Consider the following 144179-nt stretch of genomic DNA (forward strand, 5'->3'; position numbering starts at 1 on the left):
GACAGGGGCGAGGCGGAGAGGCGTAGTTAATTGCAATCAGCTATTGTTGTGTCTTTCAACCTTCTCTTTAGCTGAACGGCCGAGGCTGGAGACTAACAAGCCGGAGGAGAAATCACTATAATATTCCTTTGATTTCCCTGCAGGGACCCACAGAAAGCCTCGTCCTCCATTGGAAGTTTATGGCCACATATCGTCTTTTTGTTTTTGTTTTTTTACTTTATATAAATAGTCTACACAATAAAGGCTACAATACATATTTATAGGCCCACAAAAAAGTAACCTGATGAAAGTATGTTGACCGACACGTTGCTTATATATTATATAAAGCGGAGAGGACAATGTGTTGTTCTAAGGGACCATTTTCCAGACTTCTTTTCTTTTAAAGGAGTAGTTGTCATAGTTTGCGACCAGTTTTTTTTGTTGGTAATTAATTTAAGAAATTAAACCAAAAAGCAGAATCAACGTGTCTTAAATTGAAACACTGGAAATCGTGTGTACATTCTCACAGATCAATAACATTTTCAGTTATTTAAGTGTGTGCGCATGTGGGTGGCTGCCGGGGAGGAGTGAATGCTGAATGTGTGACATAATCTCCTTAACTCGTCCTAATCCTCCTCATTCACTGATAGCCTTTACACAAATATAACCAACATCATGGTTGCCGGGGTTGCCTTCTTTCACTTTTTTTTGTATTAGTGACTCTCTTCGCCTTCAACAGTCAATGAAATGACGCGAACAAAGGGGCCAGTGAATTGTGTATCTGTTTTTTGGGGAGCTCAGCACCAGTATGCAGATACTTGACATGCTATGGGATAGACTTAAACAACGAGGAACGAGTGAGAGTCCAACAAGTCACTTTAAAACAATACGTAGGCTCTAAATGTCTTGACATCCGTTGTGGTCTTTGAACAATGAGAAACACCTGCAGAAACACAAGTCAGGTGTATACAGCATGCTGCTCAACTTCGAGTTTTATTTTTAAATCTCAGGCTGACATTTTAATGATCTGAACATTGTAATAAGGATAGCACTCGTTCATTAAGATGATACACATGACAGCTTTGCTATTTACAGCATACGTTCTTGTTATTCCGATAGATGGTCTCTGACTGGGTGCCAGAGTTTAACCATCTTTTTATGCACTACTATCAGGCCCCGAACCGACCAGGCGTAAACCAATTGGCTTTATGGAGAAGTCACAAAGCTCCAGAGAGCAAATAATGGGGTGAATTCAAGGCGACCAAAGACCCAGGCAGCCATGCATCCTTTAAAACTGACTGGGGAGATCATAGTCAGTCCTTTTATAGCCCACACCACTGCTGCTTAGCTCAGGAGGAGATTGTCTGAAGAAACATTCTGTCAGCTGTTTTGATGACAGATTAAAAAAAATATGAGTGGGCACAGTCTTGTTCAACAAAGCTACAAAAAATAACAGAAAACACTCTCCTACATATAACTAATACTTGATAGTTTCAAAAAAATATTAAACTTTCCAAATAGGTGAGAAATAGGCAGCCTAATTTCAGCACCACGGACAGTTCAACAACAGCATTCATTGCAGGTTACCTGTCCGCCTGCTTATTCGAAATGTCATGGATTATAAGTAATCAGAGATATTCCATTAAGATACAGTTAAAATGGTATGATGTTTATATTAATTGAATTGTGCAATCATTGTATATTACTCAATCCATGCAGTCAGTGTTTCAGAAAGATAGATGAGCCTTTTTTTTATTTTCTCCCTTAGGAGAAAGTTGCCTTCGGTGTGATCTTGACTGAGTCCCCTAATCCTGTAATCGTTCTTTTGGTGACTGCTCTCCCATGAGACATAATAAGCCTCATAAGAACTAAAAAATGTAATAACAATGATCAAATCTTTAAGATAAACTCTCCTCGTGTGGAGCCTTTACTTGAAAGCTAAACCATGAACATATAATGATATCAGACAAGGAAGCAAAAATAATGGCTTTAAGATGGAACCAGCAATCTGGACACCATCAACAGACTGTACTGACTTTTTGATGTGTTTTTATTTTGTTATGTTTACCCAGAACTTGACTGGGTTGATTGACCTTGTGCAATAAAGTTGACTTTCTCATCGTATGTTTATTTTTTAATTTACCTACCTTTCACTGAGTTAAAATAAAGACAAGTAGAAAGGATTTATTTTATCTTTACATCCTGGCTTTAGTGAATAAACAAAGTCATAATCAAGCAATGACTCAGACAACATTGTCCTCCAGAACATTTCAACTTTTTCCCTTCAAGAGAGTTGTTTGTGAGTCATAAGCAGCAGTCACAACAGATGATAACAAATATGTCTGATTAAATGTTTACTGATGAATGACCTTTCATTTCTTTCTTGCGTCCAGTGGTGGTATGTAACTAAGTAACTGAATATGTTTTACCCAATTCTTCCAGTCCAAACATTTCATAGTATTTTTCAAATGGGAAGATTTGCAGCTCCTTTTAAATACTGTGTTATACATTCTTAATCATTTTAAGGTTTGGACTATTGATTGTATGAAAAGAAGAAAAAAAAGCATTGTGAAGGTGTGCCGTTGGGCTCTCTGAACTTTTCACTATATTCCAGTTTTTTTACAAAACCAAATATAATTTTTTGTTTTACTTTTGATACTTAAGTACGTTCTCCTGCAATTCTTACACTCTTCACTTGTGATCTTATACTTAAATAATAAATAAAGCTTCTCCCACCGCTGCTGGTGGCCCAGTGGCTGTTGAATGCCATACAGGAGTTTACAGAGGTGTCAGATGTTCTTAGTAATCCCAGTGCACCCAGTGAGGAGAGATCCCAGTCCCTCAGGAGCATCAGACCAGTGACTTTACACCAGTCCCACCATCTCCTCCACTGGTGCGTAATCTACACCCAGACACACCTCCTCACGCACACATGCAACCTCGTGCACACATGTACACAAACACACACACACACACACACACACCAAGGCCTCTTCGTGGAAGAGTCCCACCAAGAAAACACAGACCCAGAACCCAAACCCAGAAACCCACAAGTCGGTGCGGTGCAGTTGGACGCTCTGACAAATCTATTTGGGGCAAATTGTCAGTGAGAAACTTCCGCTCGAACTGCTGTGGACAAAACTGGCTGTTGGGGAGAGCAAATCCCGCTGCATGAGGGTGGGGGACAATGGGGGGCGAATGTGTTGATGTGCGGCCGGTGGCTGGGGAGGGACAATGGACGGATTAGTCAGTCCTCTGGCTGACTGATTTGAGATGGCTCCTCTCAGCCTCTCACTGTGGGGAGTCCCATTGTCCCGCTTCTGATTCCCACTTCTCACAAACTCCAAACAAAAGTCAATCTCTTTCTCAAGGGGTGGGGGAATATCGACCGGTGTTTCAGCTGGGGAAAGTGACTCAAAAACTTGTTTGCAAGAGATGGCTGACTCTCTAACTCCTCTTCCACTTTTTATGTATTTCCCTCTCTTCTCTGCCGTCATCCTTCTCATTTGCAGTTTTTATTGCCCAGTGGTGGTGGCGGATAGTGGGGTGTTGAATGATCCCGGGTTTTCAAACTCGAGTGGGACTGGGGCACCTGTTGGAGGCTTAGAGGCGGCTTTGCGGCCGGGATCATTAATATTAAAATATACAGAGATGCCATCACGGGCTGGTCTGAAATCGGTCTGATGTCGCCCCTGGGTTCCCTCTGGATGGACCTCTGCTTTCAGTCACTCGTGAAGAGCCTTCTTTTCTTTTTTTTCTGTCTTCTCTTTTTCTTTTTTCCCTCCCTGAAAAGACTCGTTAACAAATTATGACAGCTGAGTAGAGGGGCTTAGTCTGTTCACACTGCAAAGACAAACTTGTGAGAGCCAATGAGCCCGCAATGTGATCAATGTATGTACAGTTCATTTAATATTCTGCCTGCAAGTGGTGTGTGAAAATGCCAGTGTTGGCCAGAGTGGAAAAAACAGGTTTCATGCTTGCAGAGGTGACTATGTTGACTAGATGTGTAGGTGAAATGCAGCCAAAAGCTTTACTTTTCATACATAGGGAAGTTGACAAAAACATTTACTTTCATGGTTCAGGTCAGAGTTAATTCATAGAAGGGTGACACACACTTGGGCTATTAATCCAGGTTTAAAAAAAAATATTTGCACTGGTGCAGTTTAAGTTTTAAGACTACAGGTCCGTTTCATGTTTTGTCTTTTCTTGCTAAACCTCTTGAATGTTGGTTCCATCACACCCTCCGATAATTATTATAATATTTCATAAAAACGACTATTGTTACAACTTAAACAACAAGGGGTTAATCTACAGTTTAACATTTAAGTTTACAATATGCAGTACAGTGCAAGAAGGCAAGCAAATGGGTAAACTTAGCGTATGATAAAGCAAATATAACACATTGTAATGTTACTTCATTCAAATGTATTCATACTTTTATATGTCTGCATGCACATTATGCCATGATTTATACATGCTCAGTAGAAGATGGACACCATTAAGCTCTTTCTTAGAATATTAATGTCAGAATAACTTCAAAACTTTAATCTGATCACATCTTAAATGTTTTTCTTCTATTTTAATGTATTACATATTTTAATAACATAAAAAGAACCTCACATTTATCAACTTTATTTATGGCATTTTTAGTTAATTGATCAGTGAAAACCGAAAACGCTGCATAGTCAAAGGTCAATCATCCAAGTGGAAATAGGCAAATAAAACATTTTTGATGAGGGGTATACTTAAACAGTTTGCTGCCTGTCAGTGAAAAAAAGAGAGTTTCATGTATATGTGCCTTCCATGCACACACACCGTTTCTAAATGTCTTTTAAGAGCAGCAGTAGTGTGAACAGTGGTCTCGGCCGTCAGACAGATTAACCACAGAATGGCTGTCGTCAGCAGTGCTTCACCTGGAGTCACTCTGACAGTCCTTCTGCTGTTTATCCCGCTCTGTTCAGCAGTCAGTCTTGCTTTTGCCCTGCTTCCCCTGATGTTATCCCGCCGCCTCCACAGGTCAGGTTCAACGGTCACAGTTTGGGGGTCACAGTTTCTACTCGTCATTAACCCTCATGGACCCTGCAGCACAGGAGCTGTCATTAGGAGGCTCACACTCACCTCACAGGTCTTAATACACACCCAGACACACTGGGGACCGGTGGCTCATTGAAAGAATCAGGGCATGTGACCTTCCCTGTTTTCAGACTGGGTCGTAATGTGTGTGATGAGGCTCTTTGAGAGCAGATCTAGGTCAGTGGACAAGTGTGTGTCAGGTGACATGATGAGAATATTGATGAGCATGTGGTATTTGCAGGTTGGTGACAGATATACTTTGTATATAATCCTTTACAGCGGAGGATTGGCACTGTAGGATTTCTGGTCATTTAAGTTAAACATGACAAAATATTGTACGATTTGCTGTAATTGTGCTATAAGAGGTTTTCAGTGGGAAGTCAAGGAAGATTAGGACTCTAATGTTTTCATATAATGTGAGGCTGGTTTACATTCAAATGTACTCTAAAGTTGAATGAAATACAATGGAAGAAGCTCTAATTGGATCTGAGTCCAATCTAATGCACGCCTGTTACAAGTGTGTAAACTGAAATCATGTGAAGGAAAATGTTGAATTCCAGCGCATTGTCAGCGCTGAGTTTAGTGGAAACACAATGATCATGGAACTTCATCAGGCCAGTACAAAGTTTTAAAAGCTATGCTATCATGGCTACATGATTACACACTAGACCAGTGACTACACACTGGCCTTCCTAAGGGTCAAACACACAGAGACAAGAGACAAAGTGAAAGCTTCAATCACATGAGAATGTGTGATGCAACCTTTGGCCCCCTCAATATACTTGTAAATACTCAATGAATGAACATTGTCTGAAAGGTAATGGTGCAAACATATCATATGTACATTTCCCCCCTTTTTTGCCATTATTTATTTGCTTTTTTTAAAATTTTATTTCATTTAATTTTTACTGTTGAATCTCTTTATATTCTTATGTATCGCTCATGCATTGCCTAAAATGTTATTTGGTTTCAGGGACAAGACTATAGCACAGATAAAAGCCACACATCACTTATAGTCTGAGCCAGTTTGCAATGCCTGTCCCTAGACGGGCCTTTGTACAAATGCAAAACTACATGACATACAGATGTTTACAAAACTGTTGGCAAAGTATTCAATCATTGAATAGTTTCAGGTGTAATGAGGGAGCCAGATTGCTGCAAAAGTTCTTACATGTGTGATTTAAGGTTGCTACCGTTCACACACAGAAATAGCTACCAAGACGTCACACAATATGCTTCTTTGAGGTTAATTGTTTAACATGTTAAAAAATCAATTAGAGCGTTACACTAATGGAGGTGTGCATTGCTCCTGTCCGTTACGTTTTTTGTTCCAGTAAATATATTAGGACTGTGCTTAAAACTGCACTTGTAACTAACAAATAAAACATTTAATTTAGAAGAAAACATATTTAAAATAATGAACGGCAACACATTGCATGCTGTCTCAATCCGTGTCCAGTTTTAGGTAATGAAAGACAGTTTCAGAATCTGTGTTATGTGACGATATTTCATATGTAGCTGTGTTTCAGTAGGTCTGTGTTTCTTCTTTTAACTTTGGAAGATAAAGATGAAGAGTGATGAAAGCGGCTGGGAGACATGTGGTCCTATAGAAACACCCAAACAATGATGAGGGCAAAGAGGCACTTGTTTTTTTTTCTCATATTCACCACATTTTCTCAATCATCCACCCCACCACCCTGGAACTCAGTGCTTTCCCATCCTCAAATTCCCTCAAAGTTTCAGATGCTCACAATTCCACAATGCCCAGATGCTGTCCTTTGGCCCTTTACCCCCCTCAACCCAGAGCTATCATTCATAACCTTTCTGTGGAGCTGGGAGTGAAAGAGGTGGGATAAGGGAGAAAGAGGGGGAGCGGAGAGCAACATGGCAGCTTATTTAGAAGACTTCCTTTATTGGAACATGTGCAAGCAGTTCACTCACAAAGGACTTAAATAGGATATTTTCTGTTCCCTATAGTTGCTTTCCCCTTTTAAGTGCCGAGGCAAAAAAAGTAAGTTTACAACTCCCTCCTCAATGGGGGCTCTTCACTCTCAGGTTGCGGGGACCTGAGTGACCTAGGAAAGTTAATTAGGAGGCGAACAAAGAGCGAGCTGGAGCAGAATGCCTAGCCTCTCCTCTAGCCAAAGATGTCATCCATTAATTAGGAAAATCTTTAAGGTGGCCTTATTGAATTTACAGAAAGCCCTGTGGTTGGCGGGCAACAGTTTTTTGATCAAGCCCTGACTCAAACAATGCCTTTCTGGGGGTTAAAAAAGAAGAAGAAGAAGGGAGGAGATTGGTGGTAGAAGAAGAGAGGGAAAGGGGGGTGGGGAGAAAAAGAAACGTATGGGTTCGCGGCACAGTACAGTTTAATGTGTGTCTGTGGGGGTGGCTGCCGATTGTGACAGCTCAGATTCACATGGGTATGGGGGGCATAGTTTGGGGATGATGTCATGCAAAGGCAACCTGGGGGCTTGGGAAGTAAGAAGGAGGGGGTACTGAGCTTGAGCCACAGGGGCCACTCAAAGTTAACATCGCTGCGTGCATCTGGGCCAAATCCTTTTCTTCTGGCCCAGGAGAGGCTTTCCCGAACGCCAAGCCCTCTACCACTCCTCCCACCACTCCTCGTTCACAAATCAGAGCTCGCTTTAAAGCTAACCCCTTGCTAACAGACAAGCTAACTGCCTTTTCTTTCCAGTCTAACTGCCTATTCATCCCTGGCCCACTATGAATAATATAGCTGGATAACATGGAGCTGTAATGGGGCTCCTCTGCTTTTCAGAAAGTTTTAGAAACAGCTTTTCATTTCACACAACCCTTATTGGCATTACCTTGTTTAAAACAAATAAAAAAGAAGATTTCCACGTAGGATCTGTCTATTTATACCGGGTTTTGTTGTTGCCTTCCATTTTATTTAATTGTATATTTAATGATACATATAGCAGCAAAAGGTTTGGGCAACTTGTACATCACTTAACCTTAACTTTATACCTTAACCTTTTGAAAACCCACTTATTTTTCTAATTGCATACCCAAACTAAAAATATTTCTGCAACCACTAAGGCTATTTGAATAATTTTGGTGTTATAATAAAAGAGTATAATGTGAGTTGTGTGTTCAGATGTGTAAATATCAGTGTATATGTTACTGATTATGAGTAAACGAAAAAGTGAATTATACACTTTTTATAGCAATATCTGCCATAGAGCCCATATGGGCTCCATAGTTTTCAAGGTTAAGGAGCCAGCGTATTTTCAAAGTCCACTTTCTCCTTTTATGCACATGCCCACAGCAATTGATTTCTGTGCTGCCTTAGGAGCTCCACTTTTGCAATTTAGTTGCATTTAGTTCTTTTTACCAATACATTTAAATAAGGTATACCCATATTTGAATTTACCTTTAATCATTGGTTTTGTTGGACTGTTTAATTCCAGTTAAGTGAAGAAAAAAAACATGTTCAAGTAATCCCTTGAAAATGTTTGCCCTGTAAAATCATATTGTATAAATCAAAACAGTAGATTTAAAACAAGTTTCATTAGTATTCATTATTTTACACAAAAACTATGTTAAACAGTTAATATTAAAAAAAATGTTTTAAAGGGCATGAACATTGTATCGATAAATTAAAGCACACTTGTTCTTCCCAGGCTCACAAGCTGATGTTGGAGTCTTGTTTGACACATAATTGTTTTATAGATTTGACATGTTTGTTAGGCCTCAAGCGTGCAGAACACAAGTTTGCTGACAATCGTCAAATTTAAGTAAAACTCAATTTAAACTCCAAAGGGTAACTTTAAATTGATTTATTGAGTAACATTTTAAGAAAATTTCTAAAAAGCATGTCAAACCTTAAAACTATTCGAAGGGAAATGTCTTCTTCTTGATGTTGTGTAGGTGGTTCAGCAAAAACAAATAAACAACCAAAAAGATTTAGTTTTGCCTCAAAGGTATAGTTTTTTTTAGCTAGTGCATTTTTTTTTACATTTTTTTCAGAACTTGAAAAGAAATTCAGATTTTACTCAAAATAATATTTCCAGCATTGGCTGCATCAAGTTGTAAAGGTAGTTTGATATTAGTTTGTATTCTTCTTTACAGGTAAACTAACTTTATTCTATTAATTCATACCAATACTAAACGGGCATAAGAGAGACGTTGAAGGTGGAAAAAAAGGAATCACCTTGGCTTTGTTTAAAGTGGTCGCATTAACCTGCTAAATAACTGGAATCAGCAAAGAAATACACCAGTGTGGGTCTGGGTTAGATGCTGGAAGTCACATGCATGCTCATGCTATATGCTGGCATGCTGTCTGCCGATGTGTCTCCTGGGACGTGAACCCCTCACCCCACCCCCTCCTGGGGGACTAATTTGAGGGGCGGGACGATGTGTTTTGTTGCTTGTCAGAAACAATCATTCCCGGCCCATTACATTTACAGCACGTCGTGCTTTCAATGCTGTAACATGCTGAGCTCTGAGAGAGAAAGGTGGCTCTGAGAGAACCGTGGAGAGAAATCATACATTTACTCATAAAAACATCTGCGAAAAAAGGTCCAAAACTGTCAAAATGCAAATGTTGCACTGTTGGTCTTTTAGAACTAGATAGGCTGACATTAGTTTTCAACTTAGGTAGCTTTGGTGTGGTTTTCCCCTGAAGATGTAAGATTAAAGTGAATAACAACTTTATTTAGTGCACCCTGTGCCGCCCCCGCCCCTCTCTTGTCCTCTGTCCCGGCCCACCCGTCCTCTCCCTGTTCTGTTTGGGCACTGGAGGTTGTCAGTCGGGGTTTATGTCCAGTTCACTGGAGCTGAAAGAAGTCAGTTTCATGTCTTGTTATGGAACAAGACGTCTCTGCCTCTCAGGAGTGATGAGAAGTGGTCCGGGTGAGCAGTGTGAGCCGGGAGCGGGACCATCCCCTGGAGGCGACCAGCAGTGAGGAAGTCAAAGCGGCTTTTGTGTCGCTGCTGTCGGCTGCGTGTTTGGTAATTATCCCCCTCTATATGAGCACAGACCAGGCTTTCCAGGAGTGGTCCCAACCCAACCGGCCCACGGAAGAGTGCACAACACACTGTCAACAAAGATTAACTTCTCACAGTGCTGCAGAGATGCCTGATTGGGGGAGACACTGCAAATACTGAAACCTTCTCTTGTGTGACGTGCTAGTGATGAGCAGATCTGCACAGTCAGATCGTTTCAAACTGTTGCAGTGATGAGATAGTAACGCCTGTGGAGCTAATAGATTGCAATGCCTGTAACACAGCTAGTCAGCACATCCATCTTTCTTTTCTTCTTCATTCTTACTCTCATCCAGTGGTTGAGGAAACATTGAACCAACATTGTCATTAATGTCACAATACTATAAGTAAAGGTGATGCATTTAAAATACTTCCTAAAGTTATTGTGAGGAGCTTTTAACTTAGTGTGAAACAGTCTCAGTATATGACCTACATAAACTACTGCAGTTTTAGGACTTTATATGCTGTTAGCGGGTATTTTAGTCCAGTCGCTCTAATCTCTAATCTTTACTGATTTTGCGAAATATTGAAGAGTTATATCTCTATAAGGGAAAACAGTTATCTAACTGAAACCACCTGAGACATTTATTCCCTCTTTGGTGGAACTGCCAAAAACTCATGGACATCTGAAACATGACAACCAGACAACGCTTTTTATTTGGTGGAGGTCACAAACCAAAAAGGTGGGAATCATATATAAACAGCAACAACTACATCCACAAAATGCAGTACAATATATTCTCTCTGACATATGGAGGCTACGGTTATACTGTATGTAAGTAACTTTCATTAGAGTTTATCTTTTTTAATCGCCTAGTTGTATTTTCAATGAACAAGAGATTGATACATAAATAAAACTGTCCATTTGTTGTTCATATTTATGCATCAGCACCAACACATAATCTATATGTTCATTACTTAAAATAATTACCTGTGTAAACATACTTGGCCAATAAAGCCAATTCTTATTCTGATCATATCTTCAACAGTACCATCCTCATCTTCCTCACTGACCACAATCATCATCTGCTTTTTTTGCTTCCTCAACCTCATCAGCAGCACCACCACTCCAATCACCATACATATAATTGCCATCATCATCATCTTCATCAGCATCTCTGCACTTAATCTCATCATTCATCACCGTCATTCTAAGCAAACCCGATCATAGTGATCTTCTTCTTCTTCATCATCATCACCACCGCTTCCATCATTCTATATCATACTTACCATTACTGCCTGCCTATCATTCACATCACCATCGTCAACAGCTTCATCATCTCATTCCAACCATCATCATCGTCATGCAGTCTGAATGTCTGTGTCACTTCTACATGAAATGAAAAATAAACTGCCTATAGCCTTTAATATATTAGCCTAAATGTTTGTCAATATTTTCCCACAAAAACTCTAGCAATTAATTTGTGGGAAGCAAACTGAAAGGCATCCATTTCTTCCATTAAAACACCCTCACTTTAACCCGGCTCAGCTCGGTCCTTTTCAAAGGCGCAGAATAGGCCTGCCTTGATCTGCATCAATTGTCATCCCGGGGCTCAGGGGCACTTCGGCGGCCAGTATAGCGAGCGAAGTCAGGGCTAATCCCTGGAGAGGGGAGAATCACGGGAGAGGAGAAAAGCAACAATAACCAAGTCAAGCGTATAAAATGAAAGCGAAATCTCTATTATCACTCCCCGCAATTCCCAGCAAAGTGGTGAAAATCAGGGTTAGTTTGTGATTCGAGTCAGACGCGGAGGGATGAATATGGGGGTCCCTGCGGGTTGAGAGACTCACACGACGAAAAGGGCAATATTCTGGAGAAAAGGGGAAGAAGAAAGCCCCTCTCCCATCCCGACATAACCATTAAATGCAGTCTGACTTTATGTTGTATAGAGAGGGGGGAACAAGAAAGGAGGCACAGTTCTCCGATGAATGAATGAGGTTTTTGGCGGATTAGGGACGGCCCGAAGGATGAAGAATAACTTCTGCATAACTTTACAGCTAGCCTATTTTCTCTCCCCACGCCAAGAGCCAAGTTTAAGGCTGAACCGGTTTGAGTTAACCCCTTTATGATTGTCCAGTTGGAGACTTTCACAAGAGGACAGAAAGGATTCAAATCACAAAATTGGGCAAACAATCTTTACCTTAGCCTTTACCATATCTTATTATAGGTACAGGGCTATTACAATAATGCTTAAGGATTTGAAAATAGTATGACATTTAGTTGTAGTATATTTGGCATTCACAATCTAATGATGTCATATACAATAATATATCACTCGCACTTTTCTGAATCATTTATACTTTGGTTTAAGTTATAGTTCTTCATGGAAATGTGATTTTAAATGCAATACTTTAACTTGTAAAGGATTGTTTTGACTGGTATTTGTACTTTTAGCTGAGTAAAAAATCAGAGTACTTCTTCTTTAAAAACCCTAGTTGATCTATAGGCATATCTTAAGTTTGTGGTCTTTTTTTCTCAGAATTATAGGCTATACCTTTTTTGACCTGTGTCTTGGTTGCATGGTTATGCTGTATATCGTGCGCAAAATCACAAGGATCCCCTTGGACTGAGTCTTGCCATCGTTCCTGAAGGGCTCTCATCATCACTATCGTAATTTATGGGCCTAATTAGTGATTTTTGTCCTAATGTTTTTTTTTCTATCTATCACATGCTAATGAAGGCATTTTCTGCCATCTGACAATAACGGTCATCTTAAATAATAATGATATGCCGATTATACTTGGTGCTCTGCTGATTAGCCCGCAGAGGAAAGACATCCCAAACTTAGTGAATAATGTGATGATGAGTGCAGACTCACCTATAAGACTATACGTTTTATTCATACATGTATTAGGCTAATAATAATAATAATAATAATACTGCTTACAATGACAATAACAACCAAAACTACTACTACTACTAATAATATTCTGAAAGATGTGTTTGTGACACATCTTTAAAAGTTAAGGTCTAACCAAGTAAACGTCCATAGGAGCACAACAATGTATAAAATGAAAAGAAAAAAGCAGGATCATTAAGCTTAATTATGTCTTCTCTCTGAGAAACAGACTAGAAAATAGCTAATAAAGGAATGGGGAACATCTGAACAATTATGTGAACTCTGGTCAAGAGAAGAAGAGTTAATAGTGCCATGTGCAGTGAGAGGAGCATTAGAGGCCAGAATCCATATTTACCACTCGAGTTGTGCTCAGGCATCAGAATAGGCCGCTAATGCCGCGCGCATTCTCCCCCTCTTATTTTCATTAGGCTCTGATGACTGCAGAATTGATGCGGCCTGCAAGTTATCAAGAGCCACTAATTTCACATTAACGACCATTGACTGCGGTTGCTTGATTCGAGGAGGTTTTTGACAATTATCACAATCAGGATTGGAGCCCAAATCGTTTACCTTGACTCCGTGATTATTTTCTCCGAGCCGAGCGCACATCGCAAAATTGTATGGTGTCAAAAACCCTTAAATAATGAGGAGACCAGGAGGAGCGGCTATCTCTTTACAACTCGCACGCACGTGCTCGCGCCCACGCACACCCCTTACACAAACTGGGCTGCAGTTACCCTATACGCTGCAGTGTAAATAGCTGCAACTCTTCCTTGTCTTTTGTAATTTACTTGTGTTATACATAGATAATATAGTTCATATAATATTTATAGGCCAAAATAAATATTCGTATTCTCATTTTATAGCCTACTTCTGAACAAGAGAATACATTTTCTTGTGGCAAAAGTACTATGAATAATAGGCTGTGTAAGGGAACATAGGCTTACAGTGAAATAGTATTATTATCATCATTAAAGCATGTATATCTCTGATATGAAGTCACAGTAGAACTGATGCAGCGTAGTGATGATTTGCTCTCACGAGATTATGAAGTCACAGTAGAACTGATGCAGTGTAGTGATAATTTAATCTCGCGAGATCTGGCCGTCACATGATCACGCTGGGAGACAACCAGGAAGTCATGGGTTGTGTGTAGTGAAAGAAGAGGAACAGATGCTTTAATCTCGTTTTTGACGATGTATCTTTACAGAAACAGTTCGTTTTTGGTTTTCTTCTTCTTATATATTTATACTCTGGAGGCCAGCGGCGAAGTAAACGTCACCGCAACAGATTCAGCGGACACGATGAAACAACCCGCGTCTTTCAGCCCTGCTGTTGTGGGGAACTCTCCTGTCTTTAAACCCGGCGTGGGCTCCGTGTTCTCCCTCAATCTCCCCTCGACCTTCCCAGAAAACCTGGAGATCAGCGAGTACTGCAGCGAGCTGCTCCAGATATTCGGACTGAGATACGTCGCCTACGTGGACTGCTTGGTGACTGCCGCCCGACCCGTTCAAGTCTGCCAGAAATGTTTCTCCAGTTATGGAAACCTCATCGAGACCTACGTGAACATCTCGTCAGACAAGGTGCGTGCTCAGTTGCAAAATCCTTTTCTGTTTGTCTTTTTTTAGTTGGCAAACTGTCTGTCTGCAGTGCGCAGTTGTCGCGATAGTCACGAGTCTTGTGGTGTGACTGGCTGCTGGTGACAAATTAGGGGAACCAATCATTCATCTGCTTAACTTGCTATAGCAAGCGGAGGAACGTGTTTGTTTTAGCTGATCTGTCAGTCAAAGAAGAAGTATAAAACCATCTGAGTGAATGATGCATTGTGCCTGTGTCCTCAGATGGGTCCTGGTAACGAGAGCTGCAGGGACAGCCTCCTGCGGAGTGACCGCCTGATGCTGGTGTACATGCTGTACAGCAACATGGAAGACATCTGGAGCAAATCACAGTGTGACAGTAAGTCCTCTGTGTGCATTTAAAGTAGATATATCTGCATTATTGTGATTTGTTTGAACTTCTGACTCACACACGTGTGGGTATGCATTTGACCACAGAGGTCATAGTGCAGGGTCAAGTAGAGGCAGCGTTCAGTTTAGTGATTGGCATGGGATGTTTTAATTGGAGCGGGCCGTGGACGTTGCAGCCGAGATCAAACTTTTGACTCATTTTGATAGACCTTTCAGTTCTATAACACCCAGTATGAGCCATAACATCGTGTGACTTTATGAGACAATTGCATCAGATTCGGTAGATCACAGTTTTCTACCAGCAAGACTATGTGGTTTGTGATGCTTATTTTCATTATTCATTTGGTTTATAAAATGTTAGAACACAGTGAAAAATGGGAAAACTTTCCCAAAGTCCAGGTAATGTCCTCAAAGAACTCCAAAATGCAAAGATATTCAGTTTATTAATCACATAAATAAAACCTCACAAATGAGAAAGTGAAATCTTGTGCGAGCTCCTTTTATTATACAATAATGCAGTTTGCATTCCTAATATTCAAATTGTTTTAACTTAAGTTTATTTCTGCATAAACCTTTTTTGCTGACATTAACAGTAAGCAAAGGTTCATGTAACAATTGTATTGTTAAACTTGTTTCAAATCTTGGATAAAATAGGGGAAAGTCATTTATGCTACCAAAGTGAAACCATCACAAAACACTATCTGCTTTCATTTGTCCACTTTTGTTGAATAAATAGACGTAACTGGTGTTTTTACTTCCTGTTGTGTAGAATGTATCACTAAAGGATACCAGAGCCTGACCAATGACACGCTGTACTTCATGGACACAGTCAACCAAACCATCACCTGCTTTAAGAAGTATCAACAGGTACACCATAAATAAGGAGATAATGTCTGTCGATTACATGTTTATGTTTAGAAGCCGACGATGATGTCTGTTCTTTACAGGGGAACCAAACAGAGCTGTGCAAAGATTGTAAGAAGATATACAAAGGCCTGAATGAGCTGTACGGCAGAATGGAGACGAATCAGACGATGTGTATCGACATAGAGGATGCGGTATGTATGTCAGGGATTTATAGGAATCCTCTCTCAATGGGAAGAAAGAACGCTGTCTAGACTAATCTGTAGACACTAAAGGACAATCATATGGGTATACACCAACTTTAAGCTTGTGTCAAGGTCGCTTAAGGGAGTTTTTGTGTTTTGTTGCCAACAATGTGTTTAAACACATTTATACTATTTAATGAAAAAGATGAAGGCTACAAAACAGTCAGTTTTGTGAAGAGACAAGAAGAGTGATTTTCATGAATCTTGTCAGAGTTAATGTTTTAGCCTTGATTATGAAATGAGTTATCATTTTCAATGGTTTAGTTTGGTCTTACAATATCTCAATGGTTGCAGATTTCATATTAGAGGGTGTTGAAAAAAAAAGTGAATTCAGGAATGTGATCATTCTGAAAACTAAATGAATGCAATATGTGTGTTCTGGTTGCAGGATTTTGCTCCTGAATCCTCTTCTAGTCTTTTCAATAATAACTGCAGGATGTAGAATTCCTGAGTACAGTAAACATTTGAGAGTCGAATTAATAGTGTCCTATAATTATGTGCTCAACTGAAGCTTATGTTGCGTTTGGCACTTTGCCTCGTTTCAGATGAATATGACTCGCAGACTGTGGAGTAAGACCTTTAATTGTTCCTTCCCCCGCGAGGAGACAGTGCCTGTCATCGCTGTGTCCAGCTTCATGCTCTTTCTGCCCATCATCTTCTACTTGAGCAGCTTCCTTCACTCTGAACAAAAGAAACGCAAGCTCATACACCGTGAGTAACCAGCTTAATTCGCTCATTGTCACACAGAGAGATTTTTTGACAGGGTTTTGAGGGGTTTGGGGTCTTTGTGGAGGGAAAGGGGGGTTGAATGACTGATATTAGGGTTTGGCGGGGATGGAGGAAGACGGGAGTGGTCTAAGTTGATTTATAGCATTGTGGGGTTGCCTCCTGCAAACCTCTGGATCATAAGGTTGGAGTAATTATTTGTGTGTGCGTGTTGGTGTATGATGGTTGCCTTCAAGCATCAGAGAGTGTTTCCAACTGAGGAGGGTGGTCACTTTTTTTTTACTTTGGTTTTGAGAAACACTTTTAGGTCCAGATTCCAGAGAACTTGTCATGTTGGAATTTTATCAAAACTGTGGTTCAGGAAGAAGTGAAATAAAGATAAATAATTAAAACAAACTTAAAACCATATTGATATTCTGTTGATCATTTCATTTTTTACATCCAACATAGTTTTTTCCTTTCTCTCAGGGTCTTTCTTTATGCAGGTTGATCTCCAGGTGCCTTTTTTTTTTTTTATCTTACTTGCCTTTGACTAAACTTGAAGCAAAATGAAGGCTGACCCGCCACTACAAACCCGTCTAAAGTATTATTGTGAAGCCAGCCCCTGGGGATCTTCCTCCATTCCACCTGACAGTGTAACATCACCTGCTGTCTAGACTAGTATTCTCACATCTCCATGACTTTTGCATCCCTGCGACTGCGTCTTCATTCGTCACATGGCTCTGCTCTGAATACGCGTCATCAAAAATGTATTATTTCGTATTGTTTCAGGCCGCCTAATATGACGACTCATGCCCCTAAATATGTTATGTTTTTTTTCTTCATATTTTTTAATCTGTTCCGTCCATTTCTTTAAATGCAATACCTCAGGAACGCCTGAAGGATTTTTCTCAACGTCCACCTAGAATAAAGGAGGAAATGATTACGTTTTGGAGGTCAAAGGTCAAGGTCACTGTGACCTCATTTCTGTTCCATTCTCGTGCATTTTTGGGTTTAAATTTGGTACAAACTTCCATGTTTTTGGCCATAACTCACGATTTCAAATGCTGATTGTGACAATTCCACACAAATGTCAAATAGGATGATGTAAACTACAACAATTGCGAGGCTGTAATTCTGATTGTGAATTAAATTATCCCACAAATGGAGATGGACCGGAAGCTTTAAATGGTATTTTATGGGCGATGTCTATGCTCATCACAATGTTCTTATGAGGACCATTGATTTATCTGCAGCCCTTGAGGAATCCTATTAACTTCATTATTTCCCTCCAAGAGTTTCCGTTTGTCATGACCATCTTGGCTTGAATCTGAATATTATTAATGCACGTTAAAAAAACTATTTAACAAACACCTTGTACTTTAGATACTAGAATAAATCAAAGTAAGACAACAAAAGTAATTTAACCCCTTAAATTGTATTTTCTTGTCATATTTGTAAAGTAATGTAAATTCTGTCTCTTCCCAGCCAAACGGGCAAAGTCATATACCAGTCTGATGAACATTCAGAACAAACTGAGCTGAAGAGGAGACCGGTGATGGACAACGCTCTTTTATTAGAAGTTACAACCTGGGAGAAGATTGGACTCCTCCTCATCTTGTGCTGGAGGTTTGAAGGAAGCAGACTCAACAACAGCATTCCCTGTTTGTTTTCAGGAGACTGTGATCAGTATTCAGAGGACTTCAATAATCTAGATATGAGAATGAAATGCTTTGTGCACCTTTTTATTTTGTTGCTTTACATTTGCTTTCATATCCTCAAAATGTACTAAATGGTGTTTGAAACCCATAAAACAAAAGCATGCAGAATTAATATTTTCATTATTTTTCTTTATTATACACAGGCTGTGCTTCAGTCTGTTACTGACATAATTTGAGATGAGCTTTAATTTGTGATAATCTTTATCTATATTAAGTTTGCTGTATGTTCAGATGATACCTAACTTTATAAACTACTGATCAGACTATTCTTCATGTTGCTGCACTGATCCTGGCCTCTCCTTCCTTTCAACTCGTTAACAATCTTCACGTTGCTCAGTGCATTCTGTAGCCTGATACACATAGCTGTCACTAGAAAGAGTGTGTGGCTTGTATGCGTGCAAGTGAGTGCCTGTATGAGCTCTACTTATGGGTTGAAAAAATGGGTTTTCTGTCTCTAATGTATGTCCAGAAGAGAGCTGCAAAAAAGGAAGCACTTGATGTCCATTAGTGGTGACATGTATCTGCTGTAAGAAGAGGGGGGTGCACATCAGTGGGGTGGGGGAAGTAGATAAAGATATTACACACATAATGTAAGAGCACTCCAGAGTACCACACTGTGATGTTACCTGTTTTCCAGTCAGTGTTTTTTGTGTTGCATAAAGCTTTTAATGTTCTTTGTTGTCATTTTCCACAGATGTTTAACTTAATTTGTTAAGGGGCTTCTGACTGCTCATAACAGTGAATTATCATGTATGTCTCCTTTATGAGGTATGAGTGTTGAATTGATGAATTTTCCTATGAGAAATGCATTTGCTGTGAAGTAATGTAAACCTTAATTTTGAATGCATAAACCCAAATAAATATTTTTCTGTCAGAAAAAAAGCTGAAGATGGTTGTGCTGTAATTGAACCACTGCCATGGTTTTCTGCCTTTTGGTGTAAGTTGAATTATAGAGGAAAGTAAGTATCTTTAGTCAAGGAAGAGTACATTTTACTACATATTTCTTCTTTACTACATTTCAGATGGAAATATTGTGCTTTACTACATTGCATATTTGACCACTACCATTTGCATTCAAAATCACCATCTTTCAACCTATAATGCATTTTAATCAATATTCAGTTCAAATTACCTCAACAATCTATAACTTTGAAATACTGCTGGCATTTATCTTTAATGATTTTTTAATTTGGAATTTTTGTATTATATCTAGCATGATAATATGATTTGAAAGGGGCCAATCTGCAAGTATTACTTCTACTTTTTCTACTTTGAAGTACATTTACTATTACTTTGAATGCATCCCTTTTTACTGAGTATTTCTATTGCTGTGGTGGAACTTAAAGGATCCAAATACTCCACAACTGTGACTGCATTTCTACACCTAAAGAGCCCATGTTGTGTTAAATCTGTTTCCTCACACAGTAATGGCCCTTGTTCTCAGTTTACATGGCGTGTGTTTTTTTGCAACAAGGTTTTTTCCTCCGTCATTAGCAGCTAATCTAGCTGTGGGATAAAGATACTTGGCCAAATAATCGCAGCAACACATCCGTTAAACTCCTTTGGCTTTTTGGTCTTGTGGAGGTCCATCAGCAGGTCTAAGAGCATTACGGATATGCCGAGTCATATGATCCGGTTGCGGCCAGCAGAGCGGCTAAAGACACGGGCTTTTGTCATTCGCGCTCCCGCACAGTGAAGTGTGTTGAGCGGCTCGTGTGTGGCGCGGCCTGCAGCTCAAGAATGACAGCTTTGATTCCCGTTAAGCCTCGTTGCTTTCCTGCAGCACACCGGGGCCTTAAGCGGGGGTGGAAGTCATGAAAACTCACCGGCAAAACGGACCCGAGGCCTCACAGAACCGATGAGAACGCTTGATGCAGTGATTTATAGTCAATGGTGAAACAACATATTAGTAATAGCACAATCAAAACACTCCTTTACAATGAAAAGTCCAGCATTCAGAGTGCACAAGTGTGGCAGAAAAAATGTAGCCTACTTAAGCCTCAAAAGAAGAAGTACTCATTATGGTTCCTTTTGGTGTGCATTAGCATATCCTATGCTAAAAATGCCTCAACATTTTACCCCCCTCCACTCCACTCCTTTTGTTTTTTTGCACGTTAGTTCTCTGCAGAATGATGTATGTAGAGTTTGACACAAAAGCCTGCACACTCAACTGCTGAAGAGGAGAATGTATTTTTTGTGCACAACTGGTTAGTAGCCATTCGTGGATCAATATGCAACCGACAGAAGTGTGGTGTGGAAACTTGAAGCAGAAAAGTGGGAGACATCTTGTGTCTCGTAAGCTCGTTATGATTTAAAAAATAGCAATATTTGCATATTCACAAAATTATTTTATGGAGGCGACGGAGTAGATGTAATACGTCTTAAAACATGCATGTATTTACCATCTGAACTGTTGGTATATAGCATCATAAGAATCCAAGTACAGCCAATAGTGAAGTGCAGTACTTAGTTACTTCCATCATCTTATCTTTACATCGCATTCTGCCACATAGAATGATAGACTTGTGTATGCAGCTGCATTTATTCCAATAGAAGACAGACAAAGATTTGTATGTTAGATCAAGACAAACATTTTTTATTTGAACTGATGTGTCAAGTGTGCACACCTTTACCAACCTTTGCCAATTACCACACAGCTTCATTCATTTTTCTAAATGAGCGACATTGTGTATGTTTTCTCGGCCACAGTTGATGATACAATGCAATGATGAAGGCAGCTGATTTACCCTCTCACTGAACTGACTGCAGTGCAGCAAAAATAACACAATCCACCAGTAATCATGGCCTAATGCCACACATAATTAGCGTACATATAATCCACTGTCAAAGAGCTTTGATAAGAAAAAATGACTGTGAGAATAATACATTACTGTAAGTTAGAAAGTGTTACGGTTTATGTGGAAGACATTAATATGATTTTGTGAATTGACTAATATCCTGATCTTGACTACTTGATCAAGTTCTCTGCTGGATTAAAAGGGGAAAAATCTGCTGTGTTAGACGTTTTGTCAAAAACTAGAATGGACAATCTAGAGAAATTTGTGAAAGAAACGATTATGACAGTTGTTGCATGTTGATTTACATACACAATGGTAAACAATTACTCTTTAATGTAAACATTGTGCCTGGCACAGCTTCATTTTAATGCAAAAAATATCACAGACCAATAATTGTATTTTGGTGATAAATGCACACCGTATTTTATCTAGAAGACACATTCTCTAAAAGAGCAAGTGTTGTTCTAAAACTAGACGCTAACTGTTTAAATGAATAACACATTTGTATTGATTTATTTCAAGAAATAAAGTAGAGTGAACATGTTTCTTATGATTTAAAAACATCCTCAAATAGAGCAGACGTTAGATGAACCAAACAATCAGTTATGTGTCACACACTTCGTTTTAACAAAAAATAAAAATATCTCTCATGAATGCTGGACAGTAAAAAAAACATTTTTTAATCCAGACCATAACATTGTGCAACAAATTGTTCCTTTCTTTTGAGCTCTCAGCTACTGTAATGTGTGAAGGCGTTAGTTGACTTCTTTATAGCTGAAGAGGGAATAAAGCAGGAATGTTGGAGCATGACGGCTGAAGCTGAAGGGAGGATTGTTGATTTTTCAGTGGCTTAACCCAAACATTTCCTCAGACCATTTCTGATAATTAATGAGGACTATGAGGCAAGTGGACTCCACTGCACATACCTTGATGTAATTTTATTTATTACAAAAATGAGGAGGGCAACAAACCCTTCACTTTCTCTATTCAAAGGTTAAAGTTGTGCTGCTGAACATTTAGAGGCAACATGATGCTGGGGAAAAACTGTATGCCTGTTTGCAATAGATGCTCCGGTAATGGCAAAACATACTTCTTTTTGAACAAGTTACCTTGAGACAAGGCCAGTACCTTTCATATTTGATAGAGGAGTAGTGGGACACTTGTCATGTTGTTCCTGAATCTGGCCTTCCCTTTTTGTTTATTAAATCTAATTCTTGTTAAATGAATGATTTGTTCTTAGACAAGGTCACAGCCTCCGCTAGACTAACTGCCTTTGAATTCTCTGCTGTCCTCTGCAGCCGTCCTCCACTCCTCTGTATTCGGTACAGTGCAGCGGAGCAGCGGACGTCTCCTTCGTTATTGCAATATTAAGAAACTGTTAGTCAGGACTTAAGTGGTTATGCAACCCCTCCGCACCACCAACACTCTAAGCTGTCAGTTAGTTAACTGGCTGAAGGTCAGGCTTAGATTTTGCACCTCTCAACCCCTGAGCAATGAATATGATGCTTTGTTGAAGAAGGAGTAAACATATGCCCCTGGGGGTTGGAATTAGCAGACACACACTCATGCCCCCTCTCTCACGGAGCATATGCAGAGTGAATGGGGCTTATTATACACCTGCGAGTGGGGGTCAAAGTCTGTCAATCCCTAGCTTATGGTATTATAATAGATTATAGAATCACTCTCTAATGGCAGTCATTCAGTGTGTAATCTCTGAAGCTTGATGCAAAAGCACTCAGCGTTCCAGCTAAGGGTCTGTTGAAAATAAGGCCTTCTCCTCATTCATCCCTTACTTCCCTCCTTTCACAAAGGTCTTATGACAAGTCAGCTGTTGGTGACATCACAGATGCTGGATCATATGTCAGAAACCTTTGCTGGCTGACTTACATCCCTTGTGGCTCAGTAGCAACTGAGGCCACTTGAGGCCAAATGAGCGCCGAGGTGCCCCGGGGGGCGATGGCGAGCTCGCTCGCTGCCAACAGGCGGGGGCGGTAGGGGGGCACTCCTCAGGGCAGGAACATCTGACCCATGTGTGGATTTGTTTGTGTCGACATCCAGAGAGGGCCCATCTTGCCATCAGCTTGAGGAGACATGTCTCATTTGTGTGGAGTGTGTGGGTGAATTAGAAAGTCTGAATTTTAAGCATGTAAGCGACTGGATTTGTTTTTGAACATTGCACATGAGAGAGATATGGCTGCTCAATCTGCATGTGTTTGAAACATGCGTCTTGTCAAATATGAAGCATTTCAAGAATTAGTTTGTGGAACCTAAATAGAAATTTGATCACAAGACCATAGCGCCACCTCCAGTCAGCTTCTGAATATAACATTGAAGGTACACAGCTCATAAACACCGTTTTCACTTTGCTCAAAAGTAAGAATGGCAAAATATTTGTTTGGACATTAAAGCCCTCACATGTAGCTGTGTTTAATGTGTAATGACACTTTTCCCTCACTGCAACATTTTAATCAACATTGGGCCATTTTTAATCGCATGCAAATAGTACTATTTATTAAGCAGCCATACACCATGCATCTACTATGCACCGGATGTTTTTGATTGTTGTTTTTCTGTATTTTAGATAAGTTACTATGATTTTTGTAGACATTAAGTTCCCCTTTAAATTTTCTGTATAGTTTTTCCACAACTACTGATATTTTGTTCTTGCGCTGTTGTCTCATATTGATTTAAAAATCTGCATGGTTCTTTAAGAGTAGCCTGCAGACCTCATTTGTAGGTGACAAATGGTGTTCGGATTCAGCTTGATATGAGTACTGCAGTTTTGTAATTCTGATGAAGTTAATTCAATGTTAAATTCATTTTCAATTTGATATTAACATATCACGTTTTCCATAGTTTTCTTTGAACATATACATCTCCTGTAAAAATGATGAGTAAATGAGCCTTTACATCTTAATTTCCTAAATGCCCATCATAGAGCCTTGACAATGAAAAAAAACTGAATCAAAGCTTTCCAGAAATTTATATTTTTGGAGAAAACAGACCATGTTGGTGTGGTGCAGATGGACCAAAATTTGTCTTGAGGTACTGTATATTTCAGAGGTTTGGAAATATGATGCTGCCACTAGATGGCAGCACCACGCCACATATGATATATAAACGGTGGTTCACTCTCTCTGCATTGCTACGACTATACTGTGAAAATCGTACCTCTATCGTGCTGTATATTTGTGATAGTCCACATATTCAAAATTGAATCAATATGATGCATATTCCCTGTTCTTTATTGGTGGATCAGCATCGGCGTTGTCATGAGCTTCTTATGGCCACAAAATGTATTTTCTTTAAATTCTATTTTCTGGTGGCTCTGCAACGTTTACCAAACAGAACGCAAATAATCTAATAATCAAATCTATACAATGCATAGAGAATAAATGAATATGCCTCTCCTCTAACATCATTCACCCGTCACCTTTGACTCTCTGACAGGTCAGCAGAGAGCTGGAGATGCCCTGATCCAAACTCAATTTGGAATCAGCAGAACGGGGACAGTGTGTGGAATCATCAGAGTATGTGTGAAAGGATTTATATTCACTGTAAAATAAAGTCTCTAATAGATAATGATTAGGTTGCAGCTTTTATTGTTAAAGTTGTATAAAAAACAAATAGGTAGAACAAGTAACTCCAATATATATATATATATATATATATATATATATATATATATATATATATATATATATATATATATATATATATTCTTCATCCATATATATATATATATATATATATATATATATATATATTCTTCATCCATATATATATATATATATATATATATATATATATATATATATATATATATATATATATATATATATATATATATATATATATATATATATATATATATTATATATATTGGAGTTACTTGTTGAGCGGCTGAGCTCTGAGGGGAAAGAGTAGAAGAGCAGAGCCAGGAAGAGCAGACCCAGCAACCCCACACAGTGAAGCCTGTAGTGCCTCCAGGTCAGGATACACATCGTCCTCACTGGGCGCAGTAGCCCCGACATACTGGTACTGGGACGACTGTTCAGAGAGATTCTGAGATTAAACAGCACTCATCTTCATCCATTATGTCCATGCAAAGATCTAGAGAATATGTCACACCCCCCTTAAGGTCAATGCCTTAACCAATCATCTCTGCCTCAACCAGCCACACAGAGTAGATCTTTAGAAAAGCAGCAGGTTAAATACTTACGTGGGTGGAAGTAAATTACGATCACTTTCATTACTATAACAATGTAATTATTTGTGCCCAAAACTGGACTGGACTTTGATTTTTACTTCAGTACTTTTTTATCTCATGTTTAAAGGAGGGGGAGTAGCATGTTTGAGAGAGTCTGTTGTCTAGTGGGATATGATGTTGGCTCTTGTGGGAGAAAAACTCCCACTAAATCTTCAAATCCTAACAATGATCAAGTACCAGTCGGTGTTGTTTACTGACCTTTCGTCAAACAATGTAAACAAATGATATTGTCAATCTCATTTCCACATTAAACTGCCACGTTATCTACATAAATGGCTAACTTTAGCTAACAGCCCTAACATTGATGGCAGGCTAGCCTTTGTAAATAATGTAAAAACAAACAGACCATGTCAAAAAAAAGTCATAGTATAGTTTGTTGAAAAATCACAGTACCTATATAATTTATCTTGCTATGCTTTGACTATTTAATACAGTACCGAATAAGTGTATTAAATGTAAGCTGTTGAAATGTCTATATTTTCATGTCATATTCAGGGGAATCTCAATCTTGTCCATGGAATTCAGTTTATTTCAAACTGCCAAAAAAAAGAAATATTGCACACATTTCACTAGATATATAAACACAAATTGTAAAAACAGGCAAGTTTAGTGCAATCAAGAACTGTGTAATCAGTGAAAGACAGAATTACAAACAAAGACGGCTACACAAATGAGGTCAGGCGCAGGCAAATTTGAAAGAGAATAATTGCAAACAATGCCATCCACTATGGAGCCAGAGTTTAGAGAATCAACCCCAGACCCCCTTTCACCACTTCCCTCAAGTGCACTTAAATATTGTTCCCATAAAATCATCTTCACATTATCTGTAAAGTTAAAGATAAGAAGGTTGGTGATTTGGAGAGACAGCCATGCTAACACACATGACCCTTGTGGTCAAATATTACAATGATGCATGCAATATAAGTTTACATTTTGGTAGAAAACAGTAATCACCTTTAAGTATTTGTTGCTTTTACATTTCAACCAGATGTACCGGTAGTCAAATTATATTTGCAAACAATTAGTTTTTAATAATCATTTGCAAATTATATTCGACCCCGGTCTGGCTTGGTTGCTTTGATCCCAGAGATTAAATATTGTAACATTGAAGTTGAACTTAACCATGTCAAATAAATTTTGAAGTCATCTTGGTCTCATTGGATTTAATTAGGAAAATATACATATATTTTTGTTTCTACATTATTATTAGTGAAGTGTGCAAAGACTGCGAGAGCTATATTAGTTTAAAAACATAAGACTTTGCTTTAAATCCGCCTACTCAGCATTTATAAGCAGTAAATAAACATTAAATAAATAGTAAAAAGCATTGTAAGTATTTATTAATGTATTTGTCAACAACTATAACTCCTCCTGTAGGCCAATGGAGAATGTTGTATACACAGATAATACATGATAATGTAGATGTAATAATATAAAATGTTTTCACAGGGGAACGTATAATTGTCAAGAATAACTACATTAATAAACACTGTAATGTATTTATTGCTGCTCATCGTGTGTTATACAGTTAACCCTTTATTAAATGTGAACACAGTGCTTATAAATGCTAAAAAGAGGGTTGAGAGCAAAGCGTTATCAAACATGATGTTCATTTGTTGCCTATTACCTTAAACAACAGCAAACATTGGAGCAGTAATGGGATCTAAGATTCAGGAGCATCACTTGAAATAAATGTCCATGCGATCTGATTTAACTTAATAAATAAATAATAAAAGTTGAATAAACAGATAAAGACACATTCATTGTCATGTAACATTGCTTGAAAAGAAGAAGAATACCAGGGGTTAAAACATTTGAGAAAATGATTGCTTTAGTCAGTTCAAGATAGTCCAGATATAGAGCATTAGTTGTGTTAGGCTTGCTGCAGCGTGGATTAGACAGTGCTTCTCATGAAGGAGTAATTTGGGTGGTTTCAGCCTCTCTCCGGAGAGCGAAGGTGGAGGGTGGCGATCAGTTGCATTAGAGAGGAGAAAATAATGAAATCATACTTCCAAAGCGCTTTCTCCTTCCTGTGGGTAAGACTCCTCGTACTCTCCTTCTGGTTTCCACCCACAAGCTCCCCTACATCTAGCCATCCCCCTCCCAGTCCTCCCAGCAGCCTCTCAGGCCCCCAGCAGCTTCTTGACAAGGTAGCCCGGCATGCTGTAGAGGAAGAGGCCCAGCATGATGAGCAGCAGCAGGGCCAGCACAATCTTGATGATCAGCCACTTGTAGCGGTTGCACACCAGGTAGCGGATGGCTTTCAGCGGGCTTAGGAACCACAGGAAGGTCGTGTCTGGGCGACTAGAGGGATGAGGATTTTAGGAAGAGGAAAGGAAAGAATTTGGTGAAGAAGGCATGCAGGTGGATGGAGGAATGAGTTGATGAGGGGTGAGTGAGGGGAAAGAGAAATGGGATGAAACATGGGTAGAAGAGAGAGAGAAAGCTGGCATTAGTGGTTGGTAAGACGCGTTGCATCTATTTTGAGTTGTGTTTTTTTTTAACCAGGCAAGTATTGGTACATCGGACGGGTTCAATGCTTTCATTTTCAATAACATAGTCGTATTTTCAAATTGTATTCATATTCAGGATATGATACAGAACACTAGAAACAGTGATTCATATTCTTGTACGATTATTATCGTATTCATTTTTTTATGTGCAGTCGTCTTGAACACATTGTATGATCCAATATTTCTTCCAATTCATTCATAACTTAAAGTGCTCATTAATAAGCAATTTGGTTATGTGACATAACTAAAACTTTCCACACAGCGCACAATATTTCGTACAGTGTTTAGTATAATATCTGTATGCCAATGAGGATCTGTTGTATTATGGTCTGAACCGAATTTAGACTGAATCTAATTGATATATATCCGGTAATAATACAGAAGAGACAGAAAACAAAGAAACAAGGCTGCCTCCTGTCATCTTAAGTCTGTCATTCAATGTACTTTAACTCAAGAGTATTGTGTTATGTTGTAAATGCACAATATCTTTTTCTCATCAATCATGATCGTGAACACTTGCAAGTGAATCATTCTCATCTCTACCATTCATCCTATACGATGAATATGTAAATGAGGCATTTGGTGGCTGGCCGGCTCTCCAATGCCTAAAGAAACGTCCCTGCTTGTTTCTATAATGAACAGCAGGCCACTTCAGACATGTAATGGCACTTGGTGGCAAAATAGACTACTATATAGCTGAGACAAAAAGGAGACAAGAGAAAACAAAGAAACTGAGTTTTGACGGGACAGGAGAGGGAGAGCTACACACATAGGACATGAAAATCCTGGAAGTAAAGGGGCTAAATAGAGAAGCAGAGACAGCGAGGAGGGGGAGGAGGCTACCAGCGCGTCAGGCCCCCAGCATCTTCTTGACCAAGTAGCCAGGGAGTGAGTAGAGGAAGACGCCCAGCATGAGCAGCAGCAGTATCAGCCCGACGGCCTTGAGGATCAGCCAGCGGTAGTTGTGCCAGATGAAGTAACCCATGCCCTTCAGGGGGCCCAGAAACCACATAAGACTGGTGTCCGGGCGACTTTACAGAAGGAGGTAGAGAGAAGGAGAGGAAAGAAGGAAGGCAGGAATGTAGATGGAGGCAAAAACAGGGAGGAATGGTAAGGAGAGAGGGGGAGTCGCACGTAGAAAGGAGGGGAGAGACAGAGGGAGACAGTTGAAGAGATGGTAGTAGGAGAAACGAGTGTGAAAGTGTAACAATGCCTTTTGACAGTGCAAAAAGCATTGTTATCGATCACATGTTTATCAAGTATTAAGTCCTGATTGATGGTAATTTGTAACATTTGATTCATTGTTTTTTGTACTATGAGAATGATTTTCTTGAGGAGATTTAAAGGACAGCACCACACAACCATCCTAACATTTTATTAGTGAAAAGGTGTGTGTGAGAGTTTTATATATATATATATATATATATATATATATATATATACATATTCTGAATAAACGTCAATATCTTACTTTGGTTTCTCCAGTGGATCAGGCTCATTTCGTCCCAGCCCTACAGGACTTTTCTCCGCCTCCTCTGCTGTCACCAGATGAAGCTCAGCTTCTACCTTACCCTGCAATGACAACATGACATGAGAGATATCAAACTGTATCAATAAGCGAGATGCCTTGAGTACACTAATACTCTAGATCTAGTTCTCTGTTCTGTCTTTCTGTCAATCTTCTTTGGACCCCTCAGATCTATCTTGGGACTCACCATGTTATTGGTTTTATTACTCACATTCTTCTTTTTACTGTTTAATTCAATACAGATTTTACTCCATTGGAGGTAGCTTTCAAGCTGCTGTTTTGAAATGATTTATGGGGATATTTCAAGATGATGATGTGACGCCAAACTGCAGTTGTGACTGTGGTCATGCTGTTGTGCTCAGTATTTTACGACTCACTAACCGTTAGCTCCATCTCATCGTTCTCATCGCGGGCTACAAATGGCCACCAGCCCTTGACCCTCTTTTGTTTGAAGATGGAAATGGTGGGCAGCTCGTGCTCGTTTCGGATCATGTCAAGGGAACACTGCTTGGCCGTCTTGGCGCCGCGAGGGAACCGGTTTAGGTCCAACTCAATCGCACCTGTGAGTGATGATAGTCAAAGACAATAAGGATGGTGTTACTTAAGCATTTTTGTTGTGTAAGATCAGATGGAAAGTTCTGTAATTGTTCCCATCAGGTCTCACCCAGGAAGTCATCAGCAGAGAAGTGGTCGGCGTCCCAGACCTGCAGCGTGAGACGAGGAGGGATCTTGTATTCAGTCTCATCCCAGGAGAACATAGACTCTTTCTTAGAGATTACGATCTTCTCCTCGGCCATGAGGTAATCGAAGGGGTAGACGAAGCGCCAGTTGAAGTTGCCCTCACCAGTCAGGGAGTGATAGTGCACATCTGTGTCCTGCTTGTCCTCCTGCTGCCCTTTCAGCCATCTGCAGGAAGTACCATAGGCTAGAGTTAGGTGGACCTACAGGATCATGGATTGGATGAGTGGATAGATTGTTTGATTTCGTCAGTCATGCACTTCTAAGTTTTATTGAAAGGAAATTGCAATTCCCTGTCAGTTACTGAATATTAATTTTGTTGATTTACCACAAGAGCATAGGACAGGTTAAATGTACCAGTCTGCCAACAAGAGAGATGATGCTAATAGGTCATAATCAAAACATATAATGTGGCTCCCCAAAAGCAAATCAGGTTAATGCATCTGTGAGAAAATGAGAAAAAAGTTGTTGAATGATACATAAAACCTGATTTGGTGTTAAAGCTTCACACTATTTTCAAAGCCATGCATAAACAAAGCTTGCAAAAATGCCATTTGTGAAGTTTACCTGAAATTTTACTTTAAAAAATGTAAATCTCTTCTTTAGTGTCTGGAGCTATCAGCTCAGTCTGTGAACTACTGTATCACAACGTAGGAACTGTCTGTCAATCATGAGCACCTTGATTTCTACAATACTCTTATCATCCTCTGTGTATTTAGGCTGGTTTGAGGATGGTACCCAGTTTGTTACAGTGCAGTCCTGTGTTCACGACCATGGCCCAGCCAACGGAAAACATTGTTTGGTTAAGAGATAGATGCAGGAGCGAGGAGGCGCCGCAAAACACTGACCAATAACTTTAAACAGGAGTCAAATATTGAAAGACCTTTTTAATTTTAGAAATTTCACGACTCATTAATAATGGCTGCATTGCACTTAGGTGTCAGTTCCTGAAGCTGGCATTATTGTGCATACTGTGCTGGCATTGCTTACTGGGGCACTTGATGAAATGAGAAGGATTAATGCTATTAGTTCTCCCAGTGCTTTTTCTATTATTCGTTGATGGTCACATTATACTGCAAGCCTGTGAACATTTGCTGCATCTTCCATTCACTTTAATAGAGGTCCATATGATGAATATATTAAGGCTGCATTCCCTATTCACAATATGTTTTGGGGGTTCAATGTGATGCAAATTAACTGGACAGAAGGCTAATGTAACTGCACTTTAAAACAATACAAAATGTCTGCCATGAAAAGGGCAGTATTGTTCCCAGTCTGCAACATGACAATGTTATCAAAAACATTGGAGCTCTGTCGTGCCGCCATGCAAATTTTTTACTGATATACATGCAAGAAGCTCCAAACACCTTCAAATTGAAATTACAAATCGCTTGATAGTCTGCATGTAAAGTAATTTCAAGCAAAATCTACAATACAGGACCAAACCACAAACCTTAAACAAACTGGACTTTGGAAATAGTAGTTTGACAAAATAAAATACAATGGTTATTTGGCAGAATGAATAATGAAAATGGTAGTTTGACAACATAAAAAAAGGTTTTGATAAAAAAAATGGTAGTTTAAGTAAATAAAATAGTTTGACAAAAAAGGAAATTGTACTGTAGTTAAATCAAATATAATTGCAGTGTAACAAAAAAGAAAATGGTAGTTTGACAAAAAAAAACTGTAGTTAGTTATGATAATGAAGATGTTAAAAATATCAATTCCTCTTAAAATTGAAGGATTCAATCTCAGCATATCTGTGGGTTCTTTTGGTCTCTATACGACTATGATCTTGATTGTACTCAAGTTGTTTATGTGGTTTGGTCCTGACTGAACTCATTTTTCATTTGGCAATAGTTTTAAGCGTGCTATTTGGAGAGTTTAAGACAAGCAAGGTTCCGTGCTGGATGGAGAGTTTGAGACAGGAAGTGAGAAAGGGAAGAAGGAAATGACTCCAGGAGGAAGGAAGAGAGGTAGTTGTACGAGCCATGCGATGGAATCGTGTGTTTACCCCCTGACATAGATGTCAGACATCTTCTCTCCTGTCATGAAAGCATCGTCCTCTAGAATTACGTCATCAGTGTTCCAAATAACAACACGAAGCTCAAAGCTAGACAGCAGCAGAGCATTGACCGGAGGAGAGAGAGAGGACGACAGACAAGGAGACACACCACAAACACAAACAACACAAAAACGCACAGAAAAAAATGGAAACAAAACAAAAAAAGAATGGTTAACTCCAAAAAAAAAAGAATCCACACACAGCTCACACCCACGGGACGAGGCTTGGTCGCCGCGTCCCACAGTACCTACCCCCTGACAAATATGTCACTGGACTTTTCCCCAGTGAAGTAATCATCGTCCTCCAGTATTACTTCGTCTGTATTCCAAATAATCACCCTGAGCTCATATCTGGTAAGGGGGGGGGGGGAGGAAGGAACACACAGTTTGACTTATACTTGACAATAAATGGAGAGCGAACTAGTAAAACAGACTCACCATTACTTAAGCTGGGGATAAAACTACGTATTCTGTTGGAAAAACTGAACTTTAGACACTTAAAAATGGAATTAGCAAATATCTTTCCCGATAAAGCTGCATCGCATTCACAATTATTCATAGTTTGTCTTATTGGCTCCAGCCCGAGCCTACCTCTTTGGTTTCCGTGGTGCTGTGTCGATCGCAGGTCCAGGAGCAGGCATGTCCATGGGAAACATATCCACCCACATCTCAATACGGCCCTTTGAACGCACAGACAACCAAATACAGTTCAACCATGATATCTGTTTCATAACTCCAGACTAGCGTGGCTCTTTCCTACCTGTTCGATGCCGGGTTTGTCAGGGTTCAGCAGGGGTCTGGTCTCCACATGTTCAGGTACCAGCTTGCAGCCCACCCTTGGGATCTCCTCCCAGTGGGTCAGCACCGTCAGAGCCAAATGCTCCTCAGTCTGCTTCTTCAGACCTGGGAAATCGACACAAACAAAAGGGAATGCAAAACACTTAAATCGGAACAATTCAGACATTTACAGCCTCATGTTAATGTAAACAAATGTGAACATGTATTAAATTATTGGCAACATCTGATGGCCTTTTCATCGTTTGTGGGAATAACATATCCTCCAGAGAAGACCAAATATCAAAAGTTGTATGTGCAGTTATTCTCTTTTCTACTCTACCTTGCAAGTGGTTTAATTATGTAAGATATATTGTTTTTTTTAAGTACATATCAGTAACAGGGCAGAATAAAAAAAGTTAAAAAAGAAAACATTTAAAGGAAACAATCTCCTTGCAACAAACCCCCCTGAATATTACAGTAAATGTACTCACCATCGCAACTTTGAAATCAGAGACTACTAATCACTTGTACATGGCATTATTACATTAGTATTGCAATTTGACGTTCGAATAGTGATGTTTAATCATTTGAGGGAAGTTTATAGGATCTCACAGTTTTAGGAGCAAAATGCAGCCATACCATTTTCATCCTCCATCTCTGTCGGTCCCAGAAATATTCGATTGGCCACCTTGACTTTGCCTCCCGGCCCATAATGAGGTCCATCGATCTTGCCGTCCTTACAGAGCTTCGCCAGAATCTGACTGGGCTTCAATGGGTCCCGCCAAACATTGTATCCGTGGCTGACACCAATATGATAACAAAGAGGCAATACACAACATAATGTGAGAATGACTATCAAACATTTACTATTGTTTATAAACTTTTATCCTCGTCAAAAGACAAAGTACATTAAATAGGGCTTCCTATGGTGACTAAATGACTAAAAAAAACATATAAAGTATAAAAGACAAGGGTGCTCACACAGAATAGTGGGATGAGATGCCACAGGTGGCTCTGTATTTGCTGTAGAAACGATTCTCCAAGTCAATCTTTGTCTCTCCGATCAAGTCGTCAGTGCCGACCAGGTCCCAGTCGTACACCGACACCGTTAGCATGGACTCCATGGGGAATGTGGCCTCAATGTCAAAAGATCTGAGCAGTAGAGGATACAAAGGTGAGAACAAGAATGAAGCGTTGAAGCAAATGTGAGAAGGGAAACAGATTCAGGCTCGTTCAGAATATTGTTGCAATAAAACGTTTATTTGATGACAGCCATGTCAGCCAGACTTTATTCTCCTGCACTGCCAACACAATACACTGAAACTAAATAAAGAACAGCTAACTATCAACTTACTTGCCAAATACAGGATTGAGCTGTTTGGAGATGTAGTTCTCTTTGTCCTTGACCTCTGACTTGCCCAGCTTGATGACAACATATGGATCAGCCTTCCCATTGATATCAGCCGGATGAAGATCTGTAGCCTAGAGGAAAAAAAAGGATCGGACAAAATTCAGAGAAATAATTGTCACTTTCAGTTTATTATTATGATGTGCCGTATAGATTAAAATGATAAAGCAGTCACTCACCCTGACCACATAAACACGGACAAGGACGTTGATTGGATCGTTATGTGGGATGCTCTGGAACATGCCCATATTAGGATCGAATCCTGCCTCTCTTGTGATTTCCTCAGACACAGGTAGCTTGTACATACACAAGGATCCCTGGATCCACAGAATAAGTATTATAATAGTAAAAGAGAAGTGTACGACTTATTTTCAGCCAGTTAGCGTAGGCTGGGACAGTTTTTTTTCTCACCTTGAATCTGCCGACAATCCTGTCGTCATCCAGAGCGTGTTCGTTGTCATCCCCAGCCTTTCCTCTGTACAAGTTGAAAGTGTGAAGCCAGTCTTCAAAGTTTCCGTACTCACTCTCCAGCTCTTTGTTGTACACCTGCATAGGTAAACAAACACATCAAGTGTTTGTCTCTGCATGTCTAATATTGTGTGCTGGTTTATTTTTTGAGTGTGAAAGACATACTCACCATCAGCTCGTCAACTTTAGCTTTAACCAGTCGTTTATCAGAGGCGTCTGCAGCCTGAGCCTTCTTCTTGTCCTTGGAGCTTTTCTTCTCTTTGCCCTTTTCTTTCGTCTTGGACCCTTTCATAAGAAGGTCATCAGGTTTGATTTCTGATTGGAGGGGTGAGTGAAAGTGGAGGTGGACAAAGTAGGATTGGAGTCATGAAGAGGGGTGGCAGGGTTGCACACGACGCGTGTCACTCAACATGAAAGCTGACCGATGTGTTTATGAGGAGAGTACGTTTCCCTGAACTCAGGTTGTAAAAGAAGTCAAATGTATAATGTAGAAACAGGCTCAAAGAACCAAAAACATCATAAATGTTAAATTCATTTGATTTATAGAGTAACTTAACACCATCTGAAAATCTTATTTTTGGTGATTGCCAGTGATTTTAAACTGCTCCAATGATGTTCAGGTGTACCACGGGACCCAGTGACAGAACTATTGGGTGTGGTTACGGTTGCTTAAAAGGACACTCCTGATAAACTAAACCCATCAGTAAAGCTGGTGTAACGCTTTGGGGTGTAAAATAAGAACATGTTGGAAGGTAATCTATAAAAACTATTTAAAGTACCATATTATGTGGGATATTAATGCATCATAATGAATCATAAATGGAGTTAAATAAAAAACATTTTGAGATTCTCAGGAAGAAACAATCAGTGAGAGGTTTGGCAGAGACCAGGGGGTTCATGGGTAATGTATTAATTTTACAAACACCGCCTTCTCTACTGTTTACAGTTAATATTAAAGTGTGATGTTCTATTTTATAATATGTATTATTGTACTGCATCCTTTACCTTTAAAGATGTTTTATACAGAAGGGATTGCAGTCCAACAGAAAATAATGTATGTATTTACTGTATGCAAGCATGTTAGTGTAAATGTCGTTTAACTCACTGGGTCTGTATGAGCCAGCTTTCATGTGTACTGCAGAGCTGGGAGGTCATGCTGATGTAGGAAATGGTCATGAATATGATTATGATTGACTTGTGTTTAAAGCATGGATAAATGATGAATCCATGGGAGCAAAGAGACGATGAGCAGGAAGCACATAACAAAGCTTCTGTGCATTTTATGCTCAAACTACATCTCAAGACAAAAGCTGTGACTGAAATCACTCCCTCGTTCACTACTAATGTGTATACAATAAACACTCTGTAGTTCATTCTGTCGTGAGTAAGTAAATTGGTATTTTGAATATTTATGAGTCACCGTCATGTGTCATATTGCATTGTGGGATTGTTAACTGAACTTATGCCATGTCCCAAATCTATACGACATACAGATTCTTAGCAGATTTTCAGTATTTAAAAGAGGATATTAAAAAAAAGTGCACTATAATGTACAGCATTAGGAAGTGATTAAGGGATCAACCATAAGACGTTCTTTTGATTGACGTAAGTAAATCACAAAACTAATTTCTCTCGTCTACGCCATCTCAGGCAGTGCAGTTGACATAACAGAACTGTATTTTTTTCATCCTGAAGACTATCAACTCAAAATGAATAAACAACTGAGAACTATTCTTTAAAAAGTCAATGTAGAATCCCGAACTTAAAAGCCAATATTAATGACATATCCCTTCAAAGAAGTCCAAGCAGCAGACAGCTGATTTGGGTTCAATACCTGCTGCCTCCGCAGCTATCTCCAGGTCCTCTCTCTCCTCCGCCTCTGCCTGAGCGGCCTCCTGGGCTCTGAGGGTCTGGAAAACCAGGTAAGAAAATGTTGTCAGTCTAATAGGACTTCACTTGTGAGGGCAATGACAGAAACATGCATAGATGTAAATAGAATATACAAGAATAGAAAATACAAACCTCCTTTAGGGTCTCTATTGAAGCAAAATATTTGGACCACCAGTCCAGCACTCTCTCATCTGTCTCATCCTCTTCTTCTACTCCCTTCTTTTTCTTCTTTTTCTTCTTTTTGTCACTCTCCTCCTCGGTCTGTTGAAACAGGTCAGAAACATTAAGTGATCATCAGTGGCTCCTTTATAATGCACAATGAGGCCCCAGTTAACTTCAGCACATATTCTCATTGGCAAATTTCTGTAGGAACGATTACTTACCATGTCAACTTTTACAACAGCGTCAGACGTCTATGATAGAGAGCGTTACATAAAACAACACAAGGGTTAATACACACAATGAAAGATGCTGGTAGGAACGGCACATTTGCAGACTAAGCAGGTAAAAAGGACTGGATGTAAAGCAGTGCTACTATTTACATATATAAACACACACATTGTACAATAGAAAATAGAAGGCAATGCTCTACAGTGCAGCAACTCAAAGAAAGGCTTACAGCGTCTAACTTGACCACTGTGTCCATCTTTCGGAGCAGAGGCTCTCCGTCCATGTTGACGAGGATGTCACCTGCAGGGCGAGAGAAGGTGCGGGAGGAAAGGCTGGGTGAGGAGCGAGGCTGGGAGCCGCCATTGGCAAGGACCATGTAGCCATTCATTAGCTTAGCTGGAGTGAGGCCGAGAGGCAAAGACAGCCGATGGCAGGAGGACAGGACAGTCAAGGATATGCGAGAGAGGAAAAAAGATAACAGATGGAGGGAGGGCACAGGCAAGAGAAGTGGTCAGAGCAGAAAGCAAGCAGAGACATCAGCAAGATTAATAAAGAATGAACATTCATTTTTTAGTAACCAGAGAGCTGAATCAGAAATATTTAAATGTAATTCCTAAAGTTTGTTTTAACCTTCTTTGATGTACAATATTCTGGTAATGTTTAAATGTTACAGGAGCCCTGTCCAACTGGCATTTCAAAAAGGTTAAAACAAAAGTCTATAATTGTGGTTTCAGCCATGTTTGATGACCTACAGGTCTTTTTCAAGAAATAAAAGGAAAGCCAGAAATGACAAAGAAGTGAACAAAAGAATATCTTCTACATGGTTCAAATTAATTTACTACTTATTACTGTTTATATTAAAAACATTTGAAGACTAGCGACTCTGACTGTAAAATGTATAAAGGAAACGGAAGCTGGTAATAGAAACAGTGCTTCTCCTAACACACACACAACATCCCACAGGTAATAGGCTCCTCACTAAAAGTAATACAATATATCCTGATAACAAAAACATTATAATTCACTTGAGTGTTAGCACCTGCAGTGGCCCAGTTGTTGGAGGTCTTGTCTGGGGTGCTGTAGATGAAACGTCTCAGGCTGCTTACAGCATGGGACCCCACCAGGATATAGCGGCCAAATGCCCGGCAGTCCACCACCCGGATGTTGAGAGGAGGGTGGAGAAGCTCATTCTCTGGAAGGTCCTGGGGACAAAATTAAGACATTAATTTGGTGAGGTGGCGGAAAGGAAAGAAGAGAAGTTTGCAATATGTATTTCAGTTAAGTGAAGGCAAGTGGACCAATTTTCAGTCTATTTAAAGAAGATATAATCCAGTATCCAACTTTGTAGGGGTCTAATTGTCAGATTGACAGCTGTCCTTACCACTTCAAACCATTTGACCAGGGTGCTGAAGTTGGGGTTTTTCTTGTAGTTCTGGATGAGGACGGACTGCACACCTCTACCTGCACACTCAATATCCACACGAGGACGATCCACCTGAGCCAGGTTAATCCTCTTCAGGTCCCTTAAACCCCAGAATAAAACCTAAACCAGAAAAAAACTGCATTAGGCAGAAGGGGAGTTCAAAAAAAGAGATCTGGTGGTTAGAATCTCACCTCGATGCGGTAGCGACTCAGGATGGGTCGGATGCCCAACGGCACAGGTAGAATGGGTCCACGCTCCGAGTCTGTCGGCCCTTCAAGTGGAGGAAGATCGGCTCTTCCTCCTTGACCAATCTAACAAGAGAGGAGAGAGCAGAAGTAAACCTCACACTAAAAGGATGCAATGCTTCTGTGATTTATGTAGGGTGATAAATGTAATGGTAATATGTAGCATTGCTTATGTTACAAAGGTAGAGCAAAATTTGCGACTTGAGGGTCAACGGGCAAACGGAGACAATGTGTCTCGGCGTTGAGACGGCCTGCGTCTCACGCATAGATATGAGCAAATTCCAATGTGCTTTAGCTGTTTTGAACCTTCGGCAAAACTAGCATAGTAGAGCCCTGACGGCACTGTGTTGGTTTAGAAATATGCTTACTATGCAGAAACAGAATCTGTTTGAGAATAGTTTAGACACATTAGTCCTACACTATGATCATCGTCTTCTGCTAGTGTTCCTCTAAAAATGGGCGTAACTTTCGGTATGCATAAATATGCCTGTGACTTTCTCATATGTTGAAAACTTATGCTGCAGACTGCCGTGAGTAGCTGTTACATGTGTTTTCCTCCTTGCAAGGAATAAACAGATAAAGAGAACTTTGACTCAGAGACCTTATTCCTCTTTCCCCGATTGCCAGAGAAAATCTTCCATCACATGAGAACCATACCAGTTTTCTTTAGTACAGTTTTAATATTTATATTAATTCTGTCTTTTCTTTGTGTGACAACTTTGAGGAAATGCAGAGAAGGCAGATGCTAATGTCAGGTTGGTAGAGATAAAAGTAACGAGTAAGAATAAGTGGGATGAAAAGAGAGATTGAAGAAAAGAGCACCTTTATTTGAGGAACAGCAAAGTTATGGACAGCGATCAGAGCTCGCCTAATCGCCTCCACATCGAAAGGTATCTGTAGGCAGCAGGAGGAGGCACAGTAAGGAAGGAAGAAAGAGGCAAATGGATATTTCAAAGGAGAATTGTTTTTTATATTAGTGGAAAGGAAGGGAGGTGACAAGGTGGCAGAGGAAGAAAATGGAGATGCAAATATTTAAAGGAGGAAAGGGAAGAAGTAATGCAGAGTGATTCTCAAAGTAGAAAATAAAGCAAAGGAGTATGGAAACTTTCCATGAGAATCAACATGCAATAACTTCAATACGTTACTTGGTCAGGCTGTATTTACAATAGATAATATATATGGGGAAAAAAGGTAGTTGGGTTGAAATACTTAATATTAAACTCTGATGTCTCCTCTTCATATTCAAAGCTGAATTCCTATTTAATGGGACGCTGGTCAATTTTCTGTACATGTGATGGAAGAGGCGCTACATAATGCAATGCATGGTTCTACAGTAACCAAGAACAGAAAAAACAACCGAGATAAGAGACACAAGACAGCTTGGCAGAGAGAAATAAAAAAAACAACTAAATTAGCTTTTTTATCCTGTGATCTTTTGTACATGCTCCACATCATTAAAGGCACCCGGTGGAGTTTTTGTGGCGCTATGGAGAAGTACTTTTGTGAGCAATAATGTTTTGTGTGATCAGTACAAGCCTGCGGATAAACATTTCTACCAATTGATTCATACTTTTCAACAGTTAGTGACTATAACACTTAGAATGTATAGCACCAACAAAGGCAGTGACAGAGAAGAACATATCGAACATTTTCCGTTGTCATTTCTCTGGTCCTCTCAACTATAACAAAACCAAACTGTACAGCAGTGACAACGAATCTCCCAAGGGGACCCTTTGAAGTTGCATGTATGTGAAACATTATGTATTCATTTGTGTGTTATTGTATGTGTGTGCGTGCGTATGCAAACACATTCATTTCTTCATGTGTGTTTTTGTGTTACCTGCAGGAGCTCAAATGCAGCTAGCAGTTCCCCAGCAATGCAGTTCCCTCTGTAGATCTGGTAGTACTCCAGCTGTGGCGGGAACCTCGGGGGGCCATAGTACTCATCACACATCTTGATGGTGGGTTTCGCAAACGTGCGACCTATGAACTCTGCCTTGCCCTGAAGACCACATTGTGACAGCAGGCAGTGGGAGACAATCAGGGGACAAGGGAAGGGAGTTAAACGCAGGTGAGGGAAGTGCAGTTCCCATGGCAGCCACGTGGTGTCAGTGTTGTTTTAAAGTGATGCAAGGTTTCGAAAATGTGAAAATTAAGGGAAGCTTGCAGCAAAAACTCAGTCTTATATAACACAAACCAACTTACCGACTAAAGATTACATCAGTTATTACAGTATAATAGAACACAAAGAGGCGTACTCATCCAATAGACGTCAGCATTTTCTTCGTCTATATTTTGTGATTGAGTATTGCGAGGCAGATTTTCAACACCGCATCACTACTACTAGTGTACACGCATTAATGCTCCTGCAGCTACTGCTGTTACAAAGTGAGAGAGGGAAATGGAGGAGGTACATGCAAGTTTGTTCCAGAGCTCATCAGCAGCTAGTTGAACCTGACAATTCATGCGATACCAGCCACCAGTAGCTATTAGAACATCTAATTCAACACAGTCTTTACAGTACTAATGATTTCACACTCTATTTAGCCAGCACAGCATGAGCAAGTCCAGATATCAGGTGAAGGGTGGGAGGGGAATAAAACAAGGGTGTACAGAAAGTTAGCACATGAGGGAAGGAGAAGCAAAGCACTTTTAGATTTCTTTGCGCAAAGTAAATGCTTAACAAGCATTGACACATCTATTGATCAGTGTCTCAATGATGCATCCATTAATTCACATGGATTAAGATCCTACCACAGTGTCCTGGTCAAAGATTTCCACTACAATGATCGGAGGGTCATCTCTCAGCTCACTGGCCTCCCCGAACAGCTCCACATCGTCAAACACCAGCAGCTGGTCCCATGTAGGGCACAGAGTCTCGCTCAGGACCTGCAGCACACACATCACTTCAAATTAACTTTTATTGACACACATGTACACATCACACTGCATTTAACCCATCAGTGGGCAGGTACTACTATACAGCTATACAGAGTTTGGGCGTTCGATGCCTAGCTCAAGGGCACCTCGGCAGTGCCCAGGAGTTGAACTGGCACCTCTGCAGCTCCCACTCCACGCTCAGTACTTGGTCCAAGAGCTAAGTCCCCACGGACTGAGCTACTGCCGCCAATACCAACTCAGTTAATCAGATAATCGATACCATACTCAGTTCACACATACATATGTAATGTATGCTTGTTATTCATGGTCCTACCTCAGTAACCTGGCTGTGTGTGGAGAAGAAGACCCGGGCAAAGGGATCAGACAGGCCACTGTTGTCAGCAGCGAACAGACTGCGAGCCTGGTACATGTGCGCTCTCAGCTGGAACACCTGCTTCACTGATGGGCGCACACAACATCACATTAACTGACAATCAAAACCCTTTGTTAGCAATCTTCTATAGAAGTGAACCACAAAGTCAAAAGGATCAATGGGACTCGAATGTTGACTTCTGAGCGAGATTTGTTTTTGTGCGTTTTGCCTCTAATTGGTTTTAGAGTTAAAACGTAATGATCTTTCAAGATCCCTCAAGTGAATGAAAAGTAAAAACTTCTTTAAAACAATAATGAATTCAAACTTATATATTCAAGAGCTTACTGTTGTAGTGCAGGCTGACTGGGGGGACAGATTGAAGACCGTGGCCCATTTGAGCAGATTTTATCTCTTCAAAACCGTTAGGCAGACCATTGAGGAAGTCCTTCCTTTGCTTGTTGAGGCCGAGCCACAGATACAACTCCAGCTTTGCCTGAACGGTCCAGCCTGCAGGACCGAACCCCTTCTTACCCGGCAGCTGTGGGCACAGATGACAACAACAGTGACCCCCTTGGATCCTAACCCCCTAACCCTGAACACAGGAAAGTACATATTACAGCACATCCTTTCTTTGGTATCAATACAGCGACTCAATCATTAAGCATTATGCAGACAATATTAAGAGGCCACCTCATTGATTTTCGAGCCTCTCTCGAGGCAGCTGTCATAGATTTACCAGGCTATTCACCGTAATACTTGTCAATACTGTATCTTGTAAATTGACTATTCACAACTACTGATCATTTGGCAGTGCAGCCAGCAGCAACATAAAACGTTATCTTCAATGTTTTCAGCTTTAAATGGCCGCGACAATAATGAGCGGTGAATCATTTATGATGGTTGAAAATGAGCAAAGTGTGTTTTAATGACTAATAGTGTTAGACTAAGAGAGGAGCAGAAAGAGATGATTGCACCTTGAGGAAGACAGCTTTGACTTTGCCACAGTCCTTTCCCGTTTCCTCATCCACTATGGAGTAGAGGATGTCTTTGGAAGGAATGCGGGCGTAGGCGATGCGCTTGTTGTTGCTCATCATCCAGATGAAAACATCTGGGATGCTGTGCTGAGGCTGGACAAGATAAATAGAAAGGATCGATTCATACTTATTCAGAGTTCTTTCCCCAAATATTACTTGCTTGAGTTCTTTCACAGATTGTATAATGCTTGAATAATGTATATTGAGTCTGCATTAATAGTTCTATGCACTCATTCTGTGACAGTTCTGTACCTGAAGTACAGGGTTATAGGTACAGTACCTCGTCTGCGAGGAAACGGAGCTTCTGCAGGAAGTTCTGCACCAGCTTGAGTTTGTCTCTGACTGTGTTTTTCTTCACCTGAGTTCGGATTTGCTTGGCCTGCTGGCCCATGCTGTCCTGCAGATTACATATACACATAATGTACACACATTCACACATCATCGCTGGGGTTATATCTATAATTAATTTAACCAACTGCATGAGTGGATTATCTTACAAATATGAAACATGTTGTGGTTCTTGCTGATTTCTAAATGCTACTTCATGGAGTCCCTATCTATCCATGACTTTTCCAACCATTTTTTTCTGGTTAACACGCCCGTGCTCTCCTGCAAAATGTGCTTTTCATGCCATTTTTCACAGTCCCTCACAAACAGTGTTGAAGTGCAGCTGCAGACGGGCATGCAAATATAGTAATTTATTTTCCATCTCAGTAGACATACTAAATGACCTTATTCATAGCATAGCCTCCTCTTTTTCACCACTACAATGCATGCATACGATTTTTATGTTTTTTTCAGAGAACACTTTGTAATTCCTTTGCATTTCCTTTTGAAGCAAACTTAATACAAACTTGAATCAGAATATGACAGTATTACAAAAGCATGCAAATGTAGGCAAATAATTATTCAAGGTAGTCAAAATGTATTATAAAAATTAATTTCCCTGTGTGGCCTTTACAGGGACTCCAAACTATTGCTGGGATTAGAATCTGAACAGCAGCCATATTGATTAATCATGGCTTAATTTTCTCCTCCATCACTCATACTGCCTCCTTATTTCTCTATTTGAGAAGCATAAATCATACCATCTCTCTCATGCAGGACTTGAGTCGCTCTCGATCCAGTTTGGTTCGGCCTGCCTGGTTCATATCCTTGTTAGCCAGAATCACAAATCGACTGGAAATAACCACAAGATATAGAGGATGAAACATGAAAGGGACTTATTGCGCTGTGATTGTCACCATGACAATCTCAATGACTGTGTTTGAGAGATGTCTCAGTGTAGTGAGCTGCTGTCGTCAGTTGTTTCTGGGTCATTATGAAGCTGCAAGTAATCATTAATTAATGTGCATGTTGGAACCGTTTGTAAACAGCATTGAATACATAATTGTCTCATGAGCACTATACAGTTTTAGGTCTTACAGTACAGCTTTTAGCATCAGGGGAACTATCTGTATCTGCGCTGACCACCGAGTCACAAAGACAATGAAAATGATTATTTATGAGTATCTTGCCTGCAGCCGACGCTGAGCTCCTCCAGCACTCCCCTGAGTCTGCGCTCTGGGAAAGCCTTCTCCGTCTTAATGATCTCCTGAACATCATTCAAACCCTCTTCCTGTCGGGACACAATAACCACATGGGAGTTTAGGACAAAACAAGTTGTTATACCCAAAATATATTTTACAAATACAAAATGCCCCATATCAACATAGACATACTGCTATAGTATGCTTTAACAGTATACTTCATCTGTGATAAAAACAATAAAACTTATATTTTCTACTATTTCTATCCGTTGCGTGGGATTTTTTGATACTATATTTTTCTTAATTTACCATCTTTTTAGACATGCAGCAGCATGGTTCTGGGGAAAACAATGTATCTCAACAACTACTGAATGGACTGCTATGACATTTTATACAGACAATCATGGTGCCCAGAGGATAAATCCTATGGACTTAAATTATCCCTGGACTCTTCCTCTAGCGCCACCATGAGGTTGACATCAGATGGATCAGATGGATCAGATGGACGTTCATGATCCCCGTAAGATTTCCCCAATACTTTGGTTCATGACTAGATACCAGCCTCAGCTGCTTCAACAGGCTGAAGCGCCTAAACTTCCTTGACCTCACTTTGTTAGCATTGCCATTGTGAGAATGTAAGCATGTTAATGTTAGCATTTGGTTCAAAGCACCACTTGAATACTGCCTCAAACACGCTACTGGAGCCGGACTCTAGACTCTTAGTTTTGTTATTACTGCTATAACTGCTACTGAGTTTAGTCAATCTTGCCATCTGAGCAAACATTTGCATATTGGGAATAAATGGGTACTTTAATACTGACCAGCTTGTCAGCGATCTTGTCCATCATGTTGGAGTTGTAAAGTCGTCTTCTCTGGTCCTGCCACCAACTCTTGATGTAGATACACGGCTTCTTTTCAAAGTAGGGAAGATGGAAGTAATTCCTACAAAGTACAAAAAAATACTTTGTTCACAGTCTAACACCCTATATTGTTACAATTGCTTTCTAAACATCCTTGAACCTTGCCCCTGTGACCTTTGACCCTTGACCCCTGACCTGTCGGTAATGACGGGCTTCATTGGAGGAGTGGAGGAGACAGAAACCAGGTCCCCGTCCTCGTCCGCCTCGTCCTCACTGGAGTTCTGTATGAGCTCGTTCTCCTCTTCTTCATTCTCACCATCTTTCTTCTTTTTCTTTGACGATGAAGGCTTGCTTGCACCATCTATCTGGTTGCCATAGTTCCCTGTTTGCGGGCAGAACATTTCTAGAGTTTGCTTGGTTATGGTGTATTGATTATTTCACGTCACATTTCTCTGATGAATTGTAAAAGTGTGGAGGTGTGCAGGTTGATATTAACAAGACAAAGGAAGGGTATATTTACCTATTGTGATTTCAAAACTAATTGCTTTGTCACCAATCTTCCTGTCTATCATGGTGGCCTCCAGGAAGGAACCAAAGAGGAAGAACTCATCTATTTTCCCAGTGGCGCTCTAATGGAGTGAGAAGTGCAATAAATAAAACAGTGAAACATTTTATTGGAATGAAATCCATTCATTTTGTTGTACGGTCTGTGGAAGAATTACTGCATCTGCACTTTCCTGTAATTCTCTACACACATAAAATCTACCTGCCTCCTCTCCGAATTAGTGAGCCACATCATTTATACATTACATGTGTAAATACACTAATTTCCACCATATTTTCTGCCTCATGATTCTGTTTACATATTCATATGGTTGTTATTAGAATATTAATAAATACTAATTATTCTTTTAAAAAGGATTTGCAGAAGTTCATCACAATGACTCCAAGGTAGCTAATACAGCTTGGCTTACGCTACTTAGCTGCAGCAGAGTTGTTTTACTTTCTGACATAATCAATAAAGGGCCCAAATCATAACAAATTCACGGTGTGTTCGTATGATGAGTACCTAGTGTCCTCTAAGTAAAGACCATAACATTGAGCCACTTTTTAAAACAATTAACTTTCCTCAACATAACCGTTTTGGCAATAACCATACAAAACATTAAAGCCTGCTCGGTCTCATAGGGCCGTTAAAGGGGAGTTTGGGAACAACTATTAACATTACATTAATGAAATATCAACTCTAACATGTTTTAACTTTACGGCAAGCCCACAAAAGATTCAGCTGAAATCAATGAGATGACCCAATCACGATTGGTCTGTCCAACAACCTAACTGAATCGGAGCCAGCTCACAATGATCCTGACCAGATAGACCAGTGGTTCTCAACTGGTCTGGCTGCGGGACCCACCATCACCCCTGATTGACAAGCTGCGACCCGAATCGAGGAACATTCTCAACTTCTGAAATTAATTTAATGAAAAGATCGTCCAGTTTGAACCTGAGATAGTACAGGATATGTATGCCAACACAAAAACAAGTTTAATGATACACCAAAACGAGCAGCTGGTGGTGATGCTGGAGAGGGAACTATTCCCTTTCACACTCAATTAGCTGCATTTTAATTAAAAACCCCAAAGTGCATCTTCAAGACACGAGGTATTACAACATAAACAACAATTCAGAATCTTCATTTTTAAACAGACTCAACAGCTTTCATGCACAAACAAAAAAGTCCAACAACTAAGAAGTAGTTTCAAAAAGACTCAAATGACCTAACTTTAACTGAGAATACACACTCACTGAATCTATGACAAACACTTTACTATGGAACAAGTCACTGTCTTGAGGAGCAGCTTTTCCACAAATTCAAAATGAATTAAACAAAAAGTGCAATTCAAAAGGATTCATATATACAAAATGTATTTTTCTTGTAATTACTTCATCATTAGGTAAATACTGAAAAACATTGTGCTTTACAGAAAATTAAGCAGCCCTCAATTCTCCTCACGACCCCAGAATTTTTTCCTGTCATGCAGGCAGCGCCATCACTGTTTAATTTAATCCTATCCTAAAAACTCAGAGTCTTCCCCATATCAGGATGGTTTGACCCAACCTGGAACACGCTGCAGAAAAGGGAGGGACAAGTGCAAAACAAGTTGAAACCAGAGCCCGCAAAATAACGACACTATATATATATATTTTTTTTTTTTCTTCTTTTCAGGCAAAAACCTGCGACCCATTGAAAACGGGTCCGCGACCCACCATTCTTTTCTGCATTTGACCCATCTTTGGTTAAGGAGCAGTGGGCTGCCCTGAGAGGCGCCCGGGGAGCAGCTAGAGGTTCAGTGTCTTGCTCAGGGACACTTCGACATGTAAACGTCTGTGAATAATCCAACACCATCGATGAACACATTTTACTTTGTCTAATAATAGATGACAAATGGCGAGTGAAACAAATGTCAAGTTTAATAGGAGAAATACATTAGTTTATTTACAGTATTTCTCATTTCTTTGATTAAATTAGAAATCTGTCTCTCCCTCAAAGCAAAGGACTCGACACCTGGCACTGACTCATGCTGGCATGACTGAGGTTCCCAGGGGACAAATTTACACCAACAGCCAGGAGGTAAAATAGCTGGCAAACTGACCCTGAGGCAAAGCATCTAACGTTTCTTATTTCACTGATGAGTAGACATGTACAGACACATAACTACACATGTGCCAATCCTATGGTGGATTGTAGCATTACACTGTTTATTGTAGGTCAGGAGGTCAAACAGCATGTTTAGTCAGGATAACAGCTTTTCTCTGTTTTGAAAGATGATTTTGTTTTAAGTGATGAAGTTGAAGGAACAGTTTGCATATCTTACAAAAAGTTATTTTGTAATTTGTTTGTGCATTTTCCTACAAATGTCCAGCAACACGAGTGATCAGTGCACCTGCGGAAGCCACTGTGGTGCTAGGCAACAACACAACAGTAATTAGCCAGTCTATGAGTAAAATAATAATAATAAAATAATAGCCTTAAACTGATACACCAAAAATATTATCCAAAAACCACTGAGCTGTGTCTGCAGTCAGGTCTTCTCACCTCTGAGATGTTGGAGACACCCTCTACCTGCACCTCAGTGGAGCTCATGAGCTCTGGTGAGGTGGTGTCAAGGATCTCCACTGCGATAGAGAGCAGGAGGCGGGCTCTGAAGGACACACCTTCTCCAAGACCCTCATTCAGGTCCTGGTGCTCGTCCATCAGAGTGTACTGACGGGTGGAACCGTACATGTTGGCCCAAGCTGGACCCAAGGTGGGCAGGAACCCTGGAAAAGGGAAAATAAATGTCTGTGAGATGCTGTGGTAACCTAAAATAATGTTTTGACAGTTACATAGGAGATCTTTTAAAGCGTCTACAGCCCAAGCATAAGAAACTTGATATTCCAACCCCTGCCGAGCAAAACAGAAACAAACAAACAAACAAAAAGCCACACAGCAGCGTGAAAGTTAGCACAAGCCGTTTTAGTTGTCACCCCAAATCTTGTTGAACTTTTAACTTTCATAGCAAATTGTTGGCCTGCCACTGCTTACAGGTTTAAATTGTAATACAACTTTTGGCTCAATTTGACTATTGCTTTAAGCTCATTGCTGTGCGGCTTACTGTGTTTTTTTTTTTAGCTTTATAAGTTTGTAATGTTTGGAGTTTCTGTGAGGTTATACGCTTGATTGTCTGATCGGTAATGGTGGAAATCACTAATTATGTGCAAGAATTTGTCCTCTATGAATAAAAAGAAAATCCAATCAATGCTAGAAATAGTGTCACTAGTTTGTGGGGAATTTCCCCAGACATTAGCACAATTCTTCATAATGGATATTGCACTTTGATTTAATATATGCTAATGTATGTATCAATTTCAAGTTCATTTAAATGTCATCCCTTAAATTCACACCGCCATTAGCAAAGGGTCGGGTGGGTTATGAGGTTCGATTCACACAGCACAGCTAATTACCACATACAGTAAAATATGAACTCGTTAAAACTGACTAATGAATATACCGGACAACAAATCAATGCTAATGAGAACAACTGTGTGTGTTGACCGACCTTTGTCACCATCATTTGATATTTTGCGTAGGTCAACAAAGTGGGTTCCTATGGCGACGTCGTTAACCTTATCCGAGTCTCGTATCTGGACCTTCAAGCGTTTGCAGAGTGGAGGGAATAGCTCGGTGAAGACGACCTGCTCGTTCCAGATGGGTTCATAACTGCTCCTCTGGACTGATGTCTTCCCCTGGAGACGCATGGAGTAACACTCAAGTACAAAGTATCTCTAGTCCTTATAGTAGATGATACTGTTGTCTAAATAGTAATAACTTTAAAGGATATATTCTACTTCATTGGCCCCCTCTGTCCGGTAACAAATTGGGAAAACGTTTGTTCAGGAGCAAATGTGAATTGCTTAAAAGATAGGATCACATTTTTTCAAATGCTCATACTGGTAATTAAGAGATCCCCTCTTAAGATATTTCAATTTAAGAGATGAGGGATGAAATCCACAGTTCTCATTTTGTGTAAAAATGTATTTTGATGTTCAGCAATAGTTAATATGAGGCTTCAGCAGTCTGAGTTTGACAAATCAAGTGTCTACCTTTCAAAGTTGCAGTCCTTTAAGTGCAACGTTTCCTGTCCCCCTTCCATATCTCAATAAGAAAACCCTGTCCAGTGAAGCACAAAGAGGGAATTTCCTCATATTAGCTTCAGCCTTGACTCAAGTATATTTTGCAGGGAAAGAAGGATTTTGCCCTTTGCCATTTACATTGAAATCTCAGCAAATATGGACAGCGGCAACCAATAACCCTTTCAAAGTACACATGAACAAGCAATTATGTTATTAAGATATACTAAACAAAAATGTGACCCAATCCTTTCAGAGGCCTTCTCTACATTACTTACTTGAAGCCTGCTCCTCAGACTCTTCAGATGCAAAAAGGCTGAATCACCAGCTCATAAATGTTGGCTGGCCAATGTAATGGTACATCTTAAGATCAAACACTTTTTGCACATAGTACTTAAGGCTCAACCAGAAAGTTTAATAAGAACTAGAAACCGTATTTCTTTCTCCTTTGTTTCCCTTGATATAATAAGTCTGATATTATAGGGTTTTTATATATGTTTTATATGTTTTTGTGTTAATGCTTTTATGTGAGATAATCTGCTCCTAGTTAAACCTTAAAGCTTTGAAAATCCACATTACAGATGTATGGATGCATTATCTAAACCACATATTCTAGGGGAGCAAGCATGATCCCTGCGGGAGAAATAACCCCACTAAGCAAAGAATAAGACATTGCAGGATGTGGAGGGAGTTACTTTCTGTCCAGCAAACTGCACTTGAACGTAGGGGTCCACCAAGTCTCTGTTCTCTCCTATGAAGGCCTTCTTCACGTTCGCCATAATGTTGGTGTTCATTTTAGGAAGCCCCTCAGCGCGGTAGATCTTCACATAAAACCTGGCCCACTGCCTCTCTGCTGAAATGCCCTCTGGGAGCAGAAGGTTCCTGCAAACAAACCTCATTCAGAGACGGGATTGTGGAGTTATTGACTACATTGAAGAAAAGTAAAGATTTGAAAAGAATGATATGGAATAATCTGTACACATATATTAACATTTGTTGTAACGCTTTCAACTAGTAAAATAGAAATGATACTTTAAAAGCACCCCAGTAACAGCTTATTACCCCTCTAAGTCGTCTTCATCGGTCTCGTTGGCCTTGTGTGGGGTCTTAATGTTGTCGCCCTTCCCGACCACAGCGATGTCACACTTTACATATCCTTTACATCCCGCTGTTATGTCATCGGGATCAGACAAGATGGACCACTTGTGGTAAAACTGATGTTCTAGGAGAGATAGCAATCAATTGGTTAATAACTCACAGCTATTATTGAATCCAGTCTAACTTTACAATGAACAAAATAACGACTAGATGAACATTTTCAAGTAGACCATGCATGTATGTTATGATCAGTTATTAGATTCATATTGGAGCTACAGCTTGTAGTTTACCAGGCTGAGAGTAAACAGTCCCTACATCCATCTTGAAGGTTCCCACCAATGTCCCACTTCGAAGAAGATTTTTAGAATGAATAACCTATGCAGACAGAATTGAGAATGAAATGTTAGAACAAAAGGCAGGACAGTATGGGACAGGTTCATACATTATTCAAAGTGTGGGTGTTAAAGGGAAACAGATTGCTTTGGACTTTATGTTAACAAGGGGCTGCACGGTGTCTTGATCATTTTCCATTAAAAACATAACCAGCTACGATCCCAGATCATTAATTATCCAAATGAATGCAGATTCAGATTCATTATTCAATTATTGTCCCTTATAAAGATAATTTGATTTCATGGTCCATACACAAAAATAACTTTGTTGTTGATTTTCACAAGCTTTTTTTACTGGTGAGTGTGAGTATGGTGATGTTTTAAATATACTTTACTCCCAAAATGACTATTTGTTTATCTACTATTCACCACACGTTACCTTGATCTCACAGGCTAGTAGCGTGCATACAAAAGCATAAGATGGAAGTGTCTTAAATAGGAACGTTTAATCGAAGATGCATGTGTTTGGGGAGTAGTGAGCATTTATAACTGGATAAACAATATTTGGATTATACTGCACGAGACACTGCACAGACAGTTTGTAAATGATTGTCCGATAGAGTGTTACTATTGTTGAACCTGACTTTTGCTTAATTATATATATGGAGTTTTCAGATTCTCCGTTAAGGCAATTGATATACAAATGTTAATTTTAAGGGTGAAGTTTTCCTTTAAGGAATTACATTATTTTCACCATTACATTTTTCCTCATTAAAACATAAAATATTTAGAATTTTATGTGCTCTAAAACTGAAACCTCAAGTGTAAGCAATACCATTTACCAAAGTGGGAAAAATGGGTTTGTTTAGCAGTACTGCAGTGCATTCTTTTGGGGTAAGGATTACTTACTGAGAGCTTGATGATCTTATCAAACATGACGTCCGGAGGGACATGGAAGTCAAAGACAAAATACTGCACAGGAGAGAAAAAAGGTTTTCCCATTAAAAACATAGTCCCTTATACTACTGGATAACACAATCTTCTTTCAGATTTGCTCTGGCAGTAACGTGTGCGAGGTAACTTTGAAGTTCAGAGGATATCAGTGCAGATAGAGTTTAACTAAGGGAATGAACTGAAACTTAATCAGATCAGCTCACATTGTAGCCACATCAAAGCTCTAGCCCCTCAAGCTCTTTAGTTCTTGTACAGCTATACTGTTGCCTCCTATATGCAACTCTACTCCAGGCAACGTTGATGCAGGGAACAAGTGTCTCATAAGATCACTTTGCAGTTCCTCTTTGTTTGTTATTTTCAGATTCTGTTCGTGTTTATTCACAGTGGATACAAAGAATAAAACTGCAGAACCAGACTCTACACAACTGTCCATCATTGACTTTGCTTCAGGACACATCTCAACCATGGACCCATTATCACGTCCCTCACGATTGAGTCAAAACTCCAAATTTGTGCTGTTGTCAGGATAAAATATTAATTTACAAAATGAAAAACTAAGAAAAAGGTGATGAAATGGGGTGACATTACATTTCTCACGATGATGTAGTTTCTGCAATATTATCAGTGATGATTTCATATGATGAGTCCAGAGAAGTGAGCACCTATCTAAAACAGCACAGACTGGAGGGTCTGGATACGAGGAGAGAAAGCATGAAGAACTATTATCTTGAGCACACAAGGTTTCAAGTTTGCCTGTCCACAGGGGACTTTCAGACAAACCGTAGAATCGATAGCAGCCAAACTGTCACTTCCTGTCCCTGCAGGACACAATCCAGAGGCTGAGCTCTGAGTGACCCTCTCCACTACCAACATGTCCCACCAAGAGACATTATCTGCTCTTCAGGAACACTCAGAGCGGGCAAAACGCTCTAGTGAAGCGCTTTTTAAAGTCAATACATCACTACAAAATTAGACCATCAAAGAGAGCACTGACAGCCTCGACACAGCATTTTATTATCTAGCTAATGATCTTATCAAATACAACCTAGGTTTGCAATTCTTTAACATACTCAAATTGTCAAATTGTAAGCATGCAATATTTATTGTGGTTATTCTGGGAGCAAATACACATTTATTGTTTTATTGGCATTAGTTTGCAAACCTTGTTGTATTGCTGTGTTGCAGCTCAGATCATTTGATTGATTTGTTAATGTACAGAAGAAACCTATTTTAGACACTTATCCACGAGTTAACCTCTTTAATATTGACATCATATTTTATTTAATATGGACACTACTGCATTTGCAGTAAAATACATTCCATATACTTTCTACAGTGAAGTCATGAAGTTATTTGTAATTGGTATCATTAGTTGGAATATAATCTTAACAACAAATCTCAGTCGAACCTCAATATTGGCCAGAATGTGATTAAGGTAGTTTTTGTCAAAATTAAAAGCATGACTATAATACTGCATAGGTTAGAACAATTGGTTAAGCCTTGGAAATACAGATGGCTGAATGAAGAAACCATGTGAAGACTAGTAGGGACAGAGCGATGCAGACATTAAAAAGAAGTTCATATTTAGTTTAAAGTCGCATTCCTGCTGAGTTTTTAGAGCTGACAAAGTCTTACCTCGTTATAGTAAGGGCAGTTGGTGGACTCCTTCATAGATGTGTATTTTTTGTCATCTCCAATCTCCACACACACTACGGGGTCCATGTTGAGGCCTATCAGCTGCCGGGCCTCTATCACTGTGATGCTGATCTGAATGTAGACATAAGCACATCAGATATGACTCTGAAAGCTAAGACAGGTTGACATTTCCTCCAGCAGTAAGTTAACCAGCAGCAACTCTATCTTCATAAATCATGCAACTATGCAGTAGTTACCTGACCCAGACACACATACACACCTGATAATCCACTGGGCGTCCAGAGCTCGGCTCCATCTTAATATCTGGCTTTGACCTTAAGAAACACAACACAATCAAGGATTACATTCTCCTGCGCTCCAACATTGAAAATTGAGATAGCATATGATTATAAACTCAACTCTAAGTTTGAATCTTAAATTGGGAATGCTCTCATTCTTCCATCTTCTCAGAATGAATATGTTTATTCTTGCAAATATATGCTATTGGCATCACTGTGCAACCAGCTTCAAATCACCTGCGGCATCAGTAATTCGAGATGTACAGTACTGACTGAGGCAGATTTCTCTACCGTGTCTGTGTGCATGCATTCATCTCAATGAAAAAACAAGACCTCTTATTGGAGACGTTGGTGGTGACGGCTGTGACAGAAGCCAGAGAGATGGTGTCTGGGTCCTGGACTCCAGCAAGACGCATCGCCTTCCTGTCCATGTCCTCCATGTCCAGAACCGCCGGCTCATCTGAATGACAATATCACAATCGGGACATCACCAAACCAAACATAAATGTTTTGATGGTAGGACCACATCAGTAACTAACGTTCAGGATACAGAGAGGGCCTGTCTTCGTTATTTTCTGGGAAAGTTGGCGGGAGTTAATTATGCAATAATAACACTTGGTGGATATGCAATAGCCTAATTCCAGTATTTTGTATCTTATGTTTATATATTACACAACTATCTTTTTTGACTCAGACGTAGGACCTCAGTAATTCCTGGCTTTGGCCCTAAATAGGACCGTCCATTTCTAGTGCCGCTTGTTTTCTACATGTACTATATGACTAATAACTTGGGAAATGGGCTTCAACATGTACTTTGACTCCAGATAACCTGCTGGATTGCAGGGAAAAAAAAGTTAAAGGTTTCAATTGGGGTTAAATGGACGTTGCTTTACCTCCTCTCTTGTGATCGTCCTTGGAGCTCTTGATCTTGCCGAGCTTCATGGCTGAGAAAACTCCCTTCCCTGCTCTGGTGGAGGAGACAGAGACAGCAGATGGGAGGACAATGGAAACGGGATTCATACTGTATCTGTATAGTGCACTTTTTCATTCATGTCTTATGAAGTTCACTCTCCATCAGAAGACTCAGGACCCCAGGAGAAATTGATTACTAATGCACTTGACCTCAGCAGAAAACGCCATGGCTCAATGCAACCCAACACCAGAACTTTTACCATGGACATCTATGTTCCTCGGCTAGACACTTAATTCCAATGGATTTAATCCCCCTGCCTTGTTCCACACCACCAAACCCTCAATCACAAAACAAGAGTATCCAGTGTCTCCACATTGATAATATCTGGCTCAAATGTCACCACAACAACAAAGAGCTTTTCGATGTCGTCAGCGGGACGACAAATGAGGGTCCTTAATAATTAAAAATGAGTGTGACAGTCCAATTTGCTGCGGATATGGATACATGTAAAGAAATTAATGAATAGGAAGGTTTTCCATTCGTTTCCTCAAGCATTCAGAGTCGAGTGTATTAGAGTTCAATTCCTGCTTTGATCTTTCGCCAGTTATTCTAGAGACAACCTTTAACCTCATTTGATGGAATATGGACAACGATGGTTTTACATCTCATTAGATGGGTATGCGGCTGAGCGCCAATAGTTGTTTCAAAGTAAAAGCTTGTAGGCATATGAATGGGAATAAAAAGGACAGAGGAATCGCTCAACAATAAAACGGGAAAAGCTTTTCTCAGATTTGTCATTCTCAGCCTGTGTCATGTCTACAGTATGAAGGACAGTTTGACCATTGTATTTCCTGCACATGTGCAAGTCTATTGAATTATCAGTGTATGAATGAAAACACCTTGAAGATACCTCTGAATGCAACATCTGTGAATTGTACAATAATTCATTTGTCAATCCACAGAAGTTTTAAGCAATTAAAAAAGGACGTCAGACTCAGATATCATAGATTAGACAAATACACTGACTGATTAAAAAACAATTTATAGTTTATAGTATATATTTATATAATTATAGTGAGTTGCAGACTTGGTTCATCACAAAATCTGATGTTTCAGTAATCCAGTCCACCTCCTTGTTTTATTAAATCTGTTACAGCAATAAGCTACCAAAACAAAAGACACACCTGCCACAATGTGTGCAATAATGTGTTTCATACATACCACATGAGAGACACCACTGGTCCTACTCAACTCCACAAAGAGGTCGGAACACAATAAGTCTGCTCCAACAAAAAATCCTCCCAGAGCTTCTTTCTATATTCTGATTATATTTCCATAGTCATCACCTATGAGGTGCAGATCCTCCAGGCAAGATAACAGTTCGCCAGATGAGTGGATGATGCGAGAGAGAGGAGGGGGGGGGGGGGGAAGAGAGAGAGGGAGAGAGAGAGAGAGAGAGAGAGAGAGAGAGAGAGAGGTGGAGGTACATGGCTGTAGATAGGAGGAGGAAGAGAGGAAGGGTGGAGTGGGTTGGGCTCTATGTACCACCAAAGGAGAGAGTTCATAACAAACTGACTTGAACGTCATGTAATATTGAACTTTAAGACTGAGAAAAGAAAACACAGCTTATATTTGGTCAGCTGATAAAAAAAAATGGGAATCTTAGTGGCACCAACCTAGTGTTTGGAAATATGCAAAAGAGAGTATTTCATGTCCTATGTGGTGTCCTTGATAACTATGATCTGACTCAGCATGTAACAGGTCCCACCCACAATAAGGGGCACACTCTAGACCTAATCATCACCAAAGGTCTGGACATTTCCAAGGTTGCTGTGACGGATGTTGCACTCTCTGATCATTCCTGTGTTTTCTTTGAGAGTGCAATCTCTCTACACACAAATGTCCAAACCAAGGTTGTGACAAAGCGTTACATCACTGAAGACACCAGTGAACTATTTATTCAGAAGTTCTGCTCCACACCAGGCCTCTCTTGCATCTCAGTCAATGAGCTTGTGGATGGCTTCAATTCTAAAGTTAAAAATGTTATTGACGCCATTGCACCCACTAAGGTGAAGGTTGTCTCGGGTAAGAAAAGATCCCCTTGGAGAAATGCCACACTGGTCAGAATAGAGAAAAGAGAGTGTCGGAAAGCTGAACGCAGGTGGCGAAAAACTAATCTCCAGGTTCACTGTGGTATCTATAAAGAGAGACTTCACAATTATAATTTGGAACTTAGAAATGCAAGACAGGCCTTCTTCTCTGACATCATAACCAAAAACAAAAACAATACACGTGCCTTATTTGCTACCGTGGACAGGCTAACAAACCCTCCGGTGTCGGTAACGGATACGCTCCAATCCACCTGGGCATGCAATCAATTTGCCTCCTATTTTGCTGATAAAATTCTGAAAATTAGACAAGCAGTCGGTGGCTCCACACCAACCACAGGATATGTGTTGTCCCCATCTTTAAATAGCATCCATTCAAATATCATGACACAATTTCACTCAATTAACCAAAGAAGCCTAGAAGACATTATACAACATCTGAAAACATTCTCCTGCTGCTTGGATATTCTACCAACACACTTTTTCAAAAATATTTCACACTGCATGACCGCTGATCTTTTACAAATCGTAAACACATCCCTTCTCTAAGGTGTCTTCCCACAAGCCCTAAAAACTGCAGATATTAAACCACTTCTAAAGAAGGCTAGTTTAGACCCCGAAATATTGAAAAACTATAGACCAATATCAAACCTCAGATTCTTAAGTAGAATAATGGAAAAAGCGTTTTTTCAACAGCTGAACAACTTCTTGGCCGAAAATAACTGTTTCGATGTCTTCCAGTCCGGCTTTCGTCAGCACCACAGTACTGAAACTGCTCTTGTTAAGGTTTTCAACGACATCCAGTTAAACACAGACAGTGGCAGAATCTCAGTCTTAGTATTACTGGATCTCAGTGCTGCATTCGACACGGTCGATCATGACATACTACTAGACAGACTGAAAGTCTGGGTAGGACTCTCTGGCGCAGCACTTAACTGGTTTGAATCCTACTTGAAGGACCGACAATACTTTGTGTCGGTAGCTAATTACACATTAGAGCTGACTAGGATGACATGTGGTGTTCCCCAAGGTTCAATACTGGGGCCTCTTCTGTTCAACATCTACATGCTTCCACTGGCTCAGATTATGAAAAACAACAAAGTGTGTTATCATAATTATGCAGATGACACACAACTCTACATAACTATATCACCAGGGGACTATAGTCCCATACAAGGGCTGGCTAAATACATTGAAGAAATAACTGGATGTGCCAAAATTTTCTTCAATTAAATCAAGATAAAACAGAAGTAATTGTTTTTGGTCCCAAGGACGAACGATTGAAAGTCAGTGCTCAACTTCAATCACTAATGTTAAAAACCTCAAACCAAGCCAGAAATCTAGGTGTAGTTATGGATTCAGACCTCAACCTGAACAGCCATATCAAGACAATTACAAAATCAGCCTACTACCACCTGAAGAATATATCAAGGGTTAGAGGACTTATGTCTCAACAGGATCTGGAGAAACTTGTCCATGCATTTATCTTCAGTAGACTTGACTACTGTAACGGTGTGTTCACAGGCCTCTGTAAAAAGTCAATCAGAAAGCTGCAGCTGATTCAGAACGCTGCAGCTCGAGTCCTCACTAAGACCAGGAAAGTGGATCACATCACTCCAGTTTTGAGGTCTTTGCACTGGCTCCCTGTCAAACAAATAATTGACTTTAAAATCCTGCTGCTGGTTTATAAAGCACTGAATGGTTTAGGGCCTAAGTATGTTTGTGATCTGCTGCTACCTTATGAACCATCCCGGTCACTCAGGTCGTCTGGGACGAGTCTACTTTCTGTTCCAAGAGTCAGAACTAAACATGGAGAAGCAGCGTTCAGCTTTTCTGCTCCACAGATCTGGAACAAGGTCTCTGAAAGCTGCAGGTCTGCTGAGACCCTCAGCTCCTTTAAGTCCACATTGAAGACTTTTCTGTTTGCTGTTGCCTTTAACTGAACCAGATTCAATTACTGCATCTCACTACTGCATTTTATTTCTTAAACTGCACTGCAACTTTTATTCAACTTTTATTTTTTAAGTTGCTTTTTCTACTTTTATTTTGTTTTTTGACTGTTTTAATGTTTTCTTAACTGTTTTTAAATCTGCATTATGTTTTGATGCTTTTAATGGTTTTATGTGAAGCACTTTGAATCGCCTTGTTGTTGAAATGTGCTATACAAATAAACTTGCCTTGCCTTTCCTTGCCTCTGTGAGTAACACTGCTAACAGGTAGAACCAAATTACCTTGAAATTAAATCATATGGGAAGAAAATTTGTTGAAGAACAAATCTGAAATGGTAATGTCTTTGCATGTCAGGGAAGTGTGAACATTGGTTGTTATAGGTGTAAGTTGTATGCCATGAAGTTATGGCTGGTAAAGACTGCCAACAGTAACAAGTACCTCTTTGGCAAAAGAACTGTGATTTTCCACCAAAAGATAAAGGAGATTCTTAAAAAAATTTTTGAGGGAAAAAACAAATTGAGCCATCCAATGTTTTACTTACTTGTCTTTCACTCTTCTTTCCCTTTGCTGAGCCAAATTAAGAGTGAATAAATTAGATGTAAAGTTTCTTTTCTTTCTCCCTCTTGCTGATTTAATGACAAAATAAAACTTTCAAGATGTCAGTGAGAAGGCTAAGCGAGTTCAAATGTGGGGTTTCCAATTAGAGTAAAAGTTAGAGTTAAAAATTGTCAACCTTTGAAAGAAAAGACAGAGAAAAGTAAACTTGATGAGAAGCTGAACGAGAGACTTAAAGAGGTTTTCATACCACACAAACACTCACACGTCTTAAATGATCACTCCAGCTTTGTAATGCAGATCTAGATATAATAAGCTTAGCATGCAAAGCCAGCTATTCCATATATAAAAGATCTCAGGCAACATTTGTACATTTGTGCTTAAAGCTGAAAATGATCTGTACTCGATCTGGGGGGGGAGGGGGGTGTATTGTGGGAGGATCAATAATTTATGAGACCATGAATAAATTGCCTTATTACACGTGTAAATTGCAAAGAGGGATTATCTAACTGAAGCAGATTTACTCCCAAGGATATTCAGCTGTACCTGGCAACTTCATTTCCATCTCCTCCTAAAAACTGTGCATGAAACATATTCCCCATAGGGAATTATTTTTTCATGTGCATGTCAAGCAGTGGGTTATGGAGCAGAGGATGGGTGTGTAAACTGCAGGTAACTCCACAGACCTGGCTTTGAACTGGCTGCAAGAACATGGTCAAACATGGACATGTCTGTATGAGTGAAGAACTGCTGAATATGTACTTTTACAAGAGGTCACTAGTCTGCTGTTGTCAGTTGGTTTCAGTTGAATACTATGTTAGTACAACATCTGCTGTTTAGCTGACATGGTTATATCCACCATGTGCCACTGCTGTAGCCAAACAATTATGCATTTTGTGACTGTTGTTCAAGATATTAAAGACATATTATTTGTTTTTTTTTGTAGTTACATATTTGGAGTGGTACATTAACAAGTAAACAAAATGTACCTCTGGTGTAACTCGTGTGAATGGTATCTCATACTATATTTGTCCGATTTGTAATTACTATCATCACTATCATTACATTTTTTATTGTTTTAACCCATAGTGTTTTAAGTTTCACAATTGCCTGCAGTAAAAACTTCACTGTCAAAACTCCTGTCTTCAACCTTTATTCAAAGTGTGTTTAGCTCCTGCAGACATAGTCAGGGCTTCTAAATGTGATATATGGTATGCATCGTCTAAGTGGTGAAGATGTTCTCTTCACTTGCTCGTGTTGTACGTATGGCAGATAAAATACAACCCACCACCGATCAATAATTCATTGTCAAATACTGTCTGTGGGTTCTGCTCTGGCTCTAATGGAGCTCAGTGAGATATCCTACACACAGTGGTTCTGTTCGTTCTCGCTCTCATAGACATAGATCGGATGCACATATTTCGATGCTTCCAGGATCCGATGGACTGGAGCCGGACAAAGATGGGCTCTACCTGATAACACAGTCAGAGGGATGAAAACATTCACTAAACTAGAACCCTCTGTGCTGAAAGCTTATCGAATGCTCTGCAGTCCTCTCGCTTTCACTCTCAATACTTTCTTTTGTTGGCAGATTTCTTCCTCTGCTGCTCAAGGCATCAAGTCATGCTTTTCTACCTTTCCACTTTGACAACTTCTACGTGACCACAATAGATAAAATGGAACATCAACATTATATATCCCTGTTATATTGGCATCGCTTCTCTTGTGTAGTTGCTTAGTTTGCCGACAAAAAAGTTAATTGATACAGTAATAGATAATCCTGCCTGTGACCTTGCAAAATGTTACTCATAACTTTACTCTCATTAGTGCCACATAGTTAGAAGCTAATGCAAGTTTAATGCCCTCGCACCTAAAAATAAGAGTGCTTTGCGCCTTCATGGCCTACATAGTGCAAATAAAACATTTGAAGATGTCTTTGTGCTGATTTTGATTTGTGTATGCGCATATAAATACACATTCTTTTACGGTGCATTTGTGTGGATAATCGTCTTCATAATGCAGACTGAGGAAGAAAGAAAGATGGTGGAGCAAAATGAAAAGGGAGGATGGAGTAAAAGAATGTGCATTACACAACAACCGTTATTTTTTGCTGATATTGCATCAACTAGGCTGGAAAATGTACTTTAATTCACACGACTTTGAAGACTTTCAAAAGGCTTTTCTTTTTGAAGTGTTCATTTCTTCTTGACATTCCTGATCATGTCTAAGGGATTTCCAAAGACATTTCCTTTCATGTAATCTCATAAATAATCATATTTTATAAGAAGATCAGCTCCTAACTCCCATCTGCAACAAACACACAGGTGATGCAGAAACTGGGATTTACCCCAAGAGGCATGTCCTCATGTTGTCATCGACTGCTCCCACATCAGGGCTTGGAACAGAGGAATAAGGAGCTTACTGTGCTCAAATGTACACAGCGTGCTATCATGCAAGCTGAGAATGACAACCACTGTAAACCACAGCAAGACACACGAGAGGAGCTCACACACACAGAGTCTCTGGAGAGAATACCACTACACAAGAAGAGACCAGGAATGCCAAAAATGTAAAAGACATTTGCTTCAATCCAGTCTCTGCAAAAGGGAACAAAGCAGAAGAACACATGACCAACATATCCTTTAGATCAGTGGTTCTCAACCTTTTTTCAGTGATGTACCCTTGTGAAATATTTTTTCAGCCAAGTACCCCCTAACCAATGCAAAGCATTTTTGGTTGAAAAAAAGATGTAATACACAGCACTGTGCCATCAGTGTCTGATTTAATATAGGATATATACAATTCAGTTTATGAACGTGCACTTATATTTTATTGAGTGTTTATTAAATTACAATGTTAAAAAGATTTTTTGATGGATGTTCATTTTAAATATATTTAAAAATCTCACATACCCCCTGGAATGCCTTCACGTACCCCCATTTGAGAACCACTGGTTTAGATCATTTATAAGCAAGCATGAAGGATTTATAATGTACAATTACATTTGTATTTGATTGTATATAGATTATGCCATTATATTGCCTGAGCAGAAATGGATTCTGTGAAGCTTCATCTGTGATTCCAGTGTGTCAGCAATGTTTCGACTCACTGATCTTAAGATTTGTATTTTGCTGACAAGGGTGTACTGTACATTTGAAAGCTGAAAGCTATCCAAATAATAGTAAAGGCAATGAATAATATATTTTAAATTCATATTTTTTATCCTGTATAAGAATGCCATGCTTCTGTATCTGTTGTTATGACTGTTTCCACAGGGAGTCAGTGCTGCAGTGAGCCCGACTCACCGAGACAAAGACGAGTGAGATAAAAGGCAACACCTGTACCACAGCGCCGAGTGATGATACATCATCCTCATGTGACGCCAGAGCGGCTTTTGAAGACACAGCAATTTACACTGCTGGACAAATGAATCACACACATCACAAAATCATAATAAATAAATGAACACTTGTTTCAGTAAACGATCCTTTCAACAGAAGCTTTGCCAGGGCTCAATTGTCTCTTTTGAGTTCCTATTTGATCTTATGCAAATGAATCATGCATATTGAAAAGGTTTGAATAAACACAATGACTATTTACAGCAACATGTCTCAGTGAGGCAAAGCAAAAATAATTCATGACTTGTTTTTACAAGATAAAAAATCTTGGCCTCTCAGGCTGTTGAACCAGTGTTGAAGTGTGATCACACTCCAATGTGCAACCACATTTCATCTCATTGTTTGTCTTTTTTTCTAGTAATCGATGTCCAAATGACAATTGGAGGCTTAAATCCTTTCTCTTCTTGTCTTGCACATTTGCACTTTTGCATGCACTATTCAGCAGATCTGCTACACTGGCAGATTTATTTATTAGGAATAACAAAACTCCTGCAAAAGCCAGCTTCATGCCATAAATCATCCTGCAGGACCAGAGACAACGTAGAAGCTGTAGAAAGGAGAGGTGGTAGCAGGATGGCCAACTTTGGGTGCAATTTCACTCAATTAAGGGGAGAAGGAGGAACCACAAATCCTTAAACGAGCCACTCTCTTGCAGTCATACTCATAAAATGAAATTCCCACTGAAAATGGCAAAGTGCACAAAGTCATAAAAACAGCAAGCATGACCTTTAGTCTGCACGAGATATAACAGAAATAGACGGCAGTCGGTGGATCTCATTGTACCATAGATACACTTCTTCTGTTTGTTCTTCCACTCATTCATGCGTTAACTCATAACAGTTATGATACGGCGTGGGCATAATACATAATAGAGGAGTTTGTGTCCGCATGTCTCTGAAGAGTTTTAGAAATATTATATAAGTCTTGTTCTCTCAAAGTTTAGAGATGCAGAAAGACAGATGTGTTTGGCTTAAAGAATAAAAAGATTACTAAGGTGACATTGCTGAGATATATTGCATCTGCATGAAAGAGAAGACCAAACATGTGGAAGAATCAGACAGACAGGAAGGATGTAGGAAATCTACCTTGAGGATAAACTGTTTATGATATTCCCTTCCCCCTCCTCCTCTTCCCGCACGGAATAAGAGTCATCCCTGGTTATCATTTCCTGCCCATTAACACCTCATTACCAGAACAAGAACAATAGGCGCTGGCCGCATCCTGTCAGAATTCAGGACACAGTGAAACCTTTTTAGAAAGTTGAATTCTGAAAACCTCTAACCAGATATAAACTGAGCAGCTGGAAATTCAGGATATGAAGGGGAAATGGCAAGGCTATTAAAATATGTTTCATACAAGCCCATCAGTCTGACTAACACCAGTGAGAGGCAGATTAGAGGGGGATTTGTTGGTTGGCTGGAAGTTACTTGGTATTTTTCTCAGCAGGTCCCAACTTTTTTTCTGATGAAAGCCCTACGGCAGCCATTACTAAGTCTGACTGACAGCTCTGTGCAGCAACTGCAACTAGATGACAGGTGCCCTCGTCGAGCAGCAAGGACAGAGGGCTTCTTCCCCTGCAGAAGGGTCAGGAAATGTAATGAAATCTGATATCAAGTTTTAGCTTCATGAGTTTAGTGACTAATTTCTTCCCACTTTTATTGAATCCTCGTTCAGTGAACAGTATTCCTCTATAGCGGTACTTTTTTCCCTCTCTGTTGACAAAATCCAAACACTGTATCTGTTATACAACACCCGTGGGATGCTCTAAAACTTAGATTAGTCAAATTTACCTCAGGCTTGTTCAAGTCTCACGTCGGCAGACTGAACAATTTTATGCTCTAAGACATTCAGTGTCAACAAACAAAAAACCTGCATCCGACAGCATTCAACCTCACACATACACATTTTTTCCAGCACACATTCAACATGCAGCATAATGAAGGATTTAGAGGTCTGGCTGTGCAGATACTCAGTGGAAATCAATACCACCCACAAATAATCTCACATTCTGTTCAGCAGAAGCACAACAAGCAAACCACAGAAAACAAGCTGACAGTGCTGTGGGTCAGAGGGTTTTACAGTTTTTCGGACTAAACCTATATAGTCTTCTATAGAATGGGATTACTTGTCTATTATTATGAACTAATAGGTGTTTTGGTGCGACTTTCATGAATTCAAACAAACAGCAGTAGACCAGCAACCCTTGTGATCTGCAACGGTTGTCTCACGGCAAAATAAACAAACGGATATATTCTAAATATAGCGTACACTTAAACTGATGTTGACATCCCCATTCAAAGTAACTCCTGTCTGCTCCTCCAAGGCGGGGACTTGCCGAACCATCATTTGTAGGTCATGATACACTACTGCTGAGGAGGGATAAGTACCTCATACAACCCCACTCCAAAAGACCAGAACTATCCCTTTAAGCACAGGACCCCTCCATGTTCTCCTCCATAACAGTGACAGATGTTACATCAGCTGACAGTGTGACTCCTCTTTAATGTGTGAATTTTGGATCCATCTGCCAACTTCAATGCATTCCAGTTATTGTCTCTCCCATGTGTGCCTCAGCGCTACTATTAATGAGCTCTTAAAAAACTATAAAACCCTTGAACTAAAGTACATCATTAAAACGACATCTTTCTTGCTGTTGTGGAGAGTCATTAAATATTCAGAGGCAAATCATCAGCATTGCACAGCTTGATTCACTCTTACATCAGGAAGTGGAGTTATCGTGGAGATAGTTTGTGTGCATGACTCACTTCCTGAAGGTCGGTATGGATCCCTGTAAGGATCGTCCAGGAGACGTCCCCGACCCGTGGCTTTGTCCTGACAGTAAACTGTCCGTTTCAAAGGCAAACATCCCGTCACGGTCCTCAGGAACATCGAGGAACTCCCCGTCGCTCCACACTCCCACTGTGCCATCCATCGACTGGTATTTTATCTCTATGGTAACGCAGGTCTGAAAACAGACCAAAATGAGAAAACGATCAGCAGATAATTAATATGCCTTCACTTCCACAACAATCACAGTGTACCTTTTTTTTTTATCTTCAAAGCATTTGGTGGAAAGGTAATTTTATCTTAATGTGTGTAAAACGATAGTTATAAAATGTGGCAATGTATTTAAACCACCTGTTCAGCTGCTGCTGACGCATTATCTCTGCACCAAAATCTCAAACGACTATCTGACGTGTCAATTCTAGACACTCTGATTAATATCCCTGAAACTAATCTAATTTGTTTGTCACCGCTGTCATCACTGTCATAACTTATATTCCTTTGGATACGAAAATCATTCAACATGTCTTAGCATAATATCTTATCTTAGCTTAGCATAAGCTTGGCTCTATAGGCCATAATGTATCTGTATCTGTTGGTCGATCCACCACTTTGGTCCACAATTAAATATTTAAACAACCGTTGGATGGATTGCCGTGAAATTCACGACTCTGCATTCATGTTCCCCTCAGGATGAACTGTAAAAACTTTAGTGAACCCTTGACTTTTCATGTGGCACCTTTATGATCTCATAATTTAAATTGTGTCCAGTACTTTGTTTTATGACCAAATATCTGCAAAACTAATGACCTTCTCATCAGTACGTTGTGTTTAGTGCTGATTAGCAAATGCTAACATGCTAACATGCTGAGGTTTTCTGCTATTTTTATAGTGCAGCTTTAATGAAGCTCCAGCAGAAGTTCAGTCAGGAAGATTATACTTTTGCATAGGCCTTACAGGCCTTAGGCCTGTAGTTTATATCTCATATATACTGCCATTTACTGCTCTCACGCCTTAAGTGGGACTGTGAAACATGTCATCAGTTGTTCTTATCAGATGGCCATATAATTGTTATGTATTTGAGTTTTGAATTTAATATGACAAATTGAAAATATTTTGGTATGTCTCAATATCGCCCAACATTGAAGACTAGTTATGTTTTTTTTTACTTTTCTTTTTTAACTATCTTGATCCGCTCCACTCCTAAAACACCAGCACAAAGTATGTAATCATGGCAACACATCACTTCTTGACTTCTTAAGTCTTAAAGCACATAAAATTCAGGGGGAAACGCTGGTCATTAGTGGTTAGTTAGCAAAATAAAAAATGTTTGCAGTCAACACCATTGAAATTGATTAGAGTGGACACATTGTTGGATTGAAGATGGGAAGTGGAAGTAGCTGACAATTCTGTCTGAAATTAGGCAACACCTTAAAGCTTAGTCTTAGTCAGTAAAGACAACACACTTTAACGAGACCTCTTCCACCTTGTATTTGCTGTGGGAATCCGGACTGACAATGATTTAGTCAGGCCAGAAATATTGGTGACACTGGAGTTTGTCTTTGAAGTCTTCTGGGAAGTCGTGTTTGGACAAATATTTTCCTCCTGTCAATGACTGCATCTTTATTACGAACCGGCCAATTTATTCTCCTGACAAAGACAGATGAGGGTCGGTCGGTCGGTCGGTCGGTCGGTCGGTCTCTCTCTCTCTCTCTCTCTCTCTCTCTCTCTCTCTCTCTCTCTCTCTCTCTCTCTCTCTCTCTCTCTCTCTCTCTCTCTCTCTCTCTCTCTCTCTCTTTCTCTCTCTCTCTCTCTCTCTCTCTCTCTCTCTCTCTCTCTCTCTCTCTCTCAAGACAATCACTGTAGTCCGCCAGGAGATTGCAATATGCTCCTCATAGTACGAGCATATTGTCTCTATGGCAACCAGTGCAGCTGTAGGTAAAAGTGTTGGATTTAGTTTCTTCCTCCAGGGAGGTAAGCACTGGAATTCTCTTAATTGTGTGTGTGTGTGTGTGTGTGTGTGTGTGTGTGTGTGTGTGTGTGTGTGTGTGTGTGTGTGTGTGTGTGCGTGCGTGCGTGTGTGTGTGTTTTGATGTGTGATTTTACGAGAAGCCACTTGCGCATACAGTATGGCAGTGGCTGTGAGTGGATGTGTGTGTGTGTGTGTGTGTGTGTGTGTGTGTGTGTGTGTGTGTGTGTGTGTGTGTGTGTGTGTGTGTCTGTTAGCCCTAAAACACTCCCATGCTGTGTTTTATCATCTCAGAAACATCACATCAGCACTGCCAGCTCCACTAACACATTTCTGCACCCCGGGGTGCTTTGAAACCTCAAATCCTCTTCACACTCATCGTCGCCACTGAGCTGCTCCCAGTTTAGCTGTTCTCTACACAATTTCTAATCAATAGAGAATATCTGGATCAATGTTATTAATGTTATTGTGCTGATGTTGCGAAGAGACTGTATTTCCATCAAATCCTTGTTGATGTGCAAGTTCTTTATTTAATGTTCCCCTAATTGTTTGAAAATGCATTTTGCTGACTAATACGATTTCATTTAAATTCTACTATGCAATTGTAGTATAATTTTACAACTATAAAGCGTTTGATTTCAGCTTTGGTAAACTATTTTTGGACTATAATTGTCCCTTTTAATTGTATCTTTAATGACATTAAATATATATTTTTGCATCAGCTCTTCATTGAAGCTATACAAGTACACTATTTAAAGTCCAAACTCCCTATTTTCTTTAGGGATGGCACATATTTAAGTATTCTAGATGCCTTCAGCATAAATACACATTTCCACAAATCTCATCCCAACATAAATGGTGTTTTCTCCTCATTTTGGATGTCCTTGTAGCATACCCATGGCAGCTGTAAACCAGCATTAATTGATTTACAACAACCTTTACCTTTATTGAAGTGTTGTTATCGTCGGTGAGGGTGTCGGTCAGCTCGAGGTGTCCCTCCTCAGCCACCTTCTGAAGTACCATACAGAAAGTCCCCACCAGTCTGCAGGGAAACACCAAAGGAGAGTCACACATCGTAAAAAGAAATTTGTGAGATCAATACAAGGCATTACATCAATTCACAGTGTCCTTTGTTTGACCTCTGCTGCCCATCTGTTTCCCTGTGTGTGCATCTACAGTCTTTTTAGTCATTGTCACATCGCTGGTTTATCAAATAGTACTTTTTTATTCATCTAAAACATCTGGTCTCCACCACTTAGTGTCAGAGTGTGCAATTAAGTGTGTGTCAGTGATAGACTGCTGTGTGATGGATGGTGTTTCTGTGAGAGCCATTGAGAAAATAACATACTGCCTTTGACAGCCAACTACAGTATGTCAGTCTCTTTCACGTAGCATCCCCGGGTTTTTGTCATTATGTTGTACACAACTGTCAGAAGTGTGGTAAGACATGTAAACATATGTTTTGTTTGTTTCGAAGAAAACTTCACAGGCCATCATATTAACTCATATTTACACTTCATTTATAAACTCCCTGTAGTGTGGACGTTTTTAATACTGTGAATGTTGCTAACACTACTGATGCCACTGAGAATCAACGATCTACCCTGTAGCTTCAGCTGCTGGTTTGGCTTGTTGCTCCGTGTGGCTGCCTCCATACTGCGTTCAATTACTTTCCTTTATAAAACTAGCTCAGACCAACTGATTGTAAGCTACCTCCCACTCAAAGTGGCATTCCGTGGTATTTCCTTATAATATACAATAAGCACCATTAAGAACACATTGGAAAGCGTTGGTGTGACAATTAGCAATACCCTTGAACAGTACATTATTGACGATACAGTACTGCCTCTCGTACCTTATTGCTTAAGTATTCCAGAAGCTTTTACTTTGCGACTCAGGTCTTCAAGCATTTCAGACAGCTATTTCTCCAAAGCTTTCAACACATTCCAGCACCAGGCAACAATTTGTCAGCCAATGAATCTCTTAGTGATGCCCCCCCCAAGGACGCACAAGTAATGGATGAAGACTTGCACACCATTCATTCACCCAGCACACCAAATGAAAATGTTGTCTTTTGCTTCTATTTTCTAAAGTTGCCATTTAATGACAAGAATAAGTTCTTTCTCCTTTCTCTTTGCTTTAATTTGAAAGCTGAAGGCTAACGAGACCTGAGATTCAGCAAGTGCGGCACATTTTGCTTTTAACCATAACTTTTTTCTTCAAAATTAGATATATTAACAAACGTCTAACTGGCAGGGTAAATGGGAAAATGTACATCAAACAGCATTTGTTTTTTATTTGAGTAAAACCTCATAACATAATTAAATTCATTATTTAAATATAGTAATGCTGCATTCATATCGTCTTTGGAGTAACAGTGTTCTTATCAACAGCCAAATAATTATGATAACTTTTCCTTCGTTTAAGGTAATGAAACCAAATGTATTGGTTATAGAGTTATATTGCCAATGCATGGACATTTTAACCCTCAAATAACCAACTCTGCAATTGGGAAACATTGCGATTTGGGTTTGCTAAGGTTTAGAGGTTCTTCGTTGTCATTATTGGAAACAGAATAGTCTTTTTTTGTTGTTGTTTTTATATTTAAGATCATGAGACATGAAGTTAATTTCTATGCTGCCCAAGGATCCGTCACAGACTATAACAGTGAGAAGAAACCTGGTACAGTCCCCATTCAGCTGGCCAATTAGAGCTGGTGAATAATTTAAGGAGTTTCCCCCCAAAACAGTTTGTTGTCCAGCCGCACACAACAAACATTCAGCGCAGCCCACACTGAGCCACAGCCATATGTTATTTCTACTGTACTCTAATGGACACTAGCTCACATAGATGCCATTAACATATGGATTGAAAAATCCAGTGGCGTTTTTAATTTCAATACATAAGTGACAGACAGGATAACACTTATAAAATACTTTAGTAAAATGGAGCAACAAGACAGTCGTTGGAAATAATAGACACGCAATCACCAGGCTGGATGAGTCCGCAGAGAGAGGTAATATCATAAAACAAGAGCATACGATCAATAGCTTACCACTTGTATGCTCACACACACACACACACACACACACACTCACAGAGGAAATACACATGGGTGGCTGCTAATGATGTGGGCTGAACATGGCTATCAACATCGACAGTCAGACGAGAGTGAATGAGCACAGGGCACACAAACAAGATAATGTAAACAAGCACACCTCACCTCAATACATAAAACCCACAGATAACAAATTAATACATTTAGAACCAAAGAAGAAGAATAAAGGCAGAAGTTAATTATCAGTGAGAAAATAACATTCACACTGTTTATTACCTGCTTTTATTCTACCCCTCTACCTACATTTTTCATGCTCAACTACTCCTGCTGCAACATATTGGAGATGTATTTGTCCTCACGAAAATGTGTGTTTTTCTGGGATGTCCGTCTGCTCAGTGGCTAGCCCCGTTGGCCTAATTAGGATCCTGTGTGAGGTCATAAGGTCACGAGTTTCATCCATTATAAGGGCAGTGGTCTTCACAGCACTGCTCTGATCATTGAAATGTGTTGATTGGATGAAATTCCCACAAGAGCTTTCATCTCTGTTTCAGGCGTTAGCTCTCCTGGTGCAGCATGCACCTTGCTGAACAAGCACTGTACGTTTCAGTCCCTGGAAAGCCAGAGAACTTATAACTTTCAGATTTTCTCACGTGTTCTTGATATTCTCAAGCTGTCAGCAATAGCACCGTATCTTTCCTCCAGTCAATACATATTTTCTAGTGTCCAGAGATCTTGCCAAACCTCACACCCAGGCATTTTCTTCAGTAGATGCATTCTCTTGTCCACCTGCTGCCTGTCTTTATCTCCATCTCTGTGCTCACCTATACTATGTCTTTCCTCTGGAGTTGGTGGTGATGAATTTAACGTACAGTTGAAAGTGAGGCTACCTTCGTCAGCGGTGCCTAAGAACTTAGTAATGCGGTACATTTAGAATGTACCGCATTATTAACTTGACTCTGTGAAGGTGCATGTCTGCCAGGCTTACCACTGAATCACTCCATGCTCAACTTTTCAGGCTTGACGTGACTCAAGAGAGTCCGTCAGGATATTAACGGTTTTCTGCAGTCAACTTTTCCTGTGAAGAGGAGTGGAAGCGTCTCACCTCTGAGCAACATCACTGAAAATACTAACCCTATGTAATCCTCAATCCTTCCCCAGACTGTGGTGATCAATATGTCCAGCAAATGGTCTGTCATTTCCTTTCTGCAATTGTAGCGTTTGTACAAGTGCTGAATAATTGAACTGAGCAGGCCCTATCATGTTCTGGCTCACTTTTTAGCACTTCAAAAGGTGGCATTCATTATTGATTGAGGTTTTGCAAACAATTTACTTTCATCTGCTTTATAATTCAGAGCTCCCTTCCCTTTCAATTGTATTTATATATATATGTAATATTTTTTTTTTGTGTGGCTGAACGTTCCCCTGAATATCGAGGCGTGACTATGATACAAATCTCTGGTTTAGGTGAACTTGTGTGGAGGTGAGCGCAGCTGTGAAATGTAAAATACTTTTCCAAATCAAATAAAGTTGTTCTTGAGATTTCACTAATCCATCCCAGCTGCTGGTACAGTAACTATAGTGTGAAAAGAACATGTAACAGCTGACAGATGTGATTTGGCCGAGGAGAAGCTTCTGCCGAGCACAGCCTCCCATCGGTGCACACACACACTGATGTAAACATGAGAAGATTCAGCAAACTTTGTGTTCAAGGATGAATAACTATTGATACACATGGAGGCAAACCACACTCCAGTCTTTCATACAAACACATAAAGACAATCAGATAAGACAAACAAAAGTAAACTGAAAACTCTATTAAGACTTGTCTTTTGCTGGTCAGTGTCCACCAGCGTGTCTGGGTGTGTTAAACGCAGCAACATTATCCTAGTTGTTGTCGTTACAAGCAGAGTGTTGCTCCAGCCACAACAGCCATGCCACTGGACACAATAAACATTCAACATAACGGGTGAACACAGCATGGCCCACATGTGATGTATTTAAATCTCATTCTGTAGAAAGTGAGCCAGAAAGAAAGGAGGTAATAATGGGGCTGTTTATTTTTTTAGACCTTTTTCTAGACCTTTTAAAGACCTGCAGCAAGTGTCCATAAATATACTGCAGTATTAATATGTGCTTAATGTTCTAAATATACAATTAGGGCTAAACAATGATGGCATATGCACTTTTGATGATGAAGTTTATAGAAAATGAATCAGTATATATATATATATATATATATATATATATATATATATATATATATATATATATATATATATATATATATATATATATACTGATACTGAATTATAAATATAATATATATATATATATATATTGTTATAAGGCCATTCTGCTAATTGATTGACAACTTACTAAATGAAATGTCATTAAAATACATAATCTAAATCACAAAAATGTGTTTCTAGTTATATACAAAATGTAAAAAGGTATAAATCCACAATGTATATTCCAGTGCTTCAAGCATGATGTAGCCAAGATCAAATTCAGCAAGTGTATGTTTATCTGCTTGCATTTTAAGACCAAGCAATAAACTGTTGAGCCTTAATGTCTACAGCGTGGAATTACACTTTTGAAGCCAGGAAAGACCAGTAGCCAGGCTACAACACTATGTCCTGTGGCTATTGCTAAGTAAAAACCATTAAGATAAACAGAAAAAATATAATAAATTGCATGATTTGATTTATTGCTGAGATCAGAGTAAGAGAAAGACAGCGGAAGATTAATTTGATCAAATATTGTCCAATTGAATTGTACAAGATAAAACTGAGAAAAACTGCCTGCTCCATTGAACAGTACATTGAACATTATAGAATTTAAAATTTGGTTCGATGTCTCACCCAGATTCCGGTGGTGGGCCGTCAGGGCCTGCTAAGCCTTCTCTGCTGGCCAAAACAGAATCACAAAGTTATAGCTATTTTATAATGTAATTGTTTTTCACAAATACGCTACATGTATTATAATTATTTTTTCCCTATTAGCTTAGCTGCCTATTTATGTATACGATATCAGACAGCAGGCCTAGGTAAAAAATGCACAGCCCGCCACTGCCAGATTCAATTATGGCAATCATATTTAGAATCTGCAATGTTCAACCTTTGATTTATGAAGTCCTTTGTGATAAATGGTCATATGTAAAATGTGTAAATTCAATGTGAATGCTTTGGTTTCAATCCCTCTTGTAACTGTACAGTGCTCAAATATGTTGTTGAACTGGGGAAGAAGTCACAGTGCAGAAGCTAAAGACGCTCTTCTGTTTCACTGGGACTCTAAGTCACTATCGAAGACTGTAACACAAAGGTGATTGATTCTATGGCCCACTGATGAAAGTATTGCAATATTTCAAACGTTGTATTATAAACTTGTGTGACTGTGGCAACATTTCTGAAATGCTGTAGGGCAGGTTTTCTCCATTGCGTACACACAAAAATAAAACTATTCAAACAATTCAAACAAATTGAAGTTCATGTACCAACAAAAACACTCCAGCCTGCTAAACTTTTAGCACAATCCCATTGTTTTTACACAAATATAAATTCTAAATCAACCAGGACTGTTAAGGATTACAACTAAAAAGGTTCATATACAATAAAGTTTGCAAACATATCAGATACTGTAACCCTGCGCAGATGTGTTTAACATTGTGAGACAGTCAGACCACTGTGGGAAGTTATCATGCAGAATAAAAAAGCTTATATATATATATATATATATATGTTTGCCACAGGGGAAAACAGATCATAAAACATGGGCGAGATGCATCGAAGCACAGAGAACCATCCTGCATCATCGCTTTCTGCATTTGTTGTGGAAATATGATCGCACATATGGTCGCACAGTGTGACACACTGGCCGTACAGTGTGTTGGTGCAGACAGTATTGAACGCAGATCAGTTACCCTGGTAATGATGCTGCTTGTGGACATATGGAGCAGGTGTGAGAACAACACAAGCTATGACTCATTTTGAATTATTTACCCACTTGTGTGTGTGTGTGTGTGTGTGTGTGTGTGTGTGTGTGTGTGTGTGTGTGTGTGTGTGTGTGTGTGCACGCGGGTAAGTGTCTTTGAATGCCACTTTACTTGTGTATGTGCACATAACTTGCATATCGCATATTTTTGGGTACTTGCACGTGCATTGAGATCAGGCCGTTATCAAGCAGTGAGGGGATGACAAATGCTCGCAAAAAAATTCAATGATTAATTCTTTCTTTTTTTGCTTATTTTCTCTCAGAAATTCTCTGTTTCTGTGCTCAAAATTGGAAAGTACTTTAAATGTGTTTTAACGGGCATGAGTGCATAATATTTGGGTTAATGATGAAAGACTTGAATACACCAATTACAGATTTTGTAAGAAAGATTACCCCATTGACATCAGGACAGCAGAAAGTCTCTACATCTTCTGCCGCAAACTAAAAACCCATCTTTTACGACTATATCTTGAATAAAGAAAGCACTTTAGTGGCACTTAAATGGCACTTACTTATAGCCCTTTGTAGTATGGCTTTCTTGAAGAAATTGTACTTTCTTGATTCTTGTTGTTCTGAGTTTGTACTCATGGTTGAATGCACTTATTGTAAGTCGCTTTGGATAAAAGCATCAGCTAAATGAAATGTAATGTGATGTAATTAAGAGTGGCGACGTGATCTTCCTGTGTGAGAACTTTCTGACCCTCTTTGACTTGTTATGTGTAGCTGTCTTGTTTTTGTTTCCTCTTCCACACAATGGCACCATAAAAAATGAATGATGACAGCTAAGAGTTGCTGAGATGTGGAACTGATACAACATCTGTCAGCCCACCCGTCACAGCTTTTACCTATGAGAGAAAAGTGAGACAGATTGATAAATGTGTCTCCACCTACAATACACATATTCACACACACCTACATCCACACTTGGCTGACAAGATAAGGTAACACATAAAATATATAAAGGCCACGGTACACACACATACTACATATCCGACCACAAACAGACAGAGACAACCATGCAAAGTTTTAATGACTATGTGGGCGACATAAAGTGTCCTGAGTCTGGACACGCCAACCAGTGAGCCAGTTAGTTAAACGCAGCAGCTGTAGTGATCTGATTGGATTTGTTACGGACACAAGATATGGACAGACTTCCTGCCACAACCAGCCTACGTCTTATCAGATCTGGAAACACCAGAAGAAAACACTCTTCAAGGGAAAGAAAGACGAAGAAAAACAAGAAAAAGAAGAAGATGATGAGGAGGAGGAGGTAGAGGAGGAGTAAAGGGGAATTAGTTAATTGGCCAGTTTCAACAATCGCCTCTGCACAAATTATTTATTTGGAGTAATTGGAGGGCTTTGCAGACCCTTCAGGTTTGAGTATCATTGCATTGCTCAATCGCCCTTTGGTCGTTAATGTAAAAACTGTAAATAGCTCATAATTTAAATACTTTCTCCTTAGCTTTGGATTTGTCAGTAAAATCATACAAACAATGACAGCACAATGGGTCTAAATTGCAAATATTAATTAATCAATCAGTATTATATAAAAACAAATTTGAAACAAATTTGACATCAAACAATTTGCACTAAAGCACCCTGTGTGTTAAAGTGACAAATACGCCCATTACTGAGGAGCTGATGCTGTTTCATTCCCTCCTGATGTGAAACTCACTCATGGCCCGCTCTGTGGTTTGCAGTCTGTTACACACACAATTGAGTCAATTTAGAACAAGCTCTAAGGGAATACACGCTTATTCTCCAAACACACACCGTGTGTCAGTCTGAGTTGGTCACAGGCTTTGGCAGGAAGATAAGAAGGGCACTGGGGCCACAAACAGTTTACCCTGAAATGCTGTTTGGTCTGCTAAATGTGGTTTAGGGACAAGCCGTGGGCAGCAGGGCAACCTTACCTGTTGGAAAATACTTTGCTGTAATTGTACACTTGGATCTCCAGCACCTCGTTTCCATCCAGCCTGCTGGCAATGGGCCACCGAAATACCTGGGAAAGAGAAGATAAGACTTGAATTCATCCATTATTGTGTTAATTCAAAGTCATGTTCATCCAACCAACAGTAAATCACCCAAAGATAATCCATTTACAAAGCTATATAACAGGAAAAAAAGCACAAACAATCACATTTGAGAAGCTGGAATTTTTTTCTTGATGATTAATCATCACAGTTCTAAATAAAACATTACGCATCCTGTTTTAAAAAAGTAGCGTCCATGGCTTCTAGGCTACTTTCTATGCAATGATAAATGTTGTTCTCTTTTGGCAGTGATAACCAAAATGATGCTGATTGTAAGTGTCCGAAACTTCCAATTACTGCTCACTATGAAGTAAACTACTTTGGCAGGGTTGTAACTGAGTTGAGCCTGTTATTTTTGAATCAATCCATCTCAAAAAGCCATTTTAAAAGTTAAAGCACCTCAAGTGTCAGTTTAAAGTTAATACATGATACCATTTCAATTTGGAGTATAAGATTTTGGTGCAACATAATTTAATTCAATTTAGGTTCAGAGAAAAACTGACCTTTAAAGAGAGCCTTGTATTTAACCTTTCATAATATAAGATAGTTTTAAAGTTTGGTGCAATATGATATTAAGTTAAACCATGATTCAATGAGGTTTACAAACTAGAGCCTTGTCTGTGCAAGTCAATCTGAGTCCACAAACAAATGACCTTGTGTCACGTGTGTCAGCACATGTTCCTCTGAAGTGTCCTTGAGTTTAAAATAATCCCATCCAGCTCCAGAGGGAATACAACATTACAATGTTATATTTATCACCACATGTCCAGGTTCTATAGCACCGATTGAGAATATTGATTAGTTTTTTTGCTCTAAGGTAAAACAAGAGAAAAAAAAGCAGCCGCCAAGCACAACTGTGTGTTAATGAATGTCTTGAAAATGCCTAAATATCCTTGAGAAAAAGCCCAAATTGTGGATGTGCGAAAACAGATGAAAACACTGTCAACAACCATTTTCATTTAAATTATAGTCTGAAATTAGCGTTTGAATAGATTTCAGGTGGCTCATTTCATATCTTTAAATGACAAAAGGAAAAATGACAAGCACATATTTGATTTACTTTTTGCCACATATTTCAGTAATGTATTTGCTAATTGGCTTTGTTAGGCAGATCAGATACTAGGATGATACGTTGATTGTTTTTTCACACCAGTAAGTACAAAGTACATCTCTCTTTAGGATCAATTATAGAAACAAGTAATTAATAAAGAAAAAAGTACCTTCTTCCTAAAGGGTGGAACACGCTACTCAAAGCTCATAGGAAAAGTATAAACAAGATTATCTAATGATGTCATTAATGTTGTCTGTCAGTAGATACAAAGTGCATATTTGTGGTATGGTGTATATTAAATCATGTATGTATATTGATTTTTTAAGATTGAAAGACCAAATATTAAATGCATAATCAGAATGGCATGTTGACATAAGTATACCAGAAATACAATCATAAATATCTAAGTTACATTGTTGTTTTCTACTGTACTGTTTTGTTAAGTTAATTTACTTTCTCTATTATCTGTTTGTATTCTATTTTGATTTTATCCCAAACTGTTTGAGAATAATTTATATATTAAATTATCTTTTTTATGTTTCTGGAAATGGTCCACAGTTAAAGAAAATTAAGTACAACCCTCCTCAATGTCTAATATCATGGAAATATATACAGAACTCCCTTCAGGTTTGTTGGTACTTGCTTACATTGACAGACACACACATATCGCTTTACTTAAGATAGACACGTTGAAACCACTTCCTTTGGACTATGTTTTGTGATTCTGAAATCACAAGTAGCTATTATATGTGAGAAAACGATGTGATAGATGTCGTGAAAGCATCAAAGTCCCACTACAAGCATTAACATGCACAGCAGTAAAGTTCACCAGAAACATGTGATATATACTCAGCTCTCATGGGTTGATTAACTACAACAATTTAGCTAAATTAAGTACAGAACAACAACATTAATAAATAAGGCTAGAGACATGATTTCAGTAAAATCTCCTCTGAGCCTTCTTATCTGTACTTTCATATCTTGGGCTGTATGAGGGCAGGCGGGTTGCACAGGTGATTTAAAACTCATTCACCCCCTGCTGATGTTGGCCTCTCATTCAGGAAAACCCTGCGGGCTATCAGGCGAGCGATCCATCAGGATTGTCCCATTACCGAATCCCGGGGTTCCCACCTGCTACTGGTAGACCTGCTTTCAAGGATCTGTGGATATGTGTGTTGGCATGTGCTCACTGCACTGAACCATAACTCTGAGCTCTCTGCCCTGAGGCCCTGCAGTAACTGCTCTCTCATCCCAGGCTTAAGCCAGGCATGACGAGCACCGGTACTCCTGCCTCCCTCTCTGCTGCGTTTCACTGTTGCATTTGGCAACATTCAGCCTGCAAACACCATCAGAGTTATGGTCGTTTGCGACGATTATGGCTAACACTGCCATGCCGCTAAATCTCCTCCAAAATGTTTGAATAGCCGAGAGAGGGAAAAGAGAAAGAGGCCCCAGCATGGTTTTAATGCACAGATGACAGCCCACACTGCTAATTGAGCAAATTATGCCTAATATACACATACTATCATTTTAGCTCCAGTGTGTGTCATAACACACACTGGAGCTAAAATGATACAAACACCACTGCAAACATTGCTATGTTTTCTTTATTCAACACCAGTGACTCAGGGTAGCCACATTAATTTCCCCAGAGTAAGAAAACCACTCATTTGAATCATCTCTGTGGTACATTTATGTGCTGGTGCAGGTACACATTTCCATTTCCATTAAGCTTTGCTTGTCTTCGTTCTCTGCTGTCCAAGACTACTTATCTCTGGAAAAGCACACATGCAGGAATCCAAAACATGAAGAGCTAAATTGTTTATCTTGCCAAACGCCTTCACAGCCACTATGACGGACAAGAGTACTTATACTGGTTTAAATACCCAAGCCGTGCAGACAAATAAAATGAGAGCAGAGAATGCATTAAGGGGATAAAGTGGAAAGGTTTAGCATGCTTTAGCTCTGCACACATTTTAAACAAGCAAATGGAATTTAGCCACAGTGTTAGAGAAATCAAAACACAATACTCTTGCAATATTCACTACAGCATTTTCAAAAAGACTAAATTTTTCTCAGAAGAAAGCAATTTCAGATAGTGTTATGCAACATTAAGCTGCAAAATATATACATTTGTCAAGCTAAGTTCTCCAATACACTTTATTTTGTCTTGCTTTCTGAAAGAGAGTTATCTAAAAGACAAGTTTAAAGATTCAAGACCTTAAACTGTTTTGTTATTCAGAAAAAAAGATACAACTATTTTTAATTTCTATCTCGCCAAGTAGAGCAGCAAGAGCAACATTGCAATACATTCGGCTAAATGGATGCAGACACTCACATGAAACACACTGGATGAAATATATGGATCGCCATTTGATTCAGTGGTTAACCCAACAAAAGCTTTATGGGATAGCGACAGTATATCAGCCAGTTAGCTGACAATCGAAGACACAAATGATTACATGTTGCTATGATGATGAAATATATTTAATAAAACTATTTTGTGTTTTCCTATTTTATTGAATTAGTTTAGGAATGCATTTAGCTTTACAATGCAGCGTTCTCTTTATATTATATCTGGTTTGCCATCTATGGAGCATTAGGCTACAGATAAAATTGTTTATGTCTGATGGAGCATGCTATATCTGAATGGTAAAAATGTTAGTAGTCAGTAGTTGTTGCAGTCGAGCAATAAAGCAAAAACTGTTAGGACTTTATTCCATTGCTTGTGTCACTAAAAACAGCGTGTTCTAATTCATAATGAAAAACTCTGAGAAGCTTGCTCTGAGAATGCGTCTGCCACTTCAGCACCACGGACAACGCTATGGATGTCTCAATACACAACACTGTTAAACTGCAGTGTCTTGCTCAAGGCCACTTTGATATGCAGACTGTAGGGGGATTAACCACTGACCACCAGTTTAGCATACGACCGCTCTACCTCGTACATTTTGACAGGCGAATTTTGATCCGACTGCAGCTTAATTTGTTTGAATTAATATAAAAATTTAAAAAACTGCACCCAACCTCAATCTAAAAAGCGGTCACAACACCAGTGAGGGTGTGCAGTGCTTTAATTAAAACACAAATATAGGTTTCACTGTTCTCATTCTGTTTTGTACAGTTTGTAGCACAGACCAGACTTGAAGCTGTGTAGTCACTGTGCCTCTAACACTGACTGACGTAAAACTGCTGCAATGCGCTTCCTCTAACATTCCGTCAGTCTTTATAAAAATGTATCACAGATTATGTGGATATAGGAATGTGCAATAGTAAACTGGAAAAAAACAATCACCACTGCACTGATAGAAAAATACACCACACTGGTCTTATATTAGATTCTCCTCTCTAGTTTTAGAGCCTGTCTGAAGAACAGATATTGCTATTCCAAGCTCCCCCTCTAACCCTCTGTGGTGTATGATACAAAGCCTAATTGGCGACGTGAGGCCGAATATTAAAAGTGACAGGTATGATCTCACAAACCAGAAGCCTCGAGGCCACAGCGGCCAATAAGAGGGGCTAAATGCTCAACTGAAGAGCAGCTATTGTGATCCCACGCTGGAGCACTGACCAGGCCGTCCTCAGTTTCCCCCGCTCATCATATCTCATGACTGTTGCCATGGACACAGAGGATTAAAACACCTCTATGATTAATTATGAACATTATGCTCTATCTTTCATATCCACTCACAGCAAGTGAGAAAATGTAAAATGTACAAGAGCATTCTTTATGCAGTATGCAGTCATTGTGTTGAGTTTGCAGGCTTGTTGGTGATATGGTGGTGCAGTCCTCTGCAGTTGGATTGTGCAGGCTTAGATGTAGACTTAAAGGCTAAAATAGATATGGGTAGACTGAAGAAAGAGGCCATATAAGCCCCTTTTGCATTGCATCTGGCTTTACCAGCACACTCAAAAACGCTATGTAATATTTAGGATGGTGAAAAAAGGGTTTCTCTGTTTTCTCTGAATTTGCTGGAAGATGATAAAAAAGAAAGTCCATCTCTGCGACAGTAAATTATTAAATGCTGGGAATTCACTCGCCAACATACAGTAATCTTTCTTTATTCTGCTTCTTTATATCACATTTTCTTTCTTTTTTTGAACAACGGACCAAACAATGTTGCTGTTGTGAAACCCTTAAGCCCCACATTTTGTTGTTCATCTTAAAAAAAAATCATGCTTCAGAACATTTAATGAAACAGAGCTCAAATATTTAAAACTGCACCTCCAAATAAATAATTTATCATAACACTGAAAATATACATAATATACAGAGGAGGGATACTATGTCAATCATCTGTTTATTGCAGTTCTGTAACTTACATATACATCAAGACTGATTTAGGCTACATCCAACCTAATATGATTTTGTTAAAAAACAATTATTTGTATTTTTTACTTCATAGATTAAAATTTTACAATCAAAACATATGATAAACTCATAAAATGAGATGCATTGTTCCAGATTAAACTACCTAACAGAACTGTACTGACAGCCCTTAAATGAGCATCACTTCCACATGTTGTGGATTAAGAACATTAGTTTTTTGTATTGTAGTATTGCCCGTTTAACTTGAGTGAAAGATCTATTCCACCATTGCAACACATACACGAGATGTGTCTGACAGTCTGGATGAAAGAGCATCTCTAATAAGATGGTTCTGCTGAGAAACTCTAACTAATCCAATTCACTGACATCGCAGCATGCCCACCACCACCACCACCACCCCAACCCGGTCTCAATTTACTTTTCCCAATTGGACTGTCCAACCCTGTTTTCATTTCCACCGCGCTCCGTTTCCTCGGATGTCAGTTTATCTAGGCTACATGCACCAATGTTTCTGAATTCATCTCATTTACAATATGTGTCAAAGGAAATGCCATGGGTGCAGACATGTTGACATTAATCCAGTCAGGATCTTTCATTCACCCAGAAGTCAATTTATCAATGACTGTAGCAGCTTCAAGCCTTGTTTTCTATGTTATTAATCCTCACTGCATTGGTGCTATGCTAGATCAACCATTGATAGCAGTTTGTTATGAACAATTAGAGATGAAAGGCTCTGAAAATATAATGTCAAGATCAATAAAGTGATGAACATTATGTATTACACAGTTACATTATTATCTAACGCGTTGCAGAACAGCTGGTCCACCTTAAATGAAACTGAAGGCTAAGTTAACTGCTAACTTATCCCTTTCACTTCAATCAGTCTCTCCCACACAGTCTCTCTGAAATGGTTAGACTAACCATCAGGACATTTTATCACAGTTTATCACGAGACCCGAAACCGTTACATACTGACTGTTTAGGAAATGACTGCTACATATGGTTTGATCCATAAAATAGTGGGTTTCAATATTTTTATAAGAGCAGGGTAGCAGATAAAACAAATGGTATCTCAATATTGAACTTAACTCTTCCTCCTCTTTTGAAATTGAGAGACAGTGCAGACAGGTATACTACTTTTATCCAGTTAATGAAATGAAATCCCATTTTGTTGCAAGCTGGCCTCTAAAATAAAACTGCAATTAGCTCATCAGTTTCTGCTGTGAAAGACCAGATAATGCAGCGATAAAGAACAACACCTTTGTCCAGGATGCATTTTCACAACTCCTTGAATACAGACAGTGTTGTGCTGGGTGATAGCACTAAATACCTCAATTAAAAACTTTTCTGCTAAAATTAATTTTTCTTCTCAAACTATATAACCTCTTCCTTCTGTTCATCCTGTGCCAAATTGTCCAACTATGCAGCATTACAAATGGCTAAACAATAGCCCAAGCTGGGGGTAACTTATTGTATTTGTTAATTAAAAAGCAAGTATTTGTGGAGGACAAGAAAATATGTGAACAAGATAACAGTTATTGTTAGAGCTGAGCTGCGTCGACACAAAGCTTCAAACTAACATATCTCCAGACTATTCACAGTAATATGGCACTACCCTCTTATCATTGGTATACAATGCAGTGCCCCGGAGGCTTCAGCTATTCACCTTATTCTTTCTTTTTAACTAGGGTGCTTTCGCATTACTTCATTTTGTAATATTACATTTGTTTTAGAGTTAAGTGTGATTACTTTGATTAGCGTCTCCACCTTTATCATCCTTTACTTTCTGTTTTTAAGCTTTAAAAAAATATGTTTAGTTTTAAGTATCCATATAGATTCCCAATATGTGGTCAATTTATCGAAATAACAGCTATTAAGAAATTGATATCAACATTTTTGGTGCTGTAGGGAGCCGCTGTCTGTGTGATAGAGGCCAAATATTCAGCGTTAACATCGCTAGCTGTAACAACAAATTAAATTAGCATTCAACGAAGGAAAAAATGGGTGCGGCAGCATAAGGTGAATACATTCCTCACTTGCTGCTCACCACACATATGCTTTCACTGTATATGCAAACCAAACATCCCTTGGTTTCTATATTTGTACAATTGGACAATATATTAGTCTTCATCCCAGGTGGTTTCTAAACAAGATATTTCAACACAAATCCACTCAGACATAGGTGGCAGGTTAAATGGAGTAGTTTTTAGGCATGCTAGCGAGATGGCTCTACGGCGATTGACAGACGTGAGCGTGCTTCCATGCAAAACCAAGGTGGGGAGCATGGTAGACATTCTGCCTGGTAAACATCAGCATATTAGCATTTAGCTCATAGCACCCAAGTACTGCTAACGGGACTTAGACTCTTAGTTCTGGTTTGCTCTCAGGGTGTTATGCTTCACAAAGTAAAACACATCGTCTTATCAAGAAATCTATTACTCAACATTTGAATTTGTGTTTTCTTTTTTTTGCCGGTGGCTCTGTCACTCTTCAGAGAGACTCATTAAGGCAGAGGAGTTACAAGCAGATGCACATGGGTACACACAGAAACAGCAAAAGCGAGCTTATACATTTATCTTCTCCTAAGGGCTCACACAACAAAGTAAAAATACAACATTCCCTACAGAAATGGGGTTTTTTTTAACTCTGTGTGCATATCAGCACATTGTTTCATTCTGTTGTTTTGCCATTCTAAATACACAACACTAATATGTAAATCACCCTAAACACACAAAAGTCACGAGAATAGTTTATATACAGTAAGTACAGCAGGTTATACTGCGTTTCATTTTAGTCACTCAAGATTTCATTTTTCAGCTTCCCTCAAACTCTAAGCTCAGATCATCATTTATTCAGTATACTCAGGGATGGGAAATCACCTCCCTCAAGCAGCCCTGAATCTTAAAAACTGGTGAAGTTCATAAAATATTTTTTTAGCACCAGCAATACTCCAGCTTGTGTCTTGTCCGGAGGCTACTGCTTCTCCTCCTCTTCTTACTTGTGGTCTAGTGGTCGTAGTATCAGTGAAGTGGTAAATAAAGTATCAGATGAAATATGACCTCCAGAGGTGGATCGCCCTAATGCATGAAGTTATGTTATTTTATTCTCTACTGGCTCACTGGATATGAATCCTGTACTGCTGGGTATGCTCTATATTTGTTTAAAACCTAACCTACGTTCTCATATAACAGACACGCCTTCCTTGAGCCCACTAACTTCCCAAACCTGATTACAGAGGCAATCGGAGAAGTTTAGAGGAAGTGACCTCGCTGTAGTCTCTTCCTGCTCTCTTTGGTCTGCTGCAGAGTCCTGATCAAACTAACAAGGCTTCAGTGGTGAAGTACTGCAAGAGTATTAACAGTGACACAGCGACTACTAAAATAGCAACCCTGTCCCCTCTATAAATTGTTTTTATATACACTACTAAGTGCTTTAATCAAATTAGATCAGTTCATTGGCAATGTTTCTGTGCGCAAGTCATACGGAGCATGTTTGGGGTGGACGGTTGGTACACACACCAAAGGGACGATCGTGCTTCATGTGAGAAAGAAAATAGCAACCCCATGTCTTGTGCGTCAAGTCGCTGTTGATCTTCATAACAGACGAAGACTATGGTGTTTTTCTAATCAAGAATGGTGAGTGCTTTAACATAATGCTTTCAATGCTTTAGATGCTATGAGTGAAAACTGTGGGTAATGTAGGTTTTGACAGGAAGAATATTGTGGAATATAAAAGACAATATCTCTGGTTTTGCTGCATCAATTTTGATGATTCTTTGATGATGTTCAACAACACAAAACCACATCAAAGAAAGCCCAGCAACACAATACCTCAACAACAGCAGACAGAAGAAAAAAAAACAGTAATAAAACAAATAGGGTGAAGATTGTACAACTGCCAACTGTCAATTAACCACTGAGTCCTCAAAAGATGAATGTTTAAATAATGTTCATACAATGTTTCTATCCGCAGCCCCAATCTCCACAGCCACCCTCCTGAAATCATGACAGTCTCACAAGAGCTTTACAGCACGTTTAAGAGAAAATGTTTGTTTATAAATACACCTCACATGCTGTAACAGACAAATATAAATACAGTATACGCACACCCTATGTGTATCAGGAGCTCAGCACAGAACAACATCATTCGCCTGAATGCTCAGAGAGGTGTGTTCACTGGTTCACTCGAAAGGTGGTAAAACGCTGAGACATTTATTACTGTATTTCTTTACATTTATTAGGTTATACAATATTCTCCCAAAAACTACCACCTTGCTCAATCCTGAGATATATTCATGAGATAATACAAATAATCTTTTTACAAATTACAATTTACTCTTTACAAATCATAATATGTGTCTGAATCCAATTTAGTTATGATCAATGGTTTCAAGGTTCCCAAGTATGTCTACACCAAGGCAGCATTGTACAAAATAATTTGTCCTTAACTTGTCTGGTTAAATAAAGGTATACAAAAATGAATCATAATACACCTCGATTTAGATTTTTTTGGACAGTGTTATGGAAGTAATGCTATATTGGTGTTGTACTCCTTCATCAATGCTTCCTCATTACAGCGATACATAAAAGGGAATCCGGGCAGCTCTTAGTTACAGCAAGTACACAATGGCCTAAAAATTCAGAATTTAGCATTACGTAATCACAAGTTTCTCATTAAAAAGTCAGACTGTGCACTTAGTACACTGTAGCAGCTCGAGGCTAGTGGAGAGGGAATATTCCTGCTCTCATTATGTTTGCATAATAATTCCCCTTTTCTTTTCTGCACAGTTCAAATCTCTTGACATCTTGTTTGAAAACTAAACAACCACATCCCTGATAAGATGCTTCCTGACACATTGCCATAGACACACACACATGTACAGTAGCTCTTTCTACAGGCCCATAGAATGAACCCTGTGGTCACATACAGCACTTGCCAGGCGTTCTGTTCTTTGCTCCAGTTATGTCTAACTAGTGAGGGGGAAGTCCTGGTGTACTGCAGCTAAAAGCCGAGTCCCACCATGGTATGAATAATGAATACAGAATCCCCATCCAGTCTATCTGCATACGAGTTCAAAGGCATCCTGCTAGTCCATGCATGAAGCAACAAGATAGACAACTCTATGCTAATGGCCCTCAACTTCATGGGCTGGACTGAGCTTACTGAGCCATGCAAATGTCCCAGTGCTGAGATGAAGATGTCAGATGAGGAGGGTGTGATGAAGAATTGCTCAAGAGTGTGTGGGGTGGGGGTCGGTAGTGGCTCAAAACAGTACATGAATGCTCAGGCACCAGCAGCAGGTAAAAAAAAGCCTATCCGCACATGCTCACGAACAGACACACACACACACACACACACACACACACACACACACACACACACACACACACACACACACACACACACACACACACACACACACACACACACACATTTTTGCACACACACACGGGAACTACTGGAAGCACAAGTCATCCCAAAGGAAGCCTGGTCGTTTTATTGATGCTGAGTGATGCTAACGACCTCGCCAGCTCAACAGGACCGAGACGAGAACATCGGGTGAGGCAGTCACAAGAGATCACACATCAGTGGCAGCCACTCAGTTCTACACCAGTTACTGTAATCAGGCCACAAGAATAATGTCATGCACCAGTATAGATATGTATCACACCTTTCTCACTTTTGCTTACTTTTTTATTATATTTTAACCATGCGAAAATATTATAATATTACTAAAATATTTCTGCAGTGACCGTGAAAAATAAATAAATATGTATGTCTGTATGTATGTATGTATGTACATACATACATAGTATGTACACAGTGACTGTCTGTTATCTGTGCATATGACATTACAAATATCTTGAATATTGAATGTATGTATGTATGTGTGTGTGTGTGTGTGTGTGTGTGTGTGTGTGTGTGTGTGTGTGTGTGTGTGTGTGTGTGTGTGTGTGTGTGTGTGTGTGTGTGTGTGTAGTCATTTAGCTATTTTCCTGATTAGACTGAAAACAACCAAAACAAAGCCCTAGTTATCAGCAAAGGAAGCAGCCTCCTGCTTGTGAGCACATCAAAGGGGAAACGTTTTTTTTTCTTTAAAAGCAGGCAGCTCAAAGAGGGAAGAAAGGGTACTATATGTGTTTGAGGCCCTCTTTCTTTGTTGTTTCTTATTTAATTCCCTGACTATATCCCCTACTTCTGTTCGTTCTCTTTTGCTTTCACTCTGTGAGGATTTCCTCCAGCACTTCTCTTTTGATACCCAACCCTCATCACTTATATGACTCTTTGCATTCAAATCCGTCATAACACATGATCTCTCAGTGTGACAGGACCCTGCAGAAATCCTATGGGGAATATTTCCCAGAATACCACAGCAGCCACAAAAGAGATGTGCCAATCACAAATCAGATGCGGGCTACAGTGAAATTCTTCATGCTTTTAGAGGTTTCCTCAGGTCAGTGTTCATATATATATTTAACTTACCTTTCAATTTCAAAGAACCTGAAGTTCTGGTAGAAGTGCTACTTAGGGGATCAGCTCTTTTCCTCTACAGCAGTGGAGTGTCTAGTTTAATTAAAACAGAGCAAGTGTTCAATGTCATGCATGGAAGGAGACCGCTACCTCTGCCTTTCCTCTCAGACCCTTACAGGCCATCACTGAACAGGAGAGGGTCATTAGGAGACACTTGGCAGGACTTTGGCCATTTACAAGTGAGAATAAGTTAGATTTAGAGTAAGAACATTAAGTTGATTAGACGTGACCTTTGGCTCATTGGTTAGCACAAATGCTCGTTTGGAGTTCTTATTGTTTGTTTCTCCGTGTCTATGTGCAATCAAGTATCCTGGTAAGTATATCCACATTGGTATTGCTTTTTACGTGCAATGACAATTTTTTTACGTGCATTGACTATTTCAGAGTGGAAGTTGGGGAAATGGATGGACGTGTAGCATGTCAAGCTTTAGCTTCCTCCCACAGTCCAAATACAGCAATTTATAGTCCCATGGAAACCTAAACTTCTTATACGATGTATAGTGCTCTTAGATGTGAATGTTCATCTGTCCAGGATCTACCCTGCTTCTAACACAATGCATGCTGGGATAGGGTCGATCAAAATTGATCAATGGATGGAACCTATCCTCCGCAAATATGAATACATATTAACATCTGTTTAAATGTAAACAGCAGCTGGAAAATTTGTAACAACAGAATATTTTAACAACTTTAATGTAATAATAAAAATAAATATTTGAAAAGTCTCTTTTCATAGTCCACCCTCTCACCACGTGTTACTTGATAATATAAAAGGAATTGCATGTATATCTAATTTGTAAAAAACCCTAGAGCAAAATGTATATTGTTTGGACCTGCATCAACAACAGAAGCTTCTTTTTAGGATCAAACTATGATATTGTCATATCTAATGTCACAATAATAACAGAAAATATTTCAGAGACACCAAACTGATTTAAATAATAATAGAATTTAAATTGTTTCACTCTCAGTAGGCATTGGATCTGATCTTTCACATTCTCAATCACTATCTGATGGTTTTTATTCTGAATGTCATGTACTGTTACTGTAAAGTGTTTCCAAAGAAGCAATTTTCAAGTATTAAATACCAGGAACTGAAACCAGGTGAAGTTGTTTTGCAAGCCGTCCTTAAATGAACTGATTAGTCAGCAATCAAATTATACAATGCTTCCTTTATCGCGTAGGTGTACATGTGAAATGTTCCTGTTCTCATTCATGTCTAATGATACATATTATTACATTTTAGCTGCAATAATGTCATCAATTAAATCTAATAACTGACATACCTTTTAATAAATAGCCTGAGGAAGAAAAAAACACATAAGCCAATGGAAACATGATTAGCTCCTCAACCATAAGGTCTCTTTTGAAAAGTAAGAAACTGAGGAACAAGAAATCATTGTAAATAAACCTCTTCCCATTACCATTACAATACATTACAACCAAGGCCTAATTAATAATAATGCAATAATGAATTCATGCTCCTACTCTTTACTACAACTGTGAGAGTACATTTGATGAAAATACACAAAAATATACAATTTATGGAATCATTTCTGAAAATAAACTCAGGCTCCATGTTTTGGCCAGGCAGGTGCATTATAGCTGCATTATACGATGACATAGTTTACAGTTTGTCAAGGTAAAAAGGAACTATAACAAAATGGTCATTTTTTATATTTTGGAGGGAAATTAATCTTTTTCAGCAAGATACTCTCCCTAAATGAGCACGAAAAACCCATTCAAAGAACCCAGATTGCGAAATGAGGGAACCGCTAATGCAAAAATGCTGACTCATTTCCAGGTTCTCGTTCTTATTCTCATTCCTTTACATAGTTTGTATAACACAACGTTTATTTACGGTTTCCGACAGCTGAAGATTCCATGTTTTCAAAAGAGTATAACATGCTTATCTTCTATAAATAGACCATCTTTCATTGCAACATGTTCTCACTACAACAGAGGGGTGGACTCGGTACCGGGTCCATCGGACTAGAAGAGATAAAAGTAAATACTGACTCTATTACCTTCATTATGTCTCCTACTTATTGATTTACAAGGTTCGTTAAGAGAACCTGCAGCCTGTGAAATCCGCCTATCTGCAGTGAAGATTGGAAGTCGAGGGCTAATTGCTCATCGGTCATTATCGCGATGTATGACGAGGAAATGAAGACACTGACCTCATTGAACTGGGCCACCTCCTCACAGTTCTCTGCCACACGGCTGTAGAAGGACAGACCTGGAAAGTGAGGGGGAATTTAGAGGTTAGAAACAGATTAATAGCATATCATTTATTGTCATTTCAGTTTGAGACAGCACACACAGCAAAGGCAATTTATGCAAGCAAAAACTATCAATCTTGGTATTTATTTGTATCTGCTTGCATAATGTCAGGTAGGTTGTCAGTCACAATGTAATAAATAAATGAATACAAAGTTTTGGCCGGAAACAGTTTAAACAGTTTGAATTAAACTGTGTTTATGTGTATTTCTATGTTACTTCTACTCCACTACATAATTCTGGTGGTGTTCTTTACTTTTCTCTGAATGTATGATAATCACTTGTCTTTTAAGTTTCATGAGTCATGTTTAAAATAGAAGTAAAATATAAAAATGAAATAAATAAGATTTTAAATGCAGGATTATTACTTGTAACAGAGTATTTTTACACTGCACGTTTGGTACTTTTACTAAAGCAAAGAAAAAATTTGCTGAGAGATATTTATCAACTTCAATGTCAAAAGTCAGTTTACATAAGTGAAAAGACAAATGAATGCTATACGTATCTGATACACACTCAAATGACACAGGCGGTGTGGAGCCACCGGAGACAGAAAAGAAAAGCAGAGAATTGAATGGGTTCATAATGACTCATTATGCGACAGAATACAAACAAACAGAGAGAGAAAGACTTCACCAGAATAGAAATTAAATAGAAGTGAGATCTCAGATTATTGCCAAGAATACATCATTTCCACAAATTATCGTAAAAACAATAATAAAACAATAATGTTTTGGTGCAATGTGTACTCAAGGTTATACACATGGCAGAGAGCCATTCACTGCACAGTGAACTGGCTCACTCATGCGTGCTGCAGCCGGTATTCACCTGGTTGCTTTGTGACGCTCATGAATGGCGCCGGGCTGCTCGCATTCTGCTTTGTTGCGGTAGTTTGCTTTGTGTATCTGAGGCTTTGTATGGGTGTTTGTTTGGGTGCATGTGGACAGCTGATGTGTACAGATCACACAATCATACATACATATCTACATATAGTCACACACGCACAGGAACCTACAAAGTTAATGACAGCCGCTGTCTGTTTGGCTGAAATTAACCTTTTGAATAGAAATATAAAGATTATTTCCAGCTCCTCTGATGCGTTATTATCATTTGTGTTGAAAGTTTCTTTTCACACATTCAGAGAAAGAAAAAGACAGACATGCAAAAGCACAACTTAAAGTATGTTATGCTTCACCATATCAGTTTGTCAATACAATGTGTCCATTGTGACTGATTCATAACCAACCCACGTCCTATGAAATAGTTTTGACAAAATAAACACCACTTATATGTGAGAGAGGGAAAGAGACAATATTCCTCCAACATTATTCAAAACAGAAGCATCACTATCGTACCTGTGTTTTAATCTAACCGAGACGTGGGCTTCGAACAGTAGATCATGTGAGGCTTGTGTAAGGTGCTCCACACCGAACTAAAATAACAGGCTGCCTTTTGGCCTTGGTGGAAACAGAGAGAAAGAAAGAAAGGAAATGGAGTGTACATTTTGATTCTCGAGCAGACAGACTGGATGATAAGAGTAAAAAAGAAGGATGAGAACACTGTGAAAGACTTAAGCTAACACAAATGAAGCCTGAACAGAGGTGCGTTTTATCTTTTCTTCAGCTTTAGCTGGATCTATAAAGGGTAAACAGAACAGAAACAGTGTTGAATAGAAGAGAGGAAGGCATTTCCCTCATGTTTGAGATGCAATCAGAGTCTCCCTGGATGCCTCTGCTTTGTTGTTCCATTCTGATTTCATTTTGTCTTATTTCCTGTATAAGGTACGAGCCAAAAAAGAGACAGTTAGCGTACTAACAAGTATCACAATTCAAACTAAAGACAAGGTACAAATCTGCTCCAGCAGAGGACATAAAGAAAAGAGTTTCAGTATGGAAGAAAGCTAATTTAATGATGTGTGTAGCATACAGAAGATACCACAAAGCTTTGTTTCACCCCAGAAAATATTAAAGATTTAGAGTTAAAAAGATGAAAAACAAAAAACAAAAGTTGGGATGAAAGAAGCAAACTGTAGTAGAATATCGTGAGTGTGAAATGAAGCTTTTATTTCTAAGATAACGCTGATGTACAGTGTGTGTGTGTGTGTGTGTGTGTGTGTGTGTGTGTGTGTGTGTGTGTGTGTGTGTGTGTGTGTGTGTGTGTGTGTGTGTTCCTGCAGGCTACTGTGCAGAGGTCCAGCCAATGAGCAACAAGAGATGGAGTGTCATTCTTTGATAAATCCAAGAGCTACAGATAACAGCAAGGATCCATCAGACTTGCCACAAAATCAATTAACTTTTCATGCCTACCCTTTGAAGCAGACTTCATTGCCCATAGAAACATACAATAATAAACCATTTGAGCCTGACTGGAGAGGGAACTTTACAGTCTTTTTTATTGCTGTTTTTGTATTACATCTTGAATGCAATCGATTGACTGATTTGTGGCTTTTATTTTCTAAAAATATTGATGACGGTGGATTCTGTACGATGGGGGTTTAGGTCTCTTTCCCCGTCAAACGTTGCATGTGGAGTCAGCCTTACATAACATCGCTCCACCAGCCTGTCAAGGCGTGATTCACTCAGGAGGGGCTTGGGGCTTCCTACCAGACATCTTCCTCTCCAGACAGGAAGTTGTTTGAGCTGAAAGCCCTCAGGAAGTGCTACTGACAGGCTAAGCGAAAAAGCATGACTCAAAAACCCACCGAAATTTAAGAGACTGGGGGCGCAAGACTGATACAAATACTGTGAGTAGAAGAATAATTGACATATACTATCAATCAACATCAGTCAATCATCAATTAATAGACTAGTATGTATTCAATGGGGCTGCAGTGGCTAGCACTGTCCCCTCACAGCAAGAGGGGACAGATCCCTGGCGGTCCATCTGTGTGGAGTTTGCACGTTCTACCCGTGGTAGCGTGGGATCTCTCCGGCTTTCCTCCGGCTTCCTCACACAGTCCAAAGACATGCAGTTAATTGGAGACTCTAAAATTGCCCGTGGATGTGAGTGTGTATGAGTGAGTCAGCCATGCAATAAACTGGTGACCTGTCCAGGGTGAACCCGAATTTAGCTGGGATCGACTCCAGCGCCCCGCAAACCTTAAATAGGATAAGCGGTTTGGATCATGGTGAAACGGTGAAATACCTTCAATGAATGAAAGTCTTTGAGGGAATAGATACAGAGACGGAGGAAGAAGAAAAGGACAAATAGCATATTTTCAGGATGTTTAAAATGATATCCCTGTGTGCATTGTAATTCAATTGTTAAGGAAGACCTCAGCCTCCTTTAATCTTTTAACTGGAAGATACATGTTCTTATTGTATAGCAAAACACTGAGCAATTACTCAATAAAAAATACATATTTGTTTTAATGAAACAAATCAAATGGTGGGCAGTGATTCAGTGTACGATGCGTTTGATCCCAGCTCTTATCTTTTGTTGCACCGCTCTCACTTGTCCATCTTTCCTGTGATTCTCTGCACTTGCTTATCCAATGAGCATCACAATGACATCATACACTTAACATGACCACTCAGATGAAGTGACGTATATTTATTTTTCTAATTAAATCTCAACCTTCCACCAAAAGGTTTTTACCTACAATTTGCTCAATAAAGGCGCACTTTCATAATGATGTAACATAGATATCACAGTTGGGCGAACATACAACAATAGGGCCCCTACTTTGCAGATGTGTAAGAAGATATTATTTGGCCGGCTAAAGGACTATGCCTAACAATATAGTAAAGCAATTCAATGACGAATGTTTGGACACATATTTATGAGGCCCAAAGGAAGTTGTGGCAATGCAGAGGAGAGGAGCCAAAGCTAGGAATACAGTACAGAGAAGTAAACGTGTGTATATGTGATGAAATAATAGGACTATACTTACACGAGTCAATCTGTGTTTCATCGTCAGATTAAATGCTTGCATATGAATTAATAACAGTAAGTGATTATACATTGAAGGGCCAGTTTGTCAATGAATAGAAGTTCACCATACTGCCACATTTAACATGAGAGACAAAATAAATCTGACAATGTGAAAGGGGTGGCTCGTAGGGATTAACCTACAGATAATTATTACCTCAATCTGCTGCTCCCCTCAGCTGTAATGAGATTTTACAGATCATTGTTCAGCAGTCACAACTTCTGCCACAACTTTACCGACTTACTTTTAGTGTTCTAATATTGCCGTTTTCAGCGAAAAGGCTCTGAAATCTCACTGCACAGTACCTGCTTAGCATTCGTCCCAGTTTGTACCCTTCATGTGTTAGCATACATTGGACTAACGTTAAGGTTATCATAATTTATCTTGATTAACCGCTGACAGTGTTTTTTTTGTACACGTTTCCCAAGTCGCAATTGTTTCTCAATCAAAACCATGACGGCGTAACAGGTGAAACAGACTAACTTGTAAATTAATCTAATACACCAACGGCAGTAGCAACTAGCTAGCTAACGTTAGCTAGTGAACATGAGGCTAAAGACCAGGATATTTTTCTCAGGAGTTGGTGGTTAACGATTGGATCACACTTCATGTCACATAATATTTCAATAGCTGTTGACAAACAACATTGCCCTGACTTCCTAGCTAGATTGGGATATCTGTGTTTTTGGAAGATGAAAAAGTGTAAACCACTATAGGCTACATTACCTTTACACGAAGGTTCGCATTTTCTTTTGAAATATAGTTTGCGTTTGACATTGGCCTCAGTGAAAATCAGTGAAAACCACATGTGTATAATGGCAGAATTTGAATTACCAATGACTGAATGGCAGACAATTAGGTAAAAAAGACAGACACACACACATCGTTGCTTAGGGTAACAATCTAGAAAACAGATGAACTGTAGCTGCTGTGCTGACAGTTTGCCCATGGGAGGAAGAGCAGATGACCTAATCCTTGACTAGGATGATACGGTTCATGTAATATCAAGACCCTTGTGAATTCCCTGCAGCACAACACTGAAAGCCATCCTCTATGCAACTCACACAGTCATGCACATAGACACACACACACACACACACACACACACACACACACACACACACACACACACACACACACACACACACACACACACACACACACACACACACACACACACACACACATAGTGGAGAGAGGAAGAAGGGGTGGTGTTCTTGTAACACCCCACACAAAACCGATGCTCTCAGCAGGAGTCTGATCAGAGCTTCGGTGGGATTGAATGCCTGTCATCTGTACGAGAGTGGACTAATCGATCCAAGGTGCCGAAACACACACACACACACACACACGCGCCTCTTTCTCTCTCTCTCTCTCTCTCTCTCTCTCTCTCTCTCTCTCTCTCTCTCTTTCTCTCTCTCTCTCTCTCTCTCTCTCTCACAGAGACAGAAGATGTTGTCGTTTGATGTTGATGAATGAATCCTCTGAACTCCCTCCAAATTACCCTCCAAATCCTACAGCAATCCCTCTCTCCTCTGAACAGTAAAGGCAGAGCAGATCAGGTGTTGGGATAATGACCCCACAGGAGTTGTGGAATGCCAAAGGACCAGAGGATTGGAAATTATCTGAAGTAATCAATGCCAGCTCAGTCAATTGTTATATAGTATTGGCTTCTCGCCCTTAATGGTTTATGAGTAAAATGACCTATCAAGTGAATAAGCATGAGAAAATACTGTCATGACACGACAGTCCCAGGGATATACAGACATTGCTTTTGCTTTTTGTGGCTATTAAGAATCATTTACATTTGAGTAATTCATAAGAGAAGTCCATGTCCTGACAGTTGGGAAAGTGTAAACATCCTTTATCAAATGCAGTTTGTTTCTATAGTACTTTTAAGCATTTAAGCATATACATGATCTGATTATGAGAGGGGAGTATACCAAATTATGATATGAGCAACATTTTTATATAATCTTCCGGGATTTGATTTTTGTGTCGCATAGTCTAATGAGTTAGTCACTTAGTCAGATTGCTGCACTCTCTTTTTATTTCCTTAATTTTAAGATGAGTCCAGTTTCCATCTTTGGAAAAGAAGCACATTGGCGCATGAATCAGAGCGCAGCGCGTCTCCGAGGATCACCGCTGCGCTGCGCTCTGATCCAAGAGGGCTTTCCCCAACTTTTTACGCAACCGGGACCGCTGACTATCCCCCATCACGTTGGGAAACATCAATCTAACCTGGGCACACCACACCGGGGCTGTATCAGTTTCACAACTCAGACACGTTGTCTTACCTCTAAATGTAACTTTGGCGATCCTGTCACCTTTCCCCCGGAGGTGAGCGGCCGTCTTCAGGTGAACAATTAGAGCCATCATTAGTCCACACTGGTCAGAGGAGTAGTTTTACCGATTTGGTGCAATCTGTGTTTAACGATCTTTAGGCGGTCCTCTCCCTGCGCCTGGACACATTAATGGTCCTCCACACGGGCGGCATATAGAAAGATGTGTGTTTTTTTTAACAAACAAAAACAAAAATAGCGAATTAATGATATGCTCCAGTTAACATGTCCTTTCGCTTTGTGCTCCGTGGCCGCTGGGTCTGTCGCGCATCTCGGGACTGGCACTTGGTTTTACTCTGCTCATCGTGCAGGAAGGGCGGGGGTGCGTGAGCTCCAGCCTCCGCGTGGGGATGGATGGTGGATGCTCTAATTGTAAAAGCTCTGGGATTTGAGGGAGGAAAAATCGTCTATAGTCATTAGCCTACTACTCTATACCAGATGTATATTATTTATCTTCTCTGCAGACTGCCTGGTCTGTTAGAAAATACTCTTGAATTTATTTAGATGTTGTTGCAGTATATTCATAAATGATAGACTATTCCAGTGAGATTGTCATCTTCTCAAAGACATTTAAAATGTTGTATGTGCTACTAAATACAGAGTGTGGATAGTAAGGACATTTGAGTGCTTGTCATAAATAATGACATGTCTCATTTAATATGGCTGTAAAGACGTACAATTTAAAATCATTGAGATCGGTTTCTAAAACGTCTTGTGTTGTAGGATAACATCGTATTCTTTAGGATCATTGTAAAAGAACAGTTGCCAGGCAACTTCCCCCCCCCCCCCCCCCACACACACACACCTACATGGATAAATTGAGGTCAGGTCACATGAGCTTTGCCAGTTGGTCCCCTTTCCAAACAGAGCCCAGGTACCAGAAGGATCACTGGTTCACTGTTGGTAGAGCAGACCCAGAGCACTACTGCATTGGCATCTCCCATGTGTGGGAGCACTTAACATAAATATTTGAGAATACCTGTCCGAGCCTTTTTGAAATATGCAACATGTTTAGAAAAGGAAAAAACATGTTTCCCAGCGAACAAAGGAACACAATCAGGCTATCAGCACAGCTTATTGGCCCAGCTGAGATATGGAAGATAAATCAAATGATCTGCTCACACAAATATGTATGCCATGTGACAATGTCTATCCCTTTGACATGCATATGTGGCAAGTTTGCCATTGGGGTTTCCATTATTGTGCACTCCTTCTTTGACATAAATGAGGTAAACAAAATAATAGAAAATAACAGTACAGTATAACAGAATACACAAACTACATCCCCCAAATGTACATATACTATTTGAAACAACATAATTAAACAGTTTCAACAACAAAAACATTAAACCTCCATAAAGGTATGATTTAATGCAGGGCTGTTGTATTTGACAACATTAGTTTTAGCTAGGTGTACCAGATAAATATGCATCTGAATGCTAGTCTAAAGAACCTTAAGGAGCAATTTTCTCCCAAAGCTTGCTGTTACTGAACCTCTATTTTTAGTTCCTGTCGAAGACAGTTAATTGGATGTTTCTTTTTCTTTCCCTCGACTCTCCCAGAAAGTAAGGGAAACATACAAAACAATTGTGGAATAATAAAGCTGGCTCAGTGATTTATCATCTCTGTATACGAGATACCCCAAAGGAGTAAGATAAGATACTTTGCTGTCTCCAAGGGGGAAACTTTTCTTGGGCAATAGTGCTGCCAATAAGTGACAATCAGCTTAAAACAATAGCCAACAAGACATTGCAGTTATAGTATAAACCAACCCATGTGGCAGACTGCATTTATGTTTAAGAGAGAATGGTTAGACTAACAGCCTAATGTAACACGTTCCTTGTACACAAATGACAAGAGCGATAATGTAAAACAGCTGATAGAACTGGAACGCAACACTCTAATCATATAACTCAGCTAGACATGCAGTCCGAGATGATACAGTACATCAGCAGAGATGGCCCATTTCATCACAAGCATCATGTCACCTCACTTGGGGGAATTATAGTAGGACTTGACATAAATAACCTCAGGCATGCATATAACAAGACTGGACACCTTGTACTTTGTATACTGAGCCGTCTGAGGAACCACCCAACTCTCCCCCTCTGTGTGTGTGTGTGTGTGTGTGTGTGTGTGTGTGTGTGTGTGTGTGTGTGTGTGTGTGTGTGTGTGTGTGTGTGTGTGTGTGTGTGTGTGTGTGTGTGTGAATGATAGTGTCTTTGTGCATTTTGCAGGTTTGCTATAGAGCGAGTGAAAGAGACAACTATCTGCTTCGATAAGATTTTTTTTCACTTTAAAAATGTATTATATTTTGTGCTGACTCGTGCACTATTGCAAGCTGCTGCAGTAGTGTGTGAGAGAGAGAGAGAGAGAGAGAGAGAGAGAGAGAGAGAGAGAGAGAGGGAGAGAAAGAGAGAGGGAGAGAGAGAGAGACTCAATCAGCAATTAGTTTATTATGTGTTTTTGAGGGCAGAGACAACATCAAAAAGACAAACTGCAGTTACTGTACTGGCCCCTGAGGGCCTCATAGATGAGAACTGACACATGTATTGATTTTGTGGACATTCTGGCCCCTTTTCTCAGTAACAAATATAAAACAGCCTGAAAAGATTGAGTTGTCCCCAGTAGTTTTTACCGAGCAGCTGTGTGGTGAAAACCTGTGACTATATTTAAGCTATGTCTGACCTCCTCAGACTCTGTCTTGAGAGGAAATGAATAAGTGTCCGTTGACATCTTTTCCCCGGTGGTGGTAAAGACTCTAACCAACAGAGGGAGATGTTGGTCTGGAGGATTACTTGCACCTCCAAACAAGCGATCAAAGCTGTCTTTTGTCACTTGATGTTGTGTGATGAGCCCAGACACAGACTGTGATAGATAGATCATTAACAATAAAAAGGCAATTGCTTAGCATTCATGCAAACTATTTGAGGGTAAATTACTGATAGATTAACCCCTGGGCTATGAGACTAAATTCAATAATTGCTTTTCTGTCAGTTTGCTGCCGGTCGTTTGCTGTTAACAAAAAGGTCAAGAGGTTTTACAGCAAAGTCCAGAAAATGTATTAGAAACATCAAAAGCTCTGACATGCAGAACGTGCATGTACCGTGTCCGGTGAGGTGTAAAACTCTCCAACATTAGTGTGATAGTAACCATGGTCAAAGTAAAGAGGATAAAGAGATGTAATTAAAATGTATAATTGACACTTCCTTACAGAATTATAATAGCTATACATCTGGCACAATCACACATTTTTTATCTTTAACAGAAACAAAATATCACATGCATTATATATGCTATGTATAAATTGTTCTTAGTCTCATTGGAGCATAAACAAAGCTACAAACAAGTAATCGACAAATTGACTATCCTCATAGAAAATACTGTTTAGTTATGAGTAATTTGAATCCCATGTATACCGAGGATATTTGAGATGAAACTTAACTAACTCTGCTGCTACTGAATATCGAGTTCTAATCACAATCTTGCCTTTACTGCAGGCAGGCTGTATGCAATATAGCCTGCATTTTAAAACGTGTCTTGTTGCTCCATCTAGTGGACGAGTGACTTCTTGGGAATTTAATTTTGCACAGACAGATGTGACGAAGTCTTGGCCCACAGTTCTGTTCTCACACCTGGTGAAGCAATGGTGTCATGGAAATGTTTGGTCCTGAAGTGGTTCAGGTCTGCAAGAATGAGACTAGAACAGAACAGGGAAGGTGCACCTGGACTGCTTGCATACAGGTTTTTATAGATAAACAGCTCCACTCTGAAAAATATGATATAATATTCCTGTAGTAAAAACATTATTAGAAAAAGTAGGTGGTTTGTGCTAAAAAATGAAAAGAGCAATCACTGGTTTACATCCTGCAGCCTTTGATTTCTCCCTCCATCTGCTGAGTTTTTGAATATAATCAGCGGCACTCCCTGAAGAGGGAGACATTTGGTCAATTTTATTAAAAAAGTGTCTTTGAAGATCTGAGAAGAATACATATTGTGACGGAATCAAACATTGTATTTGCATAAAATCAAATCATGATAAATTCTTCATTCACGTTGTTCTCCCTCAGAGTTCAATCAGTAATCGACTGCGGAGGTGTATTGATGCGGTATTCAGTATTAGTTTTTGAAAGCTTTTTTTCTGAAATAAAGCAGCCGAGAGTTCACGCGGAGAAGCTGCATGCAGCAGGAGGGGAGGGGAGGCCCAGCCCTCTGCATCCAGCTGGTGAGTCGCTCCGCAGCAGCACCGCGCCACTCTCAATATGGCTTTAGCCGCAAGCAGGACGCTCTTGGCGCTATTCGTTACGTTTTGCGCACCAGAATGCGGATGGGCAGGTAAAAGATTTGTATACTTTTGTCAAGAAACGCAATTGCATGTTTTGCACTAACATGTTATTAAGTTTGATCACTGCAGAGACAATGGTGCTTTCTCCTCGTGTGGTTAAATGATCACATTTGATTGATCAAACAGCTGATGTTTTTTTTGCTGCAATCTGCGAGTTTTAGTGCATTCAAGTGTTATTTTTTATTTATTTTTTACTCAGAATGTTGATGATGTTATTTTAAAAGAAAAGACGCACTAGAAAGTATAGCTGCACGTGCATATCCATTTCTGTGCGCGTGAGGAATAAACATTTCCCCAGATGCTGCAAATGTCATTTTTCCATAAAAACGAAATAGTTTAACTGTTGCTATTTAGAATGCATTTAACTAATCTAGAGTTTTTTAATTATCATTGGCAGTTGTGAAAAAGTTAGTTTGAGTGATCAACAGCAAATGAGGACTTTGACAGTCTTTGCACTGTTGTTACTTTATGGGGGGAAAATGTGATGTGGGCAGCTGGCCTCTTAGCAGCATGGAACAAGTGCTTACCTCATCATAAGCACATGCTGGAGGAGCTGTGACCATTAGAAGATGATGATAAATATCAGGTTGCATCTTTGTGCTTTCTGCTGAGGGAGTATCATGCAAAATGTGTGGCTGATAAATGATCTGCCTGTACAATTTTCGTGGGAGAGTAGAAGTGGTTGGGCACTCAAGTTTCTGTCACAGGTCCTCTGGACAGAGTTGCATATCAATCAGCAGCTATTAGAAAGGAGTGGGTGATTTTTTTTTCTGACAGCAAAATAATTAAAAGTGATTCCAAATGTTTTTTTTACCCACAAGAAAATGTATTTTTTTATTTGTGTATTCAGTTTTTTGATCTGTCATCCTGGTGATATATCAAAGACCGCAGCACACATGTATTGTTTAAAAAATCAAATTTCAGGAGAAGACGCCCACATCCTACAGACAGTCAAAATATCAAAAGTGCCATAAAGCCGTTTGGAAGCCAAGCGTTTTGACTGAGTTTAAAGGTCACGTTTCAGCCAGCCTTAAATTTCTTTTCTCCCTTTTTCTTCAACATACTCAGTCCACTTATTTTTCAGCTGATCATAAGTTTATATATGTCTCCATCTTAACTGTATGCAGTTAGTGCATGAGGCCATTGCTTTCTCTAGGCAGCTAACTTGTGGTCTTTTCCTCTGCGTTGTTTTCTTTTCCATTTTTTAGGAAGTCTTTTTTATTTGAATGAGTGGTCATTCACTTTTTTTGCAACACCCACTTCTCATTCGTTCACCGCTAGACATTCACACCTGGGAGCGACTCAATACCAACACACTTCACTGCTGCGGGCCACTGAGCAGCTCTGCTGTCTCCCTCTCGGGTGTTTTCACAGTAGTTGTTAAGTGTTACTCATTAACTTTCTCCACTCACGTCATCAGCTTGTCAGTCTAAAATTCTTTACAAAAGTAGATGTAATTGGGCACTTGGGAATATCTGGACACCTAGGCAGCAGAAATCCAAATACAGAGAACTGATTTATTTGTATATTAAATATTGTCTCATCTTCCATGCCGCCACAGTCCATCAACTCCTGAGTGTGGAGGGTAATTGGGACAGAGAGTGAGGGGAAAAGAAGGAATCATGTCTTTGCAGGCCAGTGGAATTTAATTTCTCCGCTCCACTTAACATGCTGGAATTCTGCAGGAGCTCCCGGTGACAGATCTTATAGAAAACGTTTAGGAGCAGGCACTTTATAACTTTGCGTTGGGAAAATATGACGCAGATCAAATATCCTCATATTTTCCACAATACTGGGTATGTTTGTTCACCTGACCCAGTGTCCCCACCCACCTGCAACTTGGCTGCCTGTCAAACCTGCCAGCGATGGCGTGTCTCGTGTCATGATGTCATCTCTAGTGCAGTTCCAGTTGTTTAAACAAGTACCACCTGGGCCATGATCACACCTGTCACAGCACAGTAGATGTCAGCATACCAAGTGTTTTGCAGGACGATTTTATAAACCAACAGCATAAGATGCCAGTTTTCATCAGTGATGCAACATTTGAATTGTTTGGGAAGTGTGTTGGTTCAAGCTTTTGACCTCCAACACTAAAATGAAAGGTATGTTTTTAGACTGCTATTGTTCTGGTCAGCTTCTGTTGGTAAATGTCACATGTATTGCACGTAACTCTCCAAAGTTAAACAATTACTTACTTCAGGTTGATGCTTTAAATAGTCACATTTCCCTTTTAAATAAGACTAATAAGACAATTACAGTATCTAGTTTGACCGTCTGGTGATTGATGTCTCAGCTTTATGACAATATTGATTACTGGGAAGAGTTTACTGAAGGTCAGAGGTCAGAGGGAGGCTGACAGAGGTGCTACAAAGAATTCTGCAGCCCTCGGCAAGCTCTGACACCCAGCCCCCCACCAGATGAAATTATATTCATAGAGGCAGCTCAAATGTATTGTTATATGTAATCAAGTCCCACTTAGTTTCTTGGATCTGAGCAGCTATCTTTAAACAATAGTTCAACATTTCGGGAAGTAATTACATTTTGGGAAAAATAAATTTCAGCTGCCTCTATGAACATAATTTCATCTGGATGGGGGGCTGGATGTCAGAGCTAACCGGGGGCTACAGAATTATTTGTAGCACCTCTGTCAGCCTCCCTCTGACCTTCAGTAAACTCTTCCCAGTAATCAAAATTGTACTAAAGCTGACACACCAGAATGAGAGCATGACCATAGGCACACTGGCACATCAATCACCAGACTGTCAAACTAGATACTGTCACAGTCACTGATGATAATCTACAGAATAGGCTGTCAACATGTTTTTATAGGGACTATTTGTTTTATTTCCACTGAAATCTGTTTGCAGTGAAGTCAGTGACACTTTGCTGGTGAATGTTTTCAAGGTGTGAGCCCCACAATAATAAATAAATAAATAATATATTTGAGTGAACCAGCCCTTTAAACAACGTCAAGGGTGGTTGATGGCTTTCGTGACTCAGTCTGACCAATCAGAAGTTGTTTTGTTTCTTTCTCCATACAGCCACTTACAATACAATATAAGACACAAGATAAATAGATAATTAAAAAAATATCAGACTTTGTTGATCCCCGGTGACTTTGGTCTTGTTTCTTAGAACTTACAGAATGGACAGTCTTAGCTTGACATTGCGACACTTCCTTGTTAATCAGTCCACACATACCTGCTTCATAATTGTCTCAAAGATATGTCAAAGCTGAGAGCTTGGCTCGGTTTTCGTTCCTCTTTTGTGTTTACCGCTGATCCTGGTGCTATTTTGTGAAAAAAGACAGTTATTAGGAGTTAATGTCGAGCACATTAGGGGTGAGCTGGGAGTCAGAGCCTGGGATGTTGTGTGTGAGGTGAGAAGGTGCTCTTGTAAAAGTGGAGCACATGGCAGGTGCATGAGCACAAGTATTTTGTGGAGTTCTTCTACCTCAGGGCTTACCTGCATATGCTACTCGTACCAAAGTACACATGCACATACATGTGTGTCTGTCTGTCTCACTCTCTCTTTATCACACACATTTTTTATACATTAAAAGACAATTACCCTCAGGCCCTCCCTGATTCTTTACATACTTAATACTTTCCACTGTCTCACTCAATCACACTCTGTTCGTCTTTTAATGTTATATTATTGCCCGGGTTTCCCATGGCAACGCTCTGAAACCAAGCCACCCTCCATAAGATTATGATGTTACAACAGCTCAGTTGCTTAACTGCTTCCAAAACTGTTTATTCTTGGATGGCAATCATGCATCTGCTGGGCTCAAAAGGAGTCTTGGTTTAATCAGAAATATCTGGTTCGCCCTTGGATCATACATTTCCAGAGAGGCCAAATCAGAATGATGTCTGGACAGAGGAGCAGATCCTTCCCTACGTAATACACTGCCTTATTGAAAACAGGCTCGGAGTGATTGAAGTTTGTCCAGACTTGTGTCTATGGAGTCTGCCACTAACAGCTGATAAAATTAACTTGACTATAACCCTGCATTAATGAGGATATAATGAGGAGAGATTGTGTTTTGTTTTGGGAAACCCCTCCTTACAGTCTAAGTTTGTATCTCAGGGTCTGTGCTAACTGGACAGCAAGGAGACGATCTTTTTGCACATAATAAAGAGACAACAAAGTAGGTCTCTGAAGAGCTGCGGTCATCTGTAAACTGCAGCGCAAGAGGCCTGACCGAGATAATTATTTATAAAAGTGAAAAATGTAAGTGAAAATCCAGCTGGTCGCACACCTTCAGACAACCAGAATTCAAAGCGATAAAGTAATTGTGTGACGATGCTAAACTGAAACAGCTGCTATAAACAGACAGTCATAAGGACCGGCTGTTTATGATGCGGACAGACAACACTGACAATTATTTTGTAACAGCGATGAATTACCAGCTTGCCAATATACCCTGCACCACACTATCACAACACTCTGCTCTTCCGTCAGCTCTTTGGAGCACTCCAGCATTTTTCAGTTCATCCTTTGGTCCAAAATAATACCTTCAACGCTCTCATCAGCCCCTTTTCAGCTGCTATTTAAAAGTAAAACTAAATGAAGGTGAATATTGGATTTAGCTCCATCAGGAGGACAGAAACGAGGCTCTGAATGGATGCTAATGTTACCCATATTTGCCGTTATGTGTTAATAGACAACACTTTCCTAACACTACTTAAGCATGACCTATACAATCTGTATTGTATTGGCTGATTGGCATTGCTTAGAAACATCCAATCAGATTTAGTCTGGTGCACAGTCATTATTATCTATCACTTAATCACGGTTACTGTTCAGCCACCCTAACCTCCTGCTTGTGCTAGGCCTTTGCAGTGATTTCTACAAAGATTTAATGCCCATGTATATTATTAATTCATGCTATTAGTTAGTTCTCTCAGCAGAATCATTATACAAGAGTCTCTAACTGCATAACCATCTGCTAAAAATTGTTAATTATTTGACGTTGAAGAGAGCAAGACAATGGAATTCACATACATTTGATGTGTACTATGTAGGTCAGGGTTGTAAATAAGTATGAAGCACTGTTCTTACTATGTTTTTACAAATGTCCTCTTACTTATGTTGAGTCAGCTGAGCTTTCAGTATCCCTGCCAGCTCTCAAGGCACAAGGCCATTATTTTTCCCACGATAAATCAAGTCCGCTATTTTGAAAATCTGAAGTGGTTGTTTTTAATTTCCCATGCTTGTACACAGTCCAATTTGGGACTTTTTAGCAGCTTTTCTTCTTTTATACGTGCTGAATTCATAACATTATATGGTGTTAAATTCACACTCAATGCTTTACTTCATTCTCTGTGCGTACTCTTGGCCTGTTGAATAACTGTGCTGTCACCCCTACATTACATTAGCATGCAAACCAAAAGAATAACAAAGAGGCAGTTATGTCCAAAACACAGTGGTGATACTATTTTCTTTGTTTTGTTTCGGGTAAATATAGCCAAGAGGGAGACTCAAGATTGACTATTGTCCTGAGCCTTTAGCTATTCAAGCAAATTCTGATATAGTTTATTTCACCATCAAAGTGTGTAGGCCTCTTAGAAATATACTCATCAAAGGAAATTATACTAGTGGCGTTAAACAAGAGGTTTAACAGTTTACTAAGCTTGAACATAGAACCACGTACTGCTACAATGTGTTGGGTGTAGCAAGCCTTTATGATAAGGGATATAGACGGATAACTGTTCAAATCTACTTTATAGAGACTCAATTGATCCTGACGTCATTTGTTTTGCAGCAACGAAGCCCCTGCGATCACAAAATGGGAAACAGACATCTGTGGATAAGGGCTTGAGAGAGAGCTGGGAGCCTGCTATTCATTTGGATGGAAGACCTGTGGACCGCTTCGTCATCAGCTCCAACAAACCCACGAGGTCTCACCGCTTCACTAAAGGAAAGCATAGTCGCTCGCATCTACTGGAGGATGTAGGTAAGGCAGAAACATAGAAGAAGTTAAAAAGACAGGGTGAGCGTAAGACAAGGATGAGAGACACGTCTCTGGGGATGTTTGAGGTGTGATGGGAACAAATTAAGTGGGAGCTGATGAGAATGTTTCTAAGAGGCCTGAAGTCGCACTGCAAACCAAAAAAAGTAAAACTATCGAGTATTTGTTCAGAGTTCTCAAGACAAGTGCCAAGAGGGTTGATGAGCCAAGCTGTGTACAAAGTAGAGATGCCAGGAGGTAAAGATTACGCATTCATGTGCATGTACTATTAATTTGTATAAAAAGATAACTTCATTATTGGATGTGTTGTCATCCGAATTTGACATCCAGACAGAAAGAACAAGCACTTGGGGGTGGTGGTGTGCGTGACCGGCCGTCATCATTCCAGCTCTGCAGACAGCGGTTATTTTAAGCTTAAGAAGGACATTATTTTTAGGTCTTAATGGCTCCTTCACTCCTAATCCTGCCTTGTAAAACACAAGTCAAGTCTTGTGCGTCTATGCAGTTTGCAGTGTTGACACAGTCTAGCCTGCTTTTGTCATTATTCCATTTTCCTCTGTGCTTGGCATCTTAAAGCCATACTTCATCAGCAGCACAGAGTCTGCAGCCAACCCTTCTTTTCCACATTCAAGCACAGCTCTGCTCCTTTAACCCAATCCCCTCTGTTGTGGTCACTTGCTGTGTGTTCGACATGTGTGTGTCAGGCGGTGATTGTGGTTGAGGAGAGGGTGGATCCAAGTGTTGACTCATGCATTGTCTTGTGTGTCAGTGCATTCCAATAAGCATCCAGATACTTTTGTGTTTCTGTGAGTGTGTGTGTCGCCTAGCGTGTGCTGTGGCAGCCTTGTGGTCTCTCCATCTTTGGTGCAGTTTGTCATAACTCTCTTGCAGCAGCTAATTGTTGCCTTTATAGAAATTCCTTGCAGATCGAGTGTTGTTCCCTCAGCAGCATGAGATCAGTATCAGTAGTCATAAATAACACCACACTGTTTTTCCCTGCATGCCATTAATGTGACTGGCCATCCGCTGTTACAGTAAGACAAAAGCAAAACGGAGACATGGCTGACCAGGAACAGCATGGGGCAAGAAGGGGGACCGCTTTTCTCACTGACAAGAGGAAAAACTAGTTACAAACATGTAAAGTCGACCACAAAAAAAGAAAAATAACATTTTCACTAAAATATGTCTTCATGAAGTTGAAATTATTCTGTAAATCTGAATTTCTTTTTTTCAAATTTGTGTAATGTGCTTGTCAAGTTTCTGTTAGCTACATCATTCAACATTTGCTTTTTTTTTTTTTAGACCCTGAATGGGTTAACCTGGACGGCTTTGCTGTGTTGGGCGGTGCACCTGTCAGGAACTCGTCAGCAGGTAAACTTGATCTCAAGGCATCTTCACCAACATTACATGGGAGTGGTGTACCTCAGTTAACAGCCGTACATATACAACTATGTGGTTGAAGCCATTAAAAGGGATTCGTTGAAATGATCCGCTGTCATCATGGATATAAAAGGAACCACTGAATCTAATGGGATGATTCCCAATGCAATGTTTTGGGGCTCACTTGTTCTGTCCTTTCACTCCCTTGCCCATGACTCATCAGTTCACATCTATTTAGGTCCGTTTTTCTTGCTGGTGATCCAAACTTTACTTTTAAGAATTTATTTGCCTTTAATATGGAAGGTAACTATCATATATTAAAAGTCACTGCTTTCAACAGACTGTAAAATGCAGGGAAATTAGAAGCAGACAAAATTGCTTGTACCCCGATTATCCATCTAGTGAAGTGTACTGAGTTGACATATTTGTATGCACATCAATTATTTGAATTAATCAATCAATACAAAATTAATCCTGAGGAGAGTTTTCAATTGTCTAAATTGTTTTGATTTTCCTTTTTTTTTACATTATAACTTAATTTGTTAATTAATTATTGGTTTATTTCTGTGTGATATAATGGGGCATCTGGACATTTAAGCCTATGTCATGTGGCGACACAAATAGACACTCGTGTTTGTACTGTTCCACATGGACAATTTAGTCTTTCACATGGACAATTACGTCTCTCCAAACCACTTGACTTGGCCAGTATTTGTGAGGCGATGGGGAACATGAAGAAAACCCATCAGATTCCAGACTGAAAGGATCAGGACCAGCAATTGAACCCAGGAACTGTCTTGCTCTGAGGCGACAGTGCTAACCACTGAACCATCGTGCCACTCTGGCTTTTCAGTTGTATTTGTTTAAGGCAGAGCCGCTCTGGAGACATAGCTAATCATATTTGTTGAGTTTAACCTCAGTGAATGGATCCAAAGACCTACTGTGTTTCTGGCAAAACAATGCTAGAATAACGTCAAGTGAAAAGCTTAGCTTAAATTATCTAGCAAGCTCCCGGCTAATGTTAATCCCTGTTAACAGACTTTGTTTGGATATATAGGCTATGGGCTACTGGTCTATTGCTACTGATGTTTTTTCCTATTCATCTGAACATATTTGAACCTTTACCCCTGGGTGTGGAAACTAGCTTATTAGTTTCCATAAAGTCCCCTGGTATTAAAAACAGTCGAGTGTGCTATGCTATTGGGTACAAAGAGACCGCCTGATGCTGAGAAGGTGTGGCCTCCATCTTTACTCCTCCTACCTGCATTTGTTATTTACTTGTAGAAGTCAAGCTAATATGGCAGAAATCTTAATCATGGCATCTTTTAAATTAACAATCATATGCAGACAATTAATAAAAGTTTGCCTTTATTGTTTGTTTACATTTACAACACACAACAACATAAACCAATTTAACCATTAAACACAAGCAGCTATTGAACTTACGGCCAACCCAAAAATGTAATCCAATTTAAGTTTACGTTATCTTTTAGGTTAGCAAATTAACCCGGTTAACAAATACAGTTGTTTTATATTGTATAAGCTGATAACCTGTTAATTAATAATGAATAAAGGCAAATAATAAATGAAGCCATAAAGCATACATGTTGTATTTTGATTGGAAGTTGTTGGTTTTTTTTAGCGAGCTAACTGTCTTTGTCCGATGAGTCTTTTTCCTCGACCACTGAAAGTGGTTCATATGAATTAAACTGTGGCTAAACTGAGCAATGTAACTAATCCCAACAATTACTGTTTGCAAAGTTTTGATTTGCTTTTGAAACTGGTGAAATATTAAAGATGAAAGAATAAAAAACCCATTTTCTTCAGCTGTAAGCTCACACATTCTTCAGCATCCGCCTGAATACACTGAGGTATATGTCTCCGCTGTAGCAGTGGTATGTCTGTCTGTCTGGAGGCCAGCCTCACAGCACCTCCGACCATCGAGTTTCCAGGAAAATAAAAAGGATTTGGCAAGTGCGAGCACTCCGGAGTCAATGGTTTAGTGGTCTGCGGCATGGCCACCGGGGCCAAACTATGCACTGTGACAGCTTTCCAGAGAGACAAAAAGAGGAGATTTAGGCTGATTAAAACCAAATGTTTTATTTTTTGAAGTCAGATAGTAAAAGAAGAGATGGTCAAACAGGTACAGTGGATATGAAAAAGAGGATTGGCCAAAGTTATTGTTATTCTTTACAGTGTTTCCTCAGTAGCAGTCAAACATGTATTTGACTGATAATCAGATAAACACAAAGACTGCAAGTTTGGACAGTCTGAAAATACACAATTTTATTTTAAGAAACTAAGATTCAGGAACAAGCATGCAAGCAAAACACTAAAGCAACTGTCGACAGTAATGTGTTTTGGAGTTAACGAAATGAAACTGGCAACAACAGGTGTGATCCTGTTAAATTGAAGTTGTAGTTTAACTGGCTACCATTGTGATTGTGAATTTAATGAACTCAGGTTAAATCCAATGTCTTTAACAGACGTGCAAACAGTTACAGTGACAGTTTGCTGCAACAGAGGAGAGGAACATACAGAACAGATTATCCATGAAACTTGTACAGGTGCAGGAGAATCTTGGAGAGAAAATGTTTTCAACAGGAAAAGCAACGTCAGAGAGAGATAGTTGTTGCATTACTAAACAGCCAATTGTCGAGATCCAAAGGGGAGAAATGCACTCAGCTGTGCTGGCAGGACAGACAGAAGGATACAGACACAGATACTTCACGAGAAAAAGGGAGAGCTTCATGGGAGTTCTTCTAGTGTGCTTTCATACTCCTCTTCACATCCTCTTTGTGTCATGTTTGTATCCCCCACAAATATGGGTGTCATGGTAGTGGTCCACCTCCCTTTTTCAGCTGAAGAAAACTCTTTGGGTGTGGTGGCCTCTGTTGGAAAACGTTTCACAGTTGGCCCACCCTACCTGTTCACAGAAAAGGAAAACACACATCAAAGCGCTTGTTGTTTTGTCCTTATAACCAGTTTGAATTTGGTCAAATACAGTTTCTTGCATGAGCTGACGGAGCAGTACTTACCCAGCTGTGCATGCTGCTATCCTGATGGGAAACTGGTCCTTCTCATCTGACAGTGATTATGAGAAACAGATGAACGAGGGATGGAGGGAGGAGAGGAAAGAAAGAAGAGTTATTTTGTTTCATGCCAATGCTATCGCTTAAGACTGCAGCCAGATGAGGGAGATTGTCTGGTTGTTTGAGTCTATAAGCTCGTTCGAGATGAGCCAGTTCTGCGCAGAATCGATCGGCGGCGATCGGCGCGCAAAGCATGCCGGTTAGATTTGTGTCCGACTTGCTCCCGACTTGCTCTGACGTCATGCACACATGGTCAACGATACTCTCTCAAGATCAAGTCGCCGTCGATTTCAGAGTCAGCCGCCGCAGTTGCTTTCCAACGACTGCGTGGCCCAGTGCATGATGGGAAACGCCTGGCTGTCGCCACATCAGAGAGCTGATTGGCTCTTAGATCTGACAGCAAACACCACGTGTTGTAGAAAATCCTTATTTTATGTGTAGTTGTAATACTTAACCCTCGATTATTGACTATTGGTCTCATGTTTAATCTAAAAACACATCTTGTGTGGTTGATAATACAAAATCTTATTTTCATAACACATATCTAAACCAGTATTAATGTATTTCACAGGCAGACATAAAAATACCAAAGGATGCAGCTACACAGTCATTTCTACATAAATATATATTTATAAACACATAATAAATCCAAACGTGAACTGTAAACTACAAGTAAACAAAAGTTCGGAACTAACAGGAAGTACTTTTTTCTCTGACTTCCTGTGTATACTTTGAAGGCAGCTGACAACTGTCCGACTTGATTGCAGTTTTTTGTCAACGCCTCCTGCTTCGGCCGCCTGCTCTTGTCTGGATTCCAGACGAACAAGCCTAATGTCTGAGTCGTTATCCAAGATGGAGTCACTATTAGGGTAGAATTGAAGCAGGACACCAGCCGTTGGAGAAGATCTGTGCCATGTCCCTTGTGTGACAACTGAGCTTGTAAACTGACACTGTTGGATGAAAGTGACATGTAATTATGTGTTCATCAGTGTGCGGATGTGCCTTGAGTTGAGCAATTATATTCAAAGATTTTTCATGGCAGTTAGTTTCAACAACCCAAAGACAAATCCAGCACAGAGCACAGAATATGATTGAACTATCGGGTCATAAAGGGAACATGAACTCTGGTGACTTTTGCCCTCCATTATCATCCGCCACCAGGTCAAGCCAGGTCTCCGCAAACTGCTGCAAGAAATCAGCCTTCAATACAGCGGGCCGCCAGGGTGAACAGAACAGCCCACCTATTGGGAGTGTCTAATTCCAGGACACACAAGAGGGCCCCTCAGTCCTCCTCGGGTCCCAGGCAGCCGGAGAGAGCTTTGCCAGGAGCTCCCCCGCTGGAAAGGAGACGCCAACACCACACCAAGCCCCAATCTGACCAGAGAAACCGAAACACGGCAAAACTAAGTAAGAGGACTCACATTCTACACCATTAACCAACCAGATTCAGTTTCAGTAAAATATGAGCCTGAAAAGATTCCAAACTTCATTTTACAACATTTCAATTTCAAATTCTCTGTGAAAATAAGCTAAATACATATCTTTAGTGTCCATAGTGTAAACACTGGCCGTGCCTGATATCCTTTTCTATTCATAGCATCTGAGTCCGTTCATGTGGTGTCACTGCAGGCACAGAAAGCCCCGGGCCAGAGCGCACGTGCCAACAGAGCAGTCGCAGTCAAAACAACTACACCAGGTACCTGCAGGTTTACAGAGAATCACTGCATTCCTCTACACATTTATCTGCCTTGTTTGCATTATAAATATCTCAAAATACCGATAAAATTCGATATCTATGGAAGTGTATGATTTTTGTTTGTCACGTTGGCAGAAATGTGAGAAACCACAGGCCGACCAATAACCAAATTGAATGACATTAGGTGATCTTAATATTGGTTTGGAACTAGACATTTTTGTCCCATTTTTGTCTATGTTTGTTGTCCAGAGCCACCGGAGTACGAGGCCAAGGACATCAGTGTCAGGGTCAGGTCTCCTCAGTCAGTCCTCATCTCCTGGGTTGACCCTGCTGTTGAGATGGGAAAGGTCGACCCTGGGGTAATCAGGTGGGAATCTGTTGAAGTGTGTGTGTGTGTGTGTGAAAGAAAGTTAATTAATACGGAAAATTGACAGAGAGAGCACTTGACCTGCAACTGGAGTAAAACATCCCTTTTTTTCTTCACCCAGATCCTACACAATTAAGTACAGGGAGAAAGGTGAGTCAGCACGCTGGGAGTACAAGGACAGCATCCAGAGGAGGATGATGATAGACACCCTGTCTGCTGACGGCATGTATGAGTTCTCTGTCAGGATCTCCCAGGGGGAAAATCACGGAAAGTGGAGCGTCTCTGTCTTTCAAAGGACCCCTGAGTCAGGTATGCACATGCAGCCACTGCCTGTAGAGAACTGCTTATAGAATATAATTTTGTTGGTCAGCTTAGAAAAAGTGATGAGTTGTGAGTCGAGAGGAAAAGCTCGAGCCAAAGCCAAGCATTTTCCCTAAAATGTTGCATAACTCTGTCTGTTAGCTCTTGTCTACTTATTTCCTCAATACTACACTTCATCGCGTTCGATGCCTATTTGATATTTGATTCCAGCTTTGGCTGCAGCTCTGTCATGATTGCAGCTTTTATTAAACCATGTCATAGCAGATTCTGAGCTGCGGTTCATTGGAATGTCAGCATTTACTGCCTGGCTCACAGCTTAGATATCAATCTGTACTTCCATTCATAATCGTAAAGGAAGGTTCCTGACAACGTATGGCAACAGTACTTCTCTCGGTTAAAGCCTCCTGGCACAACTCGCTGTTTTCACATTCTTTAAGCAGCAATTTCCTCACCCAGTTCCCTCCATTCTGCTTCTGGTTTCGGTCCTGCTGCCCCTTCTCTTCCTGGTGTCTTGACATTCACTTGTGTTTTCCTCACTTGCTAGCACCATCTGGGCCACCGGAGAACTTTGAGGTCAAGCCCCTACGAGGGAAAGGAACTGCTGTCATAGCAACATGGGATCCACCTGAAGAACCCAATGGAAGGATAAGAGGTCAGGCGGGAAAAATAAATTCATTAACTTTGCCAGTGAAATAAGTATATGTCGTTAGTGTTTCATTTATTTTCTGCCATAATAGTGCCCCCAAAATTAAAGATCGCCAGGTTTCAGAAATATTTGGTTCCGACTGACAATGTTGGTACTGTAAACAATTGATATCATGCAATAATGAAAATCCTAAATGCCTGGGTAATGTACAGTGAGCTGTACAGGACTACTGGATGCATACCCATTTGTTATATGGGTTTGTTGGGAAAAGGGGAATAATTTCTTGTTTGCTTTTGAATTTAAGTTTTCTCCTGAATGGTCCCACTACCTCTCTTCACAGCAGTAATGCTTGCTCTACCTACACACAGAGTACATCCTGTCTTATGCTCCTGCCATGAAGCCATTTGGAATGAAAAGTGTGACGTACCGTGGCAGCAGCAGCACAGCCACCGTAGATGGTCTCACACCGGGAGATCGGTACATCTTCAAGATTAGAGCCACCAACAGGAGGGGTCAGGGACCACAGAGCAAGGTCCTCAGTGTTGTCATGCCAGGATGTAAGCACATTTTACTATAAATGGGCATGTGTGGGCATGTTTGATTCAATATTTTATTTATCCTATATTCATGACAATTTTTGTCTACTGCCAGCCAGCAGCGCAGCCTCATCGTTCTCAAAAACCAAGGACAGTCGCAAGACTGTCCAAACTCCTTCCAAACAGGATACCGACCATGATGAATCTGACCTCCAGTCAACAAAGGTGACAGAAGACCCAACCACAACCGCTCAGCCACGCTCTGCTGCGCCTGTCAACAGGCGTGTACACCCACTTTCACAGTCACGCTCCTTTCACAACAGCTTCTCTGCAAGGGGCTCAGTCAGAAACACAGTGAACAGAGGGTCCTCCAGAGGGAGAGCTCAAGTTAGAGAAGAGGAGGAGAAGGAAGAAGAAGAAGAAGAAGAAGAGAAAATATCTACAACGGCATCTCCAGTAGAAGAGACGACAACCATGGAGACAAAAGAACCAGACAATGATGTTTCCCCTGAATTTGAAGATGAAGTGGAATATGATGAAGAGCCTCTGACTACTGAGACCCCGAGCCTCAAAGTTTCGACGTCATCCCCAACTAAATCTCGTCCCATTCCTCTGCCCAGGAGGCCCGTTAAGATCAGGGTTCATAAAAAAACAGGTTCCAAAGCTGCTTCCTCTTCTTCGTCTAATTCTTCATCCTCCTCATCTTCTTCCACCTCCCCCCCTTCCTCCTCTTCTTTTGATTCCTCCTTATCGTCTACTTCCTCCTCACGTATTCAAGAGTCGGCAGCAAATAGAAAGGACTATGAGGCTTCCTCATACCCAGTGAGCAAAGACACCTACGATAAGCCCAGCATAACACATACTAAACCCTCCTCTACAGTTGTAAAAGAGACCAATTCACAGCAGACAGACATTACATCTGTTGGAAGAGGTTCAGTTTCTAGGTTGGGCTCTAGATCTGGTTACGGTCGAAGACATCCTGGAAATGTCTTTAGAGGGAATTCAACTCGAATGCTTAATGGTAACAAACCTGCGGTTACCTCACACTTGAATTTACCAAGCAGAACTCGATACCAAGCAACTTCAAACACACATAGTTCAGCAACATCACAGTCCACTTTACCAGACAGGACATCACCTGAGCGAAATACAACATACAAGGAGGGAAATGATGACAAAGACACTGAAGTAATCAAAGTTGAAGAGCCTACTTCAAGCTCTAAACCACAACCCACACAGGAGGAGAGAGAGGAGGACGAGGCAAGGGAAGAGAGAAGTAATGAAAAACCTGTGGTTTCTCGTACCAGAATTAGCCCCTCATTGGTTGAAAGGTTGCCTTGGCTAGCTAGCCATTACCCAGGCAGGTTTGGTTCGGGGACGAGAGCTTCATCTCCCAGGCAGGATGGTAGGACCGCCTTGACCAGAACATCATCCACTATGGGGGCTGGTAGACCCATCTTGAGGGGAACACCTACTCGGGTGTCAGGGGCCACAGGTACTGCAGCAGCATCCATGATACAGGAGACTAGTGACGACCTGAGGACTCATGATTCACTAAAGAATGGGGTGGGCGTGGGTTCAGTTAAGCCTTCTTTGACCAATACACATACAGCCTCTAGTCACACTCAAAACCGAACTACCTCATCCTCGTCATCATCTATCTCTTTAGCAGAAACTTCTGATTCCCATTATTCCTCAGGTAGACACAGGGCCTCAAATGAGCCAGTCCCTAGAGAAACCTCTAATAACAATAATAATGATAATAATGAGGATTATGTCGATGAAAGGAGTAAAGAAATCAGTGGAAAAAATGATAAAGTTGCTTTAACTTCAGCTGACCCCAACAGACATGTAAAGGACAATGACCGTGTGGATACTAGGGAAACTGTTTCCAGGACAAGACCTGGATCCCCGTCTGGAGGCACTCAATCTTACCGTCGCCCTGGTGTGGGGGGGAACGGGAGGGTACACTCTCCTCTGCTTGTTAACCGGCAGATTGGTGGATCTAGGCTTCCCGTCAGACCACAACCGGCACAGAACTCAAGGATGGGTTCTTCAACGTCCGATTCCTCCTCATCATCATCGGACTCCTCTTCCTCAAATTTTCCCAAGCCCGTTCTGACCTCAGATCGTGATGTTGGTAGTCATGCTACTGGAGGCAACTCCCAGTCTGCATCGTCATCCTCAGCATCTTCATCATCATCCAGGGGCCAGGGAGGTCAGCCTCAGTATCCCATTGTCAGAGGGAAACCAACCAATAGAAGACAACTCAAGCCTGCAAATGGAAATGGTAAAGTGCATGTGATTTAAAGTTGTTACCAATGCCACTGCCTGCTACTGTATTACTCAAAAGGTGCAAGGATTTCCTTGGGCAAAAAGCTAACTGATCAATCATTTGTAGATGTTATTGTACAATAATCAGTTAATTATTGAGTAACAAAATAACTTGCCTTCAATCGTATAATTGTTAGGTAAAAATGGACAACCAATCCTGACGGCAACAAGTGATAACGATTCCTCTTCCTCTCGTGGAACCAGCAAGGCTGTTGGTCAAAGGTTTATCACAGGACCTGATGGAACCAAATGGGTAACTATGTTTAATGGTTTAGTGAGTGTAACAATATATGTAGTTTTACACTCTGAGGCATCGTATTCTTGAGTAGCATAAACTACTTGAAGGAAAACAAAATTAGGAAATACACTTATTCAGTTTTTGGCCAAGTTAGATTTAAAGATTGGTGCTACTGTAATATCTGTGGAGTAAATATAAAGCTACATACATCAGATGATTAGCTTAGCATAGCATAGCATAATGACTGGAAATGGGGAAATAGGGATCTTTCAAAAGGTAGTGTCCCTATGTTTTCCCCCTGTTTGTTTTTTGTGCCATGATAAGTGATTTGGCTGCTGGTCTTCTCACTCAAACCAACCAAAACATTGAACCAAGATCTTTAAAATGTCACAGATCTATAGTTCCCATTCTAATGGTTGACTGAATCGGTTTATACGAAATAGTAATTCCGAGTATGCCTTTGCCACATTTTACAGTGAGGATGAGGCAGTTATTACGATTGTATCCATATTAATTGCTGTATGGATTTGGCAAATCTTTTTTTCTCTTCAGATAGTAGACTTGGATCAAGGAGTTCTTATGAACCAAGATGGTCAAGTTCTCCAGGACTCCCAGGGCAGGCCAAAGAGAGTGGTGCTTGGAGAAGATGGACGCACAATTTTTGGTGATATGTCAATCTTGCATGATATTAAAACAGTAAACATCTTGAATATATGAAAAGAAAATGCTTGAATCATTCTCATTATTTGCTTAATATTGACAACAACTCTATGCTCCTCCACTCCACCGACCACCAGACCACATGGGCAGTCCTCTGTTAAACCAGGAAGGTTTGGCTCTGTTTGGGGCTGGCCGAGATAGCCGGCCTGTAGTCAATCCTAAAGACAAGATCCTCATGGTTGGAGGGAAACCTTTACTTGGCTTGGACCTTCCTCGCCGCAGGACCACCACCACCACAACCACCACCACCACCACGGCTCCTACCACCACACCTGAACCCACCACCACTGAATGGATCACAGAGGAGTCTACCACTGTACCAGCGTATCCAACCTGTCCACCTGGAACTTTCTCCAAAACAGATGAATATGGGTATCCAGCGCTGGATGAAGAAGGAATATTGAACTGCTATCCAGAAGGTGAGACTTTGAGAAAGACACAAGTCCCTGAAATTCATTATAACGTACTGCAGACAGCATTTTTAAAAGATTAATCTAGAAAGACATTTATGCGGAAACTGATGAAACTAAATACTGCAGTGCCCTTAACTTGCAATATAGCTCAGTAAATAGATTTTCCACATAACTGAAGTCAAGTTTAGGGAATCATTTTAGAGCCAGAACAGTGACTTCACGAAATTGTTCAGTTGTATTGTTTTTCATGTCCATTTAGGCCAAGGCCATACGTGTTTCCTGTCTGTACCCACACAGTCCTATAACTTGACAAGTGTGTGTGCCTTAACTGTGTGATCTGGTCAGTATAGTGTGTGTGTGTGTGTGTGTGTGTGTGTGTGTGTGTGTGTGTGTGTGTGTGTGTGTGTGTGTGTGTGTGTGTGTGTGTGTGTGTGTGTGTGTGTGTGTGTGTGTGTGTCGGTCGATCTGAGACCACAGAAACCACATGCAGACTTGCACATCTGGTGCCTCAATGTGTTCTGAGTACTGCTGGTTTAAACACACTGCGAGCTATCAGTTGCACATTGCCATCCGTGTTATTGTACAAAGACAATGAATGAAATATACTTAAAACACATGCACAAACACACAAACCAAGGGTATTTTAGTTAATACAGTACACATTTGAGAGCACAGAGCTGCCATTGTTATTTTTGTTGCATTATGAACTTCAAATGTATTCTAAATGTACAAATGATAACCCATAAACCATATTAGTAAGTGCTTAAATTCTAAACATAAAGGATTTTAAGCTGCAGCTTTACTGTGGAACTGGATGTGAACATTAGAAGTATTAGGTTTGGGTTGGGACTAACACACAATGACATCTTGCCAAGCAATAAATAGATTTCTAGTGTGTGGATCCTACATGTATTGTTTTCTATTTCAGAAAGAAACAACATAATGATGATTCATATCGACAGTGTAGTTTCAGGGATATTGTTCTTGCTATAACAACAATACGAAAAATACTGCGAATATTTCTTATTATAATGGCAAAATTGTCTTTGTATGATGACACACAGTATAATAGTTAACTTTCCCACTGTAACAAAATACTAGTATGATAATGGTTTATTCCCATGGCTGCCCTGTACCTTACAGTGCTGCAGGGACATGTACAATCCCAAAGACACCCAGCAAACTGACACAGCTGAAGTCTAAAATAAAGAAACTTAGTCCAGACTCATCACACAATTAATATAACTGAAATCTAGCCAGAGTTACATTTGTGTCCAAATGTGTATTAATGCTGGTACCTTTAGCATGTATTCAAGTAGGTGTGTCTATATGGAAGCGTGGGTGCACATGTCAATGTGTGTATGCTAGCTCTGAAATATGAACATGGTGATGTGACATTGATGCTACAGCTTTGTTCTACTTCTCTGACAGAGGAATCCTCAGGAATGGAAATGGACTACATGGTTACAGTGACCATGGTGCCTGATGCTTTAGTTCTTAAGAAAGGTATTGGCTGAGTTTGGCTTGGGACCGTCTTACCGCTACTGGGCTTAACTACACTGCATGCTCATTGTTTGTTGACTGTTTCTTGCACTGTTTGTGTATTGTCTGTTTATGTGTTTGCTAGCTCATCCTGTCTCCTCCTCCTTGTCTTGCCTGTGGTCTTGACTTTGTTTCTCTTCTTGTGTGTTTGTTTGGCCTGGTCTCGGTTCATGGGTTTTTGGATATGTTTCCATTATGGTCTGCTTTTAATCACTTTTACTCAAAAGACTTGTGAACTGCATTAATAAACTGAAATGAATGCCTTGGCTTATGATTTAATCTGATGTATTTGTTGTTCTTATTATTGCTTTGTAATGTGATAGATGAAACTCAGCTTCAGCTGAACACATTGGAAAATTGCAGCATTTGGTTGATGTGAGCCATTGTTCTAATTTCCCTACACGTGAAAAGGATCTATCAAGGATTCTGTTGCATGTGAGCAGCATTTGATATTTGCTTTCTTTTGGCGGTTTTGCTAGAGAAGACACATTGAGCATTACAATATTTTCGTAGCCTTTCCTTGCCATGGCTTAAAGCTGGTTGCATGTTTGTGGACCATGATGTAATGCCAAGGCCCACTGGTGCAGCACGGGGGAAAAAACAGCGATGAAAGCTGAAGGAACTAATTGGATTTGCCCCATTTGTCAGCCTTGGAGACTTGTGAAATGGCTGTTGTCTTTAAGTCCCCCTCACATGGAAAATATGGGTAGCAAATCATTACATAAGAATACTGCTTTGGGTGTTCGGGGAAGAAAGGGTTATTTCAAAGTGAGCTCACACATCTGCCCACAATTAATAAAATATATTTGACACTCTTATTCCACAGGTCATGGTGCCAATTACGAAGTATTAATGAAACACAGCAGCATTCTGTAAAATTTGGTTGTAAATAATATAAATTAATTCAAATCAAAATCTCACTGACACATGTGTTGTTGCTAGATGAGCTTTTTGTCCAGACCACCCTGCCACCCACAACCACCACCACCACCACGACAGAGATCCCGACTCTTCAGCCAGACACCAGACCATCCAACCACGGCCCATCCTCTAAGTTTGACCTCAGTGGAAAGAAGCGATTCACAGGTTATCAATCAACACTTATATATTTACTCTCTCTCCACTCTGTCTCTGTTTTGTGCTCAACTAATGTAATCTCTTCCAGAGTTTAACCTTGAGTTTGCAGTTGTGCAGCTCTAAACTTAAATTCCAAGTTTAATATCACATTTCTATCTCTTTTATAAAAGACACTTTAACACCCTCAGACAGATTTATAGTAAGTCATACTTTCACCTAATGGGTTAAAAACAGCCTTCTTCTCAAGTAGCAGATTTTAGATTTACTGGCACATTCTCATTTAGCATGATGATTGCTTTTTGAGAAGGAACCTAACCCCTTAAATATATAATAAGTTATACTTTGACCTGAAACCACTCTCTTCCAGAAAGCAGGAGTACATACTAATGTATATATTTGTATTTGTGCCCATGAGTTCAGTTGACTGTTAATACCAGAGAAAGAGACACATATTATCTTTACCAGACACCACAATAAATAGCATACGTCTCTTGATAAGAAAGTCAAGGATACATAAGTTTATCTCTAGTAGTTGATTAAAATTGGTTCCATCCATCCGTAATTGGATTAAAAAAGCAAAGTTCACTGAGGACACATTGTTCATGCTCTCCAGACGTGATCTCAGTAAACTTCAGCCCCCTGCTTTTTTTTTATTGTTCCTACGTGCTTACTTTGGCCTGTCATACCATATCACCTCATCTGGTTGCACAAACAGTCTCATGACAGAAATAAAGAATGTATCTACTCAACTCCAACCTTCTAAAAATGTCAGAGGTCCTTTCAATTGCGCTTTTCATTGTGTTTCAGCTGTTAAAATAACAATTGTGGAACAAACTGTAACCACAGACATAGTACACAGAAATAGTACATATACAGACAAATACCAGTAAGTACTCACTAAATGGCTATGGAAGATAATCGACGAAGTGGAAACCAGGATATAGTGGCGTTTAGTCCTTAGGATTGGTCATGTTCCAAAAATGCTGGATCCTACACTTCCCATAATGCAACTCAGGCCAAGATGCATGACAAATGACACATCAATAATTGTTTTCGGACTTCACAAAGATCCTTCCAGAGCCATGGCAGACTTCACAAGCTGTGTAACACATCCCGTAGCAAGTATTTTGACTTTGACATTTAAAATGGGTAGAGTGTAAAGTAATGCACACATTCTAACCAATCAGATCAGGGGTTAAAAAGACCTTGATAAAACCTTGCATATTGGATTCACCATCATTCATTGACAGATTAAATGCAACTTTTAACTGTCACAGTTGTAGGGATCTTTGTGCGCAAAAACAAGGGAAGATTGATGGCTGTGTCTTTACCAGTGCAATGTCAGCGCTATCAGTATCATCTGATCCAGAAGCCACAGTGGGACAATAACATGGCTTACTCTGATGGATACCATCTATCTTGGTAAACAGCGACTGCCTTGTGATTCCCTCACATAGAGCCATCTGAATGCTGTTACTCTCCCTAATATTAAAAAAGAAAAAGCAAGAGCAAAGAAGCAATGAGATAAGCTTTGTTGGCCCAATGAGGAGCCATCCTCTTTCATATTTATAAGTTTAATATAGTTTTGGTTCACTTCAGCAGCCTGCCAGTCTACCGACATGCTTTGTATTATTCACTCACATGACTGCATGCTTTTCCTGCTAGAGATAATAATTCTTAGCAGTTGCATGAATCTGCTTTACAGTCAGATCCAGATGTATGAGCATAGCCACAGTGGACTAGAAAATGAGTACCAGGATTTTTGAACTATTAAAATGCTAATTTATGCCTTACTGGACTGATATTATAATTGACATTATGTGAACTTCCCAAATACTGTTTACCAGTGTCATTTGATCCACGTCTGGCTCATACACAACATTTTTTGTCAGTGTTTTTGGCTTTTGAACAAGCAGAAGAAGATAGATAGAAGGACAAAACATCTGGATATTCTGTGTGTATGAGCTTGCACTGATCCTGGACATGTGGATGCTGTTCAGAAATGCAGCCTTACAAGCCCCCTGTGACAGACTCATACGTTTGCGTACCTTGACGACAGATCATGTATTTAAGTGTATGAGTGCGTAATACATAAGCCATTTGATTGTATATACACATCCAGTAGGAGCTTGTGAAAGACTAAACCCATACACCCTCAAGGACTGTGTGTTGATGTGTTAGGCTACTGGCATGTGTTAGACGCTTGGCATGTGCAAAGGGACAATCATCTGGGGAGGTAGGAGCGACTCCAGGCTCTAGTGGCTCCCTTCAAAATGCAGTCACACTAGGAATAGTGGGATAACTGAAGTATTTACAGCTGTAAGTCCAGCTGGCCTTTCCAGAGTAGTTGAAAACGAACAAAAAGAGACAGAAGATACCGAGGAGGAAACAAAAAGAAAGATGGGGGGTATTTACATGAGCCTGGTAGACACTTTTAAAAAGGACTATGAACAAACTGAACAAGACTGAATGGGATTGAAACAATTATAGTATGACGGAAAGTATTAACATCCTTTTAAATTCGTTACATACTAAAGTTTGGTCAACGATTTGAATAAATATTACAAGATAAATATTTCTATTCATAATTAATTGCCTATATGAGGCAATTATGTAGCTAAAAAATAAATAACTCTTCTTTCCATGTCATTTTTCTTGCCATCAGCTCCCTATATGAACTACATCCAGAAGGACCCGGCTTCTCCTTGCTCCCTGACGGAGGCCCTGGAGTATCTTCAGGTTGACGTCCTAGAAGACCTGATTGAGAAGGACAGCCTGGCAGCCAATCAGAATCAGCCTCCCAAAAACAAGCCTCATAACCTCACTGTGGTCGCCATGGAGGGCTGCCACTCATTCATCATCCTGGACTGGGGTCGCCCAGTGATTGATGATATGGTGTCAGGTAGGAGATGTTTTGCCATAACTTAACGTCCAGGTAAAGTAAAATCTCTGTTTAGAAACACATCATGTATGTGGGCCACTGCATTGGAGGGCCATGGCCTACTGCGTCCGTTGTGGATGTTTAACAGTGGAGGAATTGTTTTGAGTGTTGCAACCCACATGAAATGACTTGTTTCATAATCAGAAGTTCATCAATTTGGTTAGATAACATTTTGAAAGTCTAGAAGAACAGCACAATTTTTTTAAATCCTTTTCAAGTTAGCATAGGGCTTAACCATAAGTTAGCTGTGGTTAATAACACATGTTTCTGTGGTGTGATAGACTCGTATTTATTTTCTCTTTGCCCTTACTTAAAAGTTGAACCATTTATACTAAGAAATTATTACTTACACTATGTCTTTTTTTTGTTGTCAATACTGTAATAAGTTATTACATTTTATCTAGTTCTGTACTGTGACCATGTCTTCTGCCATTAAATCATTGTCGAAGAAGAGCGCTTCAATTGATAAAAACGTCAAGTAAATATGGCATTATTGATTGTTTTATGTATTAATTGGAGGAACGTTAAAGTACCTACCTTTTGTCTGCCACTGTTATTTATCTCCATTTCATCAACCTTTCATTTGTTGTGGTTTTGGATATGCCTTTAACATTTTACCAACATCCCTCCTGAGTCCTATTTTAGGATCTTACTCCAGCAGTTTATTGTGAGTAAATAATGAAAAGGCTTCATTGAGCACATGGAATAGGGCTCTTTAGCTTCTGCAGAGTTTATCAGGGAAAACCAAAATTCCTTTGACCTAGAAATAAAAGGGGGGAAAGGGGGAAAGAGCAGAGAGTGCAGATAATAGCAAACTGTATGAGACGTGGTGGACTATCAAAGGCAGCAGCTTGGCCAGCTAGAGAGACAGTACGTTTTCTTTGGCAGGAATAAACGAGCTCCTGGTCATGCAGTGTGCCGGTCTGTCCACAGATATGTGTAAAACAGATAGTTGGTCTGTACCATTACTGCTGTTTTCTTCCACACTTTCTATCCATCTGCTCTCCCTGGTGTTTTCGCTCTGCTCACACACACACACACACACACACACACACACACACACACACACACACACACACACACAAACACACACACACACGCACACAAACACACACACACACACGCACAGTTTGTCTGGATATTTTTGCACCTTATCACTATTTCCTCCCATTGCAAATACTTTCTCAGTCAATTAGTTTGTATCTTACTTTATCTCTCATGCTACATTCCAGAAACTCGGTTACGTTGCTTTTGTGTGTGATAAAACCATTTTAGTCATACTAACTTTTATGTGAATGTATGTATTGTGTATCACAAAGATATACACAGTAAATACAGCTGAAATGATCTGCAGGTACAGTTTACACATGCAGATACAATCACAAGGTGCTGTTATAGTTATTAGGGCGGGTTTGCACAACCGTGTCTTACAGTAGGAGTTATGGGTCAGAGCTTTCAAAACAAGTGGATGGAAACAGTGGACTCAAGAGACGAGTGAGATTGGCATCCGTTTTTTTGTTTTGTTTACCTAAACCCAACTTCTGGTTCAATTAACTCTGATGCATTGATGACCTTTTGCTAAAGGTTTTGGGAGAGACGCATTAATTATTCCCTGAGTATTATTAATGCTGCATTTGGCTCGAAACACCAACTCCTTGGAAAACACCTAACACATGTAAACCTAAAGCAGAACAATACTAGTCTACATACTAGGCAAGAGTCTACATACTAATACATTTAAAAATGTAGTAAAAAAAAAAAAAGTAGCAAGTATTTCCCTTCTCTCCTGTCAGCATCCAGCTGTGTTGGTGTGGCTCCAGTAAAAATAGAAACACATAGTTGGTAGTCTGATGTATGGCAGAGCTGTTCTCCATAGTTTTAGAGTGAGTGATCGAGAGCTGCGTGACTTGAGGTTGCTTACCGGATTCTCAGGATTAGTCTGCGTGACTGGGAAGAAGAAAACACGCTGGCAGGTTGGAGGACAGTCAGCATGACTTGCCAGGGCAACTGTTTTTCTTGAGTTAAATGTTCATGGGGGACCATCTACTCTCACAGAATAATGTAAAGCATAAAATAAGTGTTCAAACTGATCATGCAAGGACAAGGTTGAACATGCAAAACAGTTGCACAGGCTTTCGAGGTGCTGGTAGGTGAGTTTGTTACATTTGGACAGAGTGAGAGTAGCCGTTTCCCCCTTTGTGCTAAGCTAAGCTAACTATCTGCTAGCTTTAACCTGCTTTTTGCCTTATAGACATGAAAGTGGTATTGGTAAAAAAAATTAAGAAGTTAAGTCTCAAAATGTGAAAGTATTCTTTGAATGTTTAACCTCATCGAATTGTTTAGCTCCACATTAAAATTATACAATGTCTTCCTAACTTATCGTGTGAAGCAGTGATTTCGTTCTCAGTTTTCTTTCTAACACCTAATGAACTCTGCCTTTTCATTCTGTATTATTCCCTGCAGGCTACATGGTCCACAGTGCTTCATATGACGATGTCCTCAACAATAGATGGTCCTCTAACCCCTCCAGCGGGACACAAATGGCTTTGGAGAATCTCAAACCAAACTCTAGGTAACACATAACCCAGCTGGTGTGTGTCTGTATCATTGTGTATGCATGGCTACAATGCTTAGAGGGAGGCTGATGCTAGCAGCACGTACACAAAGCTTTAATGTCCATTGATTCACGGTATCATATCCCACATTGGAGTCATTGGAAAAGTGAACCTGAACTTACAAACAAATATTTGCTTTGTTGAAAGATTCCCTACCCTGACCTGCAAGTAATTTTTATGACGAGGTTGCTGCCTCGGTGCAGGTGCTTGGCTGTGGCTGAGTGTTTATAGCATTGAGCCGTCATTACATAATGCTCACAACATGCAGTCTGTCTGTGTGTGACATGCGTATACATGTGTCTGTTGGTATTAGTCCATGTTTATGTAGGAACATAAACCAATTGTGATATTCAACCAGACTGCCACTGATCAGAGCAAAGTGTGAGTTGGATACTGATATTGGCATGCTTGGATAAGATTTAGTAAAACCCTCACTCACCGAGTGAAGTAAATCAGTTTGCCTAAATGGAGGCAGGTAAAAAAACAAAACATTTGAATCTGCACCAAAATGTGTCGTGCTTTTGGAAGTGCAATGGAACATAAACACAGCACACATTATCTGACACTTCCACACATACACAGTCACATGTCTGTTTCAGTTATTAGAGCTTTTTCCAAAACCCTGTCTTACAGGACACGGGCTACGGTTTTCAAAATTAATGCATGGAAACCACTTTTAGCACATAGGCCCATGAGAGGAAGGGAGAGTTGTTATCCAAAGCCCTCAAATGTCTTGTTTCATTTATAGCTGTGCATTAAGCACATTTTGCTTGCAAGTTGTACATGTGAAAGATGCATGTTTTAAAATCCTCTAGCTTCTTTGCAAATCTATTGTTTGATACATGTTATGTGGCACTAAGGGATCAGAATAGGCACGTGCCAGTTTATTTATAATTTAGTCAACGTATGAAGCGAGTTGTAAATTGTCTAGTTTAGATCTTGCAGGCAGTCACACAGGAATCTGGTCGAAAAGCAGTTTCAGATGTGTGAGTTCATCAGGGATAGAAGTATCCTCTCACCCAGTGGAGGCTCACATTTGCTCGAGGCGTTATGATGAGGGTCTCATCTTGGGTCATAGAAAACCAAACAGCTGATCCTGAACACAAACAGAGCTGTGTGCAATGGGTAGTAGAAAAGTCTGCAAAAAAGGATTCCCTCCCTGGCAACCAGTTTGTATTCACGATAGTGTGTCTCGCGTGGTTACGGTTGATCCTGGGATGGCTTATGTGACAGGGTTGGCATTTCCTATCGGAAATGCTAAGCTACAGTAGGCCTCAACGCACACACACACGTAAGTAGATCCACATGTGGACAAATTTCCTTTGATCGCAAGTTTTTCGGCTGATAAATGGAATGAATTACAAAGGACTTTATTTTGAATGAGTTCTGCTTGTGTGAGAATTTGCTTCATTAGTAAATTGATTCTCTTCTTTGTCGGTCAGACAAAACAAGACGTTTGATGATGTCGCATCGGGCGCTAAGAAATAGTGATGAGAAATCGTACTGTTTTTTAAATAATCTATTGGAAAATGGATCTATAGATGAGGTCTAATTGATAATCAAGATAATCATTTATTTGTTCCTGTATTCAGGTTTCTCTTGCAAAATGGATCCCTGATTAAATATATACACCGTTAATTTAAAACATTGGTTCATGCTTGTTTTTTGTGTGTTTTAGAACATTTTTCGACTAAATTACAAAATTGGTAGTTTTTGTTGCTGAACTATCATATATACTGAGAAGCATATAATATAGCCAGGCTGAATTTGGCCTTGAGTGTATGTGCAGTTGACACGTAGATTGTCATCTGAAGCAAAGACGAAAATCAATGCTCTGAATGAAGCTGAGAGCTCTGTATTGTAAGTTTGAAATGGCCAGCTAGGCTCAATAGAATTCTGTGGTCCATTTTCTGTTTTTACATTATGACTCCATTTTTTTATTTTTCTACCTTCTCGGATTTCTTCTTTCATTACATCATCTCTCCGCAGCTGCCTTGCTGCCTTCTGTCTCTCTGGCGGTATATATTTTAGTCACTGTTGTCACGTGGCTATGGTGATTGGATCCAGGCCTCGAGGCTGTACGTGGTAAAAGTTTTTTTTGCGAGGAATTGACAGACCATGAACTTACTGTATGCGACCATGGAGAGGGCAAGGAAGCACATATGTGCACAATGCTGCATTAGTGAACACACACTTGCACAAACACATCAGCCAGCTCCAGTGGAAAAGTTTGCAAACTTTCAAAGTTGTCACTAATGGGGTTGTTTTTTTAAAAATCTGATAGGATTTTAGTATCCTCTACCAGCTGGAGACTAAGTGAGCTCAGTCACTGCCATATTAAAGCTCTCTGAGAAATGTCTTTTTTAAGGACTTTTCCTCTTTCCTCACATGTATTCATTCTCTTTCAGTATATATATATATATATATATATATATATATATATATATATATATATTGTGCTTTACTCTTTCCATATCCCTCCTTTCCTTCTGTCTTTCATTTGCATCTTCTATCTGTTAATCTCCACTTGTCTAGATGTCTCTTTTCCCCCTCAGCGCCCTTTCCTCCTTCTCCCTTCAACACAAGCCAAATAGCCATTTTATTGTGCTGTGCTCACTTTGGAGTCATACGAATATAAAACAGACTACTCTTAAATCAGCCGGCCTGAAGCATGCGGAGTCATCTGCTGTGGTCATTAACATTTCCCACACTTTCACACAGTCACAACAACACGGGCAGAATTACACTTTAACTCTTTCATGCAAATCCTGACGTCATGGTTTGTTTTTATTCAGGTACTACTTCAAAGTGCAGGCCAAGAATGTGTTCGGTTTGGGACCCGTCAGCGATACTCTCACCTATGTCACAGAATCAGGTGTGTAACTTGTCAACGCCTGCAAAGATAACACTTTGAGATGCCTCATTGAGTGCAGTTCAACCCGCACTCAAACAGGCTTTAGATTTTCTGTCTGTACTGCAGCATAGAGCGACAATGTTATGGTGACATTCATTGTATTGGAATGCAAGATATTTAAATATAAAACCATCCTTGCAGTAAAAGGAGACTAGCAGATTTACTCTGTGTTGTGTGCATTATGGGTATTTCATTCTCAATATCAGGAGAATGCATTAAACCTGCACTCCTGCTTTTCCTCTCTTGTGAAATGATTGCATTCTTTCTTTCAGACGATCCTCTTCTCATTGAAAGACCACCTGGTAAGTCCATACACCGACTACACATCTCTAGTCTAGCAGGTCAACAAGGCATATCCTACCGTTGTGGGGTTAGGATTTAACCATTTTCACTACTGAACCATTTATGACCAGTAGTGCTACTTTGTATCGGCAAACCTCTTTCTGAATAGTCATAAGGATGATACGCTTATTGTAGAAACATTGATACATAGCTTATTGGCAAGTTATGTTTGCCAATTGCAGGGCAATTAAATAAAATTTGGGGAGGGCCCAAATAAAAGTTTCAGGTCATTCAGAAGCAGTGTATGTAAAAGATTATCATTAAAATAATCATTTGTAGTAGGATTTGGATATTGATAGTTACTGTAAAATATTAAAGTGTGAGACATAAGATTTTTTCTCTTTTTTATAGGACTTTATTTATAACTTAAACACAATCACTGAAACTGCATACAAAAACAAAAAACAAGACAAAACTAAACAAACTGAATAATCGCATCTGCTTACCTCCCTGAATCTTTCCTAAAGGCAAAGTGCTTAACATTAGATATGAAAATACATTAAAACAAGATATAAATGGCTGTATGAAAAGACACAAATATAACTTAAAAAACGTTCTATAAGATAGAAGAGATGGATAATAGAAATTACGGTGCAGTGCAAGATATCAAAATTTACAAAAATAATATTGCCAAACAGAAAAGTTGTAAACCTTCAATTAAAAAAAGTGTGAGTTGAAGCAAACCCACAATCTTCTCTGGAGTTTGTTTTAAATATGTTGGGCTGGAGCCCAAAAACTGAATGCTGCTTCTTCATGTTTAGTTTTGCCTCGAGAGACAGTGAACCAACAATCCCCTATTTCCGCTCTGAACCATTCAATGCTTTGTAAACCAAAGGTTGTATAAATCATTACCGAGGTTACAAGCTATAAACAACATATATCCCTATGTATGCATCGCATGCCTTCTAGTTACTTTAGGACCTGGACATTTAATATCTGACTATAAGAGTAACAACTGTTTTTGATCAAGTTTGATATACTGCCAAATATTATACATTTGTCATCTTTACAGACGAAATGGATATTATTCCCTCCATCATCTCATCCTCCTCATGATGTGTCTATTCTTAGGATGCATATTCTTTGCCACAACATGATGCATCTCCTCCTCTGCTCCTCAGGTGGAGAACCAATCTGGATTCCCTTTACCTTCAAGTATAACTCCGCCCACAGCAGCTGTAAGGGCAGCCAGTACGTCAAGCGGACCTGGTACAGGAAGTTTGTGGGTGTGGTTTTGTGTAACTCTCTGCGATACAAAATCTTCATGGGAGATGGTCTTAGAGGTAACGTATGACATCACCTACTTATATTCAAACCTGTTATAATCAGTGCTTTTCGCTGTGCAATCATAAAAAAAATGAATGACGATGCCCACTTCCCTTTTTCTACCAACAGAGCCCTTTTACAGTATCGGGGATACATTTGGCCAGGGAGAAGACCATTGCCAGTTTGTGGACTCCTACAGGGATGGAAGGACAGGTCCGGCCTACCTCTCTAATACTCTGCCCTCAGCACAAGGTAAACAAGTTGCACATTGGTGGCCTTGATATGTAGACCTGACCTATTCCATGCAGTCTGGCTCTCTGGCTCCTTAGTGGACCGGATGCAGAAAATAGATGCATTATATTGTTTAGGATAGGATAGGATATATACTTTATTCATCCCTAAGGGGAAATGTGGTTGTGGCAGCAGCAAGCAGAGTAACATATAAGACATTTAAGAAAATGAAATAATAAAAGTAGAAAAATGGAAAGTATATGAAGTATATGAAGTGTGTAAATATAGTATATACAGTGAAAAGCGGTGCTAGGGTTATTTATGTTGATGTTTAGATGAATACTTACTCACATGCTTTTCATTAGTGCAGATCATGTTCCTCATTATATCTTAACTTGACCTTATTAATGTCATAACTTCCTATAGCCATTATTTGTTTCAGGTCATATCAGTACACAATGAGAATACTTGAAACTTGAGCATCATTTGTTGGTAGTTGGCTTTATTTTTCTATCAAAGTTACTTTGGCCTATTAAGGTTAAGTAGTTGAAGGTAGACATTATATTTATGTTATGAAAACCTTCGCTTATTGCCGTGTTTGTTGTAATTGCTCATTGCCTACCTTCCACTACAAATGCTCAATATACTGATGATATCCAGACATGCTCAATCTTTTTTGCTCTCATTGTAAATGGCTATGAATAGCATTATCATTTCTTTCTTTTGCAGGATTTTATCGCGCCTACAGACAGCAGCCGGTTTCATTTGGAGTTGTCGGTCGACGCACACCCCATCCATTCGTAGGCTGGTATGAATGCGGGGTGCCCATCCCTGGGAAGTGGTAGAATAGGAAGATTGGGAGACATTGTTACCGTGGGCAACCCTTCTGTATCCTGTCGCAGGCTCTTACAGTCTGTGGTCCTGCAATAAAAAAATGACTTTTGCCTGCCACAATGAATTGACACCACTACGAATTCATAACAGCGTCACAGAAAGAGAATATAGTACTTTTTAAACAACTCAATGTATATCATTACAATGCACTTTTTTTTTATATATATATAGCAGTCTGTATATTAGGGGAAAAAATAAGCATGTGTGCTTTTGCTTTGTGTAACTCTGGCCTTAAAGTGTCCTTGTACTATTCCTAACTATCCCAAAGACATGTCCTCACCCAGTGGTATTTATCTCAGTCAAACCAGTGACATTGGACCAAAGCACAAGCTGCAAAGCAAACTGTAAGAATGGGCACTTAAGGTGTGTATAGGTCTGTTAATTTTCATATGTGAGATTTGTATTTCATAATGGCTTCTGACAGCTAATTTGTGTTTGTTTATTTGTGTTCTTAAACCATCATACTGTTTTTTTTACATCCTTTTGGAATTCACCAGAATTCATTACAAGTTACTGTGTAAGTTTTGTATGTATACAGACAAAGAATAAAAGACCAAATATTTGCTCAGGAATTGTGAGAGACTGAATAAACGGTTATGGAAACCACAGCCATCCAAAAACATGAATCATATCATATTCTCCTGCTGCCACATTCTTTATAGTTAAAGCTTCCAAACATGAACCAGATCTCTTTAATCAACCTAATGAACGATGTGAGCAACAGAGAAAGATTGGATGAGCCAGCTGGAATAGCAACCGTTAAAGTCTTATGAAATGTCAAAAACAACATGTTGTAGACAGAACCAGGTGAGGGGGCAGAGAGAATACCGGTTGAGTGGCATTTTAACACACTACCCCATAAATGTCCAAATAGGTTTTTTTTATGCATACCTTTCATACCATAATAAGATTTGGCTTGAAGTCAGTGGTGGAACTTAACAAATAAAATGTAGAAAGAAAAGTACTTTACTTCAAGTTAGTGTGAGGAAGTTAATGAAACAGTCTCAGTTACTGATGACAATCAGCGAGAAGATTGTCTATTTCTATATATTTATTCGCATTGCTTGTCACCAGGTCGGATTCGGCACGAAATCAAGCAAAAATCACCATAATAAACCAGGTAAAAAAAAAAAAGATGAGACTTAATGAATGGCGAGGTTCTTTTTTTTTATGTGTTGCCAATTAATCATTTCTCCAGTCATGGGATTTTTCTAAATGTATTACTCTTTCCGTAAAGCTCGACAGCAGAGCCAATGCTGCCCTTTTCAGTGCTTGTCTAAAATGTATTACTGTCAGTCTCGACTCAGTGAGAAAGATTGATGATATCCAGTAGCAGCACTGCTGGTTTTCAACACATACTGCACACATCTGCCTCATAGCTAAACCCAATGTATAACTCATATTTAACCCCATCAGTCCTCCTGGAATAGAATTGGATCTTTATAATCCAGAAGAGGCAATAGACTGTATACATATGCTAAAATACACTTATCAGTATGACACCTGATACTACATTTACTCTGTAGGTATTCAAGCTGAGAATGGGGATCCACGTCACCTGAGGTTACTTCAAGAAATATAGCCATGAAACAAACGAACCAAGTCTTCCTCCTTGTTAAAAATCAACAAATCGCCTACTTGCCATAGAAGTGCAGGATTCCTGCAAAAACATGACTTTCATTCCATTCCATTGAGCAGAGTTGATGCAGCTCTTACTTCCCTTACTTTAAAGTTCAGTATCAAAGGTCTAACCGGCAGCCCCTTATCTGAGGAGCACAGTCTGTTGTGGTTGGCTCCAATGTGGTTGATTTTGGAGAAATAACTGACCAATTTGTCAAAACTTTGTTGGATGGTTATCATATTTAAAACATATTTTCCAGGTACGTGTGTAGATGAACGCCTCTGCCGTCACGTGTGTTTTCTCTTTGCCCCAAAATATTTTCATTGGCTGCAAGTTGCGTTGCCATTTGACCTGAGCAGTGAGTAACACTGTTTAGCACAATGTACAATGTGAAACCCTATATTGAAAATGTGAAACATGAATCTTTATCTGTTGAAGAGTGTCTTGCTTTAGCAGATCAAGAGGAACAACTTGATGAAATGGAGACAAAAGAAAAAGGGAAAAGAAGAGACCGGAGGACACACATGCTTCAAGACGTGTACATGAGGACTGCCACATCTGCTACAGATGTTAGAGAGAATAAAATAACACTCTAACTTGTATGTGTGTGTTCCGGTCGAAAATGATGACTGCTGTCAGGGGGAGAAGAAAAATGGATAAACCAGAACCAATTCAAGAGGACAGAGCAGCACTACAAACAGGAGAACAGCAGTGTGGTCCAAGATGTAAACTCTGCACCATTGCTTTTCCCAGAGGCTTTGCTTCTTGGAAAGACCTGAAAGTCTGAAACACAGCATTTACAGCATGTGATGCTGAAGCTCCTAAATGAGGCCTTTTAGCAGCATATTAATCTTAATGAAAATACAAGCCTAAAAGTTTTGACCTAAAAACAGCCCTCACACTGATGAATATTGATGTAGAATTCTGGGAAAAGAGCACGTTGCAGTTATGAGAGAAAATGTAAAACCATTGAAAGTTACTTGGTATAAGTGCTGCTTTTTTTGTTCAAGTTTTGACTGCAACACCAATGTATCAGCTCAAGTATTTTTTTGCAGCTTTCATGTTAGCAACACTATGGGCATCATGTTAGGCAAATTATACAGTGTCTCCTGTCAAATGCAAGTTCAGCTTTCAATCTCATGGTTTTAGTGCACTAACTCCTGAAGAAGCCCTGCTGCTACTCCGTCAAGTTGCCAGAGCTACCATGGAAACAGCTTTTTGCAGCTTTTGCTGAGCCGTAGCATGCTAGTAGGTTGAGCCCGGTTAGCCGGGTTAATCAAGCTCAATGGACCACGAATTGTGTGAAACTTGTGTGAAAACTGTTGAAACTGATCACAAAACCTCACGGATGCAGAAAACATAAATCACGCTTTAGTGCTAAACTGACCTTTCGCTAATTCCCGCCACCTCAAATGCAGACTGGTCAATAATAGCGTAGCATTGGCCAGTTCACTGCAGCTCTGCGCCATAGACTCAGAGACTTAATTCACTTTGAAGCTGTGTTAATGGATTTTGCACTAGTCATGGTTAAACATTGTGTGCAGGCCAGTAGACCCTTCTGTCTGCTTCTGCTGACATTGTTTTTTCGTTTTTCCAAAAAGTGTTAATATGTATTTAGCGTCTGCAGTTAGTGACAGTGTGGGCTCCATTGTAGCTCTGAGGCTTAGCAAAGGGTCATTTGGGACTTGTTTCTTAGATCAGATTTTTTGATTTGGCTGTTGTTCACTTATTCTTTTTAAATGTGGCCAATATTGGATTTCAGTGTGAAATGGTCATGCGAAAAAGAACATCAACAGAAGACGTCACAAGCAGCACGTCGTCGTATGGAAGTAAACATGGAGTCCACTGAAGTCAGCGTTAGTGTTTCATTTATAAGTTGATGTCCAGTGGAAACCAGCAGATGTGTGACCAGATGATAACGAGGACTGAAATGAAGAGAAAGAGAGACACATTTGGTGCAATGTGCCAACTGTATGGAGGTGTGTGTGGATGCAGAGTCGGAGCTAGACCAGGGACCACATATGATGGCCACAGATGAGCTTCCATGTAATAATTGCCGAACACACTTCTACAGATCAAAACAACAATAAAAAATCACCACCATCCACTCCGTTCAGCCCACTGATGTGTCACTACTAATGTGTGACACGGGGTGGAGCGAGAAAGAGAGATAATATGAATTTATCAGCAACATTATAGCTGTGAGCATATAGCCGTGTAGTGTGTGTACATTTTAGGCTATTAATCGATCAATAAATGCTACAACTCCCGTATATTGCTTGCCACCTGCTGATTAAAGTGAAGGGGCTGAGCCTCAAAGTTAGTGTATGGTAATATTGTGAGGATAAGAGAGTCTAAATTGAACCTTAAATGACCCTCAGAGATCCACAACTTCTGTACAGGCTCTTAAGGTGAACCAGCTATTGTCATTTTAGTGACAATCAGCACGCTCTTTAATTTTATTTTAGAGACTTTGGAGGTGGCGATTCCTTTGTGAGGCAGTGCGGTTGAACCTGAAAATGTTGGTCGAAACTCTCAAGCCTTTTTTAAGTCCTCCTCCTTAATCATTTTTCACCTCAGGAGCTCTCTTAAGAGACCAAGATGCTTTGTGAATAGCTTTTACCTTTACTAGCATTGTCTTAACATTCAGGGGAAATTCTTAGAAAACATCATATTCATAAAAATGTCCTTGCATTTTGCCACTAAGAGCAATTATTTGTACTAAGAAGCTTTAAGAATATGGCCTCTGAGCTCTACTCTCCCACACAGTGAAGCTCATACTGATAAAAGACTATTTAAGACCACAATTACAACATGTATGCAATCTATTCGGTGGAGTCTGTGTTTTTCTAGGCTGGGTGGTCCTCAGCGTAAAATGTGTGTCACACATAAAGACAAGAGTTTGGCTCATCAAATGTAGGATCACTGACGTTGTCGTCATTTTCTCTTCTCATTAGAAATGTACTTCATTCTTCAGCATCAAACTTTTACTTGATTAAAACTTGGAATTTATTCCATCTGCTTTGATCAAGAAGCCAAAACCTGCATCAGAAGACAGAAAGATGAAATGGTTACCGGTATCGACATCATAAACAAAAACACACAAAATCTGCCTTGTAAATTTGTCCAAAGTTGTTGGAATTTTGCTTCTTTATACAGCCAAGCTCACACCAAGACATCCGCCCACAATGATACGGCACTAAAACATCATGTGTCAGCAATTTTCAGCGTGTGTCAGATCTTCTGTCAAGGTCTGAGCACAGAGCAAACTGCAGATGCTTATTATAAAAAGGGGCAAAAGGCCACGCTGGCTTGATTGAGTCCAGGCCCAGCTGACTTTCCACACGTGGATCTTACAATATAAATTCAGATATTTTTTAAACAAGTAGCTCTCCCAGTCATTATTGTATTGATTTAGAAAAAAGCTAATTTTCATACATTTGAATACACCACAAAATTGCTTAATTACAGAACCATTAAAATCATATATGAAAAAATGTGTGGTTGTGAAAGAATGCAGGTCTTCTAACTGTTTTCCACATGCTGCTTTTTTTGTTTCTTTCTGATAGAAGTGGGTCACACTCTGTTTGGGCTGGAAAAAGTTAGACTTCATTCTAGAGAGCTGAAATCATCGCTAGATGAATCAGTTGAAGAGAGAAAAGCGAAAAGGAGGGGAAATAGGGTGAGAAACCGATACTCAAAATGAAGAATTATAGTTGTGTGCAGACATCTTTAGATAAGCAATACTTGATTGTGATGTGTTTTCTTTTCGTTTCATCCATTTCAAATATACTGTGACTAAAACTATGAGGCATGTATCCAAAAGCCTTCATTTTTCCTGCTTTCTTTTTTCTGTGGATTTTGGTAAAACATAGCAATCAAGTTTGAGTTAAATTTCTAAACTGAAAACCTGAAATGACTTTCAATTGCTGTTTTAATTCAAGCAAGCACTACTCATGATGGACAAGGAGGTTGTAAAACCCTTCGACAATACAGTTCTCCGGTTTCAGCTCTGTAAGGTTAGATAAACACAATGTTACATGCATTAGAAGAGAGGATATGCAGAGAATCCAGGGTATTGAGTATCATCGGCAGTATCAGCTGGAGTGATTGGAGCCATAAACAATAGAGAGACAGAGAAATGGCCTGTCCCTCTAAACAAGGTTTTCATCAAGAAAAAAGGTCTAATCCCAATGAAAGATCTGGTCATTCTCAATTGCTCAGAGACATAATATTTACCGAACACCAAGATGACATAACAGGCAGGTTGCAGTGACAGAGACTCTGTTGTTGTGCTTTAAGCTCGAAGTTCTTTTAATGGGGTTTGGATCAAAGTTAGGGCTCTTTTCTTGTTCACTACTCTGAGCTCATTGTAAAAGTCAGTTATGAACTCAGCTTGTGGTGCCTTGCAATTATATCATTCTTTTGGCACATGATAGGTCACGCATAGACCTATAAGAAACTCTGCAGGGGGAATTGAAAGGTGATCGTAGGGGAGTTAAAAACCAGCATTATCTTTTCTTAAAAGCTAAAGTTACACGGAAGAAGTTAGAGTCTGAAATATAAACCTCCGTTTCTCATTTCCTAGTATGGAGATGCAAGAGTAAAAACACAATATGGTGGCAGGGAGCTTAGAAATTAGAGGTACAATTAATGTCATGAAAAACTGTGGAAATTTTTAAACTCAGCTCCTGTTACCCAGAACATGTTGCCAACATTCATACATTCAACTTTAAAAAGTCAACACAGTATAATATGAAATACCTGTTGTTTTAGGGTTTGGGAACACACAAGGCCTAATTATTTTTTAAGGCAAACTATTTTCCAGTTAATCAGGTGAGGCGGAGAAAGTGCTGTCAACAGCTTAACTCTTTTTATAACATGGATGTTTAAGTTACTTCTATGTGATGGAAACAAAATTGAAAAAACAGAAGATTTTAGACGTCGTTAACTCTGGGAGAGCAGGGTATTTACTTACACTTAAGCATTGACGTTGATTGCTACGAGCCATCAGCTGCGACTATGTGTGAGGTCTGAGGGGCATTTAACATGTCCTTTGAGTCATTATAACGAAACATACCAACTGCTCATCTGCTGCTCATAAACAACTGCACTTGTGTCAATACATAGCACACATGCACATCTTCATGACACGTCAGTTTACTCAATTATATGAGCAAATCTCTCATTCTGCAGCTTCTAGAAATATTTTTTTACTGGCCTATAAACCACAAAGATAAGGGTTAGGACTATGGGAAATTGCTCCAATATCTTTTCTTAGCGAACAAAAACATTATGTCATCCTACCTTGCATGAATGCAGTGAAAGAGCTTGACTGAGTTGTGGTGTCTTTACAGTCCTTGTTAAACCCTTAATGAAGTCAATGTTAGACAGTATGATCGAGTAATGAGACACTAAACCTCCTCACTGCCAGGAGAGAGACTTTAGATGCCATAGTTTCTTTTGTCTTGGACTTTTATAATCAAATTCTATTACAGCAACAGATTTTTTTTGGCCATTTTAGCATATGATGAGGGTTATGGTGTTGTAAATAAATCATTAGTTTGAGGTGACGTATTGAGAAGCTGACCACACTAAAAAGGGAACATTGTTTGGTCTTCAGTACTGAGGAGGCGAGTAAAAGAAAGAAAACAGAACTGAAGCTGGAGGGGAAGTTACTAATACTCTTTCAGAGAGAGGGGAAAAGAAGTTTAATTTATGCTTGATTGATTGACACTGCGGACTGTTGTCACTCGACAAAATGAAAGGCAAAATTCACTTTCATAAAACTTATATTATCTTGTTTTCAGAATCACGTTCATGGGTGGCACCATCAAAGGTAGTCTGACGTGGCAAGAAACCCGAGCAGTCGGATCATACAGTTTGAAATAAACCCCCACACAGTTCAAATGGTGAAATTCGTATCCAAACTGTCTGATGGATGTTTACTGTTGATGGATGTTTACTCTTGTAAACATCCATCAACAGTTTACAGACCCGCTTCCTGGTTCATCTGGACCTACCATACTTTCCTTGGTTGTGTGCACACCAAGTTTATTGTTGTGCCATAAATGATAATTATCCACTTTGTTGTTGTGTTTACAAGTCAGCAGTTATATGTAATCATAACCGATATAAATGAAGGACGAAACAACATAAATAAGACCCAAATTATAATACATTATATACAAAATAATCTGACTTTGCAGAATGACCTCACAGTTTAACTGGCTGCATCGAGAAATGTGTTGTTTTATGAGAAAGCACAGGAAATATAATTGTGTCTATTTCAATCATAGAATGTACCAATTTTCTTATCTATCACATTTATCTTTTAAAAGAATACATACAGTACATATACTTCTGCTAGGCCTGATTTGAGAGATAATGAGCTAGAAAGAGTTGTAGAGTTTGTTGTTTGTTTAGATTTGAAAAGAATAATGTGACATTTGGGGAACTACACTTACTTGCTTTCTTTAAAAGCCGAAGTAAAAGCGCGTTGACTTGTGTTGACAGTTTGCCTGTGACAGAGATAGGCTCGCTGTTTTACTCTCTCTCCAGATGTTCAGTTAAGATAAGCGTAACTTACTTAAAGTGTCAAATTCAAAAACAGAGCATTAACATAGCAGCCAACAACAGTTCAGCTGACATCAGAACATACCTCCTGTTCGGATATGCGCTCATCTGACCTTGGGCATTCTTACAAACCTTTGAATAACCTCCACTCGTCAAGTTGTTCAAATTTTCTATTACTTCATTATTGTCCTCCAACTTTGCAGCCGATGAAAATATGTCATCGGAAAAGTCTGTGCCAATGGAGACCACGGCCAGGAGCAGCTTTTCTTCATAATCAAAACACAATGTTGGCAAAGGTATCTACTTTTGACAAGTTTATTGTTTTAGATATCATTTTTCTCCATGTCAACTTTCCAACACAGTGGTCCCTATTGTTGAGCTCAAAGATATGATTTAATTGAATTTGTACACTGCTTTTATATGACTTATCCCCCATCATGATTGTGTGGAAAAAGTACCATAGACACAAGGGAAATGTTGTAGCTGAATTGGATTTGTTCCTCTCAATGTGCAACATTGAGCCTCTGTCAACATGATTTTACACTTAAGTTTTAGCACCAATTAAATATATATGTTTTGGCCCCAAGCATCAAAAGCATTCAGCAGATGTTTATTTTACTATGACTGGTCTGGGGAACCTCTTGGTCACCATTGGGCTGAACTAAATAATCATCTGTCTTAATCTTAATTCTTGTTATGTAAAATAAAACTTGCAAACAGCAAAGTGACTATTTGGTGTCCTTGTTTCTCCTCAGATGGAGATGAGGCATGATCACAAGGAGCTTTCCCTATGCCTGCGCTTATTGTTGTCCAGACAAGACAACTCCAAGACGAGGCAAAAACACGAGACCCTATTTCTATTAATGAGAAGATAAAATACAAACCAGCAAATTGAGTTTGAAGGCTTATCAGATGCCAAGACACTGCACAGCGGTCTAAACTCCTTTGAAGCAGGATTTTACATTTCTGGAACGTTATCAAGGCAGTTATCCCTTCTCCTCCGCCTGGAGACCAACTCCTTGGTCTCTTGAAATTAATGGGGAGGTGACCTTTTTTGATGCAGCAGTAATGTAATTGGATTTGGTAATTGGTGCTAAAACTTTTATCATATTAGATAAATTGATGGAATGTCACATCAAATCTCGTGCATATGGTGAAACAGCTTGAAGCCAACAAAAAAAGTTAAATTATGAACACAAAATAAAAAAGAAGGCATGGCAGTTGCATCATGTAAAGCAGACACATCAGCATGTGAGCATGGAATGGAAACTGTTTTAGTGTATTATGACTCTCTCTTTGAGCTCATTTATTGACCTGAGAAAATCTGACTTATTCCTCTTTGGCATGTATTAGATGAAGGTGGAATATGTGCGTTACCCGTTGGAATGTATCCCCATATGGCTCTGGGCTATTGAATGGTGCTTCTCAGCTGCTGTGATCCCTCAAAGTCAAATAGCTGTGGCTAACAGTTGTTGCAAATTATTATTAGCATTTGTTTTAACTTGTTGGAGCACCACACACAGGTAGACCAGGACCGCTCAGATGGCGTCGACAGATACGTCAACGGACAAAAGGAATGCTAAACAGACTTACTCATGGTACAATGTATTGTCATACATGTCAAAACTCATCTCGTGCTCCGCGCTAGTTAAAACAAATTTGAAGAATTGTTTGCAAATACAGTTTGACCACCTCTTGCCTTGGTCACCTTTACATTTAGCTCTCATTTTTCTTTGAGACTCCATTTCCATGAATTTATTAAGCTCACTCCCACCCTGTCTGACTTTTTGGTGTTGTAAATGTTACACCCTTCTGCCAGTGGCTCAGAAAAGACAGAGAACACAACAACACATAGAAACAATCTGGTTTTATAGGCGGTAGCTTTTGAGCAAATACGTAACCAGTAGACCTTGTTACTTATCATGTTAAAGCCATTGGAACGCACTTCAGGGACAAGATGTATTTATACACAAAGGCGCACACACAGATGTGGTATAAACAGACACACAAGTACTTTCGTGTGTGCAGGCACACGCTACAATCAGATGAAACACAAACAATTATCGACACAAAAGCAATGCAAGCGCAAAAATGATCGACTCAAGGGACGGAAGTGATGCTTTATAATTTGACTTACACATTTCAAACTGGGGATTGAAGATATGTATTGCTCTACTCCCTTCTTGTCTAATGTATTACACCAATACATCTGGATTAAAAAAATAGGAAAAACATCACATCTTGAAAAGCCATCCCAAGCAAAAGGGAAGTCATCCATGGAAAAGTTAGACTAC

General features: G+C 39.7%; 3 protein-coding genes across 4 annotated transcripts; 2 read left to right on the plus strand and 1 right to left on the minus strand.

Moving 5' to 3' along the window:
* The first annotated feature begins 14068 nt into the window (after nucleotides 1-14068).
* Nucleotides 14069-19253, plus strand: ostm1 (osteoclastogenesis associated transmembrane protein 1). Its single transcript, XM_079215105.1, has 6 exons — nucleotides 14069-14485; nucleotides 14744-14858; nucleotides 15639-15736; nucleotides 15817-15927; nucleotides 16524-16689; nucleotides 18172-19253. The coding sequence occupies exons 1-6, from the start codon at nucleotides 14099-14101 to the stop codon at nucleotides 18225-18227; spliced, it is 933 nt and encodes a 310-aa protein (XP_079071231.1). The 5' UTR covers nucleotides 14069-14098; the 3' UTR covers nucleotides 18228-19253.
* An 8342-nt stretch (nucleotides 19254-27595) lies between these two features.
* otofa (otoferlin a) lies at nucleotides 27596-97838 on the minus strand (the record flags this gene model as incomplete). Of its 2 annotated transcripts, none has more annotated exons than XM_079216113.1 (46): nucleotides 27596-27776; nucleotides 29457-29557; nucleotides 29895-30073; nucleotides 30178-30419; nucleotides 32568-32666; nucleotides 32907-32995; nucleotides 33076-33218; nucleotides 33732-33892; nucleotides 34074-34244; nucleotides 34447-34574; nucleotides 34680-34817; nucleotides 34912-35046; nucleotides 35138-35283; nucleotides 36803-36878; nucleotides 36991-37119; nucleotides 37242-37271; nucleotides 37478-37548; nucleotides 38288-38450; nucleotides 38630-38791; nucleotides 38863-38982; nucleotides 40757-40918; nucleotides 41671-41805; nucleotides 42131-42255; nucleotides 42515-42707; nucleotides 43144-43296; nucleotides 43484-43600; nucleotides 44292-44382; nucleotides 44721-44821; nucleotides 45554-45674; nucleotides 45788-45974; nucleotides 46113-46221; nucleotides 48690-48913; nucleotides 49693-49879; nucleotides 50959-51145; nucleotides 51326-51485; nucleotides 51652-51736; nucleotides 52603-52665; nucleotides 54283-54414; nucleotides 54563-54617; nucleotides 54915-55041; nucleotides 55475-55548; nucleotides 66271-66470; nucleotides 69201-69300; nucleotides 77220-77308; nucleotides 91432-91490; nucleotides 97760-97838. In XM_079216113.1, 46 exons carry the CDS (start codon nucleotides 97836-97838, stop codon nucleotides 27596-27598), a joined length of 5979 nt encoding a protein of 1992 aa, XP_079072239.1. The 2 variants fall into 2 exon arrangements, with proteins under 2 accessions (XP_079072239.1, XP_079072240.1); XM_079216114.1 differs by lacking the exon at nucleotides 27596-27776 and adding an exon at nucleotides 28836-29016.
* A 4228-nt stretch (nucleotides 97839-102066) lies between these two features.
* Nucleotides 102067-134260, plus strand: fndc1 (fibronectin type III domain containing 1; the record flags this gene model as incomplete). The annotated part of the gene is made up of 22 exons (XM_079215755.1): nucleotides 102067-102139; nucleotides 107917-108108; nucleotides 109426-109494; nucleotides 113757-114002; nucleotides 114193-114291; nucleotides 114541-114658; nucleotides 114780-114967; nucleotides 115524-115631; nucleotides 115994-116182; nucleotides 116277-118451; nucleotides 118633-118748; nucleotides 119286-119397; nucleotides 119531-119872; nucleotides 121298-121372; nucleotides 122351-122494; nucleotides 125151-125387; nucleotides 127890-127998; nucleotides 130837-130916; nucleotides 131228-131257; nucleotides 132419-132580; nucleotides 132693-132815; nucleotides 133524-134260. 22 exons carry the CDS (start codon nucleotides 102067-102069, stop codon nucleotides 133637-133639), a joined length of 5103 nt encoding a protein of 1700 aa, XP_079071881.1. The 3' UTR covers nucleotides 133640-134260.
* Between the last annotated feature and the right edge of the window lie 9919 nt (nucleotides 134261-144179).

The sequence above is a fragment of the Taurulus bubalis genome (genome assembly GCF_910589615.1).
Source record: "Taurulus bubalis genome assembly, chromosome: 3".
In the NCBI taxonomy this organism is placed as follows: Eukaryota; Metazoa; Chordata; class Actinopteri; order Perciformes; family Cottidae; genus Taurulus; species Taurulus bubalis.

Bases quoted from the DNA above. Each gene is read 5' to 3' on its own strand.
- ostm1 (XM_079215105.1), top strand. From the start codon at position 14,099: ATGTATCTTTACAGAAACAGTTCGTTTTTGGTTTTCTTCTTCTTATAT. The intron at 15,928-16,523 runs GTATGTATGTCA...GCCTCGTTTCAG, and splicing joins GTATCGACATAGAGGATGCG to ATGAATATGACTCGCAGACT. The intron at 16,690-18,171 runs GTGAGTAACCAG...GTCTCTTCCCAG, and splicing joins GAAACGCAAGCTCATACACC to CCAAACGGGCAAAGTCATAT.